Below are 144179 nucleotides of genomic sequence, written 5' to 3' on the forward strand. Positions count from 1 at the left end.
TATCTGTGTTCAGCCGTAAAAAGTGAAGCTAGGATGTTTTTCTACCTTGGCGGTACACATTGCAAACTGGAAAACTGCAGATATGACTGAGATCTCTATTCTCATCTCCTCCAGGGCAGGAAAGGTAGAACCTACCATGGAGAGTTAGCCTATGTGCCACCTAAGGAGTCAGATGATGAAACTCTTCCTATCAGCAAGAGGATCAGAAAATAAAAAAAAGTTTCCACTCTGTATTGCTGTGTCATGTTTAACTAAACCCAACCTGCAGCAACACCAAGTCTTCTCACGTGATGATTTCTCAGCCAAGTACTTCTTTCAGTTGTAACCATTCCCTTCCTAAAAGGCAGGAAGGGTAGTAGCATATGAATTCCTGCTGCATCTTACAAGACTGATTTTATAAACAAAAGAAATGCAAATAACTGAGTGCTCGCTTTGTACCGCCTAATGTAAGCAAGAGTGTCTCATTATTTCCCAGCTTCTTCTCAGAGATGTAGCTAGGAAATTCGGATGTATCCACACCTTGCCTGAGGCAGTGTTTACAGAGCTCGGTCTTGTTTGCTAGAAATCACCAAATATTAGTGGGCCCTCTTCATACAACTTCTTCTAGACAATTCTGAAAATGAAAATGGTATCTGCTGTACTTGCTAAGGAAAAAAAAAAAAAAAAAGGAAAACTAAGAGATGACCAGTAAACGTGCCTGAGCACCAATGGCCGAAGTGTGTGCATCACGGCCAGCCTCCAGCAGAGCTCTCATTTTGTCACTGACATTTACTTACCCAGTGTACAATTACAGCAGAGTAAGAGCAGAGTGCAGGAGTTGGTGGCAGATAAATATAGCTTTTCAAGATTACTTGATGTCCTTGCAGATGAGGTCACATACATTTCACATCTATTTTAAACTCAGACGCTTTTTAAGCATCCAGTGACCAGGGTCATCATTTTTCATCCACATTAATGGACATTTAGAGGAACCACAAAAACATGATAGGCTGAATATTTTCAGTACCTCAAAGCTGTTTTTCATTGCTGTTGCAGCCTAAACTTGGTGGACTTCTGTCTCCTTGTTTCAGTTACCCTGGAAATAATTAATTGCTGTTAACAGTCAAGAGCCCAAGACAAACCTTCATTTTCCTCGAATAATGTTATTTCTTTACCACATATGAAAAGGCAGACTTTATTTTATATAAGACTATAAAACCAGTCAGTAATTAATTACTCAGAACAAGCATGAGTATTATCAAATGACAAAAAAACCCAACAAACCACCAAATCCTTTAACAAGTGGCAAAATAAAATCATGAATCCCACCCCTTTATACTTCTCACATCAAAACCACAGGAATGTTTAATTAGGAATCCATTAGACCCATTTAATGAAGTAATTTTTCCCTTAGTGAAGCAGTTCCAGCATGTGCTGGAACTACATTACATGTTATAGAAAACTAGCATATTTAGGGAAACTAGCCTTTATAAAATACAATTATATTACAACTGTCAGCTATATTACTGAAAGAGCACTAGTTTTTATTGTGTCTCAATGTTTGCATGCCAGTTGCATGCTATTTTGTTAGACCGTATGTGATGAATACTCTATCAAAGGATACTTATATTTATTCCATCTGTAAGCTATCACCACATGTTTCTTAAAAGCCATTAGCAGAAGTGTCATACCAGAAATAAGTTAAGTCCTTATATGATTCATTGGTTTTAACAAATCAAACTCTGCGAAGTATAAACGTATGCCAGTTTTTTGAGAAGACTAGAAATTGTCTAGAAGATGCCAAAAAAGAAATTCCTGGTTTAGTCTGAATGCTACTAAGCAACGGCTCTCTAACTAGAACGCTTAACGTAAAAGGGAATGCACACAATTATAAAGCCATTCTTCCTGCTCGTTCAGTGGCATCACATGCTGAGAAACCTGTATACAAGAGAGAAAACAGAGGTGAAATAGTTGTTTATTGGAGAAGGGTGTGTTTGTTACCTGAAGTGCTATGTAAGCAAAATGAACTGTTTCAGTACTTATATCACTAACATTAAATGACAAGCATTCAGCGTCTCTCATGACAGCTGGTGTTCAAAACTACTGAATTTAATTGCATGACAGCAAAAGAAAATCCGTAAGGGACACTGAGCTGACAATTTATACTGAATGAAGCCAAAATTAAGATTAATAAAACCTTAGAGGATCAGGCTATAGATACCTGAAGAGTCGGCTGCAATATTAGAACAGCCCCAACCCTGCCAGTGTCACGGGACTGTATCTGTTTACAACAGGTTTGAATGCATCCACACTGGAAAGCTGTGAAATGTAAAATAGTTTGGATGCCTCTTCTTTTAAAGAAAGAGACCATATTTTTATAATAATAAAAACTGGATTTTCTTCATAAATGAACAACTAAAAAGATCATTGGCATCTGTAATGCATTTTCAACCTCATTCTATCCCTTAGAACCCTCATTTAGAATTTTCACTAAAGCCTGCCCTGACCTGGAATAGGGGTCACCAGATCAAATTGCCTTGTGGCTCAACATGACCCATACCATAAGTCAGGTTTAAAAAAAATGAGCCATTTGCAAATCACACTGTAAGGAGTGCAATGCATATATATTTGTCTCTGCTTGGTCTGTTTCTCACAGAAATCTAAGTTAAAAAAAAAAAAAAAGAAAATACAGCCTTGGAAAAAGAATATTTAAAATATTAGTAAATGGTACATGCATTGAATGGACAACAAACAGGCACAGGTATGAAAAACTGAACAGCAATGAACTTCTATAGCAAACTGCACAGGGAAACATGGCTATATCAAGTACATGTTCAGCTCTGAAATATCAAGAACTGATTTGATCTATACTGGTGATGAAGACGCCACTATCCACATGCTCATTATCATGATGAAAGACCTGCAAAAGGAAACTGTAAAGATGTCACATGATTTTTTTTCTTTTTGGTTAGATTTTAACTTGGCTAAACAATAAAAATCTTACCATCATGGATTTTGGTGCCACTTCCACAGCAAAAACAGCAAGTCCCCTATTACTGAGGCAGTTCTTACTGTGCTCGTTGTTGACATGAATAATCACTTTGTTTTCAGACTGCAAGTGAAAAACCATGAAGGAACCCATCAGTCTTAATGGTTAAGTGGCTGCTCTTTTTGTAACAACTACACATGCCTCTTACTTTCTCTGAATTTGCTATTTGATATGATAGAAGCGCTTTAAGGATGTTGATGTCTATTCTCTTTGAAGAGTAACAGTTTCAAATGTACCTTAGCATTATCAGAGCCCAGATCCATTGGTCAAAAGTCATTTAAGACACGTTGAAATAATTTAAGCACTTATGAAGACACAACTTGGGAACACCATTTAGTGAGAAAACTATTTGCCACAGAATGTTACAGATTCTAGCACTTTACAATAGTTTCAAAAGGTGACCGGACAAAATCATATTAGATTTTAAGTACAAAGAAAACATTTGTCTCTCAAGTAGTCCTTGAACTGCAAATTGCTAGAGGTGAGGAAGTGATCTGGAGAAGTGTCACTGGATGCTTGCCCAATTTTTGTTTGCAACATCCCCTACAGGCCACTTCTGAAGACTTCATTAATAAGAGATTTTTTAAAATATTTGATTAAATTAGTACAAGCATAATGACTTTTAAAACAGATGCTCTTGCTAAAGCTATGCAAGAAGGATTCGATATATAAAACTGAAGGCTTGGATAACAGAAAGTTCTTTAACCACCAGTTTATCCCAGGCAATACTCAGACACAAGGCTATATACCCCACTATTCAGTTGTCTCTAGATAAATTTCAATTTGACAGAGACTCTGGGAAACATCTGATTCTTAGACAATGCTATCCAACAACCTGTACTGAGAAACAGAATGGAAACACAGTTACTTTACACAGTCATTCTTATGGAGCAAAGAAGCTACTATTAGACTGGTAAGGACTGACCTAAAAAAAAAAAGAGCTGTCTCTGGTGCTCACAGTACAGGGGTTTGTGGACAGCACAGTGCAAATATGGTAATTCTTGAAATATGGTATCACTGCAGAAATGTAAACACATTCTAGTGTGAAGCTGCTTATTACTTTGATCTAGCTGTTCTTGCATCACTTTGGTGGAGTCCTCATTTCTACATGGCAGTGAGATAAAGGCAAACAAAAGAATTATCTGTATGGGAAGATACTTTGGCAACAGGAACAAGGTCACAGATATTCACCTACCGCAGAGGGTACATTGTAAGAAGTTTGTGCTTTGAATGTTAGGAAGTGCCTCATTAACTATTTATTTTGGCATATAAATGGGCAAACAATAGACTTGGTACTGCTTACTCCCTGAGAAATTTGAGGCTCTGTATGCAAAGTCTTTTGGTTTCCCCAGCTCACACCCTGACTAGGGAGGGATAGAAGACAGACACCTTTCTCTACCCACTGATTAAATACATATGCAAGGCTAAAACAGAATCCCTCAGGAACCAGCCTATTTCCTTAATTTAATTACAGAAATAACAAAGAAACAATTATTTCCATTGAAATCGTCAGTATAATAACTGAAGATATAATCAGACTGCTTGCACTGTGGGAAGCTTAGAAGACAGATGCGTAAAACTGCCTTTTTATTATTTCTTTCCAGACATTCACAATACAAAAAAGCCTCCAGTCTACAAATTCTAATGAGATTTTCAGGGAAGTGCAACTATTTGCTTCAATGCAGAACAGAGGTATTTATGAAACCTAAGTGTATAAATGGCAGCGGTCAGTGATTTTAATCAGACAACATCCAGTTGCCTCAGTACCATCCTCATCTCCTTCTCTGAGACATCCCCAAACATATAAATAACTCCAGTATATCTACCCTAAAGGGCGAAGTGCAGATCTAAACCCGTAGCTCCAAGAAGCCTGGCATTCAGTCCTAATATTAGTCCACCAACCCACCCCCTTTTGCGTGTTTGTCCATTTAAAAATATACTTCTTGCTGTGATCTTTCAAGATTTAAAGCATCTTAAGTTTAGCATCTTACTGCACTGTATTTATTTATTCACAGTTCCTGATATAAATGAAACTGAGAATAAACAGCACATTCATCAGGATCTATGCGACAAGATTTAAAATCTCTGCTTCTCACCAACCACTTTTGCTTGGATTTACAATTGTTAACTTGGATTAGTAATAAAATAGCCCTGCCAGCCAGTTAACAATTTATCCATAATATGCTTCTGAAACACAATCAATGCAAATCACTGGTCTTTTATTTTCTCATACACACTGAAAATATTAAATAGCGTAAATGCTGTAGTTTTTGCTCTTTCTGTAATGGTATTTCCTGATTTTAGTATTTGTTTTCTGGTATTGTGAACATATTATGTCTCCAAAAATTATCAAAATATTGAAAAATTAGAATGTGACAGAAACAAATACTCAGATTCTATATGATACTTAAAACTGTTTGCCTAATTATAATAAGCTGTCCCTTCCAAGAATACTGATCCAGACTCTTGAAGTCTAAGTGATGTGTCAAAAAGAGCTTTGCATCAGGCACGTTTTTTTTAATGAACTAGATACAGAAACTTGATATCAGAAATATCAGAAAATGTAATTCACAAAAATGACACAAGAAGGGAAGAACAGTAATAATAGACGTTAACACAAAGTACCTTACAAAAGTCTCACACCATACCTTATTTTCAATTACAGAAGTGATCCTCCTGCCTGCTTTGTAGGTGTAGATGATTATGTTTTCAGAGGCATCCATTACTTTGGCCTCTCCTTTATTAACAACAGACTTGCAAATAGCCCTGTTGAGTTGCCAGCTCCCTGCCTCTAGATACATGGCTTTAATTCTGGGTTTGCATTTTTCTGCATAGATGTCAATGACAAACGGGCATGCCTGCAACAGAAAAATGAGTTTTATCATCACTTTATCTGCAGCTTTTCCCTCAGATTTTCATCCACAGCTCCTAAGTATTTTCATATATGCTCTGAAGTAGAACTACCCAAATACAAGTATGCCACTGAATGTAATCCAAGAGCTGTGGCAATCTTTTAAACCAAATGAAAGCTCAGGAAAAATGAACATTTTTCATGCCAGTCACAGCACACTGAATACACAGTTTGGTGCCTTTAGCTCCAATGTAACAAACCCCTCCTTGGATAGCAAAACATACAGGAATTAAGATGAAGTATGAATCTGTTTCAGTGTCTGAAATAAACCTGTCTCCTTTACCTGTCACACTCTTGCTATTTGTGCCACTTCATACAGATTTAAAATATCTGCAATGTTGCATTAAGCACTCTGCTCTTACAGTATCTTAGGTAAGATTAGTACATGTAACAACCAGCAGTTTGCATTTTCTTAGTCTCGGTAATAGCACCTCAGTTTCTCTCAAATGGCTGTTGGAATCCGCTAGGATTTCTCAGTTCTGTCTTTAATTTGTTAGGATCAATGCTCCTGAAATATCAGTCTTTTAAATTGTCTGAAATCAAGGAATTAAAGGGTTACATTATAGACACAAGTTAAGTAGATATATATTTTTAGATGAATGACTAAAAGCATTCAGACAGCTAAGTTGTCCTTCCGAAAGCAAGGAATATGGCCATAAACCACAGTTAGTATATGGCACAAAATACCTATTCAAAATTTCTAACTTGACAAAAATCTCCCAAAAATCTTCTTGCTTAGAGGATAGCTCCCTCTTACGTCTGAAATGCAGAAAGACGGTTTTGTAGTTGCTCTGCTAACCACACTCGCAGGAAAAAGAGTAGGTGCTACTCATTAAGAAATCATTCACCATGATCTCAAAATTTTCACTCAGAGACAACTGAAGTCTCTCCACCATATTTAGTATTTTTGGTTCTGTATATATTTGTTTCATGCACATATGTTTTTACGTAGTCACCATATTGACCTGATTTAGGTTAACAGAAGTTAAAGAAATAATATAATCAGACTATGATATAAAAAAAAAATTAACTTTCATTTCCAAGAAAAGCTGAATGAGTAAATTATCTGTATATTTGATGTTTTCTTTAATTTTTCATAATTTATTTTCTATTTATTAAAGACATCTTTCTTTAGTGAGAGCTATTAACACCAACACTGATACTGTTTCTGAATAAATAAATAAATCTATAAGCACACAGAAACATCAGAGAACTAATTCCTGGTCCTGTAAAGTAAAAAGTGTGCCACCAGAAGCTCCTTCATTAAAATTTTATGTTGAACACCTTCAGACACTGTTGTGAAAGGTAACAGTAACAAAAATAGTCATGTGTGAAAATGATGTTCTGAATCATGTGGGGAAAAAAGTTATCTTCTCCTTATCTGCTTCTGTTGCTGCTTGGGCAAGGAAAGTGACGTTTTTAAGCACAGCAAGTCCTGCATTTTGTAGGTTTGCTGACAGGTCACAGTTTACCATCATCGTCTTCTTATCACTTCCCACCAGCAAGGTGCATGAATTCTTTCAATGGGTATACCCCAAGATTCCTTGCTCTACAACCCCACAGGATACTGGCTTTCTCTAAAGCAAAAGGTGAATTTACTCTTTCAACAATGTCAGCATTATCCTAAGAAAGAAGATACCATAATAACTGAAAGTCAGTATAAACCCTATATTAAAAGTGTTTGGACTGCGTCAATGACCTACTGAAATCAATTTATGACAGACAGAAACAGTACTGCAGTTAAACATGTGCAGCAAGTTGTATGTGAAGCAGTTATTTTTGCTGTATGGCTATCATACCTCCGTCATTTCTAATGCTTTATTGTAGCCCAGAGACAATAAAGTGACCCAAAGGTCACTAGGATCCCCTTCACGGTCATTGGCTTCCATGAGATTCAAATCCATAAATCCTTGTCTTGTTAGTTCGTTCTTTTTCATATCAAAGTTCTCTGTTTAAAAAGAAATATAAGGTAGCACTTAAACGTCTGTTCTCTCTGAAAACACCCTTTATCCTTCCAAAGCCAGACTCCCACTTTGCTAACAAGGTTTACAAGATGCAGCCCCAGGCTCTCCAGTATTATTTGGGAAAGGATGTCCTTGACCAAATACGTGCTCTTTGCAGAGCTTCCCCGTGGATTTTAGATAATGACTATAAACAGCTGGCCCTTGTATAACCCAAAAGAGGGTGAGATTTCAAAACAGAAAGGGTTTATATTGATTCTTTCCCTCTTTTTGCTAGCAGTATTTGTTGTGGTTGAGATTTGCAGAATGGGGTATATTAAGAAGGGGAAATTAAAGTCTGCTGGGGCCAGCACCCTTAGTGCTTGAGGTCCTTGATGTAGAAGTGATTTACTTAGTTCCTGAAAAGCAATAAAATGCTAGTAATGCTAACACCCCTCTCTCGATAGAATATCATAGACCGACCACTCTTATGTCAGCAAACACATAATTGAAATGTCCTTGTGTCAGAGATTTTTAAAAATGGTTTTCTCATCTTCATAACAATGCTAAATCTTTACTATATATTATTAAAAAGGTATTACCAATTTAATAAATCTATCTAAGGGTACAGATGCGGTAATAAATGGCTTGAACTTTGGTGTCAAGATTTATGATATTCGTCTGAACCCTTCAACTGATTAATGACCTGGTGAAACATTCACCATATTCTCTTCTTTCCTCTCCTATACACCTCACACACACATACACCCTCCTACTCATGTTGAGACCAGTGCAAAGGGGCGTAGCGCTGACAAAGTCATAAAGTATGGAATAGCATGTACAGGCATGAAAGGGACAAGAGAAGTATTTTTGTATGAGCTTTCCATTATTTAAGAAAAAAGTCCAATATCTTAAGAGTGTTTTAGGAAGAAATAGTTAGCAGTACTTATCAAATTTAAAGCATTTTGGCCCAAATTAAGCAATGTGTCATAGCCTACAAAGGCATGACATGGGCCAATATGACATGGGCCATACTGGCATATCAGACATGAGTTGCACAAAAACTATATTATAGAAACTTCTAATTTTCATACAATGTCTTCTAAATTTCCAGTTAGCTCACTCACTGCAGCTAAACTGCCGATGTTTTGAAACCACTATTTTCATGTGTTATATTACTAGAGCAGCCTACAGTCACTGGTGGTTGTATTCTCCTAGTCCTGTTATGAGGTAAATATGTGCATTCTCAAGGCCTTTGCAAGCTTAAAGCAATGCCACAGAAGTCCTTTTTTCTTCAGAATTGACATTTGTGGCCCAACACTGCTCCTGCAAGCTGGCAAGATGTCCCGTAACATTTATGAGATGTATCAGCAGACAGAAAGCAAAGTACAGCTGGAAGAATCCTAACTGTCTGTCAGCTTCCTCATCTCACTCACGGAAGTCTTAGAATCATATGGCTGTTGTATAGCATAATATGGACAAACTGTCACACCATATATGAACCTTTAAAAGACGGATTTTTAATGAAAAGCTACTAACATCCAAAGAAAAGATATAGTTGCAATAGGCATTTTCTAATGTCTAATTTTCTAATATCTAATTTTCTAAACAATCATCATAAGCTCTAGTTGCCATTTTTAAAGCATCATATACACACTACTTAAATGTCCCTCTCAACACTTTGTGAGATATGAAAGAGTATCAGCTTAATCTGCGGAAAGGAGATTGATTAAATGAGTACCTGTTACAACTTAATTCACCATACAATTCATGATTAGGACACCTGTAGTTTTTGGCAGCTATGAAATCTTTCACCAACAAAACTTTGCATTTAACAATGGGAAGAACTTTCTCAGCAGGTCAGTGGCACACATACCAGAATGAAGCAAAACAAAAGGTGGGAGAAAAAAAGAAAAACAAAGGGAGAAGAGAATAATATCTACCCTGTGTTCTTGGTATAGGCTACAAAATTCTTGGTTCTTCTACACTATATACATAGTAGGATGCTATAAGTAACAGCTTGCAAGTAGACTGATAGCCCTAATTAGTTGTATCAAGCACAGCAACGAACTTACCCTTGCATACAGCCCATGCCTCCTCATCACATTTCTCACCACTAGTTCTCAGTTCAAAGAAATTGTATTCCTCCAAACTCAGAAGGCCATTTCCATCCAAATCAATTGTTTCAAATATATCCAATAAAGTGGCTCTAAAATGTTAAAAAGGCAGAACTATTTACCAATAATTCTGTTTCCTTTACTGTCTCATAATATTGTTGGTAACTATTGAGTCTATTTGAGAATATTCTGTACAAACAGTATTTTAGTAACATACAGCTTTTATGTTATTTGTTTATATGTTAGATGTTATTTGGAGCACACACTTTTGCCATAGTTACCATGCCTGTTTGGGAATATGACTCACCGGAACTCCTTGGTCAGAGCCAGTTCTCCATCTTCACCTCTATACACCAGTTTTGCTTCTCCAGTAATTTGTGTTTTTACCTTCTTCAACCTACAGCCTGATGTGAATGGGAGCAGCCAGTAAATGCCCGATCCAAGCTCCCCTTTCCATCCAAACATCTACTCTTAAAGGAAGACAGACAAGTTTGTAAGTTACTTCTCAAATGACACCTTTATTTATTACTAGTAATATTCATACAAAAGTGATTCATTACTTTAAAACATTGGTGATGCTAGGTTCTTTCCCTAAAGAAAACATGTCTACAGTGAGATGCTCTTGTGATGCCATTTTAAAGACACAAAAACTAGTGAATCTCTTAGTTATAATAAAAGTTAGAAAAACGTGCAGGACCAGAGATGAGGGGTGAACAGTCATTACTGGAAATGTCTAATAACAGTCCTATCATTTTTCAGATTTGTAACACTCTTGAATTGTTAAACTTTAAAACAAAAGCAGCCAGAAGCAGGCTGACAAAACCCTCCGAGTTTTTAATTTCCTCCCTGATTTATCAGCTTTATTCAAACTAGCAACAAAAACTTCCTATGTAAAAAGTCATGAGCGACTTGGGTTTAAGCAGTAAGCCAAGTTCCCTGTGGCTTGGAAAGGGAAAGTAACTTAATGCTGCCATTTCTCCTTCCTTATTTCTGCAATAGGATAAGAATATTCTGTGCACTATGAAGTTCAAAATCATATATATGGCAAGGAGAAAGAAAAGTAAAAATGTTAACAAATTTTACCTTTGAACTTTATTTTTGAAGGTGCAGGAATACAAGTGAGTTTCCACAGAGTATGTGTACAGATAACCAGCAACTCAGCAATACTTGCCAATGCACCACATGATAATATGGTACTCACAGGAATTCCATTAAGCTTCTATACAAGTGGCTTGCAATTCAGCCCATCCAAAGGGCGTAACTAAGACAGTATTACATCTTACCTTGTGTAAGTTCTGCCACTTTTGAAAGGGAACATGCACAGAACAAGTGTTTCTTCTCACCTCTAGTCTGACTGGTACAGTGTGAATCCCTTCCAAACACTGGGAACTCATCCATACAGCATTAACACATACACTAAAGATATAACAATTGAAACAGGAATACAACAAAAATATCTAACCTCTTTGTTTTGTTGTTCAGTGAAGTTCACAAGCTGTAGATTTTCCTGGGTTTCATTTTCTTTCAGAATATACAAAGCTGTATCCACCGACAACCAATTACAAGATTTTCCTAAAAGAAAAACATTCCCAACACAAATGCTTAATAATGGCACAAATTGCTGTTCTTTGTACCCCAAAGTAGATATTTCCAAGGTATTTATAATATTGATCCCTGTTAGTGTAAGGTGGAAAAAGAGAATCTATTATATGCTATCAGGATTTCCTTCCTATTTAGGTCAATCAGATAAATTCTTCCAAGTCTTGTGATTGTCTTACAGACAATGATTAGCAATAGTTCTAATATTAAAATTTGGTAGTTAAGGAAGCTATTTTCATTGTTTTCTACCATTAGTACAACATTATTGATACTTTTCTTTATACTAAGGCTCCGAGATATTGGCAATTAAGAATGTTAGCAAAATTATATCATATTCTTTTCTGAAGTTCTGTAAAATATTGTTAATCTCACCTTGACTGGAAACCCAGATTATGTGCAAAAGCTAGGGATACCAGAAGATGTAAATTTCAGAAGTGTAAGTTTCCATTATTTTTAAGATTTAAATAGCAAGATCCCTCTATATAGCATCACTAGTTGTTCTTTCTTTGTCTTAGGTTGGACTGGAGCAGAGGCCTGGTCTTACCTATGTTGAATGGATGCCATTTGAACCTATTTGATTTCTTGTAGCTGCCCAGTTCCTGAGGGCAATCAATCAATGAGCTATTTAGTGGTCTTCAAGTTAATCAGACCACAGCAAAATAATTAAGCCAGAGACTTTTTCTACAGTCAAGAACACTAAATAGTGGCTACACACAACACAACCTTGTTAAAAATTTGAAGATATTTTTGATTTCTCATAAAAAGGTGATTGCTCTGCTAATGTGAATCCTTTCCTTACATACTAGTATTATGCCTTCCTCTTCACAACAAAACACAAAGATATTTCTATATACAGGACAATAATGTTGTGCAAAAGCGGAATTTTATTTTTTTTTTACCAAAAGACAAGTACTCATTTGGTTACACAGAATGGCTGGACAATCCTGCAGCAGAACTAATCTAAGGCACAGTTTAAGAAGGTGCCACATGAAAAAGGAAAGGTAAGAGCAGAACGCTGAGACATTCTGTTACTCAGATCAGTTTGTATCAGACATTTCCTCACCATTAGAAGTCTGTTGATCAGCTTCCCAGGTAGTAACTGGAAAATGACTACTTTCTGTCAATTATTTTCAGTGAAGTTTTTATTACCAACCTCAATCAGAATCAATTACCAACTTGCAGCAAAAGAGCCAGTCTAGATGACTCTAATACATCTTTGGGATCTAAAGGCTCCTGTTTCACAGGATTAAAGAGGAAATAATCTACTCGGGAAAAAATAATTCCAACACAGCAACTAGATAAAGCTTCTTGGTAAATCACTGGAGAGAACACATCCAACAGCATTTGGAAAAAAAAACTGTCTCAGGTGGCTCTAATGCTGGGCTTCACTCTATTAAGATGAAAATTAAAGTAGCCAAACTAAGCTATAAATCCCTCAGACAAGATTCATAATCACAACATCAAGATGCCGTACTGCCATAAAAAGCCATAACCTATTTTAAGTATTTACAAAAGTATTTGAGGTGGAATATAGAGTATTCACAAAGTTTTGTATTGTTGTTTCCCCACAAAATACATCAACAATTTAAAGAGAGATACTGCTAACAGTGCCAACATTTCAATTTTGTAATAAGTAATTTCATAAATCTATGGCCAAAAATAATCTAAGAGCTTGGCTGACTAAAGGGAGAACGATAATGGATTTAGCTAATTTTCACTGCCCAGCCAGTGAGCACACAGTGACTAAGCAGAAAATATGGTGTGACAAGTTAAGTTATATTTTTAATAGGACTCTGTCAACAGAGAAAAGTATTGCTGCATCATAATAGTGCGAAGTATTGCAAATGAGAAAGGGAGAGATGTATCAGCAGAAGAGAAGATATTTTCTACAGAGGAAAATTCTCCAAAGAAATACAAACACACTTACCTTCTACCTGACGAACGTTTAAAGGCTTGATGGTAATACATACTGTAGACTTTTGAGGTAAGTGCAACTTGTACTTGTGACTAATGATTTCACCATCTTCTTCTAAGTAGAAGCATCCCTTGGATTGTGCACAGTGCCATTCCTAGAAACCAAGCAGATATTAGACATTGCCTTGATCTTTGATCAAGATAAAAGCACCTTCTCTGAAATTTATTAATTTCATTATTTAATAAATCCTGCCTAAAATACACAAGATACATCACTGACCTTCTGATGCTTTTTTAAAATTAATTTTCTCAAATAGTCCTTTTTGTAGTCAGTGTTTGCAGAGCCATTAGAAACATTGCTTCTCTTGTGAAAATGCTTGAAAAAACATACAGATCACCCCAATGCTCAAATAGTTGAAATGAAATTTGAATTGTCATGAAGAATCAATCTGAACTCATGAAATTCTCTGAACTGTGTGGCTTACCACTGAAAGGCTGGAATTTTGCTATATTCATTCCATCAGGCCAATTGAGCAAAGAACATAACTGATTAGCTGAACAATGAGGAGTTATTTGCTCAGACAAATCACAAACACAAGTACCGATCAAATTAAATGGTCCTTCTTGACTTCTGTCAAAGCTATTGGAAAGACATAAACTGAAAACTGCTGTATTTGTAATATGCTTCCTAGAGAAGCCATGATTTTGCCGAGAGGCTAAAACAGCTACATGCTTCAGGTTTTTTTTTTTTCCTTTTTAAACAGGAGGTCCCAATTTTCAATTCCAAATATCATTTGAATGATATTTCTTTAGCAAAATAAAAACAAAGTCCTTATAGACATGCCTTGATCTGCCTTCCCCGGTTTGGATTAAGTCCATGATTTCTAGTCACTTTCCTAGCAATGGAAGAAAATGTTTCTGAGCAGAGCCTATCAGAAGGAATCTGTCAGTGTAATCTCAGCAGACAGCTCTGTCCAGGTGGCTGTACCTATGCTTAGTATTCAGTGTAACAGGTAAGCTAACACAGATTTGAGAAAAGAGCTTGTAAAAAAAAAAAAAAGAGGTCTGCGTGCAACTCCCAGTAAGGAGACTGACTACTAACTCCATATAAGGTTAGTCTTCATCAGAGTGCTACATTTCATTTCCCCTCTTAAAGAATCAGTTCTCATTACAGTGCATTCATGGCCAGTTGATGGTACTTTACAGTCAATGACCTAAAGGTGTCAGGCAAGAACTGGACTTCACTAGTGTAGGTACACTCAGGACACCAAGTAACACACTTGGTAATCCATGTGGCGCTGATCCTGCATTTAGATCCCTCCATTCAGAACTGTACATTTCTTAAGAATGTAAATTACTAAGGGATTTGTGGATTTAAAAGCATTCACTCCTGTGCCACAGTTTTGCCACTGATTTCTCTGGGAACTGGATCGACTCCTCTATACTAAGCATTTCTCCTTCAAACATTACCAAATTTGTCTTCATTATACTCCTTTCTGCTTTAAGAACTTTTTATAAATTAATCAAAACAAAGAGAGAGATGTACTTTGAGCAAACTCACCACCTGTGCTGGCACAGAAATACTGCAGAATCTAATACTCCCACTTCATGTTCTGCTTCTGAATCACTCTTATTTTACCAGATTTATCCAAATAGCACAAACTCAGCTATGAAAAGAATCTTCATGCTAAAGGAATAAATATATACCATCCTCAAAACATCAATGCGGACAAATACTGAGAATTCAAAATTTTACATAGCTGGAAACTATCTTAATCTTAAATTACTTATTATTATAGTAAGACAACCCTATCCCATCCAAAATGTTGATCTAAAGTCAACAGTTATTTCATCCTCAGTACCCCAATAGTTTTGGTAGCATAATGCATCATGCTAATTTTAGCTGTCAAATTCTGCTAATTATATTTACATACAGTTTGACAATATGGACTACTTTAAAGTACAAATACTATATACTTTGCAACTCACTTTCTGCTGCTCTTTGGAGGTTTTGGATTTTTAAAGAAAATTAAGACTTTGCTAAGGAAGTTCTAAGAGACCTTAAAAGTACACACACTTCCTCAGAGCACAGGCTATCAAAAAGACAAAGATCAATTAAGATACCCAAAAGTAAGTGGGACATCCAATCCCTGATGGAAACTAATATCCAAGTCCCTGCCCTCCCATGATCTTTTCCAGTTAAGATAACATGTTGGAACTGGGACCTTTGTGGAAACCTATCTTCTCTGCCATCAGAGGTGCAGATGAAACAGCATGCTGTTAGAGGAACAATGATCTCATCTCACCAGCTACATCTACACTGCGAAATAAAAGACAGCAAGAAGCAAGGTGAAGCATTCAACACCCTGTTCTCCATGCTGTTTAGCTGTTAGTTCATTCCATGGCTCTGTTTCAGATGACTACAACTAGTGCTCTTCAAGAAAATAGGTACACAGTTCAAAGGATTTTTCACTTTCAGGCACCACTTTCACAAATGAATATGGATGTAACTGCACTCCATTCGACTTTCTGCCACCTACACAGTCAACATCATCCCATCAGGTTTTACAGCCTTGCATGCTCCATGCCATTACCCACCCCACAGTGTGTAACATATATTCTTGGTTGGCATGCAAAGACATAGATTAAAAATGGCACTGGAATATATAATTTCTTAAACCCACAACACTGCCGCAATGGTTTTAGGGAAAAAAGCAAGCCAAGTGCCATTTAAAGTAGACAATATCTGCTTGACAGGGTGCTATGCCTAAGCCTTGTGGAAGTGCAGCTACCTATGCTACTTGATCCAGAGCCAGAGATCAGTCTCTGGCCACCTTTCATGTAGCGGTATAGACCTCATTAACAAGGCCACCTAAAAATTTTATATGGGTCTTTATCCATGAAACTAGATTTCTAATGATGGGATAAGCAAAAGGGGTCCAATCACAAAGAATAACTAGCAAAGAAGAGAACAGAGACAGAAAGTTACTGGGACTCAATGGTCAGGGTTAAAGGTTGAACAAAAGATGGGGTTCTCTCAGTCAAACAAGTGGATAATGGGAGTTGATATTAACATTAGAGTCCACATAAGTCAGTGCTAGAATTCAAATATGTAGTTTAGGCTGTTATGTCATTCCAGTACTATTCCATTCTCAGTAAACTGTTTATTCCAATACTTGCTTGACTCCTAACTTCACCTAAAGTCCTTATGTAGTAATTGAGATTTTTCCTTAAAACTTGACACAGCTGAGATAACTGGTTGTTAGATCATTTAGTCTCTGAACTTAATACCTTGCAAAAAAAGATCTAAGTCAAAAGGTCTGCTCATGAAGCAACATGGCTGTTCTCTAAGACACAGAAGAGCATAATGTAAGTTTAAACAGCAGTGCAAATGTGCTGTAACTATTCAAAAAGATACTGTGACTATTATCATGTATGAAAATTACTCTAACAATCACATTTTATTCCCCCTTTCTCACTGTGACAGTGGTCTTCAAACCACCATCTGACAGATAGTCCATGGAGAGTAGCTTTGTCCTGTTTGCTTACTTTCCATTTTTCTAACTGTTATTTCAGATTAAAGACTACCTTTTTTGCAGCTTTGCATTTAGATGGACATTGTTACAACAGGGACCCCAAACAATCCAATTAAGCAGGGAAAATATCTCAAGGAAAATGTGCAGGTTAGCATGCGAGCAACAGTAAGCAAAAGGTTAACAATGCTTTAGGAATCAAATACTAAACTGTTATTCTTGCAGAGGGCATAAGGTGGTGCTATATTCTCTAAATTATCCCTGTCAAATTACAAAGTGAGGAAGGTAAGAGATGTTTTTTTCAGTTTTGATTTTAGTATGTGTCTTCAATGCATAACAAAACTTGGCAAGTAATAGCTAATATAGTGGGAAATGTTTGTATTAAAAATTTAATCATAAAGAAATGTTAGGGACTACCTGTTGCTGCCAGTGCCGGTCACTGCCCAAATAATGCATTCTATTGCTATTACAATTTAAGTTATTATTGATTAGTCCACACACCTATGCAGAATTCAAAATAAAAAGCAATGTTTGTGAGAGGAATGGTTCCTATGATTACAGCAAAGAATTTCAGTTCAGCTCTTTTCCTTGTACAAACCTGTTCCATATGCAGAGAAAAAGTCTTGCTAGTTCAGTTGCATGAAGCTACTTCAAGAATACAAGTGGGAGCATATAACTTTCTTTCAGGAAAAGGACTTTTCTCAGGTATTATGCACTGCACATACTGGTCTTTCACTGACTTCAGTAGAGCAGAATGCAAAGGTGAGAATCCTCAGCAGGGATAATTTAGCTAACCAACGCAAAGAGAAGATTTTAGAACTTCTTTTTTTTGTTAATGTCTTTCAATCTTGTCTAAAACTTACAAGAAGAATATTTTGCTGAGATTTAAGATCTCCATTAGCCATGCTTTAATTAATTGTGATTCAACTACAGTTGAAACCCAGCAGGTCAGCATGTTGTTTATGCACGTCTGTAGCACTCCTGTAACTGTCTATTGTTTTCTCCTCAAAGTTACATACATGGCTTTCAACATGTCACAAAACTCCACCGACAAAAAGAAAACACATGGAAGAATGTACTATGAATACATTCCATGTTTTATAAGGATTTTTAAATCTAGGTGTTCACCATGTTTTGACATCCATGGGTTTATTCTGTCAGAAATCTAAAGATGGCATTGGTCCAGCTTCATGATGGCAATATCTTTAGACTGTCCCAAAAAGACAGATGAACTGCAGAAAAGAAAAATCTGAATAGAAGATAAATAAGAAAAATTGTAGGGTGCTAGATTCCGATCTGCAGCCCAAATGAATCACTGTGTATTTATTCATTGATTTTGTCAAAGTTTGTGTTGTGCCCTTAATAGTTAGGGTTAAAAAAATTAGTAGTTCTACTTATATCTTTTCATGTTTATTGGTGCTAATCAATATTAATCGATATCTGCAGCTGCTTTTTTTCAGTCAGTTCTTACTAGCTTGTACAAAGAAAGAGGAATCCAATATTGGAAAACTGTGCGGTGGTTTTATAAACTACATATCATGTTTGAACAAGGTGAAATTGCAGGTTAAATTGCATGGAGGTCCAGATACCTAAACAGACTGCAAAAAATTCCTTTGAGATTATGTTTTTAAATTTTAATATAGAACAAATGTCACTGTATAGCAATGTCGAAGATATAAAGGACTTCAGAGTTCAATAACAAATACAGAGTTGTTATTTGAAACAAAAATGTAACTCATGAGAACAATCAGTTCAGTTTTCTAGCAGCAGTTATACTATGTGGTCATAACCATTTTTTTCCTTTTATACAGGAGTCTCAAGGTGCACATTTTTAATGTATCCTAGCAGTTTCCAGTTAATGCTTTATATTTCTACAGCTATTATTTTCTGTTCAAAGAAAACTAGTAAAGGTTCAGTCAAGAAAGGGAAAACAAAGGAAAAAGATCAATATTAACACTCTACAAATATTGACTTAGCAAAGTGACTTTGTTGTCTTTCTCCCACAGGAATTTATATTAAATGAGTGATTTATTTAAAAGAAAATACTGATAGAACATATTAGTCTAACTAAAAATCAATATTTTCAGGCTACAGCATATATTTACAAATTAATGCCTAATAAACTGAATACGCTCACAGATCTGTTATTTATTTCCAATTACCTTTCATATAAAGGTTTATGGTACACAATCTTTCAGACTGCTAAAGCATTTAAAGTTCTCACCAACCTAATAAATTATTAAATTTTAAATTTCTCAAAAAGTCATTAAACGTTTTATCCAACAGTGGTTTCATTTATTAAAAAAAAAACCCACTTTGTTCTATTAAACCTTCACACCTGAAAAATTATTTTCCATAACTAGATGTCAGCAAAACCAACAGTATATAAAAATGTTAATAATAATATGTATCAAGAAGCCTCTCACTAGTTTATAGCTGCCCTTGACAAACTATTAATAAAGCATAAGCTCAAAATCAGAGAAAAACAGTTTCTTATTTAAAATGCAATAACATATGTGCCTAGAGGAAAACAGCATAATTTCAATAAGACTAGCTTACGTGATACCTTTATTGTGTCTGGCTCAATTAGCTTTGTGTTTCTGTTGCTACTGGCAGCCATGCTGATCGTGGTAGAAATGGATGCTTTGCAACTCTGAGCTGATGAGGGTCTTGAAGAAGTTCTGCTATCACCTATAAACATAGATATTTAGGTACAATTACATTATTTCAACCCATTCCTAGTGCTATTTATCATAAAGCCTTACATTTATAGACACACAGAGAAAAAATGGATGACAAGAGCTTCAATCAGATAAGCTGACTTCCCTTATAATTACATAACATTTAATAATTCATTAGCCAAACATCCTTACTTCCCTGACTGTACATGCCAGGTGAATGGGCATATGAATGGCAGAACCTTGGAACCCAAATCTGCCTGAAGCATAAGAAATTGTTACTACATGATTCCATTTACCTTGGAATAAAGGTAAATCTGTCCTAAGTGGATAGGTTTCACCTGCTTCTAATTTAAGGTTATTTCTTTCCAGGACAGTGTAGATTCCCTGCCAGGTAGCACATCACTCATGCACAGCTGCCCAGTGCAACTACTTCTAAGCCTTTACTTTCTGATTCCTTATGTCGGCGCAACTCTACTGGTACAACTGTTGATTTAGCTACATAAACTCAGTCTTCATCACTGTTCTGTCATCTTTGCACCTCTTCAGTATTGCCTGGAATTGAAGCAACATTAACAGCACACACTACATACAAATGCAAATATTTCATCTATGGTACCTTTGCAGTCTGTTAGCGTGCGGTCTTTTTCCAGTTTGGGAAGGTTTTTAAGTAAGGAAGAACATTAAACTCTCATATTGATTGTGCTTGAAAAGTGGCCTCGATAACTGAAACAGACAGACTGCTTATTGATAAATGTTTAAGGTTTCATCTCTGATCTGGGAAGGGAATAACTTGCCTATGTTGCAACATCCAAGCATTCATCTTCTCTCCTCCCATGTGACTGCATCACACAAGAGTCAACAAAATCCACCCTTAAGAATTTCAGAGCTTCAGATCATAGATGCAGCCAAAGTCCATTTGAACATGGGGGTCAGATATTCTACTGAGACATTTATGCAATTGCCACAGGAGAAATGAATATTAGTCAATAATATCCTCACCAATCTCAGAAAAATTAAACAAATGCTCAATTTCTCATTGACCCAGAGAATGATCTCCAACAGAATGAAAACTCCTAACATGAAAGGTAAATACCTTTTGTTGGTGCTAGTTTGTGATTAGATTTCCTCGAGACTCTTGGTGGTGGTTTTGACACCATGATCCCTTCAGAGGAAGTTTCAGCTTGACTTCCAAACTGCTGTTGCCTCAATCGACTATCGCCTTCCAGTTTCTCTTGTGCAGCCTTGCAGCACTGCTCACTGGTTGTCATGTAAAAGTCACAAAACTTTAGATAAAGAAAAGTCATCTGTTAAGTGAAGCATTGTTTCTCACAGCTCTAAGGATCAAAATGAAACATTACTAAGGAAAGGACAGGCCAATAGATATAATGTATTTTCTCTTAAAGCACAATATTAAGTTTCATTTTCATGAATCAGAGCAACTACTCAAGTGACACAGTAAAATGAAGCCATGATTCAACCAGGAGGTGCAAATATTGAATAAAAATTAAGTGCGCCTTTCAACCCAAGAGGTGATTTATATTTCTTTCTAGATATTTGAAGACCGATTTTTTTTAACACAGGATTCTTATCAGGGCATTGTTTTTCTCCTGTGAAACTTTATTTATATACAAATCTTTGTGGACTGTTTATTCAGCTCAAAACTTTGTCATCGAGATGATATCAAAAAACCTGCTGTTGCATCTTGAAAATAAGATGTTCAACATACACAATAAATTCCCACACACAAGAAATTATGAAATGTTGCAGACATTGCAACTCTCACTGATTAGCTAAGTTTGCTGTCAATTATAATCTTTATTGTGCAACTCCTTTAACCCTTACCTTCACACATGCTGTTAGGCTTCATGCTTACTATTAGGCTCTGCCTAATACATCAAGTTCACTTGCAGCAAGTGACCTTTTCAAGGATAATAGCCAGATAAAGTGAGTGAAACAGAAATATATATCAGCCCACATTCTGGTATGTAGGCAGCTGGGAGGGGCCTGGGGTTAGGTCATCAATAGACCAACACGTGGAGGTGGTATGCATTGTGTTGAAAATGCTAATACTGTCAATAACATCAAGCCAGTAACACAAGAACAAATATCACTGTTTGCCATACCTTCTTGTAGTCAAGTTTGCCACTGCAGTTAAAGTCAGCTTGTTTAGTAATGGTACTCACTTCATCCTGAGTCATTTTTTCGCCTCTCTGCAATAAAAAGAAAACCTCAGTTTGGATTCCTAGTCAAGAATTTTGTTCACCTGTAGTGCACACTTTATAAAAACACAAAGAAAGACTCTTAATATCCTTTCAGGGAATCCCATCTTGCAATAGATTTAAATGGATTTTGATTTGAATCCTCAAAAGGTCAACATCGTAAAAAATGATGTCCCTACAATGCCGCTAAATGCTGAACAGATAACTGCATCGGTTTAGGCAATTCTGTGGTGTCTTCAGGAAGCCTACCATGAATGACACATCAATTTCAGAAAATCTTCCATAAACTGGGGAATCTCAGCTCCCAGTCATTTTTACTTGTATTGTAGCATGCTAACAACCAAGAGCTAACTTTATAATGGTTTGTTTCACTCACTTAGTTGCAGTCTACATCTGCAATTCAGCTCACTAGAAGGGTTACTCCAGGCATGAATTTCCATTGCACCTATTTCTACTTGGAATCATTAGTATGAAGCCAAAGCAATTTCTCTCCTTTTGGACCCAAGTCTGAAGCTGCATGTCAGAATACCATCTCGAGTGGATGCAAGGTACATCTCTCGAAAAGAAAGCATGTCTTCCACAAGGTCCTCCAGCAACTTTCTCTACATAGATTCACAGGGTCGTTTGCAATCACAGAGCAATCCATGATTGCTGTACAGAAATCTACTTCACATTACTTTTCAGCTATAGATGCATGGTGTAAACTTGGGACTAAAAACTAATGCAGACTTCATTGTTGGCAAGCATGCGATGTGAATGTGTGGTCCGGGAGCTATAGTGGATTGCAACAGATCAAATATTGATCCTCCCCTCTTTGAACAGCACCAGTTGCAACTGGACGCAGATCTAGTAAGTTCTTCAGTCTGGGTTTATATGAAGCAATTCCCTAACTTTATGTAATAATACAGAGTTTAGAGCTCTTCATAGCTTAACTACAGTAGTCCTCAACATCTGTTACTTCTATCTTTCTTTATATAAAGAATATTTCTTTACCATTGCAAATATATCTTTTTGTTCATGCAGAATGGGGATTGAAAGTTCTGCCACAATGTCTGAAGTAAAACAAATAATTTTGTTTTATTGGGTCAACTACAACAAATACAGTATGTAAATTGTTTGCTTCTTCTGTCCCAGTTTGCTCTCCTCTACATTACCTTAAAATTGTTTTATTCTTACTTTTGAGCACTCTACTAGTATTCTACTACTAGTCCATTTTTAATTGTTACTACTCCCTAGAGTTTATGCTGTGCAAGATGATTGGCTTTTACAACGAAGGGGGAGTTTTTTGGCTGAAGAGAGCAAAAAACCTGACAGAACAAAGAAAGAAAATCATTGTAATCATCTGAGATGGGCATCCGTATAGTTTAAAGTCGGGGTATCAGCTATGCACCAGCTTGGAAGACTGTTCCATTTCAGGGGTTTTGTTTGCGTGCTTTACAGATCCTCAGAGAGCCCAGATTTTAATCTTGTCAACATTTGTCATTCTAACATACTCTTGCTGATGTTGTCTTTAAAGTTCCATCTCCTACATTCTCATATCATCATAAAAATCTCAACTGCTATTTAAAAAAAAAAATCTTTTCTATCCCTTCAGATTATACAATGAAACCTAAAAATATGGTGGCAGTTCAGCAGCTAAATAAGAAGTTCCAGGTATTTTTAATGTCATTATTTTAAGCCATATTAATGACATGTACAGGTAAGCCTTATGACGTTTGTACACTTTGGGTTGATAATGCATAATCTCTAACCAAACTTGACTTACGCTAGCACAGTTTAAGACCCTGATAAACTAACTGTAAGATCCAGTGAAGTCACTGATGTGACAAAACATCATAGCTGTGATAAAACTAAAACACTGACCTTAATATTTTAAGTATAACATAAAAATATTACTTTTTAACTTCGTATCCGAACATACATAGACAATAAGTTGTGAGGGGAGAACAGCAAAGGTATGTCATTAATTCTCTTGGTAAGAGTTCATAACTCCAAAGGGCTGCAGAAGAGCTGTGTAGAAAATAGAGGGGTTTACACTAATTGAACCAAGGGAGAGTCATGTGTGTCCCTTTCTGTTGCTCTACTGCAGTATAGATAGGGTTTCAACACAGCATTCTGAAAGTATGAAAAGCTTTTTTTTTTCTGCCAGCTTCTACCTTCAAGGCACAATTGCTGAAAGGGACAGACAGGTTATCGACTGCAAGACTGTAAGGGGAAAAAATGGAAGAAAGATCAGATAATCACAGAAAATTAGACAGAAAATTGAAGAAAAACAAAAACCAACAAAAAAACCCTCAGCAACACCCAAAACCCCATTAATCAGTTATTGATTCTTTTGAGGAACATGTGTTTGTACATTCAGAATACTTTTACCATCTAATTTCCAAAATCTCTATTAATGATTAAAGATGGATAATTAAGTTTCTGCTAATACTTACCATTGTAAGAATTTTATAAAGTTCATCATGTGAAATATATCCAGTGTTATCTACATCTATCTTTCCAAATGCTTCAAGAAGTTCAGTTTTTGTAGCTGGTTTTTCTTTTTTTAAAATAGTACAAAAATCATCAAAATTCAGTGTAGTCGTTTGTGAAGTCCAATATTTATTAACTGTCTTCTGAGATGGATTTCTTCCAGCCTGTTGAAGTACTGAACAATAATACACAATATTAACTATATATTCCAGCTGTCAGTAAAGGAATTTTGTCAAAACATCCTTTACTTACTTTCCATGTTCAGGCTTTTTTTTTTTTTAAGGCAAATCAATTCAAAGGAAAAGCGGGTCTGAAGGACAGTTTTGCTTATAGTCTCAATCCTGTACTCTACTGATACAGACTGACTGTGACCTTCCCTAGCCTTGAATTCTCTGGTTTGTACCAGAGATGTTCAAGCAGCCTGTGGGGCAGATGAGCTCACTCACATATTCTTTTGGAAGGAGTTGTGAAACAGGCAGTGGTTGGCATCCTAGATCATCCCTCATGAACTACAATCCAGCATAGAGATGTCATATGCTGCACTGCTGAGAATCACACCTGCTTTCTTCTACAGAAAAAGGAAAAAAACAGAGAGCAGCCTGTCCTTTTGTAACACAACAATATCACAGGAAATATTTTGCTTAAAGCTTCGACTTACTTATGTGCACTGTTCTACTAAACTGAATGGGATGTCCCCCTTAAATAAAGTTAATGGATTCAAATAATTAACTAAGGAAAATATCTATTAATTCAAAGTCAGTCTCAAGTGTCTTGTCTTGACACAAATCTCAAGTGACAAGTGTAAAATTCAGCCCAGTGTCTGTATCCCCTGCCTTAATATCAGGAACCTATTATTTGTAAGCTTGCACATTATTAGATCCTATTTCTACTCAGATCCATGGAAGTCTTTCCATTTACTTTGGAAAGTACTGAGATCTAGTGTAGAATTTATCTTAAACAATCCTTTATGTCACAACTATACATTTGACCTTATCAATTCAAATTATGCAACACGAATTTCAACTATAAAGGAAATGTGATACCAACAGACATACATTGCTAAAGGCCAACAGCCAATACCATACATGAAACCAGTCCCACGTACACCTGGTATTCTTCATAATTAATTTGCCAGATCTAGTTAGCCTCTTAAAAGTCTTTACTGAAAGCATCTTTTCATCATTTTTCAGTGTGGAGAAGGCAATACGTTAAACTGAAATTAAATTCTAACACACAGTCTATCTGAAACTGGAGATATGCTTTTATATTGTCCCATATAATCAAGTTTTTTTAGTGAAATGCAGAAGATCTTTCATCTTTACCTAGGCTGGCAGTTTGATTTTTAGCCAATTAAGTCTATACCGGCTGAGAGCAGTTCAGTAGCATCTGTGAAATGAGGTGGTAGCATCATTACCATTCTCAGTAGGCAACTGTGTCACCATAAAAACAAACAAACAAAACCAGACACCTTTGTTGCTAATCTCCAACTGAATGCCAAGGACTAAATAAAGATTTCTGCCCTGTCACCTCTACAAGCAGAGTCAGGAGAATATAGCAAAGCTTACATCTTTATCCATGCAGCGCTTGGGCACATAGCAATTGTTTAAGGATTTCAATGTCAAGGTCAGCCAAGGGAGGGCAGTCACTCTGTGTATTTGTTTATGTGGATAGCTGAGTTCCCTAGAATGTCAATATAGCACAGTATTCACTTACATTTAACACAGTCTACTTCAAATATATGACAATTCTGTATTTTTATATATCCTGGGAGATCAGCACTTCCCATACCCTACATGCCTCCCAAGTCTGTATTTTTGAAAGTTCAATTAGACCGCATCTTTTGTTTATACTTCTTTACAGATTGATTCTGCTAAACACCTTAAGTAACTTTACACCCCAGGAAATGAAACTACTATCTGTGAGTAAGTACAACTCGTACGAATAAAATTTTGCAGGGCCAATCTCTGGGTGATTATTTCGCAGTTCAGAATATTAGCCAAACATCAGGTAGCAAGAGATGGTTAAACACTGGCACAATTCATTTGATAAATGCCAGAATTTACTTAAGGTGTAACATAAGTCTATAATAACTCTCAATGCTTACAACTTTTAAAAGTTCTTAAATATCTCTGAAAAGACTGTGAGCCTAAGCAACTAATTGCCCTTTCTGAGTTGACCTTGAAACCAAAATGCCCAAACACTTGCTATGTAGCAAAGTGGCATATAGATAGAGATGAAAGCCAAAGCTTATATAAAAGAGATGACACTTGTTCACACCACTCCTATCTTAAAATCCAGATTATGCAAAACTATCATTAGGATGTTATAAAGGCACTTATTACAGCTGAGAAAGCCTGGATAACACTAAGTCACATGCTGAAAGAATGTGCTTGCTAACGGGTAGAATTTCATGGTATAAGGAAAGAAGCCACAACCAATGCAACAGAGAAGTATGTTCACCTTTTATAATGGTGGTTTCCACTTGGAGACCTCACATGTTTTAGGCACCAGCAATGCAGCTATTAGTGAGAAATGGCTTACATATGCCAAAAAAAACCCAAACACCACAACAGTCACTAGAATTATGATATAACTAAATTATTTGATAGCTTAGCATGTTTTTGCCTTCAGCCACTGCTTTTTTTTTTAATTACGAACAACTGTTATGTCGTTATACACATACCTTTGACTAGCATCATGATCTATGAGAAGGATTTGAGAAAGCAACCCATACTACCACTAATCCCAAGTACATTCTGATCTATACCCCAAAACCCACAAAATAAAATCATTAGTTTTCTAATTATACATTTTGGTTCTCTTGATCTAACTGAAGGTTTATGTTCCAATGCTTTCTTTGTCATCCCTGTGAGCTGGAAACATTTTTTCCAATACAGCAAGCTAAGATTTTCACATCATGAAACTCCAGGTAGAAAACAGGACTGAAAGACACTTTCATGACTAACACAATCCCATGCTATTACATACAACCACAAAAGGACAAAAATGTTCTGAGAAAACAAACAAACAAACAAGGTAAGACACTGAACACAATCCTAAAACTCCAAGAGATAGTTGGTATTATATTTGCTTGAAAAACTTTTTCTGAGATAGTGAAACCTAGTTCACAACTCCAACAGGTTATTATTCAGTGTAATCTTACTCCTTCCTTATCCTACTCAGTCTCCTAGATACCTTATAAAGAAATCAATTCCCAGTACACAGCACTACCTACCTATTTTCCAGGTAAATTTATGTAACTTTCCTAATAATTACATGCAAAGAACTTGGAAAATCCATAGGTTTTCAAAACAAATGTTATGAAGATCCACAGCTTTCAGCATCTACTAACACCTTTATTTAGTACAGCTGAAGCAAAGATATTTTTTTTCCTGTTGTATTGCTGACAGCAATACCACTTATACACAACTATAATATGGATGAAAATGAACACTTTTTATTTTAGTCTATAGTAATATTGTAATTCAGAAGGAGTTTACATAAAATAAGAGCAAGCATTCTTAGGAAACACCAGTTGTCTAAGTCCATTTGATCACATAGCTTTGGTAGAGGAAAGGCAGTATTTTCACATAGTACTCAAAGTGGCTTAGAACTCATCTGTGCGACAATCTTTAGGGGTAAATTACCAAATCCACGCCTCCAGTAACAACCTCTCCTATGAGGCTGCAAACCTCTGTGCCCATTAATGCCAGTTATCATGATTTTCTGTGCCAGGGCATGCTATAAACTGAACTGAGACCAACTCAATTATGTTTCAGGGATAGGAAAGAACTTTTTTGCAGAAACGTCACAATTAAAAAGCAGTAACTAGGCCCATGTCAAGTAAGCAACAATGCTACCATAAAATTTGGTGGTGTTAAACAACTCACTTAGGTCCCCTGTAAGCTGCCAGCTAGTACTGACTTTTGTCCATTCATACTAGTGGTTTACACATTAAAAGCTCTGTATACTGTTCCCAATTCCACAAGTCATCCAACACCTAGCAATGAAGATTAAGGATTTGAGGAAAATGAAAAATTTTGAGGAATGGTAGTTTCTATAAACTTTGAAAAAAATGACTATGCCTTTAAAGATAGACACCAACACTTGAAATCTGAACCTTATCTAAAACTACTGTAAATTCCTTAGCAGAGTTATTGAATTTATGCCTTGGGATACTCTCACTACTGAACTGCTGACTGCTGTTTGTAAACTACCCACTGTAATCATTACACACAACGGTTATGGGGAAAAACATCTAATCATTACCTAAACTGAGTTGTTCTTTTGATTTAATATTTTCTAAGCTGCTTTTTAAAACAGTTAGATAAGCTGCTCGGCAGTTCATGTAAAAGATCGCTTCTTCTGCATGCTGGGACTTCTTTGCTTGGGAACTCTCTGAGCGTGTGACTTTCTGAACGGAGAGTGATGCGTTATTCTCAGGACTGCTGGCCATTCTGTGAAGAATACAATTACGGTTAGAATTTGTTACTGTCTTGCCTGTTTAATAATGCCTCTGCTTTGTCCTCTGAAACACAGACTAGCACAAATTATCCTAACATCTAGGTCATATTTTTTCCATTCTCTAAATCTGGGATGGGAATTCTTATCTACGCTTGTAGATAAGCACCATGAGATCCACAAATAAAAATAGCTAGAGCTCTACTTATTATTCACAATTTATTCTTTATTGGCAGCAAAAAGTTTCATTTTATTGTATTTTATTTTAATTTTAGACATTTCATATTACAAAGATTATATGGTCACGTGATTTGAAGCTTGAAAATGTGTTTTTATGCTTATCTGGGATAAAAACCATTGCCATCCATGTTTAGAAATAAACCACTAAGACTTGTCCTTTCTACACATTTCCACTAGAATTTCTACTCTTACCACATTAGCTAAATTCTCCTAATGACAGAAACAATGAGAGAATTTGTACAGAAGCACACTTGTTGACTTTACTACCACTGTCTATGCCTAGCATGATTTGTCACAATGGTAAATGGTACTGTTTTGCAGCAGCGTTCAGCACTGTTTTGCTCCCAGTGCCACTCTCATTGCTACAGTTCACCTGCAGTAGCAAAGGTGGAGTGTTCTCAGGAAAAAAAAATGCAAGTTTAAACATGGCCACATATGTGAAAGGCACAGAATTATTTAAAAAGACTTTTTCACCAAACAACAAAGTAAATATTATCAAGAATGGATGCAGCACTTATTGGAGAGTGCTCTGTGGCTGCATGATCACAACTGGCTCATGTCATGTTAGATTCTCTATTATATTTCTTGGTGTTAACAGCAGAGTAAAAGTCCCCTTTGCCCTCCAGTGAAAACTACATGTGAGCACGTTTATATTGAACTGCATATTTGTCAACTTTTAAGTGAAGGAGGAAATCCTGACTTCTGTATTTCCAAGACTGGTTTAGCTGGAAAACTGGGTAGCTTTACACAGCTTCAGCAGAGGCACTGTGTAATGTCATAAACACCATATAACATTCGGTGTTAAAAAAGATATATAATAATTATTAAATTGATTACATGCTTTCTTCTGGTGCCAACCCATACCAGAATGGGCTTTTGTTTTCTGTTTTAACAGTTATAACTCAATAAAACATATGGCTAATAGTAAAATTGGTCAAAATTTTAGGCCTTAAGCCTTCAAGTATGTGAAGTTAAGAACACAATTCTACTTTTAAGAGTTATCTAAATATAATTAATAGTAATACATATGTCTGAAGCTAAGAATGTGTGTGAAACTTTGCACAACATAGGCCTTTTAAGTACAAGACTACCAGATAATTGTAAATTAATGGAAAAAACATGAAATGCATTTTTCTAAATTATTAAAACAATTCAAAGCAGTAACTAATACTGTTTGCTCACCAATGGCCACTAAACTTTAACAGCATTTTTTTCCTTTTACCGAGGGTGATTAAGGTTTTTAGAAGGCCATCACAGAGGGACACTCAATCAAGTTGTACTGTTGGTCTAACAGCCTCTCATATTATTTTACCCAATGTTGACTTCACAAAATATATTCCAGTATAATAAATTGAATATCTCAAGTTCAGCAACAAGACAACAACATCACAGGGTCCCCTTCAGGACTCATTGGATTTTTACTCAGGAGGCCTAAATCACTCGCACCTTGTTGAGTTATACAGGTCTTTTACACTTGGGAAAGAAAGATAATAATCGCTTATCATGGATGAAGTACCCTATTTATAATACACAGGCCGCCTGCCTGACACTTTAACATTACACTGGCATTAGAAGGACCCCATAGGGACACTGTGATACAGTCTGGTTACTGCAAACGGGTGTCACTATAATTAAGCACCAGTGTTAGACACACACAAAATGGAAGTGTGTTAAAGTCAAGGAGGAAAAGAAGAATAAATGTTAATTTTCCAGTAACTAGTTTATAAAATGTGAACTCTCGTTTATACTCCTTAGACTGCCCCTTACAGAGATATTTCTTTCACAGGGGCCACAGTCAGGAAGTGCTGCCAATACATTGCTCCGAAATCCAGAGGGCAATAGCTTAGCAACAGCACTGCCAGCAGCCCGGACTTGGGTTGTTAAATCTTTACTGGACAAATGATGCTTTAGACAAAATGAACGGAGGGAAGCAATCCAGCCTCAGCTGAAGTGGGAGGACGACACAGTCTAACTATTATTTTCCATTTCAGTTGCTATGATTCTAACAAATAAAAACCGTCTTCCAACCAGGAATTCAGTCACACCCTTTTGGCAATACTGGCCTTTCCCGCGGCGGGCCCGACGCCCAGGTTCACCTCCGCCCACAGCCAGCCCACGCCGCCAGGCCAGGGAAGCTTCACACCGCTGCTTCTCCAGCTGCTCAGCCCAAGCGCCCAGGCCTCGCTCACCTGAGGAGACGAAACTCTTACCACATGAATCTACCTACCTCCCACCCCGCTGAGCGCAGGGGTCTTCTTGGGCAAAATTCACCACCTACCCCCGCGCAAAAGGCTTTGCAATCCCCTTCCCCCAGCCCGTCAGATGGGAACGAACCCTCCCGCCCGCACTCCGGGGACCCTCCGCCCTGCCCGGCGACCCCAGCAGCCCTGAGGGGCCGCGGCTAGCCATCCGACACCTCCCGCCCGAACCGGCCTCGCACGAACCTTCCCGGGGGACAGCGGTGCCCCGCAGGCCTGGCGGACTCCCAGCCCCGGCCCGCCGCCTCCGCCGCCCTCGTCCCGCCCTGCCGGAGCCGCGGCCCGCCCTCTCAGCGCCGTTTCCAGCCGGCGGCGTTTGGCCGGTGCACGGCAGCGGCGGCGGGAGATCCGCAACAGGCGGCGGGAGCGGCTGCAGGCATCGCAATGTCGTAGGTATCGGGCAGGAGCGGCGCCGCTTTCCGCTCTCTCCCGCCGGTCGCCGCGCCTCTCCGCAGCGGGGCGGCCCCGAGGGCTCGCTGGGGGCCGCTGGAGCGGGGCGAGGTGGAGCGGAGCAGGCGGCCGCTGGAGCGAGGGCCCGTGGGGGACACTCTGAGGCGGGGCGCTCCACCCCGGCGGCCCGCGAGCTCCCGGTGAGGCGGCGAGCTGGTTCCCTGAGCAGAATGTGCTCCGCGGGTTATGCCGGAGCGGGGAAGAGCACGCCCTGGCGTGGGGAAGGGCGGGTTTTGTTTCAAGCTCTGTCTTCCAGTTGTTGCATGGGACTGGGAAACGTTTAAGATGGAGGCTCTTTGGGGCAGAGCCTGATCCGGGCGGAGTTTGGGTGTGTGATGCCCACTGGCATGGGTAATACTTTCTGTATGTTGCATGTATGTTTTTGGCTTCCCCAGCTTTAGAAAGGGGAGTTTGTTTATCGCTGCACACCCCATGGATAAGGGCTGTGAGGCTGTGTGGTGGGGGAGGAAGAGTGACAGGAGCCATCTCACAGGTGGGTTGTGCCGAGTTTGACACCAGGGTTTTGCACTGCAGGCTGCTGTGGGAAGGTATCGCAGGCCTGCGGTGATAAGGGCGTGACGCATTCCGTGTCCGTTTTCCATCAGGCTGTGTCTCTTTGTAGTGTCTCCAATGGGAATAAATCCTGTTCATATCTCTCCTGTTCTTTGCAACTTACCAAGCAATAGTCGTGTAAGTCTGATGCTGTTTTTGTGTACCTTTGCTAATTGGGGGCTTCTGAGGAACAATAAAGAATATATGTAGGATTTTATTAACTTCCAACAGCAGGAAGGCGAGGCCATAAGATTTATGCTGCCTGTATATAGGCTTGGGATATTGTCCCAGTTTACAGTCCTTATAAGATTTCAAAGATAACTTATGTCAGAGCTAACATAGGTTCCAACTTCGGCCAGTCTTTCTCATGACCACTGGAAGCTGAAAATCATGCCAGACAATAGTAATACAATGGAAACATCAATACACAAGCTTTGATTTTTTTGGCATTTAAGTCTGTTTCTGACTGGTTGCACAGTGAGTTTAACTGAACATAGAAAATGATCATGCATTCTTTCTGCTTTTCTAATTAATAAGACATTTTTGTCAGCAGGTTTTGAAGATGAAGCAATATGTAAATAGCAAAGAGGTGTTTATGTTTTTCTCCCAGTGAAAGCAGAAGCTTAAGAGGAAGCTGACTGAAATGGCCTCAGAATGCACTACAATACTCTCTGGGGTACTTTTAATGAAATACCTGATTCTCTGTGTTCCTTTTTGTGCTTTAAATCTGTATGTGACTGTCACCCTTGCATTAATTCATAAATTAATTGTGAAGGCAAGGTAAGTGTATGTGGAATTAAAATGCATATTTTTAAAATCCATTTCTTTATAGAAAATTAAAATGCATATCTAGACTTTCACTGTTAAGCAGTTCTTCATATAAGTGGTTTCATCAAAGCAGCATTCAAGTGAGCAAAGGTCTCCCAGTATTAGAAAGGAACTGACGATATCACCTGGAATGATAAATAAACAATATGCTATAGAAGTAATATGTAGGTCTTTAACCTGATAAATATTATGGGCAAAATAATAATTTCAGGTTGTACAGCAAGCTATAAACATGTGCCATCATACTCTGCATAGTTAAGAAAATAAATTAAGCCTTGTCAGGGAATTTTGAATCATTTCAAGGGTAGGAAACTCAGGTAAATAAGTTGCTCTGTACTGTCATCACATATGCCTTATCTTTCTGTCTGCTTTTCTTGTTCCCACTGACATTTGGTTCTAATCCATAGCCACAGCAAGGCTTTCCCAGCCATATAAAAAAGATAAACCAAACTAAATCTGGTGCTCTTCCTCCACAGTGTTTCGAAGGATGCGTCAGGAATTTTGCACCTAGATGCACGTGTCTCTTGAAAGATCTGAGAGAAGACGCTTTGGCCAACTGGGTCTTCACGTTAGATGTCTGGATTAATTTTGTTTCAGTTGTCCTAGCCAGGGACAACTTGGTCTTTTGTGTAGGCTAAGAGCACAAATTTTAACTTATTTTGAGATTTACCTTCTCACATTATGGCAGCAGAAAGACAATCATTAAAAACAAGCCCACAAACAAATGAGGCTGCTGGGTAGGATGGATTGGGAAAAGCGAGGCAAAGTTGACCTCCTGAAGCCAAAACTGTACCCATGCAACTCCTTCCAATGTTGAAGTGTTTGCCTGGAATGAGGCTGCCTCTTTGCCACCATAGCTCAAGGTGTTTGCAGGGGTTTTGCAGGCCAACAGGGAGAAATTTAGGCTGTCTTCATTTCTATTGCTGTGCACAGTACTTGTCAGACTTTAAAGAACATGGTCTTGACCAGTCTACAACTTTCTCTCTAAGAAATTTTCTAAATGTTTATAATTTAGTGGGATTTTCATGTAGTTTCTCATTTGTCTTCATCCTACAGCTATGTTGAGTCCAGATTCTGCTTTACTTTGGCTTCCAGCTTCTTTTGAAGCCCATCATAAAAACTTCCATCATAACATGCCTTAGTATAACATGCAAATACATTGGCCCCTAGAGCATCCTTTTGGGGTAGATGTATTAATAAATATAATGTTTCTCTGCTGCCACTGGGGTGGAAGATGTAATGGAGTCTGCATTCCTTAAGCAATATGGGTTTCTATTTAAAAAAGGAATACATCGTAAAGAATTCCATCAAACTGTTACAGCTTTGACTGCCCTTTGGCAAGAAGTATACACACTTTTTTAATTTAAATGTTACCTGTTTACTTGGCTTTTTTAAGATAGAATACTTCTCTTTCCCTTTTTGTAATAGAGATAGTTGTAAAAGAATATTCCTATAGGACTGTTGCCTGCGTTATATTTCAAATATGTGTTTTCATTCTATTCTTCCAATACTTTAATTTACAGTTTTGGAATAGTAACATAAATTTTAGAAGGATATGTTTGGAATGACGTCATCTTAATTCCTTACAAGTCAAAACATTCTTTTCCAAGATAAAAACTGTTAACTCAGTTCTTGAAATATGATGTATTTTCTAAATCTTGTTTAATTTTATATACATTTCTTGGGGACTGTTCCTATAAAGATCTAAAATTTTTTTTTTCTTCATTGTTTTATATAATGCTTTAAACTATTGTTAAGATTTAGCAATGTGCTTTAAAAGTTTCAGTTGTCTCTGGGAAAAATAGTCTTAATTTATGTTGACCTTTCTTTCCTTTGAGCATTTAGTCTGCATTCAATAAAATTTTGATGACTGCTCTTTAGAAGACAGCTGTACGATATAAAGTATTATAAATATTCAGCTTTCCTCTTCTAGTGTTGCCATTAACAGCTGGGCATCCAGTTCAGCAGAGCAGATTTTGCAGAGAGAGCTTGGCATGTTCCTGAATCAGTATAGTGAAGAAGACTAGAAAATAGTTTCTTATGGTTTGGGGACCTGTAAAGACATAGAGCATCTGTTCCCTAGTTAAGTCATAGTCTGGTAGCACTGAATCATGTTAAGAGCTAAAATGATGGGAAGAACTACTTTTTTCACCTTGGCTGTACCTGCGTTTTAAATGCCTAATACATTATTTCTACTAATGGCAAAATAATTTCAACCCTTGCTCAGAAGGTATGTAAATGGTAATGCTTTTGCATTTTTTCATTGTTTATAGTCTTTGAGAAAGAGACAAATATACAGTGTGATTTCATGTCAGTGTCTTGATTTTTATCTCTGGTATAAAATGGAGAATTGGATTTTCTTATGCAAACACTTTATCCTTCTAAACAAGCAATGTTTTTGGTATGCAGTATTTTAATGAGTTGATGTATTTGCTTTGGATGACATTAGTTTTCTTGCATAGTATTAAAAAACAGTGGAACACGAGAAAGGAAAATTTATGTAAAGTTACCAATTATAGACGTTACTACCAGAAATCTTTGTGTCTAGATGACCATAAAACTTGTCCGTATTTTTCTCTTGCAGAGCTAAGAGATCATTAAAGTTGGACACTATTAAAAAATATAATGTAAGTATTTTTTGGTGCATGGAATCATCTGGGATGTATATATATGTATGTGTATGTATATATATGCACACATATATGCGGATATAAACATGATATTTCATTACAGCTGCATTTATATTGTTACAGATTGGGTATTGTCTAGAAAAATCTCAACAAGGCACAAAATTACCGCTGAAAACATTAGTATAAAATGTATTGTATTCCATTTGTCACAGAACTGCCTGGCTTTAAGTAATGTACATCTGCATGAATCACTTGAAAATAATGGAGAAATATGCATATTTTTATTGCCATCACTATTTACCCAAGAGCTGAATGAGTTAAGATCCTTGGTGAAATCATTTATTAGAAATTAGGTCCATTATCCTGGAAGCAAATGTTCTGCCATGTAATTGTACATGTAACAATATGGAATTATGATAATGCTGTAAGCTGCATATTATAAACTGCAAAATTGAAATGAAAACATTAAAGGCATTTTCATATCAAGGATATAATTACCTCCCTCAGCTAATCTGGCATAATGAAACAATAAAGTACTAACACTGCAATAAATTTCACCACAGTTATCACAATAAAAATAAAATTGTACTGTTGCTATTATTTTTTGTAAATGCAGCTATAGTATACTCCCAGTACCAGCATGTCATGACATATGTCAGTTTATTATCTGCTCCTACCAACAGTGGGTGTTGCTGCAGACATCAGTACAGAGGAGCTTATGAGGGTGGCAGTGTTTAAAGGAAGGAAAATTTTGGAAAAGTATATAGAGAGAAATAGCTGGTCAGCAAATGAGCCCCCAATAAATCTCCAGGTCTGTGTCATTTTGAAGATATCCGTTTATACGCAGCACATATTTGGAGGTCTCACTGGTATTTAGCAAGAGATAAATTTGCTATTTTAAAAAATTTCTAGAGATTTTTTTTTAAATTTAAACAAAGGTGGCAAAATACCGCAGTGGCACTAAAAAAAATCATTAGCAATTTAATTAGCAGCTTAGTGTACCATTACCCAACTTGTTCTGCTCAGAATGCAGCTGTGACTGTAATTTTGCATCTGTTTCTTGGGCTGTAGTAACGTTTTTGTAGATGAGTGGTCCAGCTGAAATTACATGGAATTCTTTTTCTGCCTTAAAGCTATTCCCTCCCTGCCCCCTCCCCATAAGATAAAAAGAAAGTGTTACTTGATGGTTACCTGCGTTCAGGTTCTTGTGCAGCAAAAAGCATAACAAAAGCCCATCTGAATGATAAAAACTTTTACTGGAATCTCAGTAATTTAGGTTTGCTCATACAATGCCTCTAACAGATGCATGTCAAAGATTTAAAGTGTACCATAATTAAATAACATTATAGGAGGTAAGAAAGAATGTAAGGTAATAAACACATGCGGTTTGTGCGAAGTATCCATTTTAGCTCTGTCACGTCTATTGCTGTTTCTACAATTTCTTTCCTGTTATTCAGGAGGACCTCATTCTACCTGCTGACTACCCAAAGCAAGCCTGAACTAACAGATCTGAAATGAGTATTTTTATATCTTGTAATGTTAGTGTGGTATCATAGCTGGACTAAGACTCCTCTTCCTGGAAGAGAAATTCTTACTGCCAAATAAGTACTGCCCTTCTAAGTACTACAGTAACTTTTTCCAGGTAGCTGCTCAGAGGAGTCTCAGTTCATATCCAGAAATATGGTGGCTGAGGTAACTGCTGTTCAAGCAGGAAAAACATCCTAAAAGTGTAAGCAGATCGGAGATTCTCCCTGTTAGAAAAAAGGTTTGATGACATTTAAATGCCTAAAGTGGCATTGATACTTTACTGTAATTAATATTTTATTTAAAGATTGTTTGAAACATTTCTTCAACCTGTTTGAATGTGGCAAAATATTAGTGATAAACAGACTGAAGATTTTCATCATGTATTCTTTGAGTACTGATAGACTGCAAAAAGAATATAAACAGCTGATGTGACCGAAACGAGACATAGTAGTTTCCAGGCGCTATAAGAAAGCTAGGTGAATGGGCAGCAAATTAAATCTTTTGAAATATGGTGTAAGTCATATTACTGATGACCAAACCTAACACTGTCAAGTTCTAAATTAAGGGTAACCACTCAAGGCAGAGTAGGAGAAGAAAAACATGAAAACTGCAGCTTTGCGTAAAAGTGCAGTAAGATATATGAGAAGTAGAATAGCAAGCAACACTGGAAGTATAATGCCACTGCATAAATCAGTATTTTATCTTCACCTGAATTAGAATTGAATGTACTGTCACTCTGTTTTAAAATGTGATTGCAGAAATTATTATTTGAACCTGTATCATTCTGTGAAAGTGTCAGCATCTGTATTTCTAGGTACAACTCGTATTCCTAGTTTTGTATTTATTGCCTCTGTAAAGGTATACATTTTAGAAGAAGTTTCCTTGTAACACTTCAACAATTTAAGATTAATTATTTAAAATCTAGTGTTTCCATTACTGAATAAATTAAGGACAGAAATGTAGCTTTTTCCCAGGTCCTGGCTTCCTGCTGGATTGTAGAGGCTTTAAGTTACCTTTGTATATGTAGCTTTGTGATCTGATATGACTTACATCCTAATATGACTTGTGGCTTTCTCACGTTACCTGGTGAACCTGATTATTGGCCTTAAAAATACTGATTTTGCCACCTGTACACCCCTTTTGAAATCTAAAATTGCTGTAGTTAATTTTTCCAGGGGATATTTGTGAAACCTTAAACCTATGAGGTTTGGGCCTTCTCAGAGTCGTCTTTCCGTTTTGTACCGTGATCTGGACTCAGGCTGCCTTTGCTCTCAGCCATGTCCCCAGTGGACCCTATTCCCAGCACATGCAGGAGATTCCCCGACTGAGGAATCCTTACTGGACTTGAAGATTTGTATGCCCTTGTTTAATCTGGTTTGAAAAGGAGTAGCAAGAGGGTCTTATTCCAGAAAAACAGGACAACGTATGATTAAGTATGAAAAGGGTATAAATGAGTTATTAATTTGAAATTGAAGTTGAAATGTCATTCACCAAAGTGCAAATACCAAGTTGTCTGATTCCACACACCCACACACCCCTCAACTTGGCTTAAGTACTGTGCATTCTTTAATGAATACAAACCCCAGATCTTCACCCTGTATTTCATTCATGGTATTGAAACAGTGTAATATGCCTACACATTTACTTTTTCTCGCATTAATAAATGCAATAATAAATGGAACTTAAAGAGATTACAGAATAATCACATGCAGTAAAGCTTCCAATGAAGAAATACTGTATGAAATTGAGTGACTGTTATGAGTGACATGAAGACAAATGATAGCTATGCAGTTCTATAGATGGAATGAAGCTCCAGTTGGTAGAAAAGGCTGGTTGTTTGGGAAGTGGATGAGTCATTCCTTTGCTTGCTACACTTGCAAAAAGAGATATACGTGATTTTTCTCCTCAAACTCAAAGCCCCAGGATTGTAACCAATTGACAAATGAAGAATCTCTTATACTGTTTTCTTTGGGATTTGCTCTGATGATACTATGTGTCCAAGAGAAAAAAAATAATCACTAAACTGTAAAAAAAAAAAAGTCAGTTTCACTGCATTTAGAAAGCCCTTCTTTAACCCCTTGAGAAAATTTTGAAGGGGACTGGAAAAAGTGATTTTGCCCAAAATGTCTTGTTCTTTGCATGGCAGATGTTAATACAGTGAAATCAGCTGTGCTGATTGGAAGCAGCAGTTTACATGCCTGCTGACTTTATCTCCTTGAAATGCAAGGTAGGCAAGAATGGGAAAGCTGTTTTCCAGCTTGCTACATGGTGTACCTTCCAGTCTATTGTTTAATTATTGGATCAGCTGGTTATGTAACAGTGAAGTACTCTAGGTCTGGTAGTATGTGTATTGCCTATTATTTAAATTTCAGTTGCCTAAAAACCCTGTAGCCACTTGATCAGTGGTTTCTAAAAGCACAAGATGACATTAAGGTGCTGCTGATGCCAGTGGAGCCTCCTTTAAGTGCTACTTGTGTTCTGTTTCTGTGTATGTCTCATTTTTGACAGGTATTGATGGTGTTATTTAAAGCTGCTAGACTACTTAGTTGGAATCAAGTTGTTGCTAGGGCTGAAGCCCTTTATGTGCAAACAAACGGTGGTTTTGGTTTGGTTTTTTTCTTCTGTATAGTAGTAGTGCGGTGACATTCCAGTTTCTCAGAGATGCAATTCAGCATCCAATCTAGACTGTGAATTATGTCCCAGATAATCCCAGTTAATATTTCAGAACTGCAGACTAGTTCATCTGAAAACTTCTCTGCACAGTTCCTTTGACATGATTAAATAACTCCTTTTATATCAATAGACATATTGAAATCCTAAGTCAGAGACAAAATTTTGGATTTAAGGGACTTGCATGGGGTTTTTTTTTAATTAACACTTGTTTAGAAAATTATTAGAAATAACTATCTTTTGATAGAATTAAAATCTAAAAATACTTGCTTATGGCTCATATGTCTTAAATTCTCAGTACTATAGGAAAAATAATACCAGTTTTTAGCTGCTTTTGAAAATAAAAAAAAATAAACAACCAAAAAAAAGGAACCCCCAAGCGTTCATGCCAGAATACCCACATGTCTGGAAACCACATGTTTATGAAAATTGGGAGGCTACTGTTGGAAGGGCTTTTTATTTTTTTGAGTAAAACTAATGTTAATGAGGAGGGGGAGTGATAGAGAGGCTTGGTGGGCACCTGCAACCAGCAAAGGTCAACCCACCACAACATACAACATGGGCTTTCTATGTGGGAGTACATAAAGTTAGGAATTCCTTAGAAAAATCTATTACCAGATACTAAATATTCAGAGAGGCTTTGTCTGGTTTGGGGTGCAATATGTAACTCTACTGATAAGAAAGGCCAGAATGTATTTAGTTTGCAGAAGGGACATTTACAACTCTTGTAGCTTTGGTTGGGCATAGGTACTTCTTTATCCAATATTCATCTAGATTCTTTGTCTTTTGCTACATTTTAGCCATCTGATGCAACACCTTTGAAGACCAATCAGAAAAATCTAAACTCATACTCACCAACAACAGGAACACGCCAAATGAGTCCATTTTCGTCTCCCATGAGTCATAATGCACAAAATCTCAGAAATCACACATCAAATGGTTAGTTGAACATTCTGTCTTTCTTACTGCAACATTTTTCTGGTTATTAGCTTGATTTAGTAACTTATGTCTCATGTGGTATGTTTGATTTCTTTTCCTCCTAAAGTATGTTAATCTCTTGGAAAAGCTGATGTTGATTTCTAAAGCTTGAATCTTTTTGGTGTATATCTTGGGGTTGTTTATGAAACAACTTTATGAAACAAGTTTTGCTTTCTGTTGATCAATATTAAACATGTTTGACTTTGTCTCAGCCAAAAAAAAAATCCTGTACTGGCATTTTCGTCAATAATTCCATTAATTCCACTGGTTAGACATGTTTATGCTAGCAATGTCACAGAATGGTAGGGATGGGAAGGGACCTCTGGAGATCACCTCGGCCAAGCCCCCTGCTTGAGCAGGCACACCCAGAGCAGGGGGCACAGGAACACATCCAGGCAGGTTTTGAATGTCTCCAGGGAATGAAACTCCACAGCCTCCCTGGGCAGCCTGTTCCACTGCTCTGTCACCCTCACAGGAAAGAAGTTTTCTCTCATATTGAGGTGGAACTTCCTGTGTTCCAACTTGTACCCATTGCCTCTTGTCCTGTTGTTGGGCACTATTGAAGAGAGTCCAGTCCCATCCTCTTCACACCCACCCTTTAGATATTTATAAGCATTGATGAGATCCCCCCATAGTCTTCTCTTCTCCAGGCTGAAGAAACCCAGGTCTCTCAGCCTTTCCTCATAAGGGAGATGCTCCAGTCCCCTGATCATCTTGGTAGCTCTCCACTGGACTTGCTCAAGCAGTTCGATGTCCTTCTTAAACTGGGGGGCCCAAAACTGGACACAGTACCCCAGATGTGGTCTCACTAGGACAGAGTAGAGGAGGAGGATAACCTCTCTCGACCTGCTGGCCACACTCCTTTTCATGCACCCCAGGATACTGTTGGCCTTCTTGGCCACAAGGGCACATGGCTGGCTCAGGGTCAACTTGTTGTCCACCAGCACTCCTGGGACCTTCTCAACAGAGCCACTTTCCAGTGGGTCAGCCCCCAACCTGTACTGGTGCATGGGGTTGTTCCTCCCCAGGTGCAGGACCTTGCCCTTGCTCTTGTTGAATTCCATGAGGTTCCCCTCGGCCCAGCTCTCCAGCCTGTCCAGGTCTCGCTGGACGGCAGCACAGCCTTCTGGTGTATCAGCCACTCCTCCCAGCTTGGTATCATCAGCGAACTTGGTAAGGGTACACTCTATCCCTTCATCCAGGTCACTGGTGAATACGTTGATCAGAACTGGACCCAGTACAGACCCCTGGGGAACACCACTAGTTACAGGCCTCCAACCGTGTGTTTGTTTGCTTGCTTTCTAAGTCCCAGCTTTCACTGGCAGAACTGGTACATGCTACTGATAGTGACTTTGTTCTTTGGATTATATGGGGAGGTGTTCTGAGGTTGCTGCGTGCTACTTCAGCTTATTGTAAGGAAGTCCTTGTTTACTCTTGCAAGGCAGTGCAATCCATTGTTTATAATACACAGCTGAGGTCTGGACTCTCTCTTGATCAGTAGAGCTGGAAAGAATGGGTGTGTACAGTTGATGCATGTTTAATTTTGTGGCCTTTTGAGAACTATGTTGATATTTGCAGTGCAAGACCTGGTTTATGGACTTCCAGGTTTCCAGTGGTAAATGCTCACATGTATGCACACGTACGTACAGATGGCATTTCTCAGCTCTGAACCTTTTTGTATGAATATTGAGTCACATAGATTTTATCAAATCAAAGCTAAAAGGCAAGTTCAGTTAGTTTAACTCTTCTGCTTTTGCTCTGCATTTTTTCACGTAATTTTTTACTATTGTTTTTTAGTAAGGCATTTCAAGGCAATTTTTAATTAATCTAACATAACACTGAATGTCATTAGGTCTCAGAAAACATGCCTTTTTATAATTATATTATTTCCAATTCACTTTAGGATGTATGTCCACTTAGTTACACAGTCACAGTTTCTGACGCAAACTATGACTGCTCAAAAAAGTGTATTTTCAGTAGACTAACCTGCTTTTACAGCTATATAGGTTGTGATCTTTTTAAGTGTTAAGGAACCATTAGGTCACCTGGTGTGGCTTTTTATATTTAAAAAAAATACAAAGCGACTTTCTTGCCATCTTTCCCACACAGAGCCCAAAAGCTTTTATTTCCTTGCAGTACTATTCCTAGAAGATGGTTACGTCTTCATTTGAAGACTTCAAATTATTTAAAAAATAATAACAAGTATCCATCACTTCCCCTGTTAGCAAGTTCCGTGTTCAATTACCTTTGCTATTAAAAAAAAGAATTCTCCTGTCTGATTTTGAAGTTGTCTGGCTTTAATTTTCAGCCATCAGTTCTTGTTATGCCTTTTTGTTGGGTTAAAGAGCTTTTTATGCCCCATATATTTTGGAATTTATGTGCAGTAATTGAGGCCTCACTAACATTCATGAATTACGATGAGTAGAAATATTCTGAGCAGGATAGAATAGCCACTGTTTGAAATTTATCTAGATGTCTGCAGATTTTTGCACTAGCTGTTGCACCATATGCTCTCATGATGGGTCTGCAAAAGTAAATTTTTACCCCAGGAAAAAAAGGGATTTTATGTATTTTTAAAGGAATGTGATCAAGAAATTTTGGGATTCTGTCAAAGCTGGCTGACCAAAAAATGAAAATTATTGGAAGCTTTCAAGCTGAAAATACTATAATCTGTAAGCATTACATCCCTTTTCCTTATTAAAAATAGCGGAGTACCTGAGGAAGCATGGACCTATTGGGTGTTTTGTTGGCACTATAGCTATGCATAGTTACAGGCCTGTGTGTGGAAGTTTTGTTTTGTTTTTTCTTAACTAGTAGTCATGCTAGGAAACTAAACAGAAGCAGCTATATCCTAATTCTTTATCATGCTGCCTGTCTTCATTATGACCTGGCTTTGTGTCTTCATTACCTGTTTGTCACAGTTTTAACATAGTCAGGTTTTTCATGAACACTTGCTGCCAGTGGGAATATTCACAACTTTGCTACCAAGTCTCTGCTGATTCCAGTTCTACCCGGAATAGCTGCCGTTCTCCACCAGTGTTGTGCTTTCAAACTGGGCATTTGCCCCTGGAACTAGTACAAAAATGACTGTTTCAAACATTGACCTTCCAAGAAGCCTTTGGAGGAAGAATTATACTAATTTCACCCTATTCTTTCAGTGAATGATAGCATATCTCAACTAGTTGTGCAAACCTGGTATACTGAAAGGACCTGAATTTTAGAACACCCTTGCCTGCACAAAATTTGATATATAAGCAGTTGATGCATGTTTAATTTTGCGGCCTTTTGAGAGCTATGTTGAGGTGTTGCAATGAAAGGCCTGGTTTATGTACTTCCTGGTTTGGGATGGAAGGGGTAAGCCTCTGTCTACCAGAAAGTAAGGATCTTTGCCACAGTGCCAACCCTGTCTTGTGAACAGTTCCACCTCTCTAAACTCATGGCTTCTTCTTGATTCCTAAGATGATGATTATTTGTCATGGTGGGTATCTCCATACTCCCACTTACTTCACATCCAGAAATCTGTAGTGACATTTAACCAGCCCTTTAAAGTATTGATCCTGCATTCTTAAAAGGCTATAAATAGTTTTTCTTTGGGGTTATTTTCCTCTTCAACAAAGTTGCTTAAAGAATTGTCTTAAGTATTCCCACAGATATCCCTGGTTATGTGTTGAATTTTCTCTGTGGAGTTTAAGCCAAGTTAGATAACAGTCTAACCCCACCATTTTCAACTTTCCTCTTACAGTGAAAAGTAACTCTTCCAGTGAGCAGCATTCTGACTTAGTTTGTTACGGAACTTACGTCTTTGACATAAGTTTGACATAAATTTATCTACTCTATTTTTCTACAAAGAGAAAGGTATTTTCAAAGTATTCCCAGGTCAGATTTCTATGGCAGTCTCTGTTTGCATCACTAAGAAGGTAATTTTGTGTTTGCATGTATTAACTCCTACACCAGTCTCAGGATTTGATGGGAGTTCCTGGATGAAATGAAGACCCTAAGTATCTTTTTTTTTCCCTCATGATAAATATGAATCTCTTCATCCTGTACAAAGAAACCTTTCAAGGAGAAGAGCTGCCAATAGGCATTCTCCGACAGATCAGAGATATGACTGTTGTTGGTGCAATCTATTGGTATGCCTGTACTGGCCTCTGTCATGTCATGGAAAGGTCAGCTCATATCATACTTCAGTTAATTATTTTGTCATGATGTGGGATCCTACATTCTCACCCAGAATGGAGCAATGAGTATTCAGATTCAAGAAAAGTGACGTGTGTAATACCTAGCTGCTGATGATCACTGAATTAAGATTGCCTATATCCTGAGGGAAGAATCAGATTAGAACATGTCCCTGTTGACTACAGTCTAAGGCACTGGGAGCAGTAAGTTTTCTGTTAGTGTTGCCACGTACAAAAGCAGTTCCGAAAAAAAACCTTCAACTTTTTAATGTATAAACGCAGATCTTAATTTTGTGGCTGTCTTCAGGATATGAAACTATACCTCAGCCTGGCTGGATATCCACTTGCACTTTAACACTTACCTTTACAAAAAGCTTTTCAAAATGTATATAATGATAGCAGTCAGATACAGAGTTAGAAATGCTATGGCTCTTCATATATGTTCTCTTCAACACCCCGACATGTTTGTAATTACCTGCTTTAATGACCTCTTTCCTTTAGTTTTAGTCGATGCATTTTTGGTGACACAACACATGATAATACACAAACGTGTAAATCTACTACAAGTTTTAAAACTTTTTCAGCATCTGTGCATTTGCATTATATACCGTATCTCTTAGGTGAAAGAAAAAAGGGGGCAAAATGTCTTGTATTAAAATGCCTGTGTATTAGGATGTCAATGGGAAAGGTGAACATGTACTGTGTTTCCATACTGATGATAAGTATGGACATAGGGGAACATTCTTTTTGCCTATTAAAAGACTGATCACGTGATCATAGCTGACATTTAGATGGATAATTACCCAGTAATGTAGTACTAGTCATCTTTTTATTTTTCCTGTGTTCATATAGCTACAAGATGGTGGTATATAAGGCTTCCTCTTATACCACAGGTTTTAGGTTGTCCTTTTAAACCCACAATGTCTTTTCTCCTTCTGAAAAGAGTCTTTTATTTCAAGTGTTTTAGTGTTTTAATAGATTATACATATCACCTGTAAGTGAGGTGTTAGAGTATAATCTACATTCTATTTTCTGTGACCAATATGTAAGAAAACAACAGAATGCAAATTATTACAAAATTAATGCCGTTAGCTATGAAAACTTATTTTGCATTGTGCGAAGTACACAGTTGCATGCATCTATCTCACTGAGGAGACAGAAATTGCTTGTCTTATGAACATGACTTTCTTTTGAATAACAGTGTGGAAGAGTGCCTCAAAAAAGACTAAATACCTACAGAATGCTAAGATTGTTCAAAAGTAACATTTATTTTAGGAGAAGATGTGAACCAACCCAATTATAAGATAGTGTGACTTTATGATGTTGTCCAATGTATGTCCTATTGGTCTGCCTGATAATTCATGTATTGCCTAACTACCCAAAATCTCACAACCCATTTATGACATAAATTTCTAAAATAACACAATACTAAATCTTCACTAGTTTTTAATCATTGTTGACTAACATATTTTTAAGATTTATTTTAAATCGATTCATTTTTATTCAAATCAATTCAGGGTTCCACTATTCCATAGCACTGGTCTAAAAGTAGTATCTGTTTCATAATTGATGGCTGATTCATATGCAAGTTCAACGAATACATATATTTAAGATGAAATCTTTTGGGGTCTTAACCTTTAGCTACTGTAGTGGAACAGCTTAAACTTTTATAGCACCTTGTCATTCTGAGGTATTTGTCAATGTTTTACAAAATATTTACATTAAAAGTTAATTTATCTTTGAGTGCTGATACTTGTATGTAATAATTTAGATCTAGCAAAAAGAAATCTAAGTGTTTAATCCTTACTGTGGTCTCTTTTTTTGAGTCCTATGTCAGAAAGGAGATGTATTGCAATGACATGTGAAAAGCACCTCATTCCAGAGGGTCTGTTCTAGGATCAATGGATTTGTTAAGGCCATGGTAAAGACCTGTTGAAGTTTCTTCCAAATCTTTCACTTAAAGGTGAATTTCACCTTACAATAACAGCTGTTCAATATGAAGCATTTGTAAGAACATGTATGCATCTGTTGGAGGGACAGTAGCTAAAAACTAATTTAAAACACCATGTAAACTTCTTTGGCACCAGAAAAAATCACCTTTCATGTGTTTTGGATAGATTAGTATAGCCTGAAAAGCTACAAGTTCAGTGAACTCTAAAGCTGAATTACTGGTATCCAGTTCTAAGTCACTAATTGTCAAATGCTCTAATGATCTCATTGTCTAAGGGGAAAACATTTTTCAGGAAAAAAAAGAATGAATACACAATTATGCTTCTCCCCCTTCGTATGTGTGCATACACCTCCACATTTTGTCTTTAATGAGTATCAGATCCAAAAGAAATCTGCTATACTGGAGAATAGAACTGTGTCCAAAAAAGGGAGCTTTTACATTGCAGGAGAAGATGAGAGACTGAGTGTGTAACTGATGCTGTTCAGGGGGAAATTCCTGAGGTGGAAGTTGCTAAAACTCCACATTATGTGATGTCTTTAACTTCAGTCACAACTAAACAGAAATAATTTCTGCTATTCAGATGTGGCTTCTTTATTGCTAGAACCTAGACAGATAAAACAAAGTGTTGAAAGGTGACCATATAGATTGTGTGGACCACAATATCATGAATAGTTATGGCCTCACTAGTTTCAGTAGATTCACCAAAGACGATTGTACTGTGGGATCCTATCAAATGTGACAGTATATACTGTTTTTGAAGTACTAGTCAGGAGGGATGCAGTACTTTTTTCTCCTCATATGCTAATTGGAGAGCAAGCAGAATTGACAAGCTAATGTACTGACTTTAAAAACAACAGTAATTGATACACAAGATAAAATTTTCATCTGCTCTTGTTCTAATATGATTTCTGTCTGAATTGTATACGTTGTGATAAGCTGTGTAAATCGATGGAAATTCACGAAGTCTTTTGTGATCCAAGGTGTATTGTTATATATACACAAGGCCGTTGTAAGTGGCTGTTGAACAATCCCAAGTAGATAGCAGCAGTGAGCCAAAGATGTTATTTTAGTGCAGCACTAACTCTTAATTTAATCAGTATCACTGAAAACATCTGCCTGTCCACCTACTTTGGGAGAGCAGTCTGTGTTAGACACTTATCTTGGAATCTGCTCATTTAAGAATGCCCAACCTACAATGACAGAAAGGCAGCCCACCAATTTACAAGCACCACACGTAAGCCTAGGTTTTATTAAGAAATCCATGGGAATGGACTTTTGTGGTAATATCCTATTCCTGTTTCCTCACAAAAACACGCATCTGCTCAAAATATCAGTGCACTGAAATGTAGAAATATGATTCACCATGCAGAATAATAGCAACTGGCATATGATTTATCATGCCTCGTCATATGATGAGCTAGAATATTATATTGTCAATATAACATGTCAGTGCCTTTGGAAGTAATTTGCAGTTTCTCTTTGTAGTTGTTTACAAGATGGAGTTTTGGGCCAGGCAGTTTTTATTAAAGGAAAATAGAGGTTTCATTGCACAGTCATTACAGTATTTTCATGACAATGTCCTGTGCTAATATGCTGTATTTAGGCAGTTAATAGGATAAAAAGCTTCTGAGTAGAGCACAGTAACTATATGTCAGAATTATACTATCTTCCATTTATTAATACAATAACCCCAAGGTTTCCACAAATATAAATGTAATGTGAATTGATGAGAGGTCAAATTATGAAAGAGTACATTACAGTGAACTTAGTGTGTTTCATTACAAGGGAATCTGTCCTGCTTCATAAGTGAGTTTTGGGGTTTTTTTCTTTCTAAAAGATCGTTGAACAGTCAGGGTTCATACTAACATCTTTTTCATGTGTTTTAAATACTTGATATCTTTTTTTCATCCTCATTGTTTCTTTTCTTTCTTGTGAACCTCCTAGGAGAAGGAACTGACCAGAATGGTTCAGAAAGCAGATTATCCAGAAGAGGGCAGCCTCAAACAGAGGAGGATGCGTAAGTATATTAAGTGCGTTGTGGGTGCAGTGCCATGATTTTTTACTTATCAAAGATTAATATTTCATAAATAATTAAATTAATAGCTATTATTTTTAATACTTCTAATTCCACACGATTGGATGTTCAAAGGCACTGAATGGCAGGCTTACAGTTATAGGTACACATTAATGTCGGGTTTGCAATACAACTGTCCAGCCAGTTTGGTCTTTCATTGGTAGCGTGGGGCAAATGACACTGCCAGTTACAGGAGTCACGCTCATAGTGCTACACAATGAGGTATCGTAATTAAACTACTGAAAGGAAGGTATGTTTTGCCTTTCCAGACTTTTCTGAAAGTGTACATTTATTTATCTTATTTTTGGAAGCATTAACTGCCAAAGGTACAGGACCAGTAATGCAGGATGCTTTTTGCTTAAAAACTAGCCACAGATGATCCTGGTGAAACTTTACATTTGCTTTGCAAAATCTTTTAAAATTCTTGTCTTTTCTGCCATAATCTTATTTTAGGCAATAAGCTTCCTGACATTAATGGACTTCGGGCAGTCCACAGCGAGTAAAGCACTTAAATAAATGTTTCAGGTGAAGTATCTGATAAACTGCTTTCCTAAACTCGATAGATGTGAGGAAGAAGTGGTAAGATGTGATAAGAAAAGAAGATGTGTTAGAAGTAAGGCTGCTAGTGTCTCATTTTGTTAGTATTGCTTGATCTTTTCTGTTATGAAAAACATTTTTAATTGTTTATAACATTGCCAAATCTCAGCTGAAAACTGAACTGAAATTTTCTGTGCCAACAGTGGGTGTCAGGCTAAATTTGTAATGTATTTCAGCCAAAATAAACACATCCACTCCTAACCATTAGACAAAGGAAATATTTTTTTCATCCATGATAGAACTTGGTGAAAAAGTGGAAAGCTGTGAATGCCTGTAAGCTGGATTGTATTAGGGATGCTTTTCATCTTTATGGGAAGTTACCTAATTCAGAAGTGCTGGAAGTTAAAAGGTTTTTTTGATATGGATATTGTATATGCTCAGTAAAACTACTTTGAGTTTAAGTTTTCATCTAGCTAAAAATCTGAAAGTTTCCTTTCTCAATGAGCATGTTCATACTTCTTGCTGCTAATAGAATATTATCCTAGATAGTCCTGCATCCATTTCCATCTTTTTTACTCAACTGAAATTGCATTCACCAGAGATTCTTGTAATCTCTTATTAGCAAATTTTTTAAAAAAAAATTTTTATTCTCATTCTTCTTCAACACTTTCTACATTTTTCTTCTTGAAATCTTGTTATCCTGTTGTGTTGTCCTGCCTTTTTAGTTGATGCTTCAACTTGTCCTCTGGTGGAATCTTAATAAATATCTTCGATATCTATCCAAGAAAGTCTAAATCACAGCTCAGCACCAACATGGCTGTACCACATCACCTCTCTTCTACAGCATTATGTATTTTTTTATCATTCTGTGTAATGTGACTGTCCTTTATTTCATTCAGGCCCAGTACCTGTGCATCCAATTCAATTTGTTATGTAAATTCTCCTGTCTGTAGGTCTGGCATACTTTCTCTCCAAATTCTGAGGTGCATTTCCTGTTACCCCAGTTTGTCACTAAGAGCTCATCTCTCAGTGTAATGCAAACCTCAGTGGCCTACATACTCCTTTGTTGGCCAGCTTCTTTGTACTTTCCTTCTGTTCCTGCTTCTGACAACAGGTCATGCTGTAAGTCCCGTTGATATTGAAGGCAGAGCGCAACTGCTGTGCTGCAGCTTCTGTCATTCGAAGAAGTATCACCATGCTAGTGCAGTATTCATGCAGGTTAACCAACATTAAAGAGTTAGGGTTTTGTGCTTGAGGGGTTTCTTCCATCGTATGCTTAAGTAGATGTTGATTCTGTTATTCTACTTCTGTATTCTGTTGTATGTATTAAATATTTGTATCACAGTTGTACCTGGTGTCCCAGATTAAAATCCTCTTGGGGCTAGGTATGTTATGCATGCATTTCTTTTTTACTAACAAATAATATTTGTGATATTTACTCAACTAAATATTATGTTTCTTATGTTTGAAGTTGTAGCTCTTCCTTTTGATTATTGCACTTGAAGTCTCAATGTGTTTGTTGGGTTTTTTTCTTCTAATGGATGATTTCACCCACCATTAGCTTGAAATTTCTTTGTTGTACGACAGTATCTTCTAAGTGATGGAGCTTGACAGAAGTAGGATTGTTTGGATGGCATGTTAGGTAGAAAAAAGTAAGATCGTACAGTTATACCAGTGGAAAGCTGTAACTTGATTAAATGGGGGGGGGGTTGTGGTTCAGTAAACCCCTTGGTCAACACATATGGACTCGTTTCCTAGTGATAATAACCCTGAATTGCAGAACAATTTGAGTAATCATAGTCTTCATTGACCTGTAAATGTTTGCATTCAATAATTCAGTATGTTTTTAAAAAATTGCAAGATTTTCAGAAGACTAGCAGTTGGTCGCATGCTAGTAAAACACATTTATAAACTAACACCTACATGGAAATATTCATGTGAACTTCCATACACTCTATTTTTACAGATGGAAGATACATTGTACAGTACACTGACACTAGCATTTTCTTTTCCGCATAGCCTTCTGTTGCCGTGTTGAAATGCAACAGTGCTAAGTTTTCCTCATACTGCAGTTCTCTTTCTAATGTTGGGGCTTCTTATAAGGGTGATCCTCCCTTCTGTGGGAAGAAGGCGTAAATAGGTTATTTCTCTGTTGCCTCCATTTGATTTGCATATTTAATTGCTTCAAAGAGAAAGTAGCCTAAATACTCATTGGAGGATTTTTTTTCTCAATACATATTCAGCGCAAATCCTTAATCATGCATTAAAGTCAGCCATTTATATCTAATCTGATTCGATATTGTTTTAGTTTTTATTGCAGAACCCATTAAACCCTGAAAGCTGACCATCATTACGCTGGTACTAAAACACATTTGTGACTTAAAAGGGGAGACAGTACAACAAAGTTGAACAAATAACATCATGTGATGTTGTCTCTATTGGGATCGGTTTTAACTTCTCAGGTTTCCTATGGCTACAAGCAGTGTCATACAGTCTTACAGTCCGTGTGTTTGGGGAGCTTGTCCTCTTCATTCAATTCCTGCTCTGAGGAACAAATGAGTTAAATTCCTGTTTTTACCATTGCCTTCCTGCACGATCATAAGAAAATCCTCTAATATTGCTGAACCTGCATTCCTGTCCTTAAAATTATGATTATTTTTTTATTTGGCGGTTCGCATATAAATCCTAACCAAAGGCAAGTTATATTTGGTGTTACATGACACAGTCAGGTTGCACAGCCCACCTGTTCACAGCTTATCTAGATGCATCCTGATTACAATGTGAAGAAACTCTGGGAAACGTTGCAAACACCGATTTTCAGCGCGTGGTGGTGTGGCTAATTGAAATTGTTTTATTTTAACTTTTTATACAGGTTCATGGAATTGCAGTCCAATGTGAAACGTTCATTGGTTAGAACTGTGAAAATAAGAGCAAAGCTGGAAAGTCTACAGGTCTGGTTTGCACTGATTTTTTTTAATCTACTTATAGGACTTGAAATAAAAATGAAACTCTTGTATGCAATATTTGAGTTTTAAGAAATAAGCAAGCAAATAAAATACTTGAAACCAGGCAAGCTGGACTTCAAAATCCAGGAAATGCAAAAAACCGCAGAACTTAGTAGAGACTTTTTTAAAAAAAACTAGAGAAGTTTCTTCTCCAAATACACCATTTTTAATTTGTATCACTCCTCGTTTTGTAGATGAATAAAAGCATATGAAGTAGTTATCAACTATTATTTATAATTTGGAGTGTGAATCATTACTGCATAGATTTTTATGTCCCTGAAGTTTAAATATTCCTTTGTGTTGAAGTGATTGTACAATTTAATTTACCTCTAATGTATCATCATTTAATAGTCTGTTTAATACATGCTAAAATGCAAATCACTTTTCTGTTTTATTCACATTTGGTTTCCTGAATAAATTTAGCACAAGGTTCATTGCTGTATATCAATATCTGAGAAATAATTCAGTGTATTCAAAGTATTGCATTGATTTATTCTACTTTTATAGGTGATCTGACAATGTTTTATTTACAAAAAAGACTGATACTAATTTAAAATATTTTAATTGAAATGTTTATTTGGAAAACTGTATTGAAAAATCCTTTCTGTGTCTCCTGAGATTTATAGTGTATGATTTTAATTCTACCATGAAATGCTGAGGAGGGTGTTCAATAGAATCTTAAATGCTTGTAGATTTCCATTTTACTAACATATTATAGCAAGCTTGTACATGTGCCAAGATTGCTTTTCTGGGGATCAAGTGTTATCTGTTTAAACAGCCGAAGACTTACGAACGAAGCGTAAACAGCAGGAGATTTTAAAGTAACACTTTAAAAGGCACCTGAATGCCATTTTCAAAAGTAGCCGATGTTCTCACACCCTTAAACTTTTTAGTCCCGTTGACTTTGTGAGATGGAGTCTCGTGCATAATTTAGACCTTATGAAAAATTTCCAAAAGTTCTTTCTTTCAGATGTTTTTAATAAGTTGTAGATTGCAGGTAGTTTGGGAACGAGATTTAACGTCTTTAATTTTGTTTTTTTTTCCAGGCTTTAGAGGGCAGTAGAGAGCTTGAAAATATTATTGGTGTCTCGGACTTGTCTTGTGCCTTGAGTGATGAAGTGCAGAAAACCCAAATGCTAAGTAAGGAGGGTTTTCAATAATTATCCCCTTTATAACAATTTAACAATGATCACTCCAAACATTTCCTAGCGTCATACCCCACTCTGTGTTATAATGGAGCGTTACACCCCAGGACTCTGATGCGTGAGTTCTTTGGTCAGGACAAATGCACCTTAAATGTGCTTGTGCATCCAACCAGGGACATAAAAGAAAGGCGACCCCAACGGCCCACTCTTCTAACTCACAGTCACAGATGGGGAGGAAAAACTTGTAAGAGCAACACCTTTTCTTATGTAAATAGTTAGATACTTAGTGGGTAGTTAGCTAGTGATTAGGCTAAACGTTTGCACTTTGATTGCATTGCCTTTCTTCTCTTTTTGCAAGGAAGTAGTTTTGTTTGTTTGCCTGTTAGGAGGATTAGGCTGAACATAGGTTTCCAGGCTTTAAAAATTGCTATTCATGTGTCTTTAAATGATGGACATACGGGCTGCTTATTGTGTTGGGATAAGGGCATTTTACAGATGGGGCATCTGTAATACTTTTCAAAAGGAACCCAGAAAACCAAAGATTTTAATTTTGTTGTGTCCATTTTTGGGAAACTTTTTATCGTTACTCTAAGTCGGAGGTTCTTGGGACGCAAATCCTCAGCAGCGAAAAGTGCATTCGTGCTTCTCATCCCGACTGCCTCTGCAACTGGAAGGGGAAATACTCTAATGCAAAAAACTTGTGTTATGTATAACAGCAGGAAAAAAAACCCTAATTGTTTCCAGGGAGAAGAAGCAAAGATCTCCCTTACCAGGTCGCTCCTTCAAGAGTTAAAAGTGGTGGAAGGTAGCCGTAGGCACCACAGGGGCCCCAAATCTTCGTGCTTCAGAACAGTTTGCTCATTTCTTTGCACAATAGCGACACCTTTTATCTGTACCCACATGACATGTTTGTCGTACAGGTGGGTGTCCAAGACTGCGTTTACCTATCACTGCTTCTCCTCAAAGGTTTGCAAATATAACCTTGTTCTTGTAGACTTTTCATACTGATAATCTAGTTTCCAGCTGACCAGGGAATACGAATAATATATGTATATACATAGTCCCTGTGTCCAGTCTTTGGACAAGCATGCAAAGAAGATAGAACAGTTTCTTAACCTGCAGCAAATGGGATGTTGTGCTGGTAGACATTATTCCACAGCCTGTCCGGTTGCTCTGTTTTCTGCAGAGTGTAAAAACACTGGAACTAGCTATAGGAGAACAAAACCTAGGATGACTCCTTTTTTCGCTCCTTTTTTCGCAGTTGGAAACAGGTGGACAGTAAAGCCACAGGTGCCAGAGAATTTGTTCTTACCAAGGAGCACTGTGACTCTTCTAATGCATGAGGTGCTTGAGCCCCAGCAGTGGAATTTATGCATCACACATTTCCCGCAGCTACTGTTGTTTAAATTACCATTCCTTTCCTGACTTGTATTCCAATGCTTATTCAGTTTTTATTTTGCATGTGTATACACTGTACTAGTTCCCACTGTCATGCATATTACCAGATGTTTTCTTATACAAAATGAAGTTTTCTGAAAATAGTCTGTGTTTACATTACCTACCCTACACTGTGGATAGGGCAGTAAGACTGCCCAAATGAGATGTCGGACCTATTGTCGACATTTTCTGTTACATCCACTCTTTCTGTTAGCTTCTTGTTGCTTTCAAAATGGGAAAGAATCATCTTTCCCCACGCCCCCAGCTCTTAATTGGGAACGAAGCACTATGTCAGCACTAGAAGACAAAAATGGGAACAAAATGTGGTATGAGGCATGTAAGCACAACTTCTCAAAATTCTCTTCATTTTGAAAATGTTTAGTTAATTTTTTGACCACAATGGATAGATAAGGGTCGTGGTTTTGGTTTTGGTTTTGTCATTGCTTGAAGGAAAATACGAATGCTTTGAAAGTGAAAAAGGAGGCAAAGATATTATTTTCTTTGAAATCTCTGGGGCAACATCTATTGATTTTATATTGATATTATATATATTGATATTATATATTGATTTATTTATTTGTTCAGTGAGTCAAGCAAAAGAACTGCAGCTGTTGAAAAGAAACGATGGAAACCTTCCTGCCCAAAGTAAGAAACTTTTTACAACTCCTGTGTAACAGATTATTTGATGATTCCTTTTAGTTGATTCCTTCTTAGTTCTTTCCACTTGAAATAAGTTGGGTAACCTTTAGTATGTGAGAATTATGATAATCAAATATGTTTCTTTAAGCATGCAGGCTAGCCAAAACTTTCGCACTACTCTCATGTAAATTTCATCTTTTCAGCTATTTTCATTCTATTGGGTGTTTCTGCATAAAACCGTGCAAGGAGAAGAAATCATTAATGGTCTTGCACTTGAGGCATGGCCTAGAAGTAAGTGTAGTCTGGTCCTAGAGAGTTCATATACCTTTAATGTGTGTCAGTTATCCTTGTTCCTCCTCACTCTCTTCCCCCACCCTGCATTTTCAGTGTATAAGCCAAGTAGCATACAGTCTTTGCAGGAAAACCTTTTTCACCTTACATGTGTTGTGAGGTATTTAGCACACTCCAGGGGACTGTGAAATCCTAACTATTGGGTTTCTTCATAACTAGTGCTGTGAAAATATTTGAAGTTGGTGGCATTTAATGTAGCATGGCCCACACAGCCACTTTAGTGCCTTGTCTAGCTGGGAAAGTGGCAGGGGGATACAAACAAGATTTTTTTTTCTCTCACACCCAGTGAAATTAGTAAACATTCACCACTGATATTCTGATATTTCTGTTATCTTCATGTGTTCTATCTTAAAACGGAGCAAAACCAGAATCAAAATCAGTGATGGCATCTCTTCTGCTTTGTCTGCCAGCTGTCCCAGCCAGCAGGACTGCTTCGTATCACAAGCAGCCCCTGTGCATTTGGTTGTATCTGCTCTTCCACAGGCCTAAGTTCTTTCTGCTGTGGGGAATTCTCTTAAAGGAAAGAAAATTGATCAAACTTAGGTTTCCTCAGCTCCAGCAGGTTACTGCAAAATGGAGTGACATCACTTTTTAAGGAATTTGGCTCATTTGTGTAATCTGCTATTTCTGATTTACAGCTCCCTATGTCCTTCTGTTCAAATGATCACAGCCCCTCTCTGGCACTGATAATGGTGAACACGATGGGCCGTTGCAGATTTAAACTTTGACTTTAAAGTCATTGCTTCCTTTGTGCACTGCTTTTTAATGGTCACCAGGATATACATTTATAGCTCCATCTTTGCTCTAGAAACTAGCCCCTAACGCTAAACATATATCAAGTCTTGTTAGATGAGAAATGAGGTATTTTGTGAAAGTAGGCTGGCAATTAGGGTTATGAGTTTAAGTTGACCAATTTTTATGATGTTTCAATGTCAATTTTGCTTTAATAAAGAATGAATTCAATTTTGCAGTCTTGGAAATACAGTAGTAGGAGATGTGGAGAAGTATGTGATAAAGAAAAGCATTTGGAGATGTTTTACTTTGCTTTTTAGTTTTGGATGTGGTTTTTCATAATTATTTTTAATTAGTTATGCTCAAGACTTAAAACTTATGACTGTTCTGTGGCTTGATACAGATGGAATGTCACATTATCATCACATGGTGAGGCATGAAATTTATTTACTTTACATAAGCAACCTCTACTTAAAACAACTTAATACAAAACATTCCTTGCTCAATGGGCAGCATTGTGTAGGACTCAGTATATCATTTTGTGTGACTAGCACAAAAAACAGCATCATTGTTTGTCCATGACTAGCATTTACAGTAAACAAAATGTTTTTGAATAGAATGTAAGCAAACTGTAAAGCAGCTGCCAAGAGATGAAATCTGGTTGGTATGTTGCAGTCCAAAACATGCTTTATGTGTGTTGAGAATAAATGTGTAGGTTGCAATATGCATATTTTAAAGGAAAATTTAATAGGTTCAGAGTTTCAGGGAGTGAAGATAACATTCTGAGCAGGAAAGCTACTTAAGCTGGTTGTTACAAATTAGACTAATACTTTGCTTCCCAAAAAGAAAAACACTGACGTAAATCATGTCCGTGGCTCCGTCTGCTGTCCAAGAAACAAGAAAGCGTTATAGCAGATCAAATAGTTGCAGTGTTAAGGAAAACTATTTTCAGACTGTACCTCATAATGAAATAACAAATACTTTATTTTCTGTGGTGTTATTCATCCTGCCAAGCCCATGGGCAAGTATGATCACCACTATTAAGTTTAGTTCTAAACATTGTAACTTTCATATTGTTTTTAATGCAAGTGCCGGAAGTTTGCGCTCTTTGCGACAGTAGTGGTGGCTCTCCAAGAGACTAGATCAGGGTTAACTTAATGGATTTTCATTTAATGCCACTTGAAATTACTAATGAAAGCAAAGCTGGAGAGATCGGGGACGAAGTAATACTGAGTTCCTGCTCGCCAATCCAATTTTTTGAATACAGTGTATGTACAGTGAAACATAAAATCCCATTTCAGAATGTTGCAAAGTACAGATGCCTCCTTAATAAGCAGAGTTCCTTCTCAAAGCAGATAAAATGGTAAGAACATAATATTCCACAGTTTATCCCAATTCATGTCAGTTTGAGTTTGGGCTTTGTATTGAGTCTTTGTGTGTAAGCAACTAAATAGCTTGGGTCTGGACTGCTGGTGGGTTGCTGTGAGTGAGGGTAAATCAAGTTTACAATATATTTCTACCTCATTCTGAAATAAAGTAGAATACGATTGTATTGTGTTGTGTTGACCTTTAGACATACTTGGGTGTGTGTCTCCTACCTATCCTTCCTCCTCCTTTGGGGTCTTCTGGGAAAAGGGCAATACACCAGACTTCAGATGTATATTTTCAGGAATATATCTGTGGATTTTTCTGACTGTGAAAACTCTAACCTAAAAAACATAGGTTTTTTTCTCAGCCCAACTTTTTGCTCACCTGCAGGGAAGAAATGTCGTTATACCTTTTCTGGGAAAAGTAAGTCTCGTGAACTGGCTAAGCAGAAATTTATTAAGTGAACTGAATGAATTTATAAGTAAATCTATTCAGAAACTGAGTTTCTTTCGAGAGTCTCCATTCCGTGAGAGCAAATGGAACAAATACCATAATTACCTTTACTTACAGCAAGTACTCAGTTGTCAGGGAAGTGATGAGGTGGATGCAGGGGTTGGGCTTAGGTATTGGGAACAGCCCTTTTATCTAACAAATCTGTTGGCCTCTTTCTTATGAACTGATACATAAGCTGACTGTAAGGATGAACCATATGTTCTAGTTTGTGCAAACCCGACTTCTAGGCATTTGTGATAGGGGCTTTTCTGAAGTTCAGTTCTTCCATCTTTTTAATCTGGAAAAAGCTGCTGATGCTGACACAAACAACAGTTCCTTAGTTCCACCAAGGTCCTTCCAGTTAAATCCTAGGTTTCTTTCCAGCAGAAGTTTAACAAGGTCTCTCCAGCAGCCTTTTTGTGGTGCACAACATCTCTAAAAGCAGCAAAGGTGGTGCTGAAGGACTTTTTTTTCAAATAGATTATTACTGGATGGAGGCTTAGAGCTTGTGTTTGCAAACAGTATGCTTACTGAAGTTCTTAACGTAACACTAAAGGCCAGGTGTTTGATGTTTTGCCAGGCATCAGAACTGTCTGCACTGAGTTAATGTCCCTACGTAGTGTTTGGAAGAGAGGCAACGGTCATCAGTACTCTGAAGTCCTGCATGCAACCAAGATATGAGTTGCCCTCTTGGCCTACTTGGGAAGCCTGTGAAACTAAGACAGAAATTGAATTAAGAATTAGTATTTTCTGAAGGTCTGAAAATACACTCTGAAGCCTGGTATTCAATTGCATTCAAGGTCAGTCAGCCTAGTACCAGAAAGCCCGAGGCTGCGTAGGCCAGAGCTGATGCTTCCACAGACTAGATCTGTAATGCAGCTGCAGTGTGGAGTACGCACTGCCTTTACCACAGGACAGAGGAACCTTAGGCCAAGGGTCTTCTCGTGGCCAAAAGTGGAACAAAGGGGCTGCAGCTGGGCAGCACTTTGCAGGATTTCCTGTAGAACAGTCACCGTGACTGGCACGACTTAGGCCCTTAAGGTGCAGGTGAATGGCAGATTAAAGGGAGAGATGGTGTAGATGCACTGCACACGTTCCCAAACAGTAGATGATTCCTTGGAGCTGAAACCAGCTGATGGACATGAGTGTACCCTGTGAGCGTTACGTTCTATGTCATCAGTGAGACAGCTTCAGGAAATCATGACATTGTTTATGTCGTGCAGGAGGGAGCCTGGCCTCGTTCATCTGCTCTTCTGTGTGGAAGATCTATCTGTACTTGTGCTCACAAGGCTTCTCTACAAGTAGACAAGTTTCTACAAGTAGAAAAGTTAATCTTGGTTATGTTTTTAAGTTACACCTCAGTGTGAACACTTGTAAATGGAACTGCACTAAGCAAAACAGAATTAAGACTGTTACAGTGCTGAACGTGTGAGCGTGCGTTTGCACACAAGAACTTAGGGCAACTCGCCTGTTTTGTTTACTCATAAGTTATTTTGAATGTCCCCGTGCAGAGACCCAGAGAAACCGTGCTGCCCTCCTGCATTTACAATCAAAACTAATTGTGAGATGGCCCCAAAATGCACCTTGAGGAGTGTGTTGTATTCTAATTAGTATTGTGTGGATTAAAAGCTGTGATTGCTCAGGCTAAATTTGACTGCACATCTTCTCTCATTCTGTGCAAGGGGCTCTTTTTTTAGTCTGTAACCATGCAAAGTCCTTTACAGTCGAGAAGAGGTGACAAAACCCACTTAGGCTGGCCCCCCAAATCTGCAGCACTAGTGATTTTCCTAGGACAAGTGTGTAATCTTGTCTTCTGAAAGAATGCTACCAAAAGGTAAAGGAGCTGCAGACAGGTTTCTGATTGACCCCCACATGCTGCACTCTTTCCCAGCAGGTTACGGGTCCGTCGGATTGTACCTGCACCTTAAGAGCGTGCGTTTTAGAATACAACCTGAGATATGAGAAGCAGCTGGGTCTGAGGTCACTGGCTTGATAAGCTTTTTGGATGGAAGGAAGGGGGCAAATTACAAACCTCTCCAATGATTTAACATCCTCTGCTATGTAGATGAAATATTAAGCTATTAACTTCTGTGGCAGATACAGAAATGCACATGAGACATATGACTATAGGCCTCAGACGTATATACATATAGAACTGTCAACCTGCATTTTATATTTAGGTGTCAGCCACATTTATTCATGAATTTCACACTTGTGTTTATATTCTATTTTCCTATGCACCTATTTGCAGACGCAATAGCTATTAATTTTTAATTCTAGTGGATCTAGACATTAAAGTATTAAGCTTAATGAAAAATTAAAAAGAATTGTAGTTCTTTCAACAGCTACATGTAGCAACTCCTACATTAGAATAAATACCGCTTTCTCCCATGAATACAATTATTTTAAATAAAAAAGAAAAGAAACATTAGTTTGGACTCACTTAGTAGCAATTATATGTTTAAGAGGTGTAAATAACTTGCTACCCAGACATTACAAATATCCAGGTGCTCTGTATGTGCTGATGACAACAAAATTGAAAAGAAAGACTGTAATAATTCTGACTGGTTTTCTCTGCAGAAGATATTGATTATTTGTGTGTGGTGAGAGATTTGGAAAATTCAATTAAAGGAGTTGTGCAAAGGTTTCATAAATTTTCCTTGTACAGCGTGTACACAGACATTGTTGCGTATTAAATCAATGCAGCACTTCACAATATATTTTCTTTGAAACATAAAAATAAATAACATTTAAACAGTTCTGCTTACTACAGAAACAAATTTTATTTTCTGTGAAGCATTTAGTCATGTGCTATCACTGACTCATACACATTTGCCAGCTGTAACAAATTTTATAGACGTTTTCTCCAGAGACATAGCTCATATACTATGAATTTTTAAATGAGCAAATGGTGAAGAAGGGATGTCAGCAATATAAAAATTGATCAGTTAAAAGATAAAAGCATAAGTAAAGAGATTTGTATGGTAGTCTTAATAGGTTTTATTAAATAAAAATACTATAAAAAGACAGTAATGAATAGACTGAAGGTTTTAACTGTGGTTGAGGTGGAGAAAAATTATTCTGGCACATTTAGTAGAAGATTGGTTTTATATCACCTGACAGGTGAACATTTTTTTCTCTCTGCTTCTTAGATCTGTAAATGTTTTAGAGCAGTCAAACTTGGGAAAGAATGGCTGTGGAAGTAGGAGGGGAAAAGAAACTTGGGAAGATTCTGCCCTTTTAATGCTTTTGTGGGCTGGGGCCAGGAGACACCGTGGCGAAGGGCAGCAAGGCTGCTATCAACCCCCCGCTCAGGGGTGAGGTTTCAGGTGGCCCCAGACGCTGCCTCACCCTATGCAACCCTACAGCGCCCAGCCGAGGAGGAGAGAGCAAGCTGGTCGCGCACCCACCTAGAGCTTGTGCCGTCTCCGGCTGCGGCCCAGGCGCCTTTCTGGTCGCCTCCACGGATGCCTTCCTTTCCTAGCTGCTCTGGTCACAACAGGTTTTCACACAGAAGTTTCGCTAATGTTCTCTATGGTTTTATATTGTTTAACTTACTTAGGAGGTCTGCATATAAAAATATCAGGAGAGGGAAGGGTTGTTCGGGGGGTTTTTTTGTCTGTTTTGCTGGGGTTTTTTAAGAGCAACTCATTATCTTCGTTAGCTCATACATTAAAAAAAAGAAAAAAGCTTAAACTGCTATAACAAGCATAAGTTTTTGAAGCATATGAGTAGTAAATCATATTTGATTATTTGAATATCTAAATCTTAATGTCATCTGTATAAATATGACTATAAATAGGGCTGTTTTGTTAAAACCTGCTGTCACAGTCTATGTTTGGAAAGAAAGCTGAGTTAATGATCTTTTATATGAATCTGGGCAGCTCAGTTTTTAAGACAGCTTCTCAGAGTGAAGTGCAGATCTTGGCACAGTTGCTTTGGCATGTGTGGGTTAAGTACTTCATCATCAGATTGCTGCTATCGGGGATTAAAGGGTTCATAAAAGACTGAATGCGGAAGTTGCGTTTAGCACAAAGAAACCAAAGAATAGCAACTTGTAATGAAATGTCAGTCTTTTTCTGTTACTTGTCATGCAAGACTGGATGGACAGTTTCCTATTTTAAGCAATAGCAGTGGGGTTTTGATGCTAATCTGTGTAAATAAACGGTGTTTCTTAGGCATCATGCTGAAAAGCTGTATCTGAGGCAAAGTTGAACTGGATGCCTTTTTTATGGAGTAACCTTATTAAGACCTAGCTTAGGACAGAGTTTCTGGCTTGGCCAGGTCAGCTCCAGGTAACGCCCCGGCACCTCCTGTCAGCGCCACAGGCAGGTCTTCTGCATCACATCACATACAGGAAGCGTGTGACTCCTGAGGAGTCGCAGCATGCCAAACGAGGAGAACTAAGGCGAAACTTCCCCACCACCACCCATGTCTTCGGTGACTTCCATCCTTCTCTCCGACTTGGTTTATGTGCAGCCCCTTTCCTCATTGTAGGAGTCTTTTTAGCTACAAGCCACTCTAAATATCTGTTTGCTGTTCTCAGGATGTTTAATATAAAGCGAATTATTCTGAATTCACCTTTTTGTGGTGGTGGAATCAAAATGAACCATCAGTAGATGCTACAGGTACTGAGGCCAGAGCTGGTCATCTGCTGCAGAAAGCTATTTGGAAATCTTGGCACCCAGATGCACCTGCTTCCGGACCCTCTCCCCGTATGTTCTCATTCCCAGAGTTCCTTTCTACCCTTGCACACTTTTCCTCTAGTTCTTCCAGCCATCTGCTCAGCCCTTCACCCTGGCCTTGCCCTCCTGGAGTAAGGAGCTCAGGTGCGGTTGCCTTTCTTTCTGCCATCCCCTCAGAGGATTCAGGGGACAGTTTTTCCTCTCACACAATCCTTGATTGGATTCTGTTGAATCTGCTGATATGGTCCTTATGCATTTTTATGTACTCTTTTATTATTAATAGCAAAAAAAAGGAAGGAACAGCTTCTAATACTCGTAACACATCCCGTTTTGCTTTGTCATCATTAGTAATGATGTAGCATATGTGCATATGCTCACAGGTAATTAAGACAATCTCCTAAATTACTGTTGAGACACAGTAACTGTATCAAAGGGTTCTGTTAACCACTGCAGTAACTTATTTAACTCATATTTGGGTGGGGATTTTCACAAATTCTGTAATAACACCATTGGTCTGTTTATGAAAACTGATTTTCCTCCTCCACAGAGTACATTCAGACTGGCAGTAGCGCTGCGTTCCTGAAGTCACTCCTTGACTGAGGTAAGTAGCTCCTTGGTCTGCTGTGTGGCTTCTCCAGCTGCCACGTACAGGCAGTGTAATCTTAAGGACTGAGGTACTTCTTAATTTTAAAACATTTGCAGAGTGACCCAGTATGTAGGCCTGCAGTTAAGACTGTAATAGCTTGGTGGGAAAACAGTCGTTACTCTGCGTGTGGTATTTCTTGTTACTGGTTTGTTAAGCAAAATGACATACTGAAGCTGTAGAAACTGTCCCACTCTAAAACATCTGATAGTATTTCTCCTCATCAGCCCCATCAGTTTCTAACTGGATGTTTTTTCATGAATGGCAAGTCAGCTGTAATACATGCAATGAAAGCAAGAACACTTGCGTACTTCAGGTTATACCTTCTTAGACGCCACGACTGACACCCTGGAGTTCACCAAGGAGGCTGCCGCCTGCAGCCCTGCTATGCTATTGACAGCAGGGGTACTTCACTGCCTGGGCTCAGGCTTTGCTTTCCTGCAAAGCTGCTGTGAGCACCCTTCTTCATGGTGTTACTAATGCACAGGCAGACTCCTCAGCTCACTCCTGGCAGGCCGTACACAGCCAGCCAGGACAGCTCAGCCTCCAAGGGCCTCCAAGCAGCGCTTTTTTCCAGGAGAGGACAGTGGGTTGCATGCCAGATGGTCCAGCTGAAATAGCAGCAGCAGCAGCCACCCACTTCCAAGCACCCCCTTCCTTCCCCAGAAGCATCTCGCCCTCCTCTTCCATCTCCGCACTTGTACCTCAGGCAGGCTGGGCTTGCTGCTGACCAACCCTCCCGCACCAACTTTCTTAGCATTCCCAGAGCAGAAAGCATAAAACAATATACTAACAGACACCTCAAGACAGGTTTTGTGGTGTTTTGAATTCTTCCTCCTTTGGCTACTTGTCTGTTCCACTGTTGTAAGGAAAAGCCCAGTTAGCGACTGACCTCATCTGTCATCCTGTATTACCTGTGCATGAGGAAACTGGGTGCTCATGTTTCATAGAGTCTAGTGAGACAAAGAAGCCTCTACAGATGAGAATGTCTGCAGATTCTTTCAATTCCCCGTTCGGTGTGAGGACACCTCTCCTTTGGAAGGTTCAAGTACTCCAATCTTGTAATCTAGGACTATGGAAAAGTAGATCTACATGTTCTACAAGCTGTATAACTGAGTTAGTGCAGGGGGAGCTCAGACACACACGTTTTGCTTCTCAGTGAAGGTTAGGTTTTATTTTGTAAGCGCAAGTAACCTAGTAGCACAAGAAAAAAAAAGCTTTAAAACCCTGCTTGTCCACAAGCTAATGTTACCCTAATACTTACTAGCTGCTTATGCCAGAGATTCTTGCTACTCCTTACTCCTTCCAAAGCAACCACCCCACCAAAGGCAGCGTAATCGAGGGATGGCAACCCAGTGCAGGAGAGCAGCGCTAGCATCCTGTTTAGCAGCTCATTTTCTCCACTCAGCATAATTTCTGAGTCCTACAGAATGCAGCATGGCCTTCCTATGGTACAGTAATCAAAGCCTTACACTGGCTTATTAGTGTGAACTAAACTCATACTGACCACAACTACAAGGCTTCAATTTGTAGTTGGCTCAGGGAGCACTCATGTCTGTACTATTAGATCGTACTGTCTAGTGACTATTGGTTTTGTACCTTATGGCCAAAAAAGAGAGACACCTTTACTTCTTCTGATTCTCCCTATCCCTTCCCAAGTGTGAACTACACTGTAAAGCCCTTTGCTTTAAGAGTTTAAAAAGATATCGTCGTGATAGCTGAATGATCGTTTAGCAATTATTTCTCAACTTTTTCTGCAGATAAAAACTACAGCATTTCCCTAAAACATCTTAAAATGTTACTGCCATTCAAGGGAGGCCGGCTGTTGCTCTCCGTTGCCTTAGGACATATGTGTGTCTATTTTTTTTTATGCAGTGAGGCTGGTACTGGGCATAGGACAGATATAAAATGCTGAACAGATCACATGAACGATGATGCTGTTGTCTAATTGCTATTTATTTTAGTCATTCCTTATCTCCACAGGCATTATGTGAAAAATGCATTCCACATCAACCCAAAGTTCTACATCTGCTTGACTGTACTTAAAAGGAGAGAAGAAATGACTGTAAACCTATCTCCCCAGCAAATACCAGTTTGGGATTGCTCGTTGCGCTGGGCAGGTGCACATCTAGATAAAATTTCTGGCATCTATTTAAACTTAACAATGTGCACAACCAGATAATCTCAATGTAAATAATACATCATGGTTGTTTTATGTGAGCATGTGTACAAAATGCTGATTTAGGTTTGCTGCTGCATGGAAAATAAACTGTATTTTATTAGATTCTTACCGCAAATATATAATTATGCTGCCTTAAAAAAAACAAAACAAAACACACACACACCAACAAAAACAAACTCCACACCACCAAAGCAAAAACCCCACTGTATCTCTCCCTCCAAGAACTGGGTGAGAAAAAAAAACATGTTAAAAGACGAACTTTGGCTCCCGGGCCTCCTGTGGGAAACTGTTGCTTCCTGCCAGGGTAGGGGGTGCATGTGTGTGCACATGCTCGCTTAATCAATTCAACATCCCCAAAAAGCTAGCAAGACAGGATTTAAATTAACGCATGTAGTTTTGCAACAGCCCGCCAAGAAATTTACCGCTTTTTCTGATGATGATTGGGCTCAAAAGATAAAGGAAGCTCTGTTGCACAAGGAATTATTCCAACTGCTGAACATGTGAGAATCAACAATTTCCCTGTCTGGGGCTGCCACAGTTAGGGACGTATTTATCATCTACAAAGATGTTGCCGCTAAAGTCAACCCAAGACACACTATCTAAAGGTCTTGGCTTTAAGCCCACAGCATTAAAACACTGGGCTCTAATAACATTTGCTTTTTAGGTCAACTTTTAGTTTAGCTTTGATATTGAATGATGTATGGTGAGAGTTGTTGTAACACAGTTTATTCTCTTTTTCATTATCCTCAAAACCTCCTCTCCAGCCTAGTGACTACCCTGCATCTCAAATGGGTAAGGTACTGCCTCGCTCCTGGTGAAAGAGTGCAGCAAAATTTTCAGAGAGCGAGATAAAAAGTTCAACATAAATGCACAAATTGACTGTGCTTTCTTGCTACCACTGCAAAGTACTGCTACTCAGACAGTTAAACTGGTTTTTACAACCAAAATTCTGAGAAATTAAATTTTAAATGTGTTCCAGTTTGTGGTTAAACATGTACGCACTCAAGCTTTGGAAGTTTTTAATTAATAAAAATGCTTTTGCACTGTGCATGTTAGTAATTATTTGAAAGGAATCAGGTCAGTTACTCTGTTTACCTTCTACACCATGCTCATTTAAGCTTTCTGGGCTGTTGGTTGCTGTATGCTGACTGCTTTGTGGGATAATGGAAGGTTAGCCCGAACCAGCCACAGTTCCTATAACCTGACTGTAATCTCAGTAGCTGGAAATTTCTGAAGACAGTCTGTAAATGAACTGTGTGCCAGTCTAAATCAAGCTGTTCTGCGTAGCCGTCAAAGACCAAAATAAAACTTTTACAGACAATAGCAGTGAAGGTGATGATGGACAATGATGAGTTACAGCAGTAATTTACACCATGGCAATTATTAAATACCATGAAATTTGGTATTTAGTCATTTTTTAGGGAAATACAACATTATATACTAAGATTCTCCTGCAAATACTCCTCATACATGCCTGAGCTATTTAAGCAGTTACTGTTTCTCTGACCTCCTGGTGTACTGGGCTTTTGCCTTTCAGAAACAGCTGGGGCTGTTAAGAACCATTTCCAGTTCCACACAAGGTGGATCATATGACTCTCACTTTATCACCCCTGGAGGCCATCTCAAGGACAAAGAAAAGGGATACACTCAAAACTAATGTTTTTGTATGGGTGGGAAGGATTGCACCCCAATCTCATGCTGAACATGAGAGAACAGGCTAATTAGAACCTGAAACCACTCTGCCTCCTTCCATCTTATAATGTGTGGTTTCACACGTTATTTCATTGAAAGTAGACGTTCTTCAAGCCACCTGAACATTTCGCAGTCTTTCACCCAGCTGTGCTGGGAGGGAAGGCTGTGGTTTTTAGCTTTCACAGCCTCTAGAGACAAAGATTCCTATTTATGTGTCCTGATACACATCAATGCCACTCGACCTACGCTTCTAAAGAGAAAGGCTGTACTGTGGGCAGAGCTCTTGCATGCACACCCTCAGAAAAATTCTGAATTCTTGTGAAAATATTTAAGTTTTATTGCTTCACAGTGAACTCTTACAGTGTAGGTAAACTGCTAAACTGTACTCACCCTCAATGATGTTACAATTACTCAAGAGCACCTTCTTCATTTTGTCTCAGCTGCCATGGGTATAATGTTGGCTGTGCTTACTTTTTCCACAACAAATAAAGCTGGAAAAACTGAATAAACACACTCAGCTTGTAGACACTTCATTTACAGTATTCGTAAGTGACACAGTTGGAAGTTCCCAGAACAGCTGATTCACACACACACAACCAACACTGCAGAGACAGCCCCAGAACGTGCTAATGTCAGTGACAGTTTGGTATGTGACAGAGCGCAGTGAGGTCAGGGGAGGAGCCTTTAAACAAGGATGGGTTTGAGGTTTTTTTTTTACATATAGTGACAGAGCAGAATTAAGGATTGCCTGACTCCCAATTAAACTATACTACCATTAATTGCTTTATGATTTATTTTCTTACTACATGCTTTGTTATGTATATAATTATTCAATCAATTTGTATTCTCTGAACTATTGGCATTGGAGGCTGTGCTGTGCAGAAGGAGAAATTGCAGAGTTTAGTTCAGTTTACATCTGCAAATTACTATGCAGTAAGGGGTGTTTTTCATTGTGGGTTTTGGGTGTTGGTTTTTTTTTTTTTTCCCTTTTTTCCTGAGGAGCCTTGTACCTGCTCTCAAACTGTACGGCAATACCTCAGCTATTTATTCAGTAGAACCAAGATTTTCAGGCCTGTTAGAAACAGTTGTTGGCACTCGTGAGACTACAGTAGTGTTAAAACCAAACCATAGCTGCTGTTCTTCAGCAAAGGCAGAAATGTCCTCCAACCCACCATGTACACAAGAACCTTCCCCTTTCCAAATGCCAGTCTCTACTTCTGTGCCCAGCACTGACTTTGGTGCATCTCTGGCTTACACGATTCCACAGCATTCTGAAAGTACTGGCAGTGTGTAAAATAACACATATTATAATACAAGAAAACCAAAAGCCTGTGGGTGAACTGAAGCTGCCACAGAATTGCTGTCCAGGTGTGCTACACAACTTGGGTCCATCTTCCGGCTGAGCCTACAGCTCTCCAGCCAGTGACACTGCTGGAAGGTCGGGTTTTCTTCCCTACTGTGTTAGCTGAAGAGCCAAGTGCTCTGCTTAGATCATGGCATCCACAGAGTTCCTCATGCTGACACACAGCCTTGTGCAACAGCCAGGATGAACTGCAGCGCGCCGTATGAAACAGCGATGGAGGGCAGCGCCTGACTACACAAGACAGTTTGTGTCATAAAACAACTCAAGACAACCTAAGAGCTACCAGTCACGAGTCTCTCCTTAACCTGCACTACTATACTTGCTTACGCTTTTCATGCGGGGAAATGCATAAACTTAATGCTAACAAAACTGCTTGCTGTTTTGCTAATACAGCAAGGGTATTTTAGCATTAATTCAAAATTTGGTCCTTTATTGGGTATTTTAAGTTTACAAATGGTAACAAAAGTATTACACTTCTGAAGAAAACACACCAAATCAGATTTCCAAGTGCTCTTCAAAATACTTCTCTCTTAAAACAGTCTTTCATTATTTTGTGTTTAAATGTGCATAACGTGTTTCCTGATTTTCATTAGGTTACAGGAATTGCATTACATCACAAACGGGTTTACCTGCAATGCCAGACACTGTTCACTGAAAATACTCTGTCCTTTCACAGTTTAGTCCTTGACCTTCACAGGTTGATTAACTGATTTTCTTCTGAGTTCTACTATTCTTTGAGTCCCAGAGTATAACAACATTAAAATACACCAAAAATAATAAAAAGTGTAGGCAAGAAATAATGGACACAGACACAGGGAACAAATCCGGGAGCCCCTGTGGAGGATGTGCTGCAGCGCTCAGTACAGACAGGATGCCCATCAGGGTTACGGAAAGAAGAAACTGCAAGATAAGGAATGACAGATTAGCCAATGGTGATTTAACACCTCAAACGAGTAAGCTGTTTCTTTCATAAACTTGGGTGCTCTGTATTCTTCAATCTATACATAGATGACATTGCAGAAAAAAATTATAGCACACTTCTACACCAAGATAGCGTGGCTTTCCCTGTTTGGGGCTTTATAAACAGTCATGGACATAAAACTGGTTTATGCAAGTACTTCAGTACCACGAAGAGGTGCAAGTAAGAGTTATAGGAATTAAAATTGCTTACCAGACTCCTGACAATCTTGGGAAATGACTTAAACCAAGAAACATATCCCTTCAGGGAAAGGGAGAATGGTTTCAGCTGCAGGTCCTCTGCTGAAGTCTTCTCAAATATGGAGAAGGAAGCCACGCAGACTGACAGGAATGCCAGCATCGTCACGGCGTAGGGCAGCAGCAGGCCGTCTTTCAGGAGAAGAGGCAACATACTGTTGAAAAAGAATCACCCGCAGAAGTGAATGCACAGTCTGAGTTATATTTCAAAGAATGTGAAGAGAAGAGGAAAAGAATATTTATTTACTAGAATCGGTGAATAACTCGGTTTTAAAATCATGTTACTAGTATCCAACTCACCTGAAAGTTGATACAAGTAAAAACCATGTAGCCATAAAGGGGATTTCATTTATGATTAAGCAGACTGGTCTAGAATGACAAGAGGAAAAACAGATAAGCAAGACTGAAGTGATGGCACTTTCTCCTCTCAACCTTTCACCCGAACGCTGCGCTCACGCTCCTCCGGAAGGTAGAGCGGAGCTCTGCCCTGCACTCCCCGCCGACACAGGCTCAGAAAGTCCAGGAACAGGCAGTGCCCAAAGCGCTGCTTCCCTGCCGGGGTGCCCTGCTCCCTCTGACACCCCACTGAACCCTAATGCACAAACACACTGCCCTGCGCGGGGGCCTGCAGCAGGAGAGTCGCTCAGCAGGACAGTTGCAGTGTGCTCTGCTGGCACACACAGCCAGGTTAGTGCCCACCCTGTGCAAGGCTTTTTGTCAGCTTTGAGGAGAACCTGTACTGCAACTGCTAGACAACTGCTGGTAGAGGTGACAGGAGTTCTCTAACCACCAGTTTAGCTTTCCTGTCGGGCATGAACAAGAAGCATTAAGAGGGCTGCCTCTCCAAATCTTCCTTTATCAAATGTTACTTTCAGGTACATGTAGGACAGCCACACAGAAGAGCACAGCTGCATACTGCCCCTGCTGCCCTCACCACCTTTGCAGCAGGGGATGGGACAAACACCTTACTGACAAAGGGAGAGAAGACCCCTTTACTGATGCTGGTAGGGTGGTGTCAGCAGCCCAGTTCAACTAACCACCACGCTCCAGCCTTGCTGGGCTGCTAAGTACAAGACTCTGCTGTCTACACCAGCATCACCTTAACAAAGCCCACAGCCAGCATATCCCTGGACAAACAGCTATGGTCTGTGCCACGCAGTACTCCAGGAAATGCAGCCAGAACACTGGCCTGGAGAGATGAGCAAAGCAGGAGAGACCAGCGTGGCTGCATTTATATACTTTCACTTACAAGTTATTCAGAAAACCAAATGTGTAGTTTTCAATATCAGATATATTAGTAAGTGAGAAAGCAGCATGCAAGAACAAGATGAGGAAAAGAAGATCAAAATATATCTACAGAAAAATAATTTACTTACACTGACGCTAGAAGAATAGATTTTTCATGTACTTGAAAGGAGAACAGGAAAAATGACAACGCACAACTAACCTTAGAAAAGGAAAGCAGAAATGTATCAGTATATGTGACTGCAGTGCAAAGCACTGCTGGCATAGACTTTACATGAATGCACGGAGTTAAACAATCCAATTTTTCTAATTAAACGGCTACATTTACTCCAGTGCAATTTACAAGTACACAGAGCTGCTTCTGTAACCACCTGCCCATACACAAAAAAAAAATAAAATTGTTTGAAAGTCTACCCAGAATTATTGACAAAGCATTTCACGTAAAGAGCCCTCGCTCTTGCTTGGCTTTACTGACAAGGGTATCCCCACCAAGTAAACACAATATTCACATACATAAGCGCTGGCAAAGTTCAGTTGTGGCGAGAGCTACCCACCTTTTTGACATAAAATTTTGCTCATCATCATGAACAGCCAATACATCAAAGTAAACAGACTGTCTTTTTTTCCACCAAATAAAAAAAAAACCTATAAATATAAACCAATTCTTAGAAAGGATAAATGTTAAGTTTAGGCAACATTGCAATAAGCTCTCGAACAGTACTCTCATAAAATTAAGAATCGAAATTATCTTGTAACTCTTGAAACCTTAGGACCAGCTCCATATAATTTTGATTTCAAGGAAAACTGATTTTTGCATGTAAGTCATGTTAATGTGCTTAAATTCAATGATATATGATGACTAAGAAAAGGCAAACATTTGGGAAAACAGTATCATTTTCTTTTCAAACTGCTAATGAGCTTACAATGTCCATCTTGGGACTTTTTATTGAATTTTGCAGTCAATGCAGTAGGAAAAAACTAGCACTTTGGAAGCTCAACAAAAAGAGGAGATATTCCAACTCTGTATGAAGCTTTAATGGGTACAAAATCTTCTAAAGGCCCTTTAGAGGACAATAATAAAAATACAGCATTAAATAAAGAAAATTGAGGCTAAGGAAAAAGTCTGGATTTAAAAGACAGGTCAGACGCCCCCCCAGACATATGATAGCAAAACACTTTTTAGCCAATCTCTTCAGCAGAAAGAGAACAGCATTTAATAGTATGCACACTTCTGCACATTGCAGCAACTGGAAGAAGAACTGTTGGTCACACACCAGTGCTGGATCTAAACCAAGGAGCAATTAAAAACATACACTTACCAAAGCAAATTTAAATCCTCGGAGAGAAGGCTGGACGGTTAGTTTTATACAAGTAGGAAGCAGGCTCAGGAATGTTACAGCAAAACTAACAAATTTTGCAAGAACAACAGTTTTAATACATGAGTACACCCACAATATCATAGAATCACTTTTGAAAACTACGTAAGTTAGGAATTCAATTGTAATTTTCAGAAGTACGAAATCACTCAAGGAGACTCAATTGCAAGAGAAGAGCACTGAATGGTCTTCACTGACATAAGTGCTTTTGAAAAAGGAATACAGCATTTCCATTAATATTTCAGACTCTACAGACCTCAGCTTGAATTCTTCACCTAGTCAAAAAATAGAACTGTGAACTCTGACTTCTAAGAGCACTAAGACAGGTAATTCATGCAAATTTTAACTCAGTCTTAACCAACCAAGTAGCTTAAATCACTATATAAACAAACAGGAAGTTTTTCAGTCATAAACATTCCTAACAGTTTTTAGGGAAACTCTTATCGCTTGGGAGAAAAGTATAGTACAGGAAAGAAGACATTTTTTCAAGATTGTAAACAATTCTCATAATTCTTTGACAAAAATTACTCATTTTGCAAAAAAATTATGCAAATAAAAACCAATCTAAAGCATTTCAGTTACGTCTTACCTGAGTTTTAGTTGAGTCTGAGGTGATACTGTGTTCTTTATCTTTATAAGGACACTTAGACTGCACCAAATATTGGCTACTTTATCCTGGAAGGGGGGGAAAAAAGGTAATCAGTGGTAATTACATTAATTTAAACATATTTGTGACTACAATGGGGCTTGGGAAGGACTGTTGGGTTTTTACTATGATACTGCAAAAAGACACTTGCAGATATACCTCATATTCTTTGACATACTTTAAATGATTCTGATCTTCAAAAATTGAAAGTTTCAAGAGACTCATAATTGAGAAATAGTTCTTCAGCACAAGAGATGACTACCTAACTCATGAGATCACACGTTGTGAAAATAAGGCTGTGAAACTATCTGTCCCTGATTAAACACTGGCATATATGAATCTTTTTTCAAATGTGAAGACATTCTGTATACTGCCACATTTCATTACATACCTGAATGCATTTAGCTGTGCTTAGTGCTTGCTAGCAATGACAGAGTTAACCTCTAATAAATCAAGAGGTCTAAAGACATTAGCAGTTGTGCTAGGATCACTTTCAAAATTAAATTTGTAACTACAGCTATCATGCTCCTGAAACTCATCCCTAAACAGCTGCTTGAATCACAGCTGTGTAGACATAACAGCAAGAAAGCTACTAACACCAACAACTGAGCCATCTTCCTCACGTGCTCACTAGCAATACAGAATATGCACTTCAAATTTGCTGAGGATTACAAGTGAACAGAGGGTTTGGCAGCACCAGCAAACACACAGGACGCCCACTTAATAGCCAATACGAGCTTACAACCATCAGCATTTGTTCTGCTTCTGTAAATGGGAACCAATTCAAAGAACCTGTTACATACACCCCAGTATAGATTTACTGTGCATTGCTTACGTGGACACTTTCTCATTTTATCTAGATTAGCATCCTGCAAGTCACTCCCCTGATCAACTCAGAAAATATTTGGGCTAATATTAGACTAAAATCCTTAAGCTCTTTCGGACTCACTGGTTATTGTCATTTAGATTTTATTTTTAAACTTCACACTGAATAAAAAGTATGGTGACCTAAAGTATTTATTTATAAAGTCCAGATAATTCCCAAGGAATAGGTGTTTTTGGTTTGGGGTTTGTTTTATTGGTTTGGGTTTTTCTGGGGGGTGGGGGATGTCATCCTGGGGGGAGGAGGCGTTCATTTTTTTTAAAACAAACTAGCAGAGAATACACTAAGAACAATTCCATACTGCTGCCTAAATAAAATGCTGCCTTTGGTACATCAGCATTAACTTTTGAAGAAAAGTGCCAGTCATTATATTATTTATATCTAAAAAGTCTAAAAGAAAACTTAAGATGAACCAAACTCTGTAAGCATTTGCTTCAATCCCTGTGACACCAAAAACCGGAAATTCAAAGCTTCATTTTATTGGTTAAACTTGAAGCTGAGAATCTGCTTTTAAAAGTGTAATATTAAGACCTCTGCCCTAATTAGGCAAAACAACAACCCCTCAATGTTACTTGGGAAATGGGTACCCTTTCTTTCATCAGCGAGACTCCTGTGACCTCAGCATTAAGTAAATGAATAATCGCTTTACTGGATGAAGGCTGCGGTACTCAGCACCTCACAGCATGCAAATATCGACAGCCTCAGGGAAAGTAAAAGCAGAACTGGCCTAAAACTTTTGGAAAATATTTTGAAAACTTGCACTGAAAATACAAGGTGTGTCAAAAAGAAAGTTCTAGGCTGCACCCAAAATACAATTTTAAATATTTTTTTTTTAAATAACAAGTTCCGTTGAAAGTAGCTGAGCAGAAATGAGAGACTGAAGCTGTTAGCTTTTAAGGTTACATCTTCTGACACTGTCAATTACTATGGAATCTATTTCAATGGAAAAATGTATGGATTGAAGTATGGGTTTGATGATGGGATAAGTGTTGTCTACTCGTATAATATCCTGGAAGATGCCAGCTGAGCTGGGGTTAAATACTGGATTAAATAACTGGCAAGAAATGACTGCTAAAGAAGGCATCTCAAATTACTAGTTCTGTGGCATGTCTCCCACATGAAATCCCTAAAGGTCACGATGAAGGTTTCTCAAAGGATCTAAGAATACAGAACATTTACAGTGGGGTGGGGGAGAAGAAAACATGCATGCCTCAAACAAGCCTCGGTCAATGGGAAAGAGCCTTCTGAGTACTTGCATCATTTGTTCCATGTCGGTACAGAACGGGAGCCAGCAGACAGCGAAGGAAACCACCACTGTCCCTGCTATTTTAGTTAACAATACTAATCTGCAATCAAGAGAAAAGCTTACATCAGAAAAGACAAATCCAGCTACTGGTAACAAAAGTCAGTTCTTAGTTTGTAGCATAAATCTTTTTAAAAAAGAGATACAGAACTGAAGGTAACAAGTCTAGCACAGAAAATTAATCACCCCCAGATTAGTGAGAACAAGTCCATGAGAACCACATTGCTACTACTGTCAGGCTAATCTGGTTGCCCGCTGCAGCCCATATTTAATTTAGCTTACAGAAGAAAGAGTGCTAAGAAAGGACACCTTACCAGATTTTGCTTTTTTTTTTTTTCAGTGGAAATACTCAGTGTAGATCTCAGCAATAAGTGTTTATTTTGCATGAGAGGACTATATTACACAGGTAATGTATTGATACATACTTCCACTAGAAATTAATTCAGAAATGACCACATGAAAATAAGGAGAATCACATTCTCAATGCCAGGCTGCCTGGGCATATTCTTGAGAAGGATAAAATGGTCTAAAGTCACTTACCCCTTTCCTTTCAGCCCCTTCTTGAAGCACTTTCCAAGTAAATAGCAGAAAAAAGGCAGAGAATGGTAGAGTTCCATTTGCTTGTAATTTAAGGCCAGGCAAAATGCCACTGACCCCAAAAGGTCCCAGTCATAAGACAAATAAAGCACACCCCACAGAGCAAAGCCAAGGCTCACTGAGTTGTATATGGTTTTTTATGTCAAGGACAAGATATACATCTTAGCACTGGAAGTCAGTAATGAATGCCGTGAGGAACAAGTGTAAACTAGCATGCAAAATAAGATTTTCCAAGTTAGTTTTAAAAGCACATTGCCAGTTGTGACTGTTGTTCACAGAAATAATTTTACTTCTATTTGAAGTGTAATTCCTGTATTTCCAAGGCTTGATTCAAAGCCTGCACAGGTAAAAATGAGGACAAACAGTGTATGTGCATGTGTGCGTTAATTATACACATAACGTATACTCCAGTCAGCCAAGCTTTTGCTGACAGTGACATTACTTCGTAAGACACATCAGGGTAAATATTTTTTTCTTGGTGTTTACATGATTAGGGATAAAGCTTTCAAGAGTGTCTCCTCCCAGCTCCCCAAAGATATATGCAGAATATTCAAATATGTCCGTATTTAAATTATATACTATTTAGTTAAAGGACTCCTGAGGTTTTCGTGATTATATTCACAATGCACCCTCATCCATGACCAGTTCCCTTCACTGCTAATACTGTACAAACAATGAATAATAGTTCCTAAAAGCAACACTACTTCCTTATGACTTTGAGAACAGGTTCCCAAACTCAGTAGAGTTTGAAGAGACTAAGCTACACTTACTGTTAAATTGCAAAACAGACTACCTTTGTCTTTTATTTTTACACAATGAGAGAAACCAAGTAAGAGATACTTGTCAGAAATTTCACATTTTGTTTTCTCTTTGTCAATATAAATAGCTGTGATAACACACTCAGATTGCCTAGGTTGTTTTCAGCTCACTCAAATTTCCCACTCAAAATCACTACATATATTTGAAATCTCATCAACAAATTGTTACACCAAAAGGCTGTGATCTTGCAGAGACCTGCAGCAGCACTTAAGGTTAAGTAAATCTACTGACTTCTCGGGAGGTGGTCACAGATAGTGAAGTTATTCACGTAAGAGGCAGAGGGCTGGAAGAGACCACAGGAGACTACGCAGAACATATGTCTGCTTCAGCAGTGCCTGCTGCACTTCTGCACTTGTGTCACTCCTGCCATGAGGTTTGCTGAACCTCTTCAAAAAAAATCTAGATGCTGCAGATTCTACAACATGCACAGACAGTCTTGTCCAGCATTTCACTGAACTATGGTTCAAAAGATTTTTCCATGTATTTAAAAAAATCCAATATTTCCTGGGGTAACTTAGAGCCGCTACTTCTTGCCCTATCCAACGTAAGTCACACAGAACAGATAATCGCCTTACTCTCTGTACGTCTTTTACATATTAGAAAACTAACTAACCCTGTGCTGCCTTCTGACCACCAGCTTCTCTCACCTAAGATGAGCTGCATTCATTCCCATCCCCATTATTGTAAGTGATGTCTCCAGGTGATCTACATCTTTAATAAGTCAGGCCAAAGAGAATTTCAGAATTCCTGAACTGTAACTCAAATATCCAAGAATGTTATGAATTTTTTTCCTTCCAAATCTGCTTTCCTGTCAGGCATGAATCTTCCAAGTTCACCACACACTCTCTCAGAAGAAAACCACAAGTTAGTAAACTATTTGATTGTCAAAACTTCATTCAGTGGTAGACACCGAGATTCAGTATCTCTTTGGAATATTTAAATATCTACACTTATTACAACTCCAGGATTGCATCCCTCTGGCTTGATGGCCCTAAGCAGCACAGTCTGGAGTAGTCAGCTAACAGCATTTCCTTGTTGATGTGCAAAACAAGCATAAACCCAGAAATCTTATTTTAAAAGACCTACCTGTAAAGGTGTCTGCCACCAATATTAACTGGTTAGCTCTGATGGCCTAACTCGTATTAGATGGCAAGCTTTTAAACGGTTAGGCATTAAGTGAGGCGAAACCAGTCTCAGGTAATTGTGAAGGCAAGACAGAATACCACGTTTTATAGAACTAAACATTTTGAACAACTACACTTGACACATTCTTCTGCAATCTCAAAGATCTAAGGTGATTCTCTTTCCAAACACAAATCACAGGAGCACAAGCCGTCGTTCTATTCACTGTCATAATACCATTGACATTTTCTGCAATAAAGCGACTGACAGAAATTCAAGTTTGAGGCACAGGAAGAATGCTACTCATGTTCGGATTGATTTGTCCCAATGTCAACTATTTATCTCCAATATATTTCAGACTTAGAGTTTTCTTTACTGAGGGGCAGAAGACCCTCAGATGTCTTCATATACAAATGTAACCCTCTTCCCAGCTAATGACAGGTACTAAAGAACTGGTACTTTGTAAATGGAAATTCATTTCACTGCAGAACAAGGATACTGGAAGTGTCCATGGTCAATAAGAATGAGGCCTGGGTAAAGTAGTATACAGAGAGCACTGGAAACCTGTAAAGAAGGATCAAAAAAGAGCAGGGAAAATAATTACTTCTAAGTTAGACATTAGACAGAGGAACTTACACTACTTCTCCAGTACAAGAATTTGCCTCTCCATGGTGCATCCTATATATAAGAATCTTCTTCTCTACAAGTAATCATTTGTCAGTAATATTTTGAGGAATAAAAAAGGATAAAGGTTTTCTATAAATAAGAAAATAAGAAAATATTGAATGGGGACCAGCCTGCCCTTTGCCAACCAGCTCAAAGATTACCCACACCCATCTTAAAGATTGGAACTACTCCAAAAATCAGAAGACTTATTATTCCAAAATGTATTGGTTCTATCATAAGGAGTGTGCAAGACAAAGCAGTTCCTAGATTCCCCTATGTCACAGCACAAATCTTGCTTCTACTACCCAAGTAATAAATTCAGAAAGAAATATAATTCAGGAGTTTGTGGTTACTAAACTTCAGAGCATCTTGTTATTGTTATTGAAAGCACTAAAATAATTACTGTAAGATAACTTAGTGGCTTTTTTTTTTTTTTAACTGAAAAGCCTTTAATATGAGATATACTGATTGTCACCAGTTTTACAACAACTGAAGCCATCGCCATGTTCTATATTTTAACTAACTCTCATACTGTTACATTTCTACCCTGTTTTAACAGTATGCTTTCTTTGGTTTTTAATTTACACACACACACCCCAAATACTTGCCTTCTTCTTAGTAGATGTTTCTTTCAAGGAAAAACAATACAAAATAACTGCAGGAATATAAACCAGCAAATCAGCGACGAACACTGAAAAATAAAGATTAACTTTACACTAGAATCCTCCCACATACCTCATCTTAATGCTATTCAAGTTGTCTATTTTCATCTGGATTGTGAATCTTTAGCTCTGCTTCTTAATGCTCCACATCTTGGTTGTATTTGGTGTAAAAAAATCTCAGATTGTAATAACTACACAATGTTGGAGTGAGACTAGTTGCCTACCTTTTGAATGTGGGGTTTGCATCTGTATCCTCACTGAAAACTTCACTTTAGTAATTCAATTCAATGGAAGTTCAAAGGTCATGTGACTATAGTTTCAGCTGAATCTGCTTTTTTATCGTCTCACATTGTGTTACAGTATGTTTCATTGTTTCAAAGATAGCTCAGGTTTGGCAATTACACCAAAGCTAATTTTTATCAATTGTTTTGGGAACAATAAGGAAAAAATATAGGCAAATAAATATTAAAATATCAGAACATTCTTCATTAGAATAAACGGGGTATTTCCACTTCAAAGGACAAAAAGAAAAAGGTCTACAGAATTTGATCTTGTTAATGTTTCTAACTCTATCAGTTCTGATGTCCAAAAGCTGCTGCTTCCATGTGTTCAGCTGTTTTGGCTTCTGGCACAACCTCAGTCAATAAGGGGGCACACTCTAGTTCCTCACATGCCGAAATGAGAGAAGGCATTCTTAATTCTCAAAAGAAATCGACTATGACTAGATCCAGTCAAGTTGTTTGATGGAAAAGATAGTCTGGAGGCAGAATTAAGAAGTTCTAGGTAGTTACAATCTCCAATGTATCTGTGTGAATTACTAGTAACATAGATAAATAGACTAAAACTAGTTTTTTTGTTTTGATCATCTGCCTACAGCAAATATATGTAAGAGAGTCAACAAGAAAACAGAACCAGCCAATAGAATTATGCCAACTCCTGCTCGTGCTTAAACCACCAGGCGAATTCTTCTTGAGTGTTGTTTTAAAAGCCTGAGAAAAATCTCAGCTTATTTCTATAAACCTATTTCAGGAAATGTGCAATTATTCTAAGCCTGAAAGCATACTTCGCCTCTTTTTAGTCAGAGGGTTTAGAATAAAATGTTTAAAGATACCAGTTATTCAGTGATGAATTGTTTTGCAGGCTTAAGCCACAATTAAACAAATATGCCCAAGGTGTTAGCAAAACAAATACACTGACACTTAAAATAAAGGTGTAATACCAACAGCTGACATTGACCATTTTGAATTATTTTAATGTATTCTTTTAATGGCTATTGTTAAAAAGTATTTATCAGTTCTCCTAGATCCATCAGCGGTTTGTCAAGTGAGTTGTTTTCAAAATTAATAAAGACCATTTCAAGGGTAATTAAGTTCTAGTGATTTTTTTTTTTTCAATTCAATCAATTACTAGAGACCAGACTGAGAGGTTTGTGAAGTACAGAAAAAGCTACTGATGAACAACAAATCCTGCTCTTGTAATCAGAAAGCATTTTGTGGGACTCTAGTGTTATGCAAAGCAAAAGTCAGATTTAAAATTAAAAGAGAACATTAACAGGGTAATATGGCATCTGCCGTTGCTTAGAGAACGAGAGCTCACTGGCCACATTGTTTGCTGTCCTACTGATACAGCTACTGAATTAAGTTATCTACAAATTTCTTCATACCCTTCTTTCATCCTTTTCTTTGTAGAGACAGTTGAAAATAATCAAATGGTCAGAAGAGTGACTGCAGGAAATTTAGGATAAAAGTGGTAAAATACATTTTAACCTCTTTGTTAACAGTTTTATCTCTAGGAAGCAGTGACCATTGGAAAGAAAAGTGACATCTTTAAAAATATCAAATCTCTCCCCCTTTCAGATGAAGTATACAGCTCAAAGATCTCTGAAACCTCAAGAGGTTGTTAAGTCAGTGAACGCAAAATAATTTTATAATAAAAACCAAGCTAAGCTGAAAATTAAAAGCATATTTATCAGAATGGAAGGGAAAACAATACTATTTTTAAAACTAAAAAAATGGGTCTATGCTACCAAAAAAGAAAGTAGCTTTGGTTTAGAGTTTCTACAGAATCAATTGGGTTGAAAACTTTTTTATATATTTTATATTTATCAGCTTCACAAATGATGGCAGAAAAGAACACAGGAGTTTCATTCATAAATGAACCTGCAAAGCCACCCAAGTTAAAGAGCTGAGAATAAACTGGTAAAGACAGAAGCTGCATGATATTAAACATATTAAATTAGTGAGACAAATCTATACGACCATACTAAGGAAATATAATTTTCCTACCTGTTGTACGCATAAATAACTTATGTGGTTGACTCTCATACCCCCGAGATGTGTGCAGAGCAATCCAATCAGGATTTATTAACTTTGCACTGTAAAACAAAGTACAGACACATCAAAACGTAGACAGTTCTCATTTCCCTTTACACTCCTTCAGCAATAAAGATGACATGCACAGGAACATATTCCAAGAATTAAGATGAATGAGAAGAAATATTTCAAAGAGCAATAATGATCAATGAAAGATTTTCCTCACCACTAGAACAGTTTACACTATAGACTTTAGCTACTATTTCACCATTCAAAAAAAATATACTTGAAAACATTAAAAATGGAATACAATATTTATTAGGACAAGATAACCACCTTCAGTCTAGTTCCACTGACTTTTAAAAAAAAAACAATTGTAAATACCTTTCATACTTAAGTATTAAATATAAACCATTTACAGTTCACATAGATGCCCCACATAACTGTGCCTGTGCACTTTAACCTACATTCTTATTCCATAAGTCTCATTCCAACAGCAGTAAAGCCCTTGTGGAAAAAGTGTTCCAATAACAGAATTCTATTTACATGATATCCAGTCATCAAATGTCACTTGGGCTCTCAATACACGAGAGCTTTCCCATAAGACGCACCCAATTCCTACAGAACTTTTCTCTGTGCATCACTGATCCAACAGTAACTTATATAGAAAGTTAAATATCTAAGTCACATCTAAATCTAAAATTTACAGACCTGGCAAAAAGAAGAATGTAACCCTTCAGTACCCCCTGCAATAACTACAAGACAGAAAAATAGCAGTATTAGTTTTAAGCAATAGGGATACACATAAAAACTATTTCCCTAGCTTTCAAGTAGCAAACAATACTCATCAGCTGCCCAGATTGACAGTTTTTAGCTACTAGTTTCTCTCTTCAGGAGAGAAAGGGAAAAAGGGGAGGGGGTAGAGAGATTAATTTGGTGTTTTGTATTCTCCACAGAAGTATTTAAAATAAAAAACTTACATATAAGCACACACAAAACTGTGATAGGCAGTAAGAGGTGGATAATCCAGGCCCCAGTACAGCAGGTTGTTATCACTTGTATTGAAGTACCTAAAAAAAAAAAAACTAAAGAAGGATCTACATTTCCAGTTTTGTCTCAACTCAAGGAAAAGGCTGAATATTAAACCAAATAATTTCATCAACGTATTCAAAAACCAGAAGTTTGCACCTTCTATATCTGCTTTATTTTACCTCACACAAAAAGAAATCTCAAGCAACAAAACCAAAGCAAAAGTGATTTAGAATACATTCACTTTTGTTTGCAAAACAGTGTAAAAAAGAAATCTGCTAAAGCTTACTCACCTGGAGAGGGAAAATCCTTTATATGAACAGAGTTTGACAAAAATCCAGAGACAAAGCCTGCACAAAAACAGTACATCTACTACTACTAGTACGTCTACTGTAGCTCTAGATTTGTTTGTGTCATAGGCTTTGCAGGTCTCACCGGCATCTATAAACCAGACCTACATTTTTCATGCATGTCAATTATTCCAGAAGACAGCCATCAATTTGCCAAGAAGTAAATAAAAACAACGCAGTTAAAAGGAAATGTCAAAATACATTTAATTCACTAGTGATTTTTCCTTATATTAATCCTAGATTCCCTTTTTTTTTCTGGACTTGGACAGCACATTTAATATGTGACAATGACTTCAGAACAGTTAAACTTTATCTGCTACTTTTTTAGACTATAACGTAGAAGCAGTTCACAACTTCACTACTCAACAGTCCTTAACATGAAAATTCTGAAAAAACATCAGTTGAAGTCACACTGCTGGAAAGCAACTGAACAGAAGTGGAAAAGGGTGGCATAACACAGATAAACAAAAAGCAGCGTAAGTCTGGAAGAAAACTATGCCACAGCAGGTGCACCTGGGCAATTCTGTGTGCATGAATATAGCAGTCAAGGGGCTAAAATGTTCCTTAGAAGGCAACACCAAGTTATCAGAGTAACACCTCCTGAATAACCAACACAAGGTCATGAACCGCAATCAGATATGTCAGCCACAACCACCTTACCTAGTTCTACCTCAAAACTCTGGCAGACCACATGAGAGAAAGGAAAAGGATTTTCCCATTTGTAATTACATTGAGGCAGTATTTCTATGGAAGGTTGGCAGCAGTTAATATTAGGTCACCTCTTCCAAATGAGTAACAGAGGCTTTATCCAAGGAAAACAGAAGTTAGAAAAACAAGGCATCAGACCCTTTACATCTTACAGTGAAACAGGCTGACCAGTCTACTCTAACTGCCAAGGGGCAAGCTCTTGGCTTTACCAGTTTCTCTCTTCAAATGCAGCCAATTTTTCACATTTATTTTAGTAAATGGTATTTCTTGAATTTGTTATGAGCTGCCTGAAGTATCCTATGAACTGATGATAAATCATATTTCTCCGAGTTGCATCTCTGCTTATTATCCTACAATTCAAGATTGCTCATGCCAAGGCAGTTCAGATTCTTCATGAAGATTGTAATAGTCTGCAACTTAATAGTAAACTTTCCTGGTTTCTGGTGTGGTTTTTGGTTTGGGTTTTTTTTTTAATTTTACCTTCCATAACTCATAGTTTCAACAGAAAAAATAATCCCTACACCCAGTAATATTTAGAAAAAAGTCTTAATGGTTTTAAATAAGAGTACAATAAGAAAAGATATTCTTAAAGTAGCCTTTAATAAATAATGTCAAGGCTCTAAAGAATAATATAAAAAAAGGAACATTTAAATTCTGGCCCCTGGCTCAGAGAAATCTCACACAAGGAAACTAAGTACAAACCATATTGTAGTTTACTGTGGCATTTTTTTTTAATTAAATCTTTGGTTTGGATCAAAGAAAATAAGCACAGAACATGAAGCTGCATTACCTATACATGCCTGTTTAGCAGTAAACCTGACAATTAAGTCTGTGAAAAGATCAAGAGATCTTATAGGACTACGTCCTCATGAGCACACTACTCTCTATATTTACCTAGACAAATTGATAGACAAACATGTGCTTGCTGCAGAGACAGCTTTTCTAAATACTGAACAAGTAACAGCACTAGAAGTGACTAGAATCTCAACTTCAAATTTGAACACTATTTTTACACACCAGAGTACAACATCTTTTCACACTGTGTACTTCTGTAATACAGGAGGGGAAAGACAGCTTAACATTCTAGAATGTAACCCCTTGCATGTCAGCTGAGACATCCTTTTCCGAACACCCAAGACCACATACGACTTTGCTGTACTAGAGATTCAATTCCTAAAGCAGACCCAATACAAAGAACTTGTGTTATAAATAAAACAAAGGGCAAATACAACAAGACTGAGATGCCCAACTGCCAGCCCATAGGCTAAACCCAGCCTGCAACAGAGTTTCATCTGGCCCTTGGGAATGCCTAGAAATAATGACTACCATAACTCTTAATTTTAAGTACATTTAGTTCCACGTAGCAGAGTGGATCAAAGCTGCCAACTCTATTATACAGCTCTCCATTATCCCAACTCTGACACAATGAGGGGTTTAGCCCAGAAAAATGTAGAAGAGAAACGATAATACAGGTATAACGGGATGATCTGAAGTCACAATAGTCATCTGCAGAGTTCCACAGAGTGCCATACTTTCAGAATTGGACCCTCATATATTTACAGAAATACAATTGAATTAATATTCTGTTCTGTCATATTGGTCTGTTCTCCAACAGATAGCTGAGGAAAAAATTACACAAAACAGAATGTCACTATCGCTGTTGGAAGATGACCTGGAGATCCACTGTATTCCAATTTGTGTTGTAGTATATATTTGGATTACATAATTTTTACCGTTCCACCCAAGCTCTAAGAAGTATTAGGAATAATGTCTAAATAAATAAATAAAGTATTTGGAGTAATTTTTCTACTGTTTTAAGTGATCTGCACAAATTAGGTTCACTATGTTTACATCTAGATTCCAGGCGCCCACGTTTTAAAATCTATATTAAGAACATCAGTGTGAACAATGAACTTGCAGGTGTAAAAAACCACTAGCACCTCTAGCACGAGAATTCAAGCCTCTGCATTTACTGAGATGCCCTTGCCTTTTAGCTTAGGGGCGATGAGCAGAGTGCGTTTTGGTTTTTTCAGTGCTGATAATCATGGAAGTTTTTGTGCATTAGAGAACTGGAACTCAGGAAGCTGAACTGATTTTTTTCTAAACAAGGAGAACAAGCTTCTCTCTGATCTCTCATATAAATTGCTTCTTGTTCTTTCCAGTCAATTCAAAACAAAGCTGGAGCTTCACAGTAAGACCTACCAGTCAAAATATTTTGTTACAAAAGCTCATATCTAGCAGGCCAAAGTTCCAAATTTTAGCTTTTTTCCTTTTTCATGAAGAAAATGGTACCTCAGTCTAAGAACAGGGTGACGATATATTACCACAAAAGTGTTTTTAGAACTGTTCAGAGAACAGTGGAAGACATTGCACAGATCTTAACCTTAAAGGTATATTAAGGTAAGAAATGAACCAAAGTTTCATTACATTTACCCCTTTGTAACCTGAACTACAATAGCACTACGTACCACTGCCTGATGGGTAAATTGTAAGTAACTTCTTGCCAGTGTCTCTGAGCTTCATAGTCTCCATACATAGGTGGTTTTCCTGCACCTAAGAAGAGATGACAGTATTTAGGAATTTATTTGGTTTACACAGGTTGCTTTTTCTCCAGATATGTATTTGCACAATAATATATTACTAATTTTGTTCTCCATTCCTCTACAATATTTGAGAAGAAAACAGAGACCTCATCTGCTATGCAGTCTAACAGGGAGAGGGAAAGAAAAGAAGTTATGCGTTCTTTTGCCTTTCTGGATATTTCTGCGACAAGCATTTATCAAGATATTCCACTGTGAAGAACTGCTTCCTCAGCTGACAAAAAAAATCATTTCCAAGTGTAGATGAAAAATGTGGTACTTTCTCTGAAATAAGAAAATGGTCATAATGGACATCTTATACTGATTTTGTATGAACTACTATGCTTCCTTAGTATATAATAATTGACAACATTCTCACTTGTGTTTCAGCCGTGTCGTGGTACCTTGCTATTAAAATTAACAACCAGCCTTATTTTTAAATTTACTCAGAACTAGGACCCGCTGCAAGTCTCCCGATTACTCTTTCCTCCGTCGCCCGCTTTGCAACACTAGCATGAATACTGTACCTCTCCCTTTCCCCATGACTGTTAATAGAGTTAAGATTAACCATTTACTAAATCAGGCCATTCACAAAATACACAAAATAGGTTTAGAAGAAGTTTTTTCTTATACTCTACAAAGCTTTCTAAATAACTGCTCCATTTTGTTTACAGAAATTCTCTCTCACATATTTTTCAGCTGAGTGATTGTTATGTAGCAGTTTGGCAAGGCGGATTATGTTAAAGGACACTTTTCACACATGCATACGTAAGTCTCAGGAGACTAACATTTTTTTTTCTCCCCACAGAAAAAGGCTTTATCAATGCAAATACTTCAGATATCTACTCATAAACAATTCCCTCAACGTAAGCCTAACTCTGATAATGGCAGTAAGTTAAGCATCTTTATCACAGAGTTTATTTACTTCTATTAACCTGTACTTATTGAGAACAGAAACTGGACTGATAGTACTTCCAGCAAAATATTGACACTAGCCAGACAGAGATTTAAGAGTTTCTTTAAAATATAGGAAAGCCATCTATATTTTTTTCCACATGATCTATGTTTGTGGGAGTCACACAAGCTCAGAAGAAATGAGTTGGCTTCAGAATGATCAAGAGATCTTAATCCAAAGGTTCAATTACTAAAAGCCAAATGCAGCGGCTGATCACACAGCAGTTTGAGAATGCATATTCAGCTTCCACCTACAGCAAGCATCAAGGATACAGCCAAACAGAATTCAGAATTAATAAAAATTGAGTATTTTATTTTAGAAGGATCACAAATACTTTAGAGTGGTCTTACTCAGTTTTATTGTTACCTGGAAACAGACATTTTTAAGGGTCTGAAACTGCATTTCAACACAGGTATTTAGCTTCTACTCATTTTGCAGGAGTTTGGTAATGCATTAAAAAATTATGCATTAATCTATTAAGCCAATTTTTTTCCTCAATAATTCTCCAAGACCAACTAATCTAAGGCCATCATGAATGGCAGCCTTTCAAAACTAGGTATTAGTTATCTGCTTGCTCACCATCATGACCCTAATTTCAGAGGCAGATCCAAAAGCATGCTAGATAGCAAGCAACAGAATGGAAACAATACAGCAAATCAACACTATACAGTAAATGAGGGTAGAATTAACCTCCTTGCTTCTGGCCATCCATGCCATGCATGGTTTCAGAGTATGTCGAATCAGCATTTTCACCAGAGTCTGCTTCAGAGAACGATGACTACTTCTAATCCTTTGCTCTGTTTTATTGCATTGAGCAGCAGTTAAAGCAAAACAACAGGATCACATCAGTTTAAACATCACCCTGCCTATTTTTTTTCCTTGCTCCTGTCATTAAAGGTTTATTACATCTGAAGGAAATCAAAAAGAAAAATAATTTCTAGCATACTTATGCATTTGACAGCTCTTTCTAACATTCAGATTTGTCTCTTTTTTCAAGCCAGTCAGTACTCAAAGTCAAGCACATGCTTTAGTAATTTGCTGGATTGGATCAGGGTCAGCTTTTTCTGTTCCAAAAGAAGTTATATGATTGTTCTGTATGAAACAAGATTAAATGAATTGCTATTAATTAATGTGAATTGTTATTTTAGTTCTGGCATTATATTAAGACTCTTTGAGAATTTTGATTTGAAATTAAATCAACTAAAAAAAATCTAGCTAGCAATGTAATTGTAAATACTTGCAATGCAACAGAAATTTAATATTGTATGACAAAAGACAGGGTGTTTGCTCTTCTGCATACAGATGGGTAGAAGAGTGCTTCAGTTACCTATAGAACAGATGTCTCATAATGGCATTTTCAGAAAGCAAACTCAAAATTAAACAATTGTGCAAGAAGGTATGCATGCAACTTATCTTCAAGCAAATTATCTTCAAGTACATGAAACCCAGGAGTTACCGGTTCAAAAATCACCAGAGTACTACTGAACAGCTCCAACTATTCAGGGTATGAGGCTCCCAATTACCTTAACAGAAAACCAGAGTTGAATCTGACTGAGGTTGTGATTCTTTTAGCTGATGGGGACTGAAAGTAATGGTTCATTAAAAAAATATATATATATATTTGCAGAGAGCAAGCTTTGTGCAAGCTTATAGTAAGTATAGGAATGGCGTTGAGAGGTTTGAAAAAAACTGGCTGGTTCTTTGCAAGCATTATCAAATGGGGAGGAGAAAAACTCATCTATTAAAAGAATATAGCTCTAGTTCATGCTGTAAACAACCTTAAGGAATTACAGCTACAAGGCAGAGTGTAATCGTTCACTCCACATCACCTTTGCACCGTCTTCATTATCACCAGTACAGTTTTATCTAAATATAAATTAAGTCTGTATCTGTTACAGAACTTAAAGGACAAGATTAAACAAATTGGACTGCAATAATATTCTGCAGATACTGAAACAACAAAGGCATAGGGGTGAACAGCCAGCTGTTGTTTGGCTCCTCCTAAAACATTACTGACCATCACTTCCCCCCACCCCCCAAAAAAAAGCAGCAGGTTTTTTTTCACCATTTTGTTCCAAGCAGCTGTGATGTTAATCACTGCACACTTCAGAAAAATAAGAACAAGGTATTATAGGAACCTTAGGGAAATAGAGAGGCACTAAAATATGACAATACTTGAAATAACACATTGCTTCCTAGTTATGATTTTACATATAAGTTTACTTTAATTTACCACAAGCTCCATAATTCACCTTCATGTGGTTGTTTTACAGACCGTGAACATGTATTACCTGAATAAGAACCAAGCGATACAGTCCAGCGTACAGTAAGTGCTAATAAAACAGTAATTGCCATTAAGCTCCACTTCTCCATAGCTGGTCTTTATAACAAGCCAAAAGGTACCTGGAAAAAACACCATAAACATTGCTACAATACTGTCCATGTTTTTGTTCCTTAGGCATTTAACAGCACTACTGACCGCCCTGGTTTCCACACACACACCCGCAGCCAGAAGCATTCTGTTACTATCTTGTGCCTGGAAGCACACTGCAATCAGAAGGCGTTTTAAGTAATGAAGAATTTCTAACCATGAAGCCAAACCCTCCCCAGAAGCAACTTCCCCCACTCCTGAGCTAGAAGGTGAAAAGGCATCTGACAAAATGCATAAAAACAACAGCAAGAAGGGTAAAAGATTTCAAACCATGTGTACACACACATACATTTAAGCATCATTTTGATAAGCTCCACACAATTTGCTATGCAAACATGTAGCACATTTTACCTGTGAGAAGAGAAGATGCTACAAGAGACCACCGAAAGATTGAAGTGGTAGTCAAAATACTCATGCCAACCACGTAAGTTATGTAGCTCACAAACTAACATTTGCCACTGAACAAGAAAAACCTCCTCAAAACCTCCTAGATTAATAACTCACTAGGAAAAAAATATTAACAAGCATGTAATTTTAAAAAGTGAGCAAATGTCCCAGTATTAAGATAACGCCACTTATTTTCTCGATTAAGAACACCACAGCCAAATTATGCAAAATGCAGATCTGGTATAGCCTTGTCTGTTGATTTAAATATATTCACAAATTATGTGAAAGTTAACTATATGCTGGCAGGTCTTATGCTCAACTAGGTACTGTCTGTTCTGCAGCCATTATAAAAGCACAGAACCCATTGTAAACTCTGTATCATGCATTCTAATTGCACAGGAATATAGTCATGAGCCAATGTAGGAATGCAAACTAACGATGAAAAATCCCTGGTCTGAGCCTTACTTCGGTCTCCGCAATATTCAAAAGGGGGCTTGAAATTCTACCTCTCCTTTGCCAAGCATACACACACTACCGATCAGCTACCTCTCCCTAGAGGATACACCAGATGAAACCTACCAGCCTCAAGAGGTCTCCTACCCAAAAAGGCAGGACTGATCTCCCAGCAAGCCTGCATACTAAGGATCCAGTAACAATAAGAAACATTGCTACATCTGTCTAGTTGAAGGCCACATTCATCAAACTCAGAAATCAAGAAACAGGAAAGTAATGATGTTACCCTATGCAAAAAAAACCCAAACACTAATTATAGAATATACCAACTTTGACCCAGAGAATCAAAAATATTTTAGTCTGCATAATAAACAATTTTGAAGAAGCTACTCCAGTCTTGACAGTGAGAGACAGCAGTAAATCCAAAGGCTGTACTTCTGCCACATCAGCAGCAGTAACGCTTCCCTCCACAGTCAGCAACAGATACATTACAGAAGAGTGGATGAGACTTGGTACAACTGCCAAAGACTTTGCTCGCAGAAGCAGCATCATCTGATTTAAGCGAGTTTAATATACTTGCTACTGCCAAAAAAAAAACCAACAAAAAATCCCACACAGCAGCAGTACTGAACTGCTGTTTTACTAACAGACAAGCAACATATAAGACATTTTAGGTTATTCTGTGCAAACTAAATCCATATTTATCTACTGTTCACAGAAAGATATGACCCAACACCACCACCAAGGGAAAAAAAAAGTTACTTTAACAATATAAATCCATTACAGCAGTAGATCACCATCTATAGGCAGAAACATGAACACTGGTATTTGCATGCTTTTAATGCTACACCTGTGCCTAAACCACAGGATAGGCACATCTACCTGAATAAAAGACACTGAGGTCGATTCTGTACATCATTTTACCCTAAGTGAAGTCTCGTGCTTCCTAAACTTGGGTCCAGTAAGAACACAGTCCTATGTGACTTCCAAAATCAAGTGTCCCAAGCCTGGCCTTTCCTTTCTATGAAATACTCACATCTGCTCTTCCTTTCTATCTCCAGTTAGAATAACTATTAATTATACTTCTTAATTCCTACATAATGCCAGTCTCACCTATAGACAGACCCCCCCCCCCATCTCTGTTCCTCTCATTTACTTCTGCCATTCCCTATATTTGGAGTAACTGTCATTTTCTGGGGTATTGTCTTCTTTACCTCCTCTCAAAAGGAGTTCTTAAAATATTCTTTCCTATTTCTTTTTAATCTTTAATAACTATTCCATACCTCCTGAAACATAAGCCATGCTTTTATTAGACTCTAAAGCACAGATCTCTAATTTTTGCTATCCCATGGGTAACAATGTTAAACAAATAAGACTTCTCAGGAGAAAATAAAGCTGGTTTGGTCAGTCTCAAACTTTTTACCTTCTGCCTGTGGATGAGCAACACTAGAGGGTCTCTCAAGCAAGATGCCACCTATAACCATAAGGTGAAAATCACAGCTCAAAAAAACCGCTATCCTTCCATGCTGCCTACTATGAAGGCTCAGATAAATAGCACCAATACAAACCACCCACTCCTTGCCAAGGGGAAGCTTACAGAGCTCAGGCAGAGATGCACGACCCTTAATATAACTCGTTGTTTTAAAACAGATGTCAGCATGCAACTCAGCAGCGTCCTGTTCTTCCTCAGAAATGAAAATGCTAAATGAAGGTTTCGTTTGTTGCCCTAACACCCGCTCCGTAAGCCTGCTGTCCCTTACTCCTGTTTATTTCTCAGATTCCCTCACTGACCCTGCTCCGTTCCCAGCCGCCTCAGGGAGAGGCAGGAGGGTGAGCTCAGGCAGAGGGACTTGCCCCCGGGCCTCCCCCGACGCCGCCTCGCCTCTCTCCCGCGCCGGCGGGCACCGCGCCTCGCCTCGCCTCCCCTAAACTCCCTCCCGCCCCGCCCCAGAGACCCGACCCCGCTCCCCTCAGCCCCAGCCGCCGCCCGCGCCCCGCCGAAGCGGCTACACCCACGCTAACACGGCCTCTCCGCCCGGGGCGGAGCAGGGCAGGACCGGGAGAGCGAGGCGGCCCACGAGCCCTGAGAAAAGGGAAGCGGCCCCCAACCACCCGCCTCAGCCCGTCCCGTCCCGTCCCGTCCTGCCGCTCTGGCGCGAGCCGGTGGCTCCTTACTGGACACAAGAGGCGCGCACGCGCTTCCGCGTTGGAAGCGGCTTCCGGCCTCCGCCGGCTAAGCGCGCGCGCGCCCGCCCGCTCGCCCGTCAGGCGGCGCAGTGCGCATGCGCAGGGAGGGCGCGCGAGCGCGCGCGCCTGCGCGGCTGCGTCCCGGCGGCCGTCGGGGGGGCGGCGGCGGCGGCGGCGGGCAGGGCCGGGTGTGGGGGGTCCCTGCCCGCCTCGGAGGGGCCGGGGGGCCGGCGTCGGGGGCTTGTGAGCGGCAGCCCGGCGGGCAGCCTCGTCCCGTGCCGCTTCACCCCGGCGGGAGCTGCAGGAGCGGGGGCGCCGTCGTTGTTTCAGCCTGCCCGCAGGACCCGCGTGGCACTGGCAGTGCTCACCTCTCCACTGCCGCGGTTAGGGGGAGCGGGAAAATGCATCGTGGGGGTCACTGGTGAAAAGCGCAGGCCTGGCACGCAGGAACACCGGCTTTTTGTTCAGGCGGCGAACCCAAGTGTTTGTGTGTTTTTGCAGAAGGGAGGGAGCAGCTGGGAGACTTGTTCTTTAACCACGCCAGCGAGCTGCGAGGCAGCTCCGCAGCCTATATGTACGGGAGGCGATACCTAGGAACCGACATGAAGACAGATCTTGGGCACCATAGGCCTCTCTTTTACACCCTTTCGGTTTTACCCTCTGATTCTCTTTAAGGTCTTGACAAAGTACGTAGCGTAACACAGATGATCCTAGACCATCTTTACACAACCGTTACCAATATTTAAAATACAATCTCTTTTTCTTCAGATCACTGAGTTTTTTCTTCTGGTTATGTGTCTAATTGAGGTTGGGATATGAAATTTAGTAGAAAACTGATTTTTTTTAAAACTAACACCACATAGTGAAGCTTTCACAGCCAGACCTTCCAGATGAACTGCCAGCAGTGCCCTCCCTGGACTGGAATCCCAGGGCTGAAAGTTGTGAAGGATTTAAACCCAACTGCTATAGAATGGAAGCATGATCAAGAACTATCTGGCCACTTATAATACATCAGAGATGATAGGAAAACAAAATTCTTCATATATTTGGTTTTTTTACATGTGCATGTTCTTTTAGAAATGCATAAGCATTAGGCAACATACAGTATTGCATAGCACCAGAGATGGCTTTTCTTCCTTGAAGTTCTTCCAGTGCAATATCATCGAATACTAATTCCCACTGTCCCTACCATTTGTCAGTTGAGTACCAATTGCTTGGACACCCTGGTCCCTCTTACACCTGCCATAATTTCAGCATTCTCAGCAACGGGCACTTGTGAGTGTTGCCTCAGGTGGGACAGTTTAAAGAGGCTGGAAGTTTGTGATCTTATACAGGTAAACGTAAAAATCACATTAGTCTGCTGGCCTGCCAGGGTGTTTGGAGCCATGATCCTATTGAAAATGGTGGATTATGATTGTCAAATATTACATATTTTCCCTAAATCGGTTATACTCAATCACTCATATTGCTGCTCAATAAAATGCTTCCATTTTAGGATATTAATAAGATCCTAAGGGATGTCTGGAGGTGACAAATCTGAAAGATAAGCATAGTCCTAAAAATCCATCAACTACAAAGTAAATTAAATTGTAGGAAGGGTCACGCCTCCAGAATCCCACAGCGGCATTGGCACTGAAAACACGCCATGCAAAGTGAATTCCCAGACTCAGTCTTGGGGAGAATCGCTTCGGAAGGTCCCTATTTTAATCTCTCCTCTCCCAACCCCTGTCTCCTTTCCTTCTACTGTTCCCTCCAGGATTTTCCATGCCCGGAATTCCCTAAAGCTTGCTCACAAGCCGCGAGGCCGGGACCCCGAGTCCGTGAGCGTTGCCTACGGGCGACCGACCGGGCTCCTGCTGCTGAGGCGAAGAAAAAAAAAAAAAAAAGAAAAGAAAAAAGAAAAAACCCCGAGGTTTTACCTTGCCGGTTATTGATAATTTGGTCCTGGAGCCGGCATGGGTGAGCAGGAGAGCCCGGCTGCACATTCAAGTGCATTATTTCAATTAGCTGAGCGCTTGTTTGTTGCAAGGTGAAATCATTCACTCCCCGGGAAAGCTTTTTTATTGAATGCTTTCTAAATACTTGCATTGGTCACGTCTCCTGGAATTGAGTCCCTGTCACTAGTATTTCTGCGGTGACTTTGACCAGATCAATGACTGGAAAAGGCATTAAGGACTCATTGATACCGCGGGGCAGGAGACGAGCGGGGCTGGGTTTTGGTGCTCAGTGGTAAAGAGAAACCGATAATGAGCAGATAGACGGCTTTTCTTAACCCTTGGCGTTCTCGGGAGGCTTCAGCAGGTCTGCTGGCTCTTCTCCTCCACCCCGGCTCGTAGAGTTGATGTAAAGCCGAGCGGTGCTAAGGCAAATATCTCCCGGGTCTTCCATAAATCTGGAGTGAAATGCGGTCAGAATAATGAGAAAGCCTCTGCTAGGGCAGGCGGGAGGAAGGGAGTCCTGGAAGAGGCTGCGGCTATAAAAAGTTGCTTTCCAACTCAGCTAGGATTTCGTTTCGGAGCTGAGCTGCCACGCAGGAGCAAGCGGGGAAACAAACTCTGGAGACGGCTTCAATTGTAGATTCACAATCTGACCTTTCCCCGGGTCCCGGCACTATAAAGCCGCCGGTAATTCAGCGGGCACGCTCGGCGGGCCGGGAGAGGCGGCAGGCGGGGGTGCGGACAGACAGCCGGGCTGTGACAGCCCTCCGCGGACAGACCGGTGTAGCCACCGACCTTTCGCACCTTCATTTCCCGGGCAAGGGAAATAAACGTGTTCGACACCATAACCTGAGGAAGACTGATTCCCCCATCCCCCCGCCCGGAAATATTAGAAAGGCTTGAGGTCCGGTTTTGTTGTCTTAAGTGCCGGCGCCTCAGAGCGGGCAGGGCGGGGGGCGCGGGGCTGGGGGCGACGGAGCGTCCCCCGCCCGCCCCGGGGCCGCCCCGGGAGGCTCCGGCCTCCACGCCCGGCGGGTGCTCCGGCCCTCCCGGGGACGGGGCGAGGCGCCCGACCCTTGGCGGAGGGGAGAAGCTGGGCGGGTTTCGCCTGTCCCGGCTTTTCCCATTTCGCTGAAGCTCGAGGAGACGGGGATTTTCTTGAACCTGGAGTTCGGGGACGCGCCCTCTCGCATTTCGCCGTCTTAATAAACTTGCCAAGAGCTTACTTTCTCAGCTTGCTTACCAAATCTTGAATTAATAAAGTTTACTTAGTTATTTAAATAGATTAAATGTCACATTTTAAATGGAAGGGGAAGGTTCTACCTTACTGACCTATTTTTCATTTCTGATTTAGAAAAAGGCAAGATTAGCATGGATATTGCATTTTCAAGGACCTCGCCACTATTAAATAGACTGTTAAGTGCATTTTATGGCTGAAGAGTCTGTTCCCAGTTCAGTCTGGAAGACGTGCTAAGTTCATCTCTACCTGCTACATTGAACATTCACTGACTAAAATACTTTCCGTGGATGTAATACCTGTGCTCTGTATCTTTTAAGTACATAACGCTTAATGTTTTAGGACTAGTAAATCGTTATTCAATAAAAGTCCCTGGAACAGAAGTGTTCTCTCTCAAGAAAACCGGGCGGCGGGGGTTTGGCCAGCCGCGCGAAGCCACGGCTCGGAGAAGGGATGCGCCCCCGGGAAGGGAGGCTGCGGGACGGCGGCGGGGATGAGACGCGGATGCGCACGGCTCCCGGCGGTGGCTCCCGCGGAGGCTTAAGCTCGGCGGAGGTTTAAGCGGGCGCGTATGAAAGGCAGCCCCGGGGGACGTGAAAAGGCCAGCGCCCTGCCCGAGCCGAGCCCGGCCCGCAGCCGCGGACCCGCGGGGTTGGGCGGCGTCACTGCTGCGCGGTACTCGCTGTCTTCCGCAGCCGCTGCCTTTTAAAATGGCTTGGCAGTACACCCCCAAAACGGCAAAACTCCTTTTTCGCCTTCCCGGGCCGGGCTGACCTCTCAGAGGCAGGAGAGGACGTGCCCCGAAGCACGCCTCGGACATGAGGGAGCTTCTGCAAAACTGCCCGACGGGTCGCATTGAGCTCCCCGGTCCCCCCGGAACTGCTACCCCCGCCCCGGACCCGCCGGGGGGGAGGGGAAGCCCCCACCCCCTAGAGCAGATCTGTTGTATTTTTCCCGGAGTGGGAGACCCCCGAGGGCCTCACGAAGGACGAAGGGTGGCGCTTCTCGAACCGAAATCTGCCCCCTCCTTCCTTTGTTTCTGGCCGGGGGCACGGAGCCCGGGCCGGCGGGAGGGGACCGGGGTGACCTCCACCCCCGGCCCCGGGGCGGAGCCCTCGGAGCCCCCCGCGCCCCCCGCTCGGAGCCGCCCGGCCGCGGAGAGCCCGGCTCGGTCAGCGCAGGGGATTTAAAGAGCAAAACGCCCCCCGGTACCGCCGGCGTGGGCCCCAGCCCGTGACCCGCCAGGGAAGCGGGGAGCCTCGGTGAGACACCCTCAGGGCGAGAGCCGTCCTCAAAGGCTGCCCGCATCCCTGAGGTTCCCGGTGTGACCAGCTGATGATTTCCTCTCGCCACCTCCCCGCGGGACGGACCGTGTCGGAGCACCGGGCGGGAAAGGTATCTGACAGGCATCCTCCACCCCGACCCCCCGGGATGCTCCCCTTCCTGGGCACCGGCGAACCCGACCTCAGCTCTGCCCTCCCGCAGCTCCGGAGCGGGGTTTCCCATCGCTCCCCTGCGGAGGGCGAGCGCCCGCTGCCCCGGGGCTCCACGCCGCCCCTGTCCCCGGGGACACGGCCCCGGCCGCGCCGGCGCCTCCGGGTGCGGGCTGTGCCGGCCGCGGGGGTGTATGTGTGTGCAACCCGAGATCTGGGGGCTCCCTCCTGAGAAACATCGTCCGCGCGCGATAAATATACATTTTGAAAATAACTGCAAAAGATCTGTTCCTGCCTTTTCAAATGCTCGCCGCAGCCTTTCAACACCCATTAGCCTGTGACTTTCAGCCCCGCTCTGTGCCCGGCGGAGATCAGTTATGCTATAAATAGGCGGAGTGGAGAGCGGTTAGCGCGGAGGCGGCGGGAGGGGAGCGCAACTCCCGCGGCCGCGCAGCGCCCGGCCCCACCGGCTGCCAAAGCGGGAGGCCGCCCCGGGAGGCCGCCCCGGGAGGCCGCCCCGGGAGGCCTGCAGCAGCCGAGGAAACGGACCTGATGAGCCCGTCTTGTCCCTTTTTCAGGCAACGGGGTGCTTTAGAGGATTAGGTCCAGATCCTGTCTCCGGCCTATTCTACATTCCCCGGGCCCTTCCCCTGGCGGAGAGAGTGGCGGGTCCGCAACTGTAATAACAAACGGGGGGGTCGAGCGGGGTGGGGGGGTCGAGGGGGGTCGGCTGCTCTGGGTAAACTCTCCGGGTAGCGAGGATGGTCCTTTTCCCGTGCTTAGGATCTAGTTACTTTCAATACACCCCAGGGACCGATGTCTTACACTAGTAGGCATCTGCCACCGACCGTGTCAAGTTTTGCCACATGCGTCGGACAAATTTGTGGAAGGAAAATGAAAAGAAAGAAGAAGAAAAAGACTTTCTGTTGTCTGGCTGAAGCGAGGGCTGCGGAAACTTGCCGGGAGATGGTGGCCCCGGCTGGCCCCGGTTGGCCACGGCCCGGCTCGGAGCGGCCGCGGAGGGCTGCGCCCCTCACTGCAGCACCGAACCCTGAGAGCTGCTCGCCGGCCCGGCTAGAAACCCTCCCCCGCTTGGGGACCCCCGGGGCCCCCGAGCCCCCCTGGTAGCTTTGCGCCACCCGCCGGGACGCCCCGTCGTGCCGCTGGCTGCAAGAGCGCGCCCCGCCCGGTCCCCTCCCGGGGCATTCCGGGCCCCGGGGTTGTTCCCGTTCCCGGGGACTCCCGGCCCGGGCTGCGGGGGTGCTTGCCGGCCCCAGGGGGGCGCGCCCGGTCCCCGTGGGTGCAGCGGGAGCCGCCGCGCCCCCTGCAGGCCCCGGTGCGACACTGCAGCCCCGCCGTCGCCACCGGGAACCCTCACCTGCCCGCAGGGCCCCGCCGCCGCTGCCGGGCCGGCCCCGCGGCTGCGGGGCGGCAGCAGCTCCCGCGGGGGGGGTGGGGAGGGGGCCGCAGGACGGGGGTCTCGCCGCCGCCGTCCTTCCCGAGCCCCGCGCCCTCCCGGTGGTGCCCGGCCGCAGGAGGCGCCGCCGCCGCCCCTTCCCCGGGAAAGGCTTCTCTGGCGCCGCAAGGTCCCGCCGGCCGCTCTCCTCGGCGATCGGGGGGAAACCGGGCGAGAGAAAGAAAGGGCGGAGGTAACCGGGGGAGAGGCGCTTCCCGGGGCCGCGCCGAAGGGAGGCGGCAGGGAGGAAAGTTGCCGGTTCCGCCGCCGCCGGCGCACAGATGCCGAGCCCGAGGTATTGCTGCTATGTGGGGAAATATGAGCGAGTAATTTTATAAGTAACAAAGGCTGGGGAATGGAATGAGCCCCTGTTATCCGGTGTCCCCTGGAAGCCCTGGATCAGCAGCTTCTTGAGCCTAAAAGTGAATTCAAGAAGAGGCTCCTTCCTCTTTTCCCAGGGGTATCCGCTAAATATAGAAATAACCTCCGCGCGTGTTGCACAAATCACCTACCATTTGCTGTTTGTGTAAAACCGATTAGCCAGACACAACTGTGAAACAACTTGTTACTTTTATAGCCGCCCCGCACACACAAATTTAGACCGGCCGGGTTTCGCCGGGGAGCGGAGCCCCGGCAGTGCCCATGTAGGGCCCTGCCCGACAGCGAGCCCCGCTCGCTTCAGGTGCCTGCGCTCCCTCCCCGCCAGATGATTAGCGAGTCCTTATTTATAAAGTTCAAACTATCTCATCCCCGGGATGCTTGTTTTATTTTAGTCTATGTATGCGGGGGTATAAATATTTACTTAGGAAGAAATAATATTTACTGCTTACCAGGAAAGCAGGGACACTATTTTTCTTTCTTTCTTTCCCCCCCCCCCCCCCCCCCCAACCCCGCCGTTCCCGGCGGGCGGCAGCCGGGAAAGGAGCGCCTCGCCCGGCTCGTCCCGCAGCGAAACCCGGCTCCCGCTGCATCCCACCTGCATTTTACGCCGCCGATTTTCCTAACAAAGACAGCGAATTATTTGGGCGGAAAAGCAAAATCCACGAAGGTTTCCACAGGCGACGAAAATTCAACGTTTTGCGAGGGAGAGAATAAAGTACCAACCGCTACCAGGGCACGGGCGAGCCCGAGATCCGCCGGGCTGAACCCCCCAAAGCCGTGCTTAAATATAATAATGCGCCACAAAAATGTTTTCCCCCCTTGTCGGTCTTTGTATTTTAGCCCCGAAAATGCACACAAATGTACTTTTTTTTTTTTCTTCTCAGCTACCCTTAAAAGTTATTAGGAATCAGCTGGGAAAGGCCGTTCCCTTTCCATGAGAACGCAGAGCCGCTTCTTTAACACCGATCGTTTTCCTGATCTAAACGAAAAATCCGCGCTCCCACGCCGCACGGGCACGTCTTTAATTTTCTCCCCTCACTACATAAATAGTAAACGTTGCCCAGATCGCCCCAGTGTGTTTTATTTAAAATCATTTCCCTTATAACTAGCCACGAAAGCCGAGCCAAACCGTACCTAGTCCGTCAGGGAAGGGGCAGAATCCCGCCGCGCCGGGGTGCAGAGCCGAAGTCAGGCTGAGAAAAATTAATATGTTTAGGGAAAAAAAATTACGGCACGGTTGAGAGAGTCTCGGACCTGCCGGGGAAGGTTTAATTTTGAAGGAATCTGTGCGACGCTGGCCCCGCCGCGGCGGCGGGTTGGGCAGCGAGCGGGGCCGGTGTCTGTCGCTGCGCGGCCGCGGACGGCGCATCCCGAAGCGGCGGAAGGTGCCCGCGGGGCCGTGGGAAGCCCACCCGCGCCGCACCGGGACCGGCGAACCCCAGGGCTCGGCGGGAAGGCGAGGTCCGGCGCTCCGCGGTCGCGGGCGCCCCGCTCGGGTTTCCAGCCTCGGCGGCCCCGGCGGCTCGTCCCGCGGGTGGGTGCGCAAAGATCTGCCTCTCACACACACACGGGCAGAGCGTTTTAAAAATTTATTTACAAAGTTGTGTACAACACGAAGGGATAACATTTAGAATACATATATTCATTCATATATAAACAGACTTCTATAATAGAATGACAGCGTTTTCCTCCTTTGTTTTTTTCCTCCAAAATTCTTTTTTTTTTGTTCGTTCGTTTAATATTTAAAATTTCCCCCGCTTATTTTTTTTAATACATTTTTTTTCTCGTTTGTTCGTTTATTTCGGATAAAACCGCTCGGAGCGCCGGAACCTTCAAAAAAAGTGAAAGTTCGCAGCTCCTAATCGCGACCGTCATTTCGCCTCTTTAGAAAAATAAAAACCCCGAAAGCAACGTCAGTGATTTTTGATACAAATATGTACAAGCGGCGGCGGGGGGCCGACGCCCGCTGCTCGGAGCCCGGACCCCGGGCGGGGCGGCCGCGGAGCCCCGAGGGGGCGGCCGGCGGCGAGAGCTCCCCGGGACGACTGGCCGGGGCTACCGGCCGGGGCTACTGTGCCGGCCACTTGGCCTGCACGGCGGCAGCGGGGGCCGCGGGCTGCAGGAACTGCCCCGCAATGATGTTGGTAGGCACGCTGAGGATGGGGGCGATGGCGGCGGTGGTCCTGGCCAGCGCCAGCGGCTGGTGGGCCATCAGGGCCGACTGCACGGTGACGGGCGGCCGCAGGAAAGTCTGGGCGCTGGCGGCCGAGCTGGCGGCCGGGACGCCGATGATATTCTCGATGCTGAAGGAGGGGCGGCTGCTGGGCTCCGACTTGACGATTGAGCCGGCGGCGCCCAGGCTGTTGAGCTGCAGCTGGAGGCTGGGGCTGAGCTGGGAGTTGAAGGCTTTGCGGCTGAGCTCGCTGGACGGCAGTAGCGGCACGGCCGGCGGCAGCATGGGCCCAACGGGCGGGATGTAGGGGTACTGCAGCGCGGCGGCGGCGGCCGCGGGGTGGGTGTAGGCGCCGGGGTGCAGCCCGTAGGGACGGCCGTAGGGGCCGGCGAGGCCGTAGGCGCCGAAGCCCTGCATCATCAGCGCCGTCTGGTCCCGCAGGTGCTCCTGCTGGTGCCGCTTGAAGCGCTTCCTGCGGCGGAGGAAGCTGCCGTTGTCGAACATGTCCTCGGACTGCGGGTCCAGCGTCCAGTAGTTGCCCTTGCCCGGGTTGCCGGGCTCCCGGGGGATCTTGACGAAGCAGTCGTTGAGGGAGAGGTTGTGGCGGATGCTGTTCTGCCAGGCGGGGAACTTCTCTCGGTAGTAGGGGAAGCGATTGCTGATGAACTCGCAGATGCCGCTGAGCGTCAGCTTCTTCTGCGGGCTCTGCAGGATGGCCATGGTGATGAGGGCGATGTACGAGTAGGGAGGCTTCACCAGGCTGCTCTTGGGCTTGCTTTGCCCCGCCGCCGCCCCGCCGCCGCCGCCGCCGCTCGCTCCCTCCTCGCCGCCCCCCTTGCCGCCCTCGGCCGCCCCGCCGGGGGCCGCCTCGGCCGGGCTGCCGCTGCCGCTGCTGCCGCTCTCCGCGCCCGCCTCCGCGGGCAGCGCCAGCTCCGCCGCCTCGTCCAGCGGCAGGCGCGGCAGGGCGGCCGGGCTGCCGGCCTCGCCGTCGCTGTCCTTGCCCAGCCCGTCGTCGCCCTCGCCCACCACGTCGATATCCACATCCTCGGCCGCCGGGACGGCGGGGCCGGACATGTCGCTGGCGCTGCCGCCGCCCGACAGGGTCATCCCCGCTCGGCGGACGGGGCGCGGCGGCGGGGCCTCCCGCCCGCACCCGGCGGCGCGGCGGGCTCCCCCCGCGCCCCCCTCCCGCCGCTCCTCCGACCGGCCCCTGGGGCTAGACCCGAGCGGCCCGGCTGCCCCCCGCGGCGCCGTCCCCTCGGGGCATGGGGCGGCCGCGCCCGCTCCTCTCCCGTCCGCGGCGTCCCGCGGCGCGGGGCTGCCCTGGCCGCCCGGTCACCTCCGGCTGCGCGCCCCGCTCCCGCCGCCGGGCATCGGGGGTCAGGCGGCGACGCTGGCTCCCGCCCGCCGCGATGGGCGCCTGCGGGCGCCGGGCATGGGGCCGCCGCCGCGGCTCCGCGGGCACCCGCCGCTCCACCGCTCCGCTCCGCGGCCGCGGCCCCGCCGCGCACCGCTCCGCCGCCCTCGGCCTTTTTTTTTTTTTTTTTTCCTCCTCTTTCCTGGCGGTTTTTTTTTTTTCCCCCCCTTGGCGGAGGGAGGGGACGGAGCTCCCGGCGGCCGGGCGGGGCGGGGGCAGGAGGCCGGGGCGTCGCGGGGCCTCGCTCGCCACTTTGGAAGCGCGGCGGTCCGGACTGCCTGATAGATTACTTTCCCGTTAAAGATATACTCGGAGGCGGTGCCACGTGACCGCGTGACGTCAGGCGCCCCGCTGTGAAGTCATGCAAAACTCGAGTTGTTTCATGGACTGTCAACAAAGAGCGGCGGCGGCGGCTCGGCGCGGCCCGGCCGCCCCGTCGGGCCGCCCGCCCCGCCGGGGCCCGCCGCCCCCAGCCAGCTGCCACCCGCGGGCACCGGCACCCGCCGGCCCCGGCAACAGCCCCCCGCGGCCCGGCGCGGAACAGTCGCCGCCCCGGGGCTCGCGGCCGCTCTCGGTGCGGCGGGCCCGGAGGCCGCCGCCGTGCGCTCGGCACCGGCCGCCCCGGCCGAGCGCGGTCTCAGCGGATTCGTCGCCGTAATAGCGCTTAAACCCGCCAAGTTTGGGCTCCGAAATTCACTTTTCCGTGGTCTTCTTTTTCTTTTTCTTTTTTTTTTTTTCAACAACAGCTCCAGCCGGGAACGGAAGATCAGAGAATGGCTATTGATTAATCTATTAGGTTAGTTACAGGGAGAAATAAAAAAGACGTAAAATAACAAAGGGAAACTATAAATAAAGAAGCTTTTAGTCGGTTCCTTTTTTCTCTCTCTCTTTTTTCTTTTTCTGTGTGTTTTTTTATTTTTTTTTAAGAGTTGTTAACGACTTAATCATTGCGGGCGTTAGCATATGAAAAAGTAGGAAATGAGGGAGTGTGTGTGAATGTGAGGACCGTATTGACGCGGCCCCAGGTAAGCCCCGGCCCGGGGAGAGGCGTCCGGCCGCCCACCCCGGCCCCGTTGCGCCCAGGAGGAGGAACCCCCGCCCGGGACCTCGGCCGCGGGTGGCTCACGGGCTTTGCTTTTCCGTTCGTACCGCCGATACCCTGCTTGTTGTAGTTCTCGCACGTGTTGACGGATTGCGGTAAATACAATTAAACTAGGAAAATGCCCCAGGAGCGAACCATTTCCTGCGAGCGGTTCAGGTTTAGGAAAGGCAAATAGCTCCCCCCCAGCCCTAGAGTCCTTCAGAGCCTCGGAAATGTGGGTGCCCCGGCCTCCCCGAGAGCCTCTGCCCGGCCCCCGCGGGCCGCTCCGGCCGCCGACCCCCCGGGGGGGGACACGCCCGTCCCCTGCGGGGTTCCGCCCCCCGCTCCGTTTTTACGCGTTTCCCGGCAGGTCCCCGCGCCCCTGGCCTCCGCACCCGCGCACCGCCCGCCCGCTCACGCACACGTTCACATGCACGCACCTACATGCAGGCTGACCCACCCGCACACTCACACCTACTCGCGCTGCCCCTGCATGGCAAAGGCTCTCCCAGGGAAAAAGGACGAAAAAAGACCAACTCCGCGGCCCCCTGTTTCATTTGTTGCGCTTTTCTTCGACACAATAAAAGTCAAATTAATTGATTCATACCATTAATTACGGTGCTTAGCGTGAAAAGAAACGTTTCCCCTCGATTAGGGCTCTATTGTGCTAATCCCATGTTCAATCACGGCTGCCGGCGGAGCGGAGCGGCCCGGCCCCGCTCCGCGGCCCTCCGCGCCCCTCCGCGGGCCGGGGCCCTGCTGCCGCTCCCGGGGCTTCAGGTGGCCAAGTTTAAGAAAGTATTTCGGCGCCCACCCGGCTGGAAAGTGGGCTGGAGCCCACTCGGGCGGCGTGGGGAGCGAGAAAAGCTTTCCTAAAAATCAGGAAACTTTCCCCGAAACATCCCGGGAGCCCCGAATCCACCGAAATTCCGCGAGCAGGAGCAGGAGCTGCGCCCTGCGAGGCAATAAAAGAAGTAAAGCAGCCTATGCAGAGGTGGAAACCTACAACAACGACACCGCCAGAAATAGAAAGTGGGCGCCCATATAGACAGATAGATTTAGCAACAGGAGAAAAACAAACTGTATCGTCCGGATCGATACGGAGTCAAATAGAGACACGGCAAACACCGGGGAAAGGGAGGACGGAGCAAGTTATGATAGAGAGGGAGAAATTAATTACGACTCAATTTGATTCTAATATGGCAAAGCAAGATCCTGGCTGCGAAGCGAGTTAAAAATAAATCCGAAGACTGAGCCTTGGGGGGGGTGGGGGGGGACTGAGGAGGAAAGGCAGGGCTGGAGCAATTTCTGCTTCTGTAATCGTTTTAAAGGAAGGAGAAACCAAAGGTGTCCCCTTTCATCTCCTTAAGCCTATTACTTTCACTAATGAGTTATATAAATCGTTGACCTGACCTGGATTAAACCAGCATTGTGGGTCGTTATAAACGCGCAGGGGTAAAGGGGCTCGCAGGAGCGGGGCTGCGGGCGAGAAATCCCCGTAACATAAACACGTCCAAGGGGACACGGACACACGGGGACACACACAGGGGACGGACACACGGACACAAAAACATCCCCCGGCCGGGGCCGGGCATACCGACGGCACCGGGGCCCGGAACCCCCCAGGCCGGGCTTTTCGCTATTTCTCTAAAGATGCGGATTTTCAAATATAGAATCATAGAATCATATATCTGTTTGTTTTTTTTTTTTTTTTTAAGGTCTCTATTTGCACGTGGTTTTTTTTGTTTGTTTTTTTTTTTTTTTTCTTAAATTGTAAGACCGACAGACTGTAAAACCGGCAGACCTCAGTGTAAAACGAAATTGGTCATGTTTCCAAAACGGTTTCGGATTTATTTGTATTGGAAATGTATAAACATCCATTCTGTAAAAGGCAACACGTTTAATTAACGATGAGAGAGCAGTTAGGGGCAGAAAGCTAGTAAAATTGTGTGATAAATTTATGGCATTGTTAGCGTGCTTTTAATTATGGCTATTATGTTAATTATTTCACATTAGCATGGAGTTATCAGCAGCATGTCAGATTTAATCAAAACGAGCCTTTCTCTCGAAAATTGTGCTTTTCAGTCGCCGCGAGGAGAACGGGGGGTCCCGAGCCGAAGCCGCTCCCCCCCCTTATTTATTTAAAAACACATAAATAAAGGAAGGCTTTTAAAAAGAGGACTTCCCATTGAAAAGAGTGGCTGGACGTGATCCGGGCTGGTGCAGGCGGCAGATCCCTTTAGGCTACTTCGAGCAGCGCAGGGAGGCAGAGGAGAGAAGCGACGCTCTTGTTTTTTAGGAATTCACCATTTTCACCCCCTCCGGAGAAGGCACTTTATCATTTTGGATCATTCTGTCAAACAATATGATGTTGCTCATTTTTATCTGTCCCGTTTTACAAAGCCCCCGTTCACACTGCCGGCCAGGACAACACGCCTGAGTACAAAAGAATAAAAGAGACAAGCGGGAGAATATAGGATCGCTGCATGGATCAAAAAGGAGGGAAGAGGAGGAGGTGTGCGTGAGCGTGTGAGTGTGAGCGAGTGGTGTGTGCGCGGCGGGGGCTCGCAGCGGGCCGGGGCCGGCTCCCTGCCCCGCGGGACCGCGGCGGAGACTCCCGCACACGTTCCGCAGGCCCCGGGGCCGCCCCCGCTCCCCGCCGGGCCGGGGATGCCGGGGAGGCGACCCGCGGCTCCCGAAACGCTTTCGGCCCTTCCGTGCAAAAATAATAATAAAAAAAAGAAATATACATTTAATAATAATAATATTGCTAGTTTGGGAGCAGCCGGCAGCGGGGCAGGCGGCGAAGTTTTGGGGGTTCCGTCCGCGTCGCGGTGCGGACCGGCCCCCGCCCCGCGGGCAGCCCCGCTCCCCACCACCGCGCCCGCGGGCGGCCGCGGCAAAGGCTCCGCGGCCGCCGCGCAGCCCTGGTAAAAGCTGGTAAACCTGGTAAGTCCCCCCGGCGCTGCCCCCCGCCCTGCGCCGCCCCCCGCGCCCAGCGCAGCCCCGCACAGCCCCGCGGAGACCGCCCGCCTCTGCCCGCGCCGCGGCGAGCCCCCTCCTCCGACCGGCCCCGCTCCCCCTTCCCCACGGGAGCGGGGGGCTGCGACCACGGCAGCTGCTGGCTTATTTTTAGAGCATTTCCATTCCTCCGGTTAATTTTAGATCGATTCATTATTTAGCCCCAGTTCGCCTTTAGGGAAACCCAAGCTGGGGGCGGCCGGCGCTGCGCGGCCGCGGGACTTTCCCCCGTGCGGGGTGCGCAGCCGCGCACGGAAAGGCAACTTCGGGAATCCCCCCGGGACTGCTGCAGGGGCGGGGGGCCAGCCGCGCCCCGCGGAGCCTGCGCCCTCCCCGGCGGGGCACCGCGCAGGGCCGGGAGGAGTCACACACCGCGCACACGCACACGCACACGCGCGGTTTGTACACGTGTGTATATATGTACGTACACATGCTCCCCGCGGGCAGCCTCCCGCCCCCGTGTCCATCCTCCCACCGTCTCCACGGGCGGTTACACGGGTTTCACGCCGCGCTTCTCTCTGCTCCCTCCTCGCTGCTGCTGGCGGGATCGAAAACACCAGCCAAACGCGGTGTTTATGTGAAAACACGAATCGCCTTGAATTCGGTGTTCATTTTCCTTTGGGTGCGTATCTGCGCTGTCCCTTTGCCTCCTTTCTGCCTTCCTGTCCCCTGGGAGCTGAACTGTGCTGCTGGGTGGATGCTGGTGGAGGGCGACCCAGGGCTACTGGTGCTGCTTGGCTGGCAGGGGGACACCCCTGTGTTGGACACCCCGGGGCCCTGGCAAAAGCAGGCAGCAGCGCTCAGGTGTCCCCACAATGCAGCCTCTTGGGACTCACAAAATCAAACCAAAATCTGTCAGAAGCCTGGAGCCCAGTACGGCTTAGAGACTCGTGTGTTTTACAAAGCAGGGGGAGAGCAAAATTAATGAAATACGTTAAAAATACAGAATTGTTACCATGCAAATTGGGCTGTGTGAGCAGAGGAACTCTGCTTGCCTTTTGTGCAAGATGGCTGCAAAGTTAGTTAAGATCTGATTTTAAAAAAAATATCAAACACCAAAACCAGTTGGGAGTTGTTAAAGAAAAATGTATTTATTCTTCAGATTTTTATTTTGCAAATCCCCACCTTAAACAAATGGATCAGTGTCCCCAGTTTGTGCCTGCACGCACGCTGCGCCTGCTCCGCAGTCCCACGCAGCCCTGGTCATCCAGCAGCGGCAGTTCCTGGAAGGGTCCTGATCATGTCCCCGTCCACCTCCAACAAAATGGCTAAAACTCATTCTGACACCATCCTGTCAAATCCCTGTCCCTGGAAGAGGCTCCTGTGAGGCATAATAAATACACAGGGGAAAAAAAAGCAGAGGCAGGTCTCAAAAACCCTTTAACTTTGCTTTATTTGACTTTATCAAGGGAAGGGATGGGTGGGAAGGAGCAACCCTGGCCCAGCTCCTGGGGTGGTGAGGGAGGAAGCAAGTGGCAGCACCTGACCCAGCTCTGTACGCAGCAGCAATGCCGGGGTGCGACGTCCTCACCCTCCAGCTGGCGCTCGGGGAAGGGCTGGTCGGTAAAGGGCGTGCTCTGGCCATTGCTGCTTCTTCAAAATCCAGGGATTTCTCCATGCATGGCGGGAGGGAGAGGGGATGCTCAATGGGCTTGGGAAGGAAGATGTATTTTACATGAAGATGCCTTTATTTGTCTGAAGAAGGGAAGTAGATCAACATGACATAGTATTTTTTCCTTCATCTATACATGGCCCAAAGGGATGGTGCACGTGGTGCCAATTGGGTAGCAAAGATGGGGACATGCATGAAAAGGAGGGGATGCAACACAAGAAGAAGGGACACAACTCAAAACGAGGGTCCACAGAGAGGCAGCAGTGGAAGCTCATTTCAAACTGCTGCCCGCGTGTGTTTTGATAGACTTTGCAGGTAGGCAGAGGGTGTGAGGAAGGCACAACAGTTTTTTTCTCAGTTATTCCCCTTGCCAGTGAGATGCAAATGGCTGAGAAGAGGCTAAGAGGATTTCCAGGGATGCAAGGAAATCCCTTTGCCAAAAGCAGCATCTCTGGGAGCCCTCCATGGGCTGGCCCAGTTGCCTTCCCAGCGTGAAACTAACACATACTTAACTCAGAGACACTCCTGTGAGATTTTGCACATCATGAGTGGGCCCAAGGAACACCATGAGCTGATTCACGATTTATTTTTATTAATCAGCACAGCCAGGACATCAGCACGAGCCAGCTCCCCCTTCACATGCTCTCAGGCTTCCCAGGGCTTCATTTGTTTGTTTTTTCCAGGTTACTTTTGTAAGCTGTTCCTCTGGCTCATGTATAACACCCTCGATTCCCTTTATTAAGCACAGAAAGACAAGTGGTGAATTATCACTGTTGTTAATAAAATTACTCTGCTAATATTTTTCCCCAACACATTGAATATTATTGATACATAATGGATGAAACCCCTCCTGACGCAGGCGGCCGGCACAGGGCCTATGCATCACCGCAGCTCCACGTACACCATCCAAATGGTGCCTTGGTGGGGCGTAAGCGGTGCACAGGCCTTTTATGGGCCTTCTGCAGAACGGTGAATTTTACCCAAAATGCAGGTTAAAACCCATGCTAGGTATTAATGTAATCAGGTCCATAATCTCTCTATCAAAAACTCCCCAAGCACCTCTTCACCTGCTAAACCAGGTAGCTCCTTATCTGGAGAGTGCCGTAACACATTTTAGGGGACTCTCTGCTTTTTTTTCTGCAAAGAAAATGTGCATTGCTAAACCTATGCAAGTCCTGGCTTAGTGGCAGAGGAAGGGGAGTCACTGACGGGCCATTGTGACTTGCCACATGTCTGCATCGGTCCAACATTTTCCTCCTCCACCTTCTAAGTACAGAATTGAGTTATCATAATTTTTCTGTGAAAAACAGGTGCCTTCCAAAAACTTCTTGGAAACAGAACTGGCAGCTTCAGAAAGTAAAAAAGTCTGCTTTTTTTTTTCTTAGATCCATTTTTTGGGGCCAAAATATATTTTTGGGCATCGTGGACCATTTCCAGCAGAGCCGCTTCCTGCTGTTCCCCACAAAGCTTCTTTGTCAGTTTGACCATTAAGGTACTTCTATGAATTCAATTTAGATCCTTCACCTTATTAGAGGGATCTTTATTAAACATTTTATTAAAGTATTTTAATGCCTTCCAAGGCATGTTTTAGAACCCTACTGATTTCAGAAGCTTGTTTGAGGGATCACAGGCAGCGCAGAGCCCGGGTGAGTGTTTCCAGCACTTGCGTGATGAAAGCATATGTTGGCAACTTAGCTCGTGCCTAGGACAGGCATAAAACCAGGAAGGGTTTTAATTTTGACAAAAAGCATTAAAGGGTAGTATTTCCAACTGAAAGGGGAGGATGTGAAGAATCAGTGTTTATTCCTTAAACTGCATCAACATTATTTTTTTGTTGGATTTCCTGCTTTTGCCCAGGTAAAAAAGGTTTCCAAAAAGAATTCCAGCTAAGGAGGTGATGAAACAGCATATTGAACTCATCAGGCACTATTTAAAGTCTGTAAATAAAGCTTGTTTAGGGGCTTTTGTTAAAATATTACATGATAGAGGAGTTCAACAGGCACATTTAAATGGATTCTAAGCAACTGGGCAGAGAGAAAATATGTCTGTGGGACTATGAAACATTTATCTGTCCAGAAGGAGAGGGGAAAAAAAAGCTAGGAATGATCTATCGTAAGGGAGGAAATCTGCACCTCAGCATTTGCCAAAATGTCTTAATTGCTTTGTAAACTCATCTAAATAAATAAAACGTGGAGGGCTGTCACAGCTTTCTGCTACGAATGAGTGTGGTCTGCGTGGCAGGGAGGATCACCCGGGGATAAAACACCTAATCCTGCCCAGGGCTGGGCTCGCTCCTGTCTTAGGCTGCTGCGGGGCTTATCGCAGCCATGGGTGACCTGCTGCTGGTGTGGGAGGGTAGGAAGGTTTCACAGCTCTGGTCTTGGAGGGGGTCATGGAGGTGTGCAGTGGCTGCTGTCCCACCAGCTGGGCAGCTAACATGGGGAGCAATCCCCTGCACCAGCCCTTGGCTATGGACAGGAGCCACTCGGGCGGCTTTTGGCTGTGCTGGAAGCTCTCAGAGCTGTCATGGTTCTTCTCTACTCAGTTTTTTAAATGCTGCTTGTAAGTTATACTGGTGAAAATGGCTCTGGGTGATACTTGTAGATCATTTACTCTGAGGACTCACATGGCACAGGCATAAGAAGGCTCCGTCTGTTTCCTTGGGTTTGTTTAAAACTTTCCAATTTGTGGAGTTTTTCCCTACTTCCCTTGGGAAAATATTCCACCGCCTACGAGACACTTCTCTTTGTAGTTGGTCTACATAGGCCATTTATTAATTTTACCTCATTACTGCTTGTTACACCTCTTAGCACCGATGCAGAGTTAACGTTCATTCATAATGAGAAGACATTTGTGCTGACATAAAGCTTTCAAGCCAGTGATCTCAAAACACTGAAAAGAAATGAATGAATTTAACTTGTGGAACTCATTTAACTATGGAAAAGCGTTATTGTTCTCCAGTGCTACAAGGGGAGATCCTGGGGTTCACAAGGAGCAACCCCAGTTAGTGCCCAACACTCAGGTCTGTCCTCATGGGATTGCACCCTCACCCTTCTGCAGGCTCTGCCAAGTCCTCCTTATCCCCTACTTTTACTCTCTGCTCTGCTCCAAATAAGTGGGTAGATGGCTTTCCTCCTCAAAACCCAGACACCGTTTCTCAGGGCATGAGGACATTTCACCCTAAGAGCATTGGGTCCCCAGAGCGCAGGTTAACTGTTCTGCAGCAATGAAAAAGGACTTTCTAGATTCACTTCCAATAAGCTCTCATGTAGTCCTTTGTGGCTCTGGGTTTGGAGGTTAATGGCTGATACCTGAATGCAGGCTTTGCACGCTCCAGCCTTTCACCAAACTGCCCAGAAATAGGAAATGGCTGTAGTTTTTCAAAGGTGAGTATAGTCATTGGGTCCCTATTCCCACCGAGACCTGGCCTCTGGCTACATGTATCCGCAGCCTGGGAATGCAAATTTAAACTAAATAATACACTTTTCTTGGCATGGGGTTAGGACTTACAGGACATCAGGTCAGATCTTGGTGCTGTTTCAGGACAGGGTAAAGCTTGCACAGGGTTGACAGGTGAGGGGGTGGCTCCTTTCTCATGTGTTTGGTTTGTTTCTGGAGTAAAACAGACTTCTACCTAGACCTACAGCCAGCAGTTACAGGTCTGGCATTGTTAGATCTGTCACAGTCTTCCTCCAAGAAAAGGGCTGAACTTCCTGAATATTCTTCCAGTCCTATAGCCTGCATTTCCAGAATTACTCGGCACAGCATTTAAACCATGTAAATTAATGGGACTTAAATATGTGCTTCAAGTTAACTGTGTTCTAAAGCTGAACTAGACTTTCATTTTCCAGATAAGTCTTGTTAAAATTTGTAAGGTAAATTTTAATCTTCATATATATGAAATATGATAGTTCTTCCTTCCTTGCTTTCTCCCTATAGATTTTATAATTTTATTTTAATTTCTTAGTGAACCTCAACCTAGAGCAATGGTTGTTTTTGTATTGAAGCTGCAGTGAATGCAGCTCCTCAGTAACTTCAGTGGTGGCTGGAAGGGTCCTGCAGGGCTAGTTTGTGTTAATGCGCATTGCTTGCAGAGAGATGATGACCGGAGGAGGCACAGAGCTGAGACTTTGCCACAGTATCCTGCCAGTTTGGCTTCTATTAACCACCAACTAATGGCCCAGTCCTGCATTCCTTATGTGGACAAAAAAGGACACTTTCTCAGAAAGCTCCTGTTGTTGCTTCTGTTACAGTAATTATTTGCATGAATAGCGAGTCCTCAAGTTGGTTGAGAATTTTTGGGCTGTCATTCTGGGAAGGACATATGTCTAGCATAGCTTTAGCTAACATGTCCTGCATGTTTTACGTGTTTCTTATGTGTGTGAAATGTAATATACTTATATGTTTTGGAGTCATGTATTTAGATATGATCTCATGTAAGTTTGGCAGATAAATATGCTCATATCATATAGCACTGGCATACTTATTTTCACTTAGGACTGCTTGTATTCAAGGACTTTTTTCTGTGCTTGGTAGAGTCAGTAGTAGCCTTGTTGCTGGCTTAGCTGGATCATAATTAGGTCCAAATTTTCCCTTTAAATTGCAGCCATCTGTTTGAAAGAAAAACATGCTATGCACCATAACCATTACGTTTAAGTCAAACATTAATGCTAGATATGGATCCACCCTGTCAATGGCAAAAAGATTTATGCCTGTCTGTACGAGACTAGATAATCCCTTGAAACAGGAATGATGTTTTATTTTCTATCTGCCCATGACACTTCAGTGACCAGTTTCTGGGGTCTTATTCCTTCAAAGAATGACGTGAAGCAGGCTGAGCTGCAGCTTTTGCCCAGGTGAATGGCGCTTCCCTTTGCAAACAGCTTTGTGCAACTTCCTGGCAGGGTTACCTGGACAAAAATCTCTCCTTAAATTTACCTTTCTCCCACATTACTTGCCTGAATTCATAAAGCTACGGAGGAAGAAGAGGCAGGAAGAGGAATGTCTTTGTTCCGAAGAAGCTACAAATCTGAAAATAGAGAGGTTTAAAAAAATTCAGGAGGAGAAATTAGAGAAATAAATGCTAAGTATAGAAGTCAAACACACGCTGCCTGATGGGAGAGCAGCACTTTAATGGCATAATTAGTGAACAATCTTGCTGAAAGGTCTCTCTGCTCACTGCCCCTTGGTACCTTACTGTGCTTCAATGGTGCAGTATTCGTTTCTGGTTTCTCTGGTAAAGTTTATACAGGCAACTTTAAAAAAAAGAGGAGTATTTTCTATAATTATTCATTAACCAATCTACTACAGTAAATTATGCCCCAGCCCTGTGCCTTTCTGTTTAACACAAATCAGATGAAAGCTTCATATTTAGTTTAATAAACCGTAATTTCTGACAAAGGTAACTGTCACCTTTTGTTTCATTCGGTGCCTTTATTTTTTGAGCACCAGAGCTGACCTCTGAACTCAATCTGCACTTGCCTATTGATGCATAAATATCTGTAATATCACAGTAAATTAAATTCAATTTTAAAGGGTTTCTATTTAACAATCTGTCAGAACTTTCACAGCATTTGATTTCTAGTTTCCTCTGTCCACTGACAGGTTTATCTCAATATGGCTTGATTAATGAAACCTTTTATTTGGAGTAAGCATACCTATTATTACCATAATCTCTTAATGCTTGCTTAGGCAATATTGTACTCTGACAGCAGGGCTCCAAAAACTTCCAGCCCCTTCACTACTTGACAGCGAGATTTGTGGGCTGGGGAAGGAACAGCACTGTCCTGCCCTGCACTTTCAAGGGGGGTGTTTGCAAAATCAAGCAGCTTCCCAGTTTAGTGGTTTTGGCAATGTTATTTTCATAGCAGTTGGTGTTAAAGATGCCTTATTACAAAGTACTTAAGATTAGCAAATGTACTTTTCATTTGTGATTAGCCTTATCCTAGGGATGCAACAGATGTCCTAAAGGTAAGTTCTTATGGGGCATTAGTTGAATTTAGGAAAAAAATACTATAGCATAGCCTAGAGAAGTTTGTATAGATTTGGATATCAGAGCCATTGACTTCTAATCCTTGTTTTTCCTACCACAGAATCACAGAATGGTAGGGGTTGGAAGGGACCTCTGGAGATCATCTTGTCCAACCCCCCTGCTTCAGCAGGTACACCTAGAGCAGGGAGCACAGGAACACATCCAGGTGGGTTTTGAGTGTCTCTAGGGAAGGAGACTCCACAACTTCTCTGGGCAGCCTGTTCCACTGCTCTGGCACCCTCACAGGAAAGAAGTTTTCTCTCATGTTTATGTGGAACTTCCTGTGTTCTTTTGTGCCCATTTCCTGTTGTCTTGAAAAGAGTCCAGTCCCATCCTCTTGACACCCACCCTTCAGATATTTGTAAGTATTTATAAGATCCCCACTCAGTCTTCTCTTCTCCAGGCTGAAGTAACCCAAGTCTCTCAGCCTTTCCTCACAGGAGAGATGCTCCATTCCCCTGATAATCTTGGTAGCTCTCTGCTTCACTCTTTCCATTAGTTCCCTGTCTTTCTTGAACTGGGGAGCCCAGAACTGGATGCAGTACCCCAGATGTGGTCTCACTAGGGCAGAGTAGAGGAGGAGGATAACCTCCCTTGACCTGCTGGCTGTACTCCTTTTAATGCACCCCAGGATACTGTTGGTCTTCTTGGCCACAAGGGCGCATTGCTGGCTCAGGGTCAACTTGTTGTCCACCAGCACTCCTGGGACCTTCTCAACAGAGCCACTTTCCAGCGGGTCAGCCCACAGCCTTTACTAGTGCATGGGGTTGTTCCTCCCCAGGTGCAGGACCTTGCACTTGCTTTTGTTGAATTTCATGAGGTTCCCCTCGGCCCAGCTCTCCAGCCTGTCCAGGTCTCACTGAATGGCAACATAGCCTTCTGGTGTATCATCAGCAAACTTGCTGAGGCTACACTCTGTCCCTTCATCCAGGTCATTGGTGAATGCATTGAACAGAACTGGACCCAGCACAGACCCCTGGGGAACACCACTAGTTATGGACCTCCAACCAGGCTCTGCCCTGTTGGTCTCAACCCTCTGAGCTCTGCCATTCAGCCAGTTCTCAATCCACCTCGCTGTCCACTCGTCTCACCCACACTTCCTCAGCTTACCTATAAGGATGTTACGGGAGACAGTGTCAAAAGCCTTGCTGAAGTCAAGGTAAACACTATCCACTGCTCTCCCTTCATTTAGCCAGCCAGTCACGCCATCACAGAAGGCTATCGGGTTGTTCAATCATGATCTCCACTTGATGGAACCATGTTGACTACTTCTGATAACTTTCTTTTTCTCTACATGCGTGGAGATGACCTCCAGAATTAACTGTTCCATCACCTTTCTGGGGATGGTGCTGGGTAAATCACTTAATTTCTCTGTGCTGTAATCCCATCTCACTGATGGTCATGCGCAACAGAGTAAAGAGAGTTACACCCATGTAAGGTGGAGTAAAACTGCTCTAGATGAGAGAAGAGTCGGGGCAAAACATTTCTTTTTTCCTCAATTGAGTGGGAATAATATTTACTTACTGCACAGGGGAGCTTGGAAGCTGAATTACTGATTCTACCACTGCTTTCAGCTTGCAGTGTTGCTGTTGTTACTAAGGACTGGTCTGCAACTGTGACTTGGATGAAAGATGAGGTATTTTGATACCCTTAACAAGATAGAAGCAAGGAAGTAACCAGCAAGTTGCATCCCTGGATTAAGAAAAGATAAGGACTGTGCTTTTCATCCCTGAGAGGTCTTTATGTTTAGACAAGTTAAGGAGAAGTGCACCTTTCCCAGGGCTCCTCACGGATTTTGCTCCTTCCCAGCTTGTACAGGTGGTAGGTAAACTTGCAACACCACAGGGAACAATGGGAGCTCTGACACTGACTTTAGCAAGGCCAGGATTCACTGAGAGTTTGATCCCGTTCTTGTTCTTGTTTGCAGCTGGGGTTTGGGATTTTTCTGAACTGCTCCTCCCTGACTCTATCAGGTTCTGCTGAGTGAAGACTCCACCTCCCAGTTTGACCGCTTAAAAAGAGATTGAATAATCTAGGTGGGCTCTGACAGTTGGGTGGTCTCCTACTTTCTGGTGACACTCTTTGCTTTTAGCTCTCCAAGATCTCCAAGACACTCTCTAATTGAAGTCCACATTCTGCTGGAGTCAGGGACAACGTTCCCACCAGTGTCAGTAAAGATTTGGTTGCTGTGCATGCCAACGTAAGGATCACATGTGTAAAATGTCACACTTGATATGTCACTCCAAGTAGTTACAAATCCCTTTTGTGTAGAAACATAAAGACCTACCCTGTCTGTAACTGTTAAAGATTGAGAATAATTTTTAAGGTGATTTGTGTACTTGTTTCTATGGAATGAAAATATTTCAAGAGATTTATTTCATTAATCAGCATCAGAAAATACATGCTTAGTTCTTCATTAAGACCCAGAGAGGCACTGTCATTCCTATATAAATGATTCACATATGAGGATTACATTTATCTTCAGTGTACACATACAAAGAGCACGTACAAAAGCATATACACTACTTTGTACATATATACTCGATCACAGAATATTTTCCCCATATAAAAAGTTGGAGAAACTCATTAGAAGCAAATTGTATATTTGCAATCAATAAATGCAATATGGTTCAACGGCCCTGCATACAATGTGTGCTTCTGCAGTACCAGGAGCAATACTTTCAATAGACGAATGCTTTCGATTGTCATAAAAATGTTTATTTGCTAGAAAGTACAGACTTCTGCTCATGAAATCCTCCTTGCAGAATTATTATAATTCTCCAACACGTTTCAGACTTTTTGGGTTGTTTCACACTCTGCTTTTTAACCTTCAACAACAAATATTGTTGTATCATGAAGACAGCAAATCCAAACAATTACATATGTAGTCCAAAGGCATACACAAGAAAATCAATATTTGACATCTTTGCAACTCCCTCTTTGGAGCAGCGCTCAATAGCTCTTATTCATTATACACTTATATCTCTTTCAGATTCGCCTTTGTCACCAGAAACCCATTTTTTTTTCTCCTTTGACTTCCACATAACTTCTTTGCCCTGTACTTTTACAGATGCCTTCTGGCTATAAATACTAATGAAATCTCTTTGCTTAATTCAATTTTGCTGGTACACTTACAGTTATGACCTAACTTTCCCACGAGAGAGACTGATTGAACATTCCAATACCTTATGGATGGGAGCAAACACTCCACAGAACTGGACTGACAATTTCCATAATTATAGAATTCACAGCCTAATGACCTTAAAAAACAATAAAAAGATCTCTTGTTAATTCCATTTCTGTTACTGACATTCAGGATATTTCATTTTTCACAGGACAACAAATTTACTTTTTATTTTCAAAAGAGCAGTCTATCCTTTTACCCTAGATTAAATTTTCTGAATATTGAAGGATTTCACTGAATATTTAGCATTTCTTTGTCTTTTAAAAGTTAGAATATTTATGATCCTTAGAATGCTTCTGACTGATTTATAGCAATCAATTATAAGAGTACGTTTTCAAATAGCCCTTTTAAAAATGAAGAATAGAATAATTAAAAAGATCAGAAGTCCTCCCTTGCATATAATTATTTCATTATTTCATTACAGTGCAGAAATTGTTTTTGCTGACTGTGAACAATTTTAATTGAGCAAAATCTGTATTAATATACGATAGCAAGCAGTTCTTCCTAAGAAATAAGACCACTAATTGCCTAAATTTTTATTCAGCACAGTGAGCCTTAAAAGCCACATTGTATTATAAACCTAATCACTAGGTACAGCGGATACTTTTGCCATAGTGGAGACATTCCCATCGCATAACCTTGCTCTACAGCTAATTTATTCCTTCAACAGGTTTATTGCTGCGTGAACACTTGTTTGGGTGCCGGTTTGTCGCAGGCTGAGTGCAGAGAGCTTTGCTGCCAGCCTGCCTGTACCTGCACAAGCAAGGCTGCCCACGCCACATGGCCCAAAAGATGGCTCATGGCATGTATGGCCAACTTGTCCCCATATTTTGGTGGGGACATTGCCATGGATGGCCACGTGCCTTGCCCACACCGTTCTTGTTCCTCAGTTACCATTGCCTGGCTCCTCTCTCCAACTACTCTGGGGTTTTTGTCTGCCAAATGGAGAGAAAGGCAAACACTACCAGAGAGACGTTAAAAGCAGGAGCCTGACTTTGGTGTCTTGAACCACCATGTGGATGAGGTCTCCTTACTGTAAAAATCTGGGGAGTTTCTAATATTGCTGAAAGGTCTGTACTCTACATACTCCACCCTGGAGCACCCACTGGGAAGGCAGTGATGTTTGCTGCAGGCTGGGTTTTGTGTGGTCTTACTTTGACCAGGAGACCAGTTCTCAATCTGCTTATGCTGCCATTGATCTCTGCATTGGGTCCTGGTGTCTACCTAACAAACCTCAGTCAAATCCCAGCACTGGGAGGAGGCTCCAGAGGAACAGAAGGGAGTGCTGTGCACTTAAACTGGGATGTTAATATGTGTTTCACTGTCACTAGTGCCTCCTCTCTGCAAGGAGGGATTTGGCTTGCCGTGGAGACTCTCTCTGCCACCTCTTGAAAACTGCCCTGTGCTGGCTGGACAGAAACTCCATGTGAAATGCAAATTGTCATCTGCTTTGCAAACACACACTGGGTCGCTTGGCCACAATGGTCCTTCCTGGTGCTTGCCGCAGGGAAGACGGGACTTGCAGGATGGGTGAGCTTGGGCTGTACCCAATAGTGTGGGTAGTGACAGGGGCTGTACATGAGGCTGTAGGGGCAAGGGCACCCACCAGCTGTTGCTTGCTCCCAAGCCCTCCCCAGTGGCTGGGGTATAATATTCCTGCATGCCAAGGACAGGCAATTCTTTCTTTTGTTCAGCTCCTAAGCTGAGCTCAAAGTGCCAGTTGAGTTAATGATGTAAACCAAGAAATACTGGTGAGGTTGGCTCAGAGTCCTTTAACTTCATCTGAGACACTATTTTGGAATGAAATGAAGACTTTTTAATAAATAATAACATCTTAGCTGGCACAGTGCTGGCAGACAGCTTGCATTAGCTTCTGCCTAAGGTCTCTGAGCTTGACAAGAGGAGCGTGCAGGTCCACATCAGAGGCAGCATGGTGCCTGCAAGTGCAGATGTGGTATTATCAGGAAATGGTCGCTGCAGGGGAAATCTGGAGTTTGTCTGGTGTACAGGTTTCTCCTGTCATGGCATAGTTGCTTCCGGGGTGCTGGGGGAAGTTACAAATGGGGCTGCTGCTGGTTTGTGAATAAGGCTCTTTGTCAAGGCTCAGCTAAACCCCCCTCCTCTCAAAGACTGGATGAAGCCTATGCAAAGAAGAAAAGTGGAAATGAAAGATAAAATTCTGGGCCAATGCAGCAGCCTTAATATAGTGTCTGAATGGGAGAGAAAAGATTTATAATTACCTCAGAGTGAGGCTGGAATTTTCCTCCTGAGCTCATTGCTTTCCAGTCCCACTGTGAAGTCTTAAATGCAGTTTTGGTGCTGAATTAACACTGTAGAGTTAAAGTAAGAACAGTAGAAGTACTAGTACCAATAACACCCGGCAGCAATCAAACACAGCCACATTAAGGATTGCCTGGCAGCAGATGTGATGTATCCCTCTGCTATTCTGTACTGGCAGCCCTCAGGTACATAGTTATAATTCCTGAGAGAGGCAGGCTCTGGAGATGACAGACTGAATGGTAACAATCTATCGTGAAAAATTTTCAAGGATGAGTTAATGATTTTGCAGACCAGTTAGCAGAAGACTGGAAGCCTAGAAGCTGGAGTTTCCCTGGGCTGCAGCTCTCCAGGAACAAGTAACTGTTTTTGCCTTGTGCCTCAGTTTCCACATCTATGAAATGGGTGAAGATCCTGCTTTTTCTATGAAATGATTTAAACCTATTTCAGAAAAGTGCTGTATAGGAAATACCCCAGAGCAGGAAAGGGGGGTTATAATCAACCCAACTTTCCTTGCAGCGAAGTCAGTGCTAAAACTAGTCCTAGGTTAACAATTTTGTTACTGCTGAACAGCTATACTCCATGCTTGCCTGAAGAAGGTAGACAGTGTAGGGCAGGGAATAGGTCTTTCTTTTTTAGTGACTTTGATGTCTGATATCTGTGCCCAAGTCGATGCATGGGCGTTTACATTTCAAACATCCTGGTACAGATCCTTGTAACTCAGCCCTGCTCCCTGCAGTGCAGACTTCAGCTAAAATTCAGTTTTGGCACCCAAACGAGATATGCACAGTAATCCAAGCTATAGATGCTCTAAAACAGGCCACTTTGTATCCATTGGCCTGGTTTGTGCACAGGATGTGGTCACGCACTCCATCCCAGGGGGCACCGACTACTGTAGGATTGAACTGGGGCAAATTTACTATCCTCTTCTGCAGGTGGAGGTGGGAAACATTGGAAACTCCTTTTCTATGTGCTTGTTCCTAGCTGGGGTCTGCTATTGCATGCATGGCTTTTGTGCACGTGGAAAAGTCCTGCACCTTTCCAGGTGAGCTCTGCTTTGCTGTGGGCTTCCTTGGTGATGGCTGTTACAAACAACAACTCCACACACCCCTGCACTAGCTCAATTTCCTGCTCAGTCTCCACCAAGTTGGTTTGCAGAGGTCTTAAGCTTAGTTTCCCAGCCTGTAAGAAACTGATAACAGTCTGCTCTTCCAGATGTTGGCTGAAAAGCTAAAAAGTTGAGGAAAAGCTTCAGTGTCTCCACAGTCCATCCCTCCTGGGTATTTGCTGGAGCTGCTGGCACCCAATATCCTGCTCCCTGTGTGCCAGCTCTGCAAGGCTGGTCCTTGCAGTGGCCCAGGACTCTAGCAAGGAGAGGGGACTCCAGCTGTGCTGAGGCACGTTCCTGCAGCACTGACCCTCAGCTCACAGCATTGTCCTTTGAAAATTTTGGCACTTTTACTCTGGTGAGCACCCTTGGTGCTTTCTCAGTGCCCAGGATAATCTGTAACAGGTCCATTCCCTCGCAGTCCCAGGACAGCTGTGTTTTACAAAGGATTTGAACTGCCATCTGTGTCCTTTGTGCCTGCTCATGGCTTCTCCCCCTGTGCCTGGGAAGATGGAGAAGGTTATTTGTCTTAAGAATATTTTCTCCTTCTCCCTCTTTCTTGTGCAGCAGTGTCAACAAGCAATTTGCTCTCTCTAGCATAATTCATTTCTGTTTGGGCCCTAATTGTCTCTCCCTGTACATGGCTGGCTGCTTGCCTAGCTGTTCCCAGGCTCTCCCTGGGGTGTTTCACAGAGGTCTGTTGAAGCAGGGTCAGCCCTCAGCTGCCAAGGGATGGTTACCGTGCTGCTTGTGTCCCTCATGAAGAACAGTGACTGCTCCAAAGGGCTCCTGTGGCACTCAGTGTGAGCAGGGATGGGGAGAGGTACAAGCAAACACTTTGGGGCAGTTTAAGATATTGTTGCTTCCAAGATAGCTGTTGTGCTGGAAGGCTGATACTGCCCGATTCCCAGCCCTCCTGTGGAGTCCTGTTCAGAAGAGGGCTATCTCTGACAAGACATATGGGATTGGAACTATCTGCTCATCTGGACAAGAAACCAAAGGCTTTCTCAGCTTCCTGTTTGAGACGTCTCATTTGACTCCCTGCAAATAGTTTACTTTATATTTGTGTAGCCTTGAGGAGACATGTGAGGACTGAATTATCACCATATATAACATGGATCTTGTTTGTGTAGCCCATGTCGTGGTGGCAGTTAAGGCAGTGTGTGCTCCTTGGGACTCCAAAATGGACTGGCCTGTAGCTGACTGCTCCCTTCTCCCAGTTCACACCATTCCCAGACATGCCTGTGCATAGCAGCTGGTGCTTGTCTGCTGGGGCAGAGTAGAAGCGTGAGAGTGGGGATGTGGGCCTTTGCTCTTCCTGCGCCACTGCTGCACAGCACCCATCTGGGTCCTGGCAAGAGCCTGGTTGTGGCAGTGGGACCTCAGCGAGGGCTGACATAAGAAGCAGAGAAGAGGGAAAGGTGCTTATCCTCTATGCTGCTACAGTTAGGCTGCCGTCAGTACCCAGATAAACTCATTTAAAGATAAACTCATATAGGTATATACTACACTGCACTGTGCAATCATTAAAACTGCCCTCCAGACCCTTTCCTCTTTCACCAGAATGATATGAGGCTTAATTAATTAGTACTTTAGGGTGCTTGGATAGTCTGTGGGTGAAAAATCATAGCTTATTCATTCATTTTCCCTTCCAGGTGGTCAGAAGAGTGGACATTTCACTCACTGATGCAATGGAGGCATCTCCATTGCGGTCAAAATTTTGCAAGGGAGAGAAGACCTCACAGAGGGCTCTTGTTTCCTGTAGGTGATTCTGATGGCAGGAATGTCTTAAAAGGATGGAAAGCCACACCCTAGGGTAAAGGACTCCATTGAGCTCAATCCAGAAATGTTAAGGAAGACTTGATGATAACCCAGAAGATTCTACGAGGACAACAAAACTTTCACTATGGTCTTTTCAATCTGTTTCAACCAGGCAAGACAACAGTGAGGTGCAAGAATATGCTAGGCAAATTCAGACTAAAAATCACTGCATGGTTTTTAAGTGTGGGGAACAATTCAACAAGAGGTCCAGTGGTTTGAGTTTTTGCTGGCTATTTTAAAATTAGGATTTTTCATTTCTTTGAAAGAGATGCTGGAGTTTAAACAAGAATGAAGGCAGGTTTGTCTGTGCCTGTGATATGAGAAGAGGGTGATGGATCCTCGCTATTCTTCCTGGCTTTATAGTCCATAGAGACCAAAGTACGGGTCACCCCCATCCCTGCAGCAGAGCCGTTAGGAAGGGGTTATATCCTGCACCACTGCTAGCCTGCCTTGGGTGCCCCTGTTTGGATTTTGGACCTCTGGGTGGTGCAGAGCGCAGCAGGGCTAGTCTCCCCTCCTAAGAGCAGGAGCACTTGGATAAACCATGCCCTGCCCTGTCGCCTTCCTCCCTTTGATGCCCAAGAAGTCACAGGAGTGTTTAAACCTCAGGAGTTCCCCAGAGGGATTTGGTGATTCATCCTGGGCTCCCTGTGCAGTCAGTCTGTGCTGCCAAGCCATTTCTGCACTGTCCTCCTCCCCAACACCACACCCACACACACTGCACCTTCAGTGGCAAAAGCCAGAATGTTATCTCCTAGAAAGGCCGAAAAATGCCACTTTTCTTTTATAATAATATTTCCACAGGCCAAGCAATTGATGGCTGGACTAGAGGAAAACATACATCTTTGCTTCCAAGTAATAGGCTGCAGATTTGCAAGACTAAATCCTTTTAAAAACTGAGAATCACATCCATTCAGTCCGTAAAAGAAAAAGAAGTCTAATTTGATAACATTATACGTAAAGCGTTTTCTTGACTTAGATATATTCTAGGCATGCCAGTTATATAATACGGAACAAGCATGGGGAAAGGACTTGATCGCATTCAGATGATACTAAATTATCTTATGACACAGGCTGTATCTTTTTTACAACAGAAAATGGAAACAACTGTGTCCTTGACCTTCAAAAAGGAATTGACTTCCCTAGCTTAACTATTCAAACAAACAACTGTGTACTCTCTTCAATTCCTGTGATAATTTTGATTTACTGTAAATGACTGAATTTAATGAACTAAATTATGCTATTTAAATGCATTTTGTGAATGGTATTGTAGTTTGTTACCAAGCATTATGTCTATGCTAAAGTGTGCTGTAAATGATATGATATGGAACATATGTGCTGTATTCATAATTTAACTGTTGCTATGGAGTGCCTTCTTCAATAGGCTTCTTTGAAAAACGAGTTCTTTATTTACCTGGTGAAATGAAGGTGATTTCTCAGCAAATCTCTAGGTCTCACTGACCTTGACAGAATTACAGTGCTAATATTTTCACATGGATGAACTGTTCTTCAATAATTTTTCCAAAATAGATGGCACAAATAGGCTTTCCATTAATGCTGGGACATATTGCATGTTTTCTAATCTCACTTTTCTTTTTGTTTGAACAAATGTTTATTACAGCTATTGCAAAATGACTCCCCTCCTCATTAGTGATAACAGATTTTTGAGTTCAGAGCTGGATCTCAGGGTCTTGGACATGATTTCCATAAATGCCTTGAGCCTGACACCACAGACACAGCCAGCTCCTGCCTCTGGCCACGTGATGCAACATGCGTTATGCTCCTCGTTGGACCTGTTGCTGAAACACTTTGTACATTTGAATTTCTGTGTTTATGCTGGATTTTTTTATATTGAACTGAAGCACTAAAAACAATGTTTTTTTTTATTTTTTTTTAAATGCCACTGCTGGCCCTGCAGTTTTTGTTTGTCACTGTGGTCATGTTGGGAACAGGGCTGCGAGACTGCCTGTTCCCCATCTTCTGTGATCTGCCTCTCAGTGTCCCCAGGAACAATAACAGGTCAGCCTTTCAGGAGCATCAAGACGATACTCAGGGCAGCGTAGAGGCAATCTGTGGCTTTTCTGGAGATCCAACCTGATCTTCTGCAGAAGCTCTGAAATGTGTGCTCCTGGACAAACACTTCTTGCTAGGGAGTACTCCTTATTCTACTGACTCTATGGCAGCTGGGTTATGGGATGGCAAAACAGCCCCTGTATTTGGGTAAAGCACACTATCAGCTATGAATCAGATGCAAAAGCCCAAGTGGTTGCTCTTGATAGCTTTTTACAATCCTAACCCTGTATATGAGCCTTACTCTCAGATACCTCAGTGATCAGTGTCCAGCACATGGTTTAATATGTGGTATTAATTAGACAAGATACCACTAATAAAAGATCAAATCCTCATTCCAGCAAAATCGTGCAAACTAAATAGTAATTGGAAGTGGCAGGAACACATTTCTTTAGGTAACTAGATAACTTACCGGACAATATGAGAAATTTAGTTAAAAAGTTAAACAAACTCTACAACCAAATATAGCAGCACATTGGCAGGTTGCATTTTTTTCTGTAAGAGATGAATGCATCATTTAAGTGCAGAAATCCAACAGGTACTTTGGCAAGTTGGTGCTATGTGCACTAGAAATGTTACATATGATAATGTAATGTTTAAAGGGAAGAGGCTACCTAAACAGATATTTTTAATACCGAAGGCCACAAATTTCACTGTTTTGCTGGTATTGTTGTTTTTTGCACTTAAAGCCAGGTTCTGCAGAGTTAAATCCAACAATTGTCGTGGGTCCTGCAACTGTTTGAAAATTCCCGTTAGCCGTATACATTTTTTTTGCTTTAATGCTTCTGTGCTAGTCAGGGCCATATAAGTGGTCGCCACAAATTAAGGATGTTATATGTAAAATGATATATAAAAATAATTCCAGTGTTTTCAGAAAATGATGGGAAGTTGAGTAAAACCTCTAGAATTTCAATGGCTACTTTTAAATTTGATGCCTCATTTCAGATTTTTCTTCTTCTCTTCTTCTTTCCAAAGGGAAAAGAGTAATACTTTCTGAAAGAAAATAACAATGCAGGAAAATTCTGGCAACAACAAGAAAGGATTTTTACAATATCTTGGAACATATCAGTCTTCATACAATGTGAATTTAATGGGTTAAATAAGGACACTCTTTAAAGTACTGATGAAACATCGAGCCATATATAATACCACCTTTTAACTAATTTGAACGTTCACAGTAAATTATGGCTGGATTTCATAACTGTTCATCAACCATCAGCTCCCAAGGAGAACAGCTGAATTTCCTGAATATTGATTCTTTCGGAAAACCTAGCTTAACTATATTTTGTGTGCTACCATTGCAAACAAATGTAGCAAATATTGTACTTTTTTTTTAATAGCTGTATTTCCAACAGCAGATATCACTGTTGGCATTTTTATATGTACAAAGGCTCCTCCTGGAGGTCAGTTGTGTTGTTAGATGTCCCGCTTCACAGCTTAGCATACTTGGGTGGATCTTTGCAGACCAGCCTTTGTTCCTGCATATGGCAGAAAATGTATTTGAAAATCAAACCATCAAAAATATAAAATCAAACACACGTGGTGTGCTCAAGAAGCTCTTGCTGAACAGTCTGTTCCAAAATATTTACTAACCAAGTTGAAGTGGGTCTGTCAGTTTGGATGTGTCTATAGAGGAAGAAAAACCTGAAGACAATTTCATTTTTTCACTTTCCCTTGAAACAATAAATGGAAGGATCTACCGAAGGAACCATGCTCATCCCTGCACAGTGCATGGACAGCAAGGCCTCCTCCAAAAGGGGATAATGCTTCCCAAGGCCTGTCTAAAATGGGTACCCACAGCATCTCCTGGTGCAGGGAGCTTGAGCACGTATCTAGTGTGTCCAGGAAGATGAACAAAGTTTGGGCCTGAGTTGAAGCTCAGGTCATCACCTTCCTGAAAGGCTGCAGGGCCAAGGCTGAGGCTGCTGCTGCAGTGAGGGTGGTTCTGGGAGCAGCCTGGGACCCTTGCCCACCTCCCCTGCCAGCACAGCAATGCAAGAGGCACTCACTCTCTAGCACTGTGTCAGCTCTGTTTTTATTTTTGGTTAATCAACTGCAAACCAAAATGATGTGCAGCAAATGGACAAGGCCTCTTGAGCCAGGAATTACCATGGCATGAGCACTCTCCCCCAGGTACCTGCTCTGCATTGTGTACCATAATTGTGTGAGAGAGAAGGAGCTATTTTTCAGCAAGTGGCTATTGGATACTTCCTGTGCTGCATATCAACAACCAGATCTTGACCCAGAAATGTCAGTCCCTGCTCAGAGCAGACAAGGAGGCATAATTAGAGATGCTCTGGCAACGTATTTTAGCACTGACGGTGACAATGTTTAAATTTTTAATCAGGCATGTAACATAAAAAGCACATAACATGAAATGTGAAAAGAAAATTGGCAAATACCGACGTGCTGTTTGACACTTTATTTCACTGAAGGAAGTGAACATCAATAAACATTATTTATCATAAATGACAGAGAGGAAGGCGTGTTTCTAATAAAAACCTTCACATTGCAAGGGGTGAATCTCATAAAAGCACCCTTATAGTACTGTAAAAGCCATGCTGGTCCAGATCACAAAAGGCAAGACAGAAACCTTTCTTATGAAGCTGCAATGTGCACCCAGATGTGTTCCCTCATGACAGCTGGCTTTGGGGGGCAGAGAGGTCCCCCCAGGGCACAAGGACCCTCCTTCTTTACCTGCCACATCCCTATGTGGCACAACTCTGAGTCCTGTGGCAGATGACACAAATGTACCTACATGTGCGATACAGCAAATATCCTCCCAGGTCTGAGGCTCAACCCTTCAAGAACCAAATATCCTGTGACAAGTTTTGCTCAGTGCTGGCAAATATTGATCTCACTAGTCAGATATTTCTAGCTGGAATATTAGAGACAAACCTAAGAGGTAGGGTGGGGTGCAGCTGCACTGATCCAAGGTCCAAATGGGGAGCTGTTGTGTGACCCCCACGCACCAAAACTCTTATAGTGTCTTCCTGTATTTGCAAAGCCTTTCAGCATCAATGTCTCCATAAACTGTTTGGCACTTTCTCCTGCCTAAACTCTGTCCCTCCCATTATGCTTATTTGACGTGGGCTCTGCTGAGTGAGGCCCTGTGGTGTTCTGAGCATGGAGAAACATGGAGCTCTCTTTACAGGGCTAGATGAATGCACCCAAGAATTACTTGAGGGAAGCGCTAAGGTGCCAATCCAAGTATGTCGGAAGTTAGAAAAGGCCTCATTTAGGGCTATTGTCACTTTAATTTGTCTCTGTCGTATGCCTGAATAGAGAGAGTCTCCAACTGCATGATTCCAGCTTCTGCAACAAAAGAAGTACAAACTTAGAGACAGCAAGCCATTCGTGCAGTACACCTGGTAGCAAATAGTGTGTGGTTGCTTCTGAAGCCCACGTGAACATGCGTGCACGCTCTGCTCCCTTCCCCATCTCTGGAGCTCTTCTCTGCCTTCTGTAGCTGTACTTCCCCTATTCCTCCCACTTGAGAATTCCCTTCTCTTTGAGTACTAGTCCCAACACCTGCATCCCTGTTCCAGGTTCCCGCACTTGCCTACTTACTGCCAGGCCTGACTCATGTCTTCTGCACCAGGGTTATGTTTTCCTGGTCTGTGCTGTTGGGATGTCATAGGGGCAGAGCTGAGAGTGCAGGAGGGAAAGCAGCCTGAAGCAGGAGGGAGCCTAGGAAGTCCTGCTCAAGTGCCAAAGCTGTGGGCTGCTCTTCTTTTGCTTGCTCTGATGGGATCGCAGTTGCCTGGTTAATGGGAGCTGTGAGAAGTAATGTGCTATGTGCAGAAGACAGAGTCTTCAGAGGATGTAGCTGATAAACCCTAAAACTTTTAGTGAGTTGGTTGTTTTTTTGTTTTTTTTTTTTTTTTTTTTATTTGACAAAATCCAGTCAGTTTTTGTGGGAAGAGTTGAGTTGATTCCCAAAAGCAATGGAAGCCTTGTAGCCAAATTTTAAGTACAAACCATAATGAAGTGAGATCTCCTCAATGAGATGGTCATGAGACTCCTTTGAATGTGAGCAAAATATAATATTTTGCCTCGTCCTTGTTTGAAGGAAGGTGTGAATCCTCTCTTTTTTTCTTCTGAAATGTAGCAAGATAATCCAGCTTGAGGCAGAGAGTCATCATGAGATGTTCCATCTCAAATGGTTAAAGGCTGGCAAAGATACAGGCAACTGAAAGCAGATTTATACAATGGGAAGTGTCAGACAAGCTTAACTGTAGGCACAGATCTGCCCCACTTTTTATGGTATTCATAATAACGCTTTTCATGGGAGCCTGCCTGGGTTAACTCCTGGACGATCACAAGCCTGCATGCTACTAATAATAGATCATTGGCTAAAATATCTCCATGTTTGCCGAGTTGCATATTCCAATTTCGTGTCTCTGTTTCATCCTGCTTTTTCTCTTTTGTTTTCCATTCCCGTCATGCTGTTACACTAATATTTTCCATCTTGGTTCCAAGGGCTGCCATCATTAGCTCCTGCACCATGTGAACATTTGTGTCTCTCCATCAGATTTGTGAGGAGGCTGCTATGGCATGGCCAGCTCTCATGGCAGTGTTTCCAGATAGCAGATGGTGACAGCTCAGAGCTGCCACCTGAGGCAGCCGGGGTGAGTTCCCTCTCTTGGAAGCATGCACCGTGGCTGGGGCATGTGTTCAGACCATGGCATCGTTAGAACTGGTCAGAAAGTCTGGAGAATTTGGGAAAAGAAAGAGGGTAGAATTTTTTTTTTCCTAAGGAGAAGTAGTAGTTTTGCATTTGTTCCAAATTAAGGCAACTGATAAGATGCTTTGTTGTCAGCCCTCACTACCCAGCAGAAGTAGCTGTTTCTATTATCTACTGCACAGTACCCCAAATTAAATTCCATCACACAGTGCTTGGTAGTTATGATGAACGTAAATTTGCATCATGGGAGGAAGTAAGAGAGTTACTGGACTGTTAGTCTTCCTTTAGGCTCCATGGACTTGGTCAAGCACAAGACAGTTTATGCTGGACTGAAATCCCAGCTGAAAGCCAGGAATTAGTGTTCATCCTAACTACCTACCAACTTTTGGGGCACTGAACAAACATTTTCAGACCAGATCCTTACATTTGATTTCACTGGGATTTAGATACTGAAGGATTTGGGTCTTAATGTCTCCTCTAGTTTCCCAGCTGAAAGACAGTAGTAATATTTCTCTGCCATACAGCAGACTTACAGTGAGTAATTACTTCATATTTGTAGGCTACTTTGGAAAGAATGTGCTCCATATTGCTGACATTATTAACTTTTGGAGCCTAAGATGGAATTGTAGGAGTGCCTTTGTGGTGTACAGTCATTGCTGCTCTTGAAATCCAAGGAACATTGGGTCTGACAGGAAAAACTCTTAGCAATGGAAAGAAAACCTTCCACACAGCAACAATTTGGGGAAATAGCAGAGAACTATCAGTACACAGCCTGTCTCCTTGTTGCAAAGTGAATATGTTTCTGGCCCACATAAAAGCCCTATTTACTTATCCTGTCAGATGATTTTGTGAGTGTGTTGCAGAGGGTGGGAGCATGCCAGGGTAACTGAGTCGACTTGCAGAGAGGACTTACTCAGGCAGCAGACCTGTTAGTAGAGGTCAGGGTTAGCACAGACAGGGCACAGGGCCTGGTAAGTGGATAAGATATGCAGAACAACCAATAAGTGTAATGTGGGACAAATCTTAGTCATATGGTCACAGAGCTCACACCTCCCTCTCCCCCAGTCGTGCATGTCAATGCAAGTTAAGTTAGCACTTACATATTTTCCTCAATAGGAGTGAACTTTGGCATAGACTCCATTGAGTCCCAGTTTACTATTTTAGAAATGAGAGGTATGTCCTGGCCTGATCACTCAATCCTCTGAACGTGTGGTGACAAATTTTCTTACTAAATAAAACATCCTTCTCTCTGTATGTATGTCTGTATGTATATGTGTGCATGCATGCATGTGTGTGTGGGCATTCAAAATTCAATTAATTTGATATGCACTGTGCAGGAATGTGAAGAAACAAACCCATAACTTTTCATATAACGCAGAGAAGCCTTAGGAGACCCATACAGAAGTGTCTTTTAAAAACATGATCCACTTCAGCATGCACCCACTCTGGCCATGCCATTTAACATTTCAGCTGGTTCCCTGTTAGGAAACTGTTAGGTATTGAGGCACTGAATTTAAAATTTTGATTTCTGTTGTTTGCAATGGAAATTGTCTCCTGGCTCACTTTGAGGCATTCAAACTGAAGGTTGGGTTTTTTTTTCCTTTTCTTGTTTTTGCATAATTTTCGATAATTTCCTCTTGCCTTGTGCTATTTTAAGACGTTTAACTAAGTAGCTCCAGAAGAACCATTCCCAAATAGTGTTGATCTGTGTTTTGAAAGTTTAACATACACTATCCAATGCACATTTACATACACCACTGAAATCCGGCATTTGGGAAATTAAAACAACAAAACTTGATTGCATATCATGATTTCATATTTTGCAGATGTTAATATTTAATCATATGCAGAGCCATTTAGCTTAAGTGCATTAATGTAACTCATTTAAAAGAGGCCAGTAATTGTCCTATTAACTCCCAGCCTGGATGTTATCCATGCTGCCCTGCTGGTAAGGCCAGAGGGAGAGTCTTCTATTGGCACCCACAGAGATTGCTCTGATCTGTTGAAAATCCTGTTAAAATCTAATTACTTAGGAGAATAGGCCAGGGAATATCTAATGAGCTTCAGAAAACCCACTGAAAGAAATTCTCTTTTAATACAGACTGAAGCATCTTCTGTGTTTCAATTACAGTGATACACACGAACATAATTACACTTGTATAGAATGGGACTCTTCTTTGTTATTTTAATAATATATCACTAGATTCTTCTTTGTCATGGAAAAAATAATTTGATTCCCCATAAAAGTTAAATGTTGGTAAAGAGCTTAGTGTTAAAATAAATGTAATATCTGTTTATGATAATGTCTTCTTTGTTTTGTGAGAAAATAGTAGTAAAACCAGGTCACCGAGGGAAGCTGGCTGACCAAACACATGCTGGGGGAAGCGTGGGGAAGGCAGAAATATCGTTGTACCTATGCAAAAGATTTCAGAGAAGGTCACTCACTGCTTTGCCTGCATGAAATTTGGCCTTACTTTTGTTATGGTAATTTAAGCTGTTGACAATAAGCTAGCAATAAAATTTCATAGCAACAGCAAAACAGACTCCTCCTTCCAACAAGGGAGACTGTTTGCAATTTCTTCCACTTGCAGTCTCTTAATTTTGTTAATTTGAAAATTCCCCTGCTAACATGACCCAAATTATCAGTGATGGCTCTCTACATTGACACAAACAGTACTGCTTCTGCCAAAGTCAGTGGACCTGCACTGCTTTGACCCGTCAGAAAACATAGAGCACAGGACTGTGCCACTTGTGGGTTTGGCCCATTTGTTATGGCCACTGGAAACCCCACAGCAGCTGATCCAGATGGCCTGGAGCATTACTGCAGCCACAGTAACTGGGCTTTCCATGAGGAAGTAGCACAGTCCCACTGAATTTAATGGGATAAAGCCTTGAGGAGATGGTGTAGGCCCAGATGAGGCAGCATGCCATGTCTGCCTGCCTGAAGGAACAAGCTGGGCAGAGGAGGTCCCATCCCAAGGAATGCTGCCCTAAATTATTTCTGCCTTGGCACATGGTCAGACTGGTCCCAGGATGGGGATGGCAAAGAAGCCAGTGACAGAGGAGATATCCCTGTTCCTTGTCCCTGATCCTCAGCCCCCTGCCCCAGGGCCCACATGCTGCTGTGAGAGACAGCAGGGAGGTGGGAAAGGACTTCTTTGCAGCCAATCCCAGGCTGCCATCTGTCTGCTCCTGACCAATCCCATGTGAGGACCTGTGTTCCTGACCAGCTGGGCGCTTCCACACAGCCTGGCTGCCCCTGAGGGGAGGTGGCAAGCTGAGGGGTGCTAGGGAGGGGCTGGTGCCATGTTGGGTGCCTGGGGACCCATGTGGGGAGAGCCTGCCATGGTTTGCTGTTTTCAGGTTGGTTTGCCCACTCAGTTTTAGCCAGTGTTGAAGGAGGTGTAAATGGAGCCTGGATGTACAGGTAGGTTCATATGGTGACTGCCAGAGGTGTCCCTCAGGTATCTGACTGCCCTTTGCTGGGGTAGGCTGTGAGCTGCACTGAGATTTAAGCAAGAGGGTGGCTGACTGTCTGGTGGCTATACAGAGTGAGGCACAAAGGTGTGAGGAAACATTCTTCCTCCTCAGAAGTGATACAAGCTGGTTACAGATTAAGGTCTGCTGTCCACCGCTTCAAACTCCTGACCAGGGCTTTATGCTGTGATGAAGCTATTGCAGGCAGTCTAGCAGAGAGTCAGGACTGTAGAATAACTTTTAAAAAGTTTAGAAGAGGCTGCTATGAGTGGGAGTTGCCTCTTGGGCGACTCTGACTTCACAGGAAGTAGTTTCTAGTGTTTGCAGAACCAGGGACCCAGGTAGCAAGGCCTTAACTCTGTTTTCCTTGTTTTAGGTGGTGCACAGCCTCGAATTTGTGCTGATGTTTTTGCTTTGGTGTTGACCCTAATGTCCTCCTTTCAAGGCATTTTGATATTGGAAGTGTTTGAATGGCAGATAACACAGGTAGCATACACAATACATTTCTATCTGATTTTAGCTCTATATTTTCATTGCCTTAGTTTTCTTTTTTTTATCACTGAATGCATTTTACAAGCATGACTCTCTTGCTCTGAGAATAATCTAATACTGTAATGCAGCTACAGAAGTGTGGATGAATGGAAAACATTAGCAAACTCCACTCTGAATGAATCCAGAAGATGTCCTAATGAAGACAATGTAGTTGTATTTTCTTAAGTTGTTGGCAGCTGAATACAAAGGGTCATAGAATAAGTTGTAGAGCTATGGGTTGGTAAAAGGCAATGTCTTTAGAAGGATTTTCTTAGAAGTTTAAGTGATAAATCTTTGTCTGACACTGTTAAGCATATTTACTGTGTTCATTCCAGCTATCAAATTCAGCTGAGTGGGATTGTGTCCATTATATTTGGTATTACTGGAAGTGAGGAAAAAAATGTGCTCCCTCAAGCTGAACTCCCACTCATCTGCCTAGAATTTGAAGGCCAAGTGCCTTAGAAGTCCCATATAAAATCTATCTGTAATATTCCTCAGTACATCATTCAAGTACTTTTTATACCATTAAGATGCACATTTGGCAGGGAGAAGGAAACAAACTTCGTGAAAATACTAAGATTTGGCTGAACTGTAAAGTCTGTATCAGGAATTGATCCAAAATTTGATTTTGCCCTTTCTAAACCCCAAAACTGGATCTAGATTCAGAGTGAATCATTCTCAAATTCTGAGGCTTGATTTGCTGTGGAATTACTGAGTTCTCAAAAATCTAACCCAGGCTTTCGGGTAGGAAAGCCCTTGGAGGCAATACTGGCACAACTCGAGCTAGCATGAGAGCTAAAGAATCAAAGGGAGCTCCTAGGCACTGCAGTCTCATTCACTGAGTGATTATAGTTAAAACTTCTGCAGTCTCTTTCCTGAATCTCATCCTTAAAAGATGTCACACAAAAATAGGGTATTCAGCCTACAGAAAGAGCAAAGGAGTTTGGAGACTATAGAGGCTTATGGGAAAATGAAACTCAGTGACAGAAGCTAAAAAGGAAGGGTTGAAAGTGGAAATGAGGGAGGAAAATGGCTGCTGTGAAAGACAATTAAAACCACTTTAAATGCTCCCATCCCCACCCAGCATCATGGCTTCATCTCTGTGTCAAATCGTTTCTTTGGGAAAAGAGCCAATCACAGTACATTCCTCCTCAAGCCCGAGCGGGTGTGTTATAAAAATGGAGAGTAGCATGTAAATCATTCATGGAGACAGGGAAATAAATAACCCTTTATGCCCATATAAATACTGATCAGATGTTCATAAGGGGAATTTACATGGAGTTTTATTCAGTACTGTCAGCCATTCCTCTGTCTCCCATCATTCCTGCTGTGAAGACAATTCCAAATATGGCGGTGGAGAGAGCAGCCTCTCCACCAATTGATCCACAGCACATCATGTAGAAAGCTCTGAACTTGCCCTCAGTACTGCTGTTATTTTTATTATGGCTCTTAGCCGAGTGAGATCATTCTTCCTGGTTTGCCTCCCAAGAAATAATGGGAAGCGGTATGTTTAGTCAGTGGATTGATTCAGTGATCTATTAGTCTAATCCTGACTCTGCCAATCATCTACTAGGTGACTGCAGGCAAATCACGTCACTTCTTTGTGCCTCTGTTTCCTCTCTGACCTTCTGTCTCTCTTGTTTATTTGGACTGTAAATTATTGAGGGCAAGGGCTACCTCTTGATGTTTGTATGTATGTACCATGCCTAGTGCACTGGGACCTCTGCGATGGCTTAATCTCCAAGTAGTGCTGCATGTAAATAATAACATTCAGCTGCTCCTGTAGAAAGTCACAGAAAGAGAATGAGTTGGTAGACGGTTGTATAAACTGGTGGCAAGCTAGAAAGAAATGAGGAAGAGCCTCTAACAAGAGCTACTTTGCTAGGTGCTAAACAAATACAGAGCAGGAAGATATTCCCTGCCCCACAGATGATGATGAAAGGCCACTTCATCGGCATCACAAGCTGCCATGAGCTAGCAGCGCCTGGATTTACAATTTACGGACACTTACTGAGCATCAGGGACTGAGCCATATGCAGTCATGAGGCAGAGCCATGCCATGTGGCAAATGGAAACTAAGGTGACTCACCTTGCCCAAATTAGGCTAAATTATTTGAAGTTATGCTGCATCTACTGTGAACAAGGAATACAGCTGAGGAGCTCCTGCAGGCCAAGTGGAAAGCTGTGGTAACCCAGCCTTTGGCTGTTCATCTGAGCCCTCAGATTATGGCTATTCTTTCTAGAAGGATCAGGTTGAAATTTCTTTGGTTTTGGGGAGCTCCATGTAATGGCAAGATTCATACATGTCAACAGGGCTATAGCAGGGATGTTTTTCATTGGTGGCAATACTGTCTCTTGCCAAGGATCCTTTTAGCCATCATTTTGGTTTTGAAGCCCCTCTTTTTAGGTGTGAGAATGACATTGGCATTAGGTAAGTTTTGGTTGTACTTGGCATTCCCTCAGTAGGCTACCTGATGGATACTGTTGAAAATTTTTTCATTATTTTACATATGGCTTCTTTGATAAGCCTGATGCTTTTTCAGAGACATTTCAGATATCAGATTCTGGAAATATCTTAAAGTGTCTGTGTTTTGTTCTGGAGGAAATCAGGCATGGAGATTGGGCAGAGAGTTCCACAGCGGAGCCTAGGATTGTTTTTGCTACTCTGCTTGTGTCTGGCTGCTTCCTTTTTAGCCCCTGGAAAAGGCAGTCTAAAATATGACAAGAAAGAGGATAATCCTGCATCGTGCTCCATAGCTTTTAATATGAAATTCGACACATTGTTCTGTTTATGTATTCAGCACCATCTTTCAGAGACTCCTTTTTATTCTAAGTATAACCTAATAGATGATCAATTTTGTTTTTTGAATTATCCAATTCAACCACAAGTAACTGGTGATTCTGGAAACAAAATTTGACCCATCAGCTGCAGATAAATAACAATTTATATCCCTTTGTTAAAAATGAAATAAGAAAATTGAAATTATAGATGTTGTATAATACTTTCCTAATGGGATGATGCATTAAAAAGGGTGTTAGAGATGTCTAGAGGTAAAGGAAGTAGCTACTTAGTTCCAGGCTGATAGACTAATTTCTCTGTGGGGTGATGAAGATGTACTTGTAACATACAGAGAACAGTGAGCTATATTTACCCTATCCCAAATAGCATTATCCTCAAAATACAGTGTAGAAGTTTAAATAAAACCTGATGTTTTAGGCCATTTGAAAAGGACTCAAAAAAAAAAACCCATTCTAGGATGTATCCTGTCTCACTATTCAAAAATACAACCTCAGAAATGCTTCCTAGTGGTGTAAACAGCAACAACTTTTGTAGTTATTTATAAAGACCACAATAACTACAATTCCGCATTCTGCCATAGCCCTTTATACCAGATTCCTTCACTGCTGTGAGGGGCACTGCCCCATATATGATGGTGAGCTTCTGAAATCATAGCGTATAATTCTATTAAAGTGCAATAATTTGGGTAATGTTATAAACCTGATGATTGGGAAATTATGGAAGCAGATCCTACTAGTTTTAATGGGAGTAACATGCATAAAACCCTGTGCATCAAGAAGATTAAACTAAACTTTCCAGTTTTAATTATCAGTTACATCACATTTTTATTTGTCATACGTCATACTTGGTACTCATAGGGGAGCCTCAGTACAACTGCTGGCCCACTTTTCAGGCAGGCTGGTGGGTAAGGGCTTGTGAGTGGCTCACGCCTCTCCTAGGGACAGATAAACTGGCTGTGTGTGTTTTGGTAGCCACCTCCAAACTGCATGTGTTCATTTCAGTATCTGTCCTCTGTAAGTCTTTTTCAAAGCCAGTACTTGTAATATTAAAAAAAAACCCTGCTAAATTAGAATGAGTGCTGTACTAAATCTTTAGTGAGCTAACCTGTCAATGCAAAGTATGTTGTTGCCTATTGCCTCAGCATCTGGAGTCATAAAGGCAGTACCAGCTCATGTAGGTATTGCCCAGACTAGACAGACAGAATGGAACAACCCAGACTGTAAACATAGGCTACTTCTGTTTTCTGTGGTAGAAAATAGTATAGGGAAACATCCTCAGCTTGCATAAATCAGAAATATTCAGCTTACTAATTCACTTGAATTTTCTGGTGCTACACTTATTTATGCTAGATGACTATCCACCCTATCACTTTTTCAATTGCCAAAGAATGACAATAGTTAAAAACTAATACACATGTGCTGCATGTCCTGTAAAGCAGACATACAGTGAAACACTTGGAAAGAAATGCTTTGAAAGTTAAAGCACATCTAAGCCTGAAATCCAAATTCTGATTAAAATTTAAAAGTTTTGATAAATAGCTTTAAATTAATTGTCTTTTATGTCTATGTATGTGTTTTATTTCTTGATATGTTTTCTTATAATACACTTTGCCTAATAACAGAAATAATTGTTACCTTTTTCTGAAATCTGTGTATTTTAATTGTTACCTTTCCTGAAATCTGTGTATTTTCAATTTTAGTTTAGATCTTGCAGAAAAATAAATCAGACAGAAACATAAACATAAAATACAGTTGTTAAATATAAAAATTTAAGTGCCTTGAGTCAAAAATAATAAGATCATTGCTATGAAATTAGAAGAGACTCATCAAAGTAAAAGTAACTGTGACTAAGGACTATGAAAATATAAAGGGATTAACATATGTGGTAATAGGGCAATTAAATCCTTAGCTTTTTCACTGTGATGATTTTATAGCATCTTCTTACTGTTGCCAGTTTTGAAGCTGCCAGCAAATATTTTCTTAATTGCGAAAGGAGACAATATGTGTCCCACTGTTTCATTCATAACATTTGATTAAGTAAAAGAGCTGCACTTCTATTTGAGAGAACAAAGAGTTTGAGATGGAAATAGCAAAGACACATTGTGCATTTGAAAAAAGATCCCGGGAACAAATGATTAACCAGAAATTTTACAGGAAAAAAAAAGTCTACTTGTCTTGACAGAATAGCCTGATCCTGTAATAAACCCTCCCAAAGTCAACAGTTCATAAAGTCTTTTGTTCTAGTAAAAGGGTCTTTAATTTTTAACACAAACTCACACTTTGGTATGCATGAGCTTAAGTAAAATTAGAAGACATGTATATAATAGGATTTAATGGATTATCATCTGCATTTTCCAAAGATGTCAGCTTCTCTCGGCTCTGATGGAGTAGCACTTAATGTAAATTTAATTTGAAGTGATGTATGGAGGGCTTGAGGTGGTACTCTGTGATTCCCTAACTGCCTGGAGAGGCTCTGTGGGTAGCATCTGGATTTGGCTGCTCCACATGCCCAGCAGCATCTACTAACTAGGATTAATGAGGTGGCCTGTTCACCAGTGATCCAAAGGAGGTATGCTACATTTACTCCCAACAATATGAATAGGAGGGCCAGTTTCCTTTGGGGGCACACTGTTTGATGAAACTTAATGATGGTCTCGATATTAAGTGTAATAAATATACTGTATAGAAAGCACTTTTGCTTTGTCAGATTTAAATGTTATTTAATCATAAAATGGTGTTGGGCTTAGTAGGGCTGAGTTAAGGATCATAATGGCCTCAGATGACATCTTTAAAGCTAATATTTTGCCTAAGTTGGGAGATAAAGTACCAACTTACAAGATCCAGTATTTACCTTTGAGTCAATTTTTTTTTTTCAGATTGAGGAAGAGAGGAAAAAACCTCTGCTTGCTTGCAAAGTTATGAGGCGGCCTTGAAAAATATCTTTGCACTTACCTCAATGTGTTTATATAGAAATCAACAGCTATTAACTTAGGCAAAACTTCTCTGTGTGGCCTCAGCCTTATTTAGGCGTCAGAATTGTATTTTGCCTTTGTGTCTAACTGAGCATTGAATGAAATCGCAGCTAATTTCAAATTCCCTTTGTCATCATGGTTTTCAGCCAAAAGTCTATAATAAATGGTCAGAAGATGAGCTGAGACTGAATGAATAGTGAGTGGTATTCATCAGCCAAACATAGAGTCCAGATCCAATTATATGTATTCATTAAGTGATAATGATATCATGGTCTTTAACTAGGAAGAAAAGAGTGTAATTGAATAATAACAGTTGTACAATCCCAGCGGAACACACTTTCCATCCCAGCACAGCGACCCTCGGGGATGATGCAGAATTGATGGAATTCTATTACTCTTTGATAGATTTATTATGAAGGGCTGAGTGGACTTGCTACTCCACTTTGTCACTCACACTAATCAGTATCGTAAGGCCCCAAGCGTGCAGGCTTTTGTATCCCTTTGACAAAGACAAGGTTAGGGGAGGATGACAGACACCCAGACCTTTACAAACCCATACCGCAAGATGAAATGGGCCAGCTGAGCTCTGAGCTGGGACAGAATTTTAATTTGTTTATCAATGGCTCACATGTGCAACACCATAAGGATATTTGTCAGAGGAGTAACACTGAAGCTAAACTCTTTTGTTTGGCAAGTGGAGCTTGGAAAAATATTTATTGAACTGTAAAAAAGAGCGTAAATGAAAGGAAGGTGAAAAGTCTAAATGGAGTGGAAAATAACTTGCATTACTGTGCATAAAGTATAAGAAGGATGGTTATCTTCGTCTATATCTGTTTGTTTCAATTGAAAGAAATTTACTCACAAACTACAGTCTGATCTCCTGTTGATTTAGATTCTGGGGGGACTCAGACAAAACAGAAGCGGGCAAAATGAATTTCATGTGTTGTTTTTTTATTGTGGTTTATTTATAAGAAGCTTCCAGTTCAGGCAGATGGATTGCTCTCATGCTTTTTCACCATTAAATAACCAGCAAAGTAAATAAAATACCCTGGCCTTAAAAGTTGGAACTTGTAAATACAGTCTTGAGTTTATCAAAACAATCTTGTATGTGTTCAAGTGTGGCTGTATCTACTATTCATCGTTCCTATTCAAATGGAGGCAATAGGCTCTGTCAGCATGGTCACTAGCTATCAGAGCCTGCTGGATTCAGAGAAACAGACAATTTGTTGTGCTTCTGATCCGAACAGGAGCTGCAACCAACATTGGCATAAACAAGGCATTGCACAGGAGGCTGCTGCCAGGGTTTGTTTTTTGTCAGTGTTGTTGAATGATAGATATTTCCACCCTTTTCTCTGAATTACTTTCTTTTCTTTTTTTTTAGTGTAGCATTCTGCATGCTAAGACAGACTTGGAAATTCAAGTCTGGTTCAGTGTCCCTGTCCATAAAAACAAATAACTTGAGCAGTGCTGCTGTCCTGTGTGGATTTGCCATGCCAGCACCTCTGTCTCTGGTTGGGAATTGTGTCAGAGGCAGCACAGTCAGCTGTGACCGCAGTAGCAATTGACTTAGCTGGCTCTGGGGTGAATGTGCACTGTGGACAACGATAAAGCAGAAGTGGGGATACCAGCGACCAGAATGGAAAGCATTTCAGAGAACACTAGTTTCCCACATTTTGTACTGTGGATTCTCTCCAGGGATTTTCTCCCACAGAAGCCTTTTTTTTTCTTCCTCTTTTTTTCTCTCCGGCCAAAGGCACAGTTGTGTGGATGTGCCTGTGAAACTTAGTGGTCCTGCTGGGTACGTCTATATGGCAAAGTGAAGGTGCATCTGGAGCGTAGGAAGACATGCTCACTATTGTTATCTTGCCAACAAAATCAGTGAAGGGAAGACCCAGGTTTTGCCATATGCAACCACAGCAGAGTTGCTGGCTGCTGGTGCTTGGGTCTGAGCCCAAGCAGAATCCTGGTACCACATCAGTATGACTACTATGTGTTTTTTGTTTTGCCTGTGTTGTTCCCCCTGCACAACTAATTCCGAGGCCTGGCAGTGGACACTTGCTCTCTTCCAGGACCAGCCACATCCATAAACTCTCTGCTTACTGGGGTTCAGTGAAGTACATTTATTTGGTTAAGTGCCAGGGAGTGTCTGAATATTTCAGAACTGAAAATGGTTGTCTGCACTACAAATAAGATGTGCTGTGACAATGGTTCTTCTGCATGATTTGTATGCTACAATTGTGTGTCTCCCTTTGGGTTAGATGGAGACTGCCCATGCAGGCATTTTTGTCGCTTCTTTGCATCTTGCACAGTCATGGGAGCAATGAGCAGATGGCAGCATTTTGCATCTGTTTTGCAAGAGGATGCCCAGAAAATCGGGTTCTGTAAATGAAGTACAAGAAGGGTAATCCTTTTCAGTGCCATGCATTGTGGCAACAGCATGGGATTTCACAAGCCTCTGTTGCTTTCTAGTCTCTCCCAGGGCCCAGCACAAGTGCCTCTGAACAGCCACTTCCTGTCCTGCTTGCTTTACTTCTCTGCTTTGGCACATGGTGATCAACAGGTGTAATCAAGTGGAAGGGGGTGTGCAACACCATCGCTCCCACAAAGAATGACTTCCTGCAGAACAGATGTCATTTGCAGCATTATGCTGCCTGCCCATCTAAACCCCTTGGTGTCTGGCCAAAGACCCGACCAACTTGCAGGCAGGCACAGTGCCTCCCAAACAGATGGGCATGAGCATAGGCAGGCCAAGGACCACATGTGAACGTGAAATATGTTGGAGTCAGGCATTATGAGCAGCCAGGAATGTCACAGTATCTTTCACTCCTAACACCTTCACAACAGTGGCAAGATCAGATCCAGCTTAGAGGTGAGTTAAATCGCAGAAGCAGAGGAGGGAAGCAAAGAGGGGAGTGAGTACAGAGCCAGGTAGAGGGACTACCTGGAAGAGGTGTTTTAATGAAGTCATTGCTCCTGCTTCAGCTAAGGCAGAGGAGTATGTATAGAAGAGGCCAGAATTAGTGTTTGTAGCTGTTTCTGTGATTTGCTGAGCAAAGTTATTGTAATGAGAAGAGGTGTGTACATACCCAAACAGAATTTGATAGAGGACAAGAGGAGAACAATTTGTATACAAAATCGAGCATTAAAGCTGTTGTCAGTTCACAGCTGTCACAATGAATCCATTCACTGCAACGTTTCTTATATAGTTCCAAATGCTGAAGTACTTTCCAATTTTTAAAAAATTATTTATTAAAGAAAAAAATCTGGAAAAAGAAAGAGCAACTTACAGTCGATAAAGAAGGCCAACAGTGTTGTAAAGACGTTTTAAAAGAAATCTGCAGTACATCAACTAGAAAAGGAAGATCTTCCAAGAAGGAAAGTCTTGCTAGCTATTTTCTTGACAGGTTTCCCTTTCAGATAGAAGATTGTTTTCTATAAAAAAACACTGTATGTATGCTTGTCATATTTTGATCTGCTGTGTTGGCAGGGAACAGTTAATTGTCAGAAACTCATAATGTGAGTAGGATCTTTGTATTGGAGGGTGGGAATCACAAGCCAGAATGCTAATTCATGCTTTGTGCTATCAGGAGAAGGGGATGGATTGAGCCCCTTGGCACTTGTATCTCCTGAGGGTAGAGCTGCCCTGATATTCACCACTGTAACTGAAGGCAGAATCAGGCCCCCCTGGATTTTCACAGGTTTAAATCAAGGCAGCATTCACCTCCGGATAGATATGTGGTTAACAAGCATACCAATGGGATCAGTGATGGGGGTCATTCAGATGGATTTTCTTTCATGGGAAATATCAAAATAATGATTTTATGTTGACCAGATATTTTGTTATAAATGATATCAAGCTCCTTTGGAAACAAGGTTTCACATTCTTAGGAGGTTACAGCAGTAAGTAACAATCTGTTCCTTTGGGATCACCATACCACCGGAACCAAGGTGCCCCCCACTTCTGGCATGGCTAGTCCAGAGTACATGTGCTGCAGCTGAGTGAGGTGGGTGCCTGCTGTTCTGCCAGTAGAATGGTGTGGAACCTGTTCCTCTGTGTGTGTCCTGGG

At 41.4% G+C, this 144179-nt stretch overlaps 4 protein-coding genes across 9 annotated transcripts; 1 reads left to right on the forward strand and 3 right to left on the reverse strand.

Moving 5' to 3' along the window:
- Positions 1-1158: 1158 nt before the first annotated feature.
- EFCAB7 (EF-hand calcium binding domain 7) lies at positions 1159-31698 on the reverse strand. Of its 2 annotated transcripts, XM_064454902.1 has the most exons (15): positions 31563-31698; positions 31182-31307; positions 28687-28874; positions 24381-24592; positions 21847-21933; positions 20817-21006; positions 19609-19733; positions 13523-13664; positions 11459-11568; positions 10304-10461; positions 9955-10088; positions 7739-7887; positions 5677-5886; positions 2984-3091; positions 1159-1917 (listed from the first exon to the last, which is right to left on the reverse strand). In XM_064454902.1, the coding sequence occupies exons 3-15, from the start codon at positions 28871-28873 to the stop codon at positions 1843-1845; spliced, it is 1887 nt and encodes a 628-aa protein (XP_064310972.1). In that variant the 5' UTR covers position 28874; positions 31182-31307; positions 31563-31698; the 3' UTR covers positions 1159-1842. The 2 variants fall into 2 exon arrangements, with proteins under 2 accessions (XP_064310972.1, XP_064310974.1); XM_064454904.1 differs by lacking the exon at positions 31182-31307 and having other exon boundaries at positions 31563-31646.
- Positions 31675-67475, forward strand: ITGB3BP (integrin subunit beta 3 binding protein). 3 transcript variants are annotated; one of them, XM_064454911.1, is made up of 11 exons: positions 31675-31765; positions 32449-32516; positions 35791-35833; positions 39872-39959; positions 40834-40972; positions 49082-49154; positions 52621-52699; positions 53800-53893; positions 55921-55980; positions 64150-64203; positions 66229-67475. In XM_064454911.1, exons 4-10 carry the CDS (start codon positions 39945-39947, stop codon positions 64200-64202), a joined length of 513 nt encoding a protein of 170 aa, XP_064310981.1. In that variant the 5' UTR covers positions 31675-31765; positions 32449-32516; positions 35791-35833; positions 39872-39944; the 3' UTR covers position 64203; positions 66229-67475. The 3 variants fall into 3 exon arrangements, with proteins under 3 accessions (XP_064310981.1, XP_064310979.1, XP_064310980.1); XM_064454910.1 differs by lacking the exon at positions 32449-32516 and having other exon boundaries at positions 31725-31765; XM_064454909.1 differs by lacking the exons at positions 32449-32516; positions 39872-39959 and having other exon boundaries at positions 31676-31765.
- A 2408-nt stretch (positions 67476-69883) lies between these two features.
- On the reverse strand, positions 69884-93491 carry ALG6 (ALG6 alpha-1,3-glucosyltransferase). 3 transcript variants are annotated; one of them, XM_064454908.1, is made up of 16 exons: positions 93237-93380; positions 92644-92694; positions 90241-90352; positions 86884-86968; positions 83309-83398; positions 82302-82390; positions 79963-80045; positions 79188-79252; positions 76691-76876; positions 76058-76193; positions 73908-73993; positions 73262-73346; positions 72074-72144; positions 70998-71066; positions 70654-70852; positions 69884-70382 (listed from the first exon to the last, which is right to left on the reverse strand). In XM_064454908.1, the coding sequence occupies exons 3-16, from the start codon at positions 90320-90322 to the stop codon at positions 70185-70187; spliced, it is 1524 nt and encodes a 507-aa protein (XP_064310978.1). In that variant the 5' UTR covers positions 90323-90352; positions 92644-92694; positions 93237-93380; the 3' UTR covers positions 69884-70184. The 3 variants fall into 3 exon arrangements, with proteins under 3 accessions (XP_064310978.1, XP_064310977.1, XP_064310976.1); XM_064454907.1 differs by lacking the exons at positions 92644-92694; positions 93237-93380 and adding an exon at positions 93396-93491; XM_064454906.1 differs by lacking the exon at positions 92644-92694.
- A 7934-nt stretch (positions 93492-101425) lies between these two features.
- FOXD3 (forkhead box D3) lies at positions 101426-103735 on the reverse strand. Its single transcript, XM_064455740.1, has one exon. The coding sequence runs from the start codon at positions 103129-103131 to the stop codon at positions 101920-101922; it is 1212 nt and encodes a 403-aa protein (XP_064311810.1). The 5' UTR covers positions 103132-103735; the 3' UTR covers positions 101426-101919.
- Between the last annotated feature and the right edge of the window lie 40444 nt (positions 103736-144179).

This window comes from Phalacrocorax carbo, chromosome 6 (genome assembly GCF_963921805.1).
Source record: "Phalacrocorax carbo chromosome 6, bPhaCar2.1, whole genome shotgun sequence".
Lineage (NCBI taxonomy): Eukaryota > Metazoa > Chordata > Aves > Suliformes > Phalacrocoracidae > Phalacrocorax > Phalacrocorax carbo.

Excerpts from the sequence above, each read along its gene's own strand:
- EFCAB7 (XM_064454902.1), bottom strand. The coding sequence starts at position 28,873 with ATGGCCAGCAGTCCTGAGAATAACGCATCACTCTCCGTTCAGAAAGTC. Across the intron at positions 5,887-7,738 it reads AAGCATTAGAAATGACGGAG|GCATGCCCGTTTGTCATTGA; the intron begins GTATGATAGCCA and ends TTTCTGTTGCAG. Across the intron at positions 1,918-2,983 it reads TGGCACCAAAATCCATGATG|GTTTCTCAGCATGTGATGCC; the intron begins GTAAGATTTTTA and ends TCTTGTATACAG.
- ITGB3BP (XM_064454909.1), top strand. Across the intron at positions 49,155-52,620 it reads CCTCAAACAGAGGAGGATGC|GTTCATGGAATTGCAGTCCA; the intron begins GTAAGTATATTA and ends CTTTTTATACAG. Across the intron at positions 52,700-53,799 it reads CAAAGCTGGAAAGTCTACAG|GCTTTAGAGGGCAGTAGAGA; the intron begins GTCTGGTTTGCA and ends TTTTTTTTCCAG.
- ALG6 (XM_064454907.1), bottom strand. The coding sequence starts at position 90,322 with ATGGAGAAGTGGAGCTTAATGGCAATTACTGTTTTATTAGCACTTACT. Across the intron at positions 86,969-90,240 it reads ATCGCTTGGTTCTTATTCAG|GTGCAGGAAAACCACCTATG; the intron begins GTAATACATGTT and ends ATCTCTTCTTAG. Across the intron at positions 79,253-79,962 it reads AAACATCTACTAAGAAGAAG|GTTTCCAGTGCTCTCTGTAT; the intron begins GCAAGTATTTGG and ends CCTTCTTTACAG.
- FOXD3 (XM_064455740.1), bottom strand. The coding sequence starts at position 103,131 with ATGACCCTGTCGGGCGGCGGCAGCGCCAGCGACATGTCCGGCCCCGCC.